This window comes from Dermacentor andersoni, chromosome 9 (assembly GCF_023375885.2).
Source record: "Dermacentor andersoni chromosome 9, qqDerAnde1_hic_scaffold, whole genome shotgun sequence".
In the NCBI taxonomy this organism is placed as follows: Eukaryota; Metazoa; Arthropoda; class Arachnida; order Ixodida; family Ixodidae; genus Dermacentor; species Dermacentor andersoni.
This window is the reverse complement of record NC_092822.1, coordinates 141,444,605-141,588,783: the sequence shown is the minus strand read 5'-3', so window position 1 is coordinate 141,588,783 and position 144,179 is coordinate 141,444,605. Positions and strand designations below refer to the sequence as shown.

General features: G+C 48.1%; 1 pseudogene; it reads right to left on the bottom strand.

Moving 5' to 3' along the window:
- Nucleotides 1-88,085: 88,085 nt before the first annotated feature.
- Nucleotides 88,086-88,901, bottom strand: LOC140213366 (uncharacterized; annotated as a pseudogene).
- Nucleotides 88,902-144,179: the final 55,278 nt, after the last annotated feature.

Genomic DNA, 144,179 nt, shown 5'->3' with positions numbered 1-144,179 from the left:
TTGCCCTGGCGAGACTGCTTGTTACGCGCCTTCATAACACGATGGCTCGCCACCCAAAGAGCAGCGGCATGCTCGAGCTTCTCCAGCGACAAATGAAGGCGTCATTTACCGCCATGCTAGACATACAGTACTGGGTGGAAACGATGCGCTTTGCACTAGTGGAGCTGCGAACAACAATTAAGGATAACCTTGGAGTCAGCGCAGCCGAGATGCTCAATGAGTCAGCAATTCACGTTCCAGGCCAGTTTTTGGGCACCCAGCAAGGCATACCGCCAACGGCCGCGGAGCACTTAGGCTACATTCCTGGCTCGACCAGCTTCGACCTACACCCCAACGTATCGCCCGTGCACAGCTTATGTATAGTTTCCTGATAATGCACACAATCACACACGTCTTACTGCGGCGCGACTCTATCAAGCCACCATTTACTGCTTCTTATGAAGGCCCTCTTCCTGTGCTTTCACGTTCAAAGAAAGCCTTGAGCATGGACATTCGCGGCAAAGAGGAGACATTGTCGTGCGATCGCGTGAAACCAGCCCGTGTTGAACGTTGTTAACTCGTCACTCCTTCCGTCATTCACACCTAAGCCCCCAGCATTCTTGGGGCAGAGCCCTTATAGCGACCGTTCGTCACTTCGTTGTCCCCACCGTGAGGATCATTGTCCCTTGCAGCGGAAACCCAGTTTGCCTCACCATAGGTGCCCCGTACTCTATTTTGGAACCGAAGAGACTAGCTGACTGGGGTGCCACCCCTGCCACTCGGCAAACCTGCTTTTACTCTTGAATAAAGCAAGTTAACTCCGTACTCAAGCTGTAAAAACGTTTATTCCTTGCCTCCGCCAAACCGAGCTCTCAACAGTAGATAAGGCAAGTATAATGAAGATTAATCACGATGAAGTAACTGATCATGGTATTTAACTCATGATCATAGTATCATGGTAACTGATTCATGGTATTTAAGAGCAGTGACACAGATTAAATTTAAGCTAGGCTAAAATTATGAGCCTTATAAGGAGTAATTAGGGTGCGCTGCACGTGGTCTCTGTTTCCTGTCGTTTCACTACGTTTCTTCCACCAATGTTCCAAACGCCTCTTACTAATTTCTGGTGCGGACATGTTTACTTTTCGCCTGCTCTTGCTGAACCCTATGGCTTCAAGGATTCAAAGGCCTGAAGGTGCATTATTTATTTATTTATTTATTTATTTATTTATTTATTTATTTATTTATTTAAGATACTTTCAGGGCCCGAAGGCATTACAGAAAGGAGTGGGTGAACATAACAAAACATTTGTGCAATATACAAAGACAGATTCAACGTGGCGTTTCATGAATGCTGGTTTTGAAGGTGTCGGTATCCAGGATGGCTGCAACGGTGGCGGGAAGGTGGTTCCAATCTTTGCTTGTGCTAGGGATGAATGCATTACTACAAAGTTTAGTACGTGAAGACGGCGCACCAACTTTGAAACTATGGTCAGAGCGAGATGATATGTATGACGGTTGGGTGATAAGATGTTCTTTCAACAAAGGGTTGTGGTGGTAGATTTTATGGAATAGCGAAAGGCGGAAGCATCTACGACGGAAAGAAAGTTCTGGCAAGTTAAGTGTTGTCTTCATTGAGGTAACGCTAGCATGTCGGGAGTAGTTTGAAAAGATTAAACGCGCTGCACGATTTTGAATGGCTTCTATGCTGTTTATGAATGTAATGTTAGCCGGGTCCCAAGTGGCGCATGCGTATTCTAGTTTGGAGCGAACTAATGTTTTGTAGAGAGTTAGTTTCAGTGACGATGGTGCGGATGAGAAGTTTCGGCGCAAATAGCCCAACATGCGATTGGCACTGCTACATATAATGTCGACATGCATGTTCCAGGAAAGGTTGCTGGTGATGTTTAGTCCAAGGTATTTGTACGACGAGACAACTGAGAGAGGGCTATTATTCAGGAAATATGTATGCAGATTAGTAGTATTAGTACGCTGTGATACGCGCATGCATTTACATTTGCTTAAGTTAAGCTTCATAGACCACTTGTTACACAATAACAGAACGTTATTAATGTCGTCTTGGAGTTTACGAGAATCATTGAGGTCCGTAATTCTATGATATATAACGCAGTCATCAGCAAAAAGTCTAATAGTTGAAAATTTCACACAGGAAGCAAGATCATTAATATAGATTAGAAAAAGTAGAGGACCGAGAACCGACCCTTGCGGCACGCCTGACGTTACCGCGAGGGGTGCAGACGACGAATTGTTAGCGATTACGTATTGTGTTCTATCAGCAAGAAAGTTTTTAATCCAGTCCAGTACTAGCGGGTCAATGTTAAGAAGACGAAGTTTATGGATTAGTAGGTTATGGGATACGGTATCGAAGGCTCTAGCAAAATCGGTAAAGATGCAATCGGTGTCGAATCTTAAGTCGGTGTTAGAAAAGAGGTCGTTAGTAAAGCAAGCTAGTTGCGTTTCGCAGGAGAAGGATTTCCTAAAGCCATGCTGACTGTTGTTAAAAAAAGAGTTCGTCTCAAGAAAATCAACTATGTGGGAATATATTATGTGCTCCAGAATCTTACAGGGAATGCTGGTTAGTGATATGGGACGGTAGTTTTCGGGACAATGTGTGTTACCTGATTTGTGAACAGGAACCACCTTCCCCACCTTCCAGTCGCTTGCTAGTGATGAGCAGTGTAATGATTGTTGGAATATCCTAGAAAGAATAATTGATGAATACAGTTCAGTACACTTTAGTATTTTTGAATTAATTTCATCTGAACCCGCCGACGAAGATATTTTCAAATTACCGATTAGTTTTCTAATGCCCACCCAGTCTATAAGAATTGAATCCGTTGGGGTATCATAAACTGTCGTTGAAGGTGGCAAAAGCATAGGTGCAGCGTCATGAAAAAAGGAAGCAAAGATATTATTAAAAATTGTGCAACACTGATCACTTTGAACAGGGGTGTTAGACTGGGACAATTGTATTGCGGCTGGTGTATTACCACGAACAACATTCCAGAAGTTAGGTGGGTTGACATGTAAGTATGATGGTAATGTAATGTTGAAAAAGGTTTGTTTAGCTTGGGAAATGGCGCTACAATATTCATCGTTGATGCGGTGATATTCGGACCAACGAATCGGGTTGTTAGAGTTTTTTGCGGAACGAAATAACCGTTTTTTCTTGTTCCGAAGACGGCGCAAGGTGGCCGTAAACCAAGGCGACTGGGGATTACAGTGTGCTTTTCGTTGCGGAACATATTTTCGAATTACGAATCCTGCACTGCATCCTGCATCCTGCATCCTGCATCCGAATCCTGCACTGCACGAATCACTGCATCCATAAAATGCTCCATTTCTTGCGTAATTGCGGGAATATCAGCTTTGGAATAATCGCGAATTGGCTTAACCTTCTTTTTGTAAGAAAAGCGTGTTTTTAAATCAAACTGCAGCAATGAATGATCACTTATCCCAGGAAGATAAGTTAAGGAGGAAACTAGGTCGGGGGTAGTAGACAGCACTAGGTCAAGTGTGTTAGAAGATGTTGGAGTGACTCGGGTTGGTTTGTAGACCAGCTGTGTTAAGTTGAAGTCAAAGCACAAACTTAAGAATTCAATGGACTCGGCTGAAGTACGTTTAAAATTAACACAGTCAGTCTCCCATATTATATCTGGAAAATTAAAGTCCCCCAAAATAAATAACGGAGAGTTGGGAAACCTAACAATCAATTTGTTAAGGACATCATGGAAATCTGCAGAAAATTTGGTGGTCTATAACATGCACAGAATATAAAGGGATGGTCTGAAATGCTCACGCGCACACAGACTAATTGTAGGGGTGATGTAATGTCAATAACAGATGAATTTAGGTTATCTTTGATGGCAATCAAAACGCCCCCTCCTGACCGGATATCGCGGTCACACCTGTAGATGTTATAAGCACTTTCGCAGTCGAATATTTCACTGTTCTTTATTTTCGCGGAAAGCCAAGTTTCAGTAAGGGCAATGACGTCAGCGGAGCGAGAATCGATAGTTCAAGATAAAGCTGTTCGCTTGTTGGAAACGCTGCGCACATTAGTGAAAAGAACAGACAGGCTATTTTGACAAGGTCGACTCGAAGATAGCTATGCAGAATGAGAGGAAGGGTTTATAGGACCTGTGGCATCGTTATTTACTTCAGCGGCGAAATCGGCAGAATGAAGTTCGCAGATAGTATCGGTGACAGAAGAATACACATAGGTTTTCTTGTTCATGACTAATTTATTTGTCCGCAAAGAAAATGATTGCCCGCTCGCTTTTCCGAATTCAATTAGTTTCTTTCGAGATTGGCGTGTAGCTCTGCAGAAATCTTCTCCCACCGATACTTTTGTGGCCTTTAGTAGGCCTTTCAGTGACAGGATCTTTTCTCTTGTTTTGAATGATGAAAACTTGATAATAATGGGGCGAGTCTTGCCGACCACAAAAGAGCCAAGACGATGTGCCCTAGCAATCGCTTCATCAGATATTTCTAATTCTAGACGGTTTTTAATAAGATCGCGCACGAGGATTTCAGTTTGTGCCCATGTTTCCGAAGCGTTATCAACAACCCCATAGAACAAAAGGTTGTCCCTCCGGGATCGATCCTCCAAGTCGTCAAGCCTTGATTTTAATTCAGAGTTTTCGGTACTAATGGCAGTAGTAACTATTTTGGATATGTCCGTGGGTGGCGTGGAAGATTGAAGTGTTTCCACAACTGTTTCAAGGGTTAGCAATCTGGTTGACAGGTCCGACACTTTGTGAGTGAGGGCTTCTTGGATTCCTTTAGGTTCCGAAAAGGAACGCATTACGTCTTCATGACGGGACTCAGCTAAAGCGGATAAAGCAGCAATGGCAGCAAGGACTGGGCTAGTTACATCATCAGGCCCAGGATTCATCTCTACATCCCCGCAGAGAAAAAGCAGTTTAGGAACGTGCGCACAATCACAAAAAATGGTATATAACACACTCGGGCACGGCAGGAGCAGCAAGAAGACGTTATTTGAACGCTTGCAGTGCAGTGACGGACTGCCACTAACCTGCACATAGAAGAAGGAGACATTGAGCGGCGACCGCGTTTTGGCTGCTCCTCCGTGCCCACTGAAGGCGGCTAGGCCGTGCCAGTCCTTTAAAGGGACACTAAAGGTTACCAGAAAGTCAAGTTAAAGTGGTAGAGTAATGTTCTAGAACGTCTAAGGCGTCAATATAATCGCGAACAGAGCTTTAGTAACCGAGAAATCGAGGTAAATGCATGACACGATTTGAGACCCCCCAGCGACATTGCGGTACTAACCCGATGACGAAAGCACTCCTCATAATTTGTGTTACTAATACTCAACTACTCGTATTAAAAATATAATTTCATTCGATTATAAGACGGAAGAAAATGCTACTTCTCTACGTCTATTCGATTCTAACAAAAAATAACATTTTGACGTTACCCTACAGTAGTTTGGGTGGTCGAAAGGTTTCGTTTTCGCTCGACTCTGCACGCTCGACTCTGCGCCGCGCACGCTTTGGAGTTTCAATAGTTTCGTTATCGCGTCGTGCTGTGCAGGTTCTGCTGGCTCGCGAAACTTTCATTTGGAACAAGCAGCGAGAATGCCACGTCCATGTGATGTCGTGGGAAGCCCTCGTTGCTTTCCCGCTCCGGAGAGCCGGTGTCGAGGCCGCCGTCGTAGTACGCAACGACGCCGGCAGCGCGAGCCCTCAGCAGCAGGTCGCGCTCGTCAGTGCTCAAATCGCTGAAGTTGAGCCCAGCACCGCGAGTCAATCTGTCGTTGTCAGGGTCCATTGCGACGAGCGTCGAAGTTTGCGTCATAGAATGAAGTACCAGCTCATGGTCGCGCGTTTCTCCTTCCGCTAGCGACCATAGTCCCGCTTTCGCTCTGCTGTCGGCTCTGTCTTGGCTCTGTTTCTGGCCGCGCGTTTGCGTTTTGCGCAGAAAAGCCGTAGCGCCGTCTGCGGACGCCGTTCTACTCACCGATGGCGCAACGTCACTATGAGACCATGATGTCAGTACTCCTCGATCGGAGGGCGGGTGATTTGAACTGCGCTAGAGGTACGCGGACGCTTCAGAACGCATTTTCTCTTATAATAATTCTCTCCTTGGCACGAAACAAGCGTTTCGAGGTTTTTGGGATGGTATTTCAACAGTCCACGTTGACTTAATAGTAACCTTTAGTGTCCCTTTAAGTAGTGGCACCGTTGTGACGTTGCGTGTGACGTGTTGAAGAGGGAGGCGTGGCCGGTCTCATGGCGATGACGGCAGCAGAGCCCACACTGCTCGGCTGATGTCGAAGATGGAAGCACTCGTGCTGACGATATCTGGTAATCAGCAGCTTGTGGTACCGAGCCTAGCGATCCGCCAAAGAAGAAAATCTGCACATAGAAGAAAGAGACATTGAGCGGCGAGCGCATTTTGGCTGCTCCTCCGTGCCCACTGAAGGCGGCTAGGCCGTGCCAGTCCTTTAAGTAGTGGCCCCGTTGTGACGTTGCGTGTGACGTGTTGAAGAGGGAGGCGTGGCCGGTCTCATGGCGATGACGGCAGCAGAGCCCACACTGCTCGGCTGATGTCGAAGATGGAAGCACTCGTGCTGACGATATCTGGTAATCAGCAGCTTGTGGTACCGAGCCTAGCGATCCGCCAAGGAAGAAAATCTGCACATAGAAGGAGACATTGAGCGGCGAACGCATTTTCGATGATCCTCCGTGCCCAATTAGTGGCACAATAAAGAAACCCAGACAGTCAAAATTATTCTGGAGTCCCTCACTGCAGCGTGCCTCTCAACGAAATCATGGTTTTGGCACGGAAAACTCCAAATTTAATAAAAGTAAATAAAAAATTGGTCCAGTGAAGGTTTACAAACGATGCACTCACATGCCACGAGAATGGCCTGAGGACGACGGCAGCGCGTCCAACTTTCCTGGGTGCACGAACAACGAAAGTGGTGCGGTCCAGCAGGTACGGGCTCGAAAAAAGAACCCAGGCATGCCTATCGGCCAGTACACTCATTCCACCTGCTGCAATGTCGGCCTCCTGCACATCAACGTTTGTAAACATCAATATTGTAACTGACGAAGAAATTTTCAGTTTTTGCTAGTTCCTTATACATAACAACACGTGCATTCCTGAAACGCAAACTGGCAGCACCAAAGATAATTTGTGAGAATAATTTATTACTCCCAGACTGCGAGCGAGAGTTCTATTAAGATTGTCCTACGGCGACCCCAAAAAAGCGTCAAAGATAGCAAGGATGTTGCTCAACCCTAATTACTTTGTTTAGCTCAAAACAACGGACACAAGAAAGACGACAGGACAAGGAGTTACTCTGAACTGACATCATTTTATCGCGTCAATTCTAAAGGAGTGACGCAATAAAATGATGCCAGTTAAAAGTAGAGCCTTGTCCTATCGTCTTTCTTGTGTCCGTTGTTTTGCGCTAAACAAGGAAATGATGGATTCGCACCAACTAGCCCGCCAAAGCATTGTGCTTATGTTGCTCTACGACCGTTCTTTTGCGTCAAGACGGGGAAAAGAACAGTATCCTTTAGTGTCATAGTCATAGGCAAGGAAACATGGCAAAAACAATATGTAGCCGCATTTTAAAAACACATTTTTTTTGGTGCTTCCGTTTGACTTGATGTAAACAGCGCAAAACGTAGACGGGACACGAGATGACAGGACAACACCACGAGCCACGTGTCCTGTCTACGTTTCGTGCTTTCGACACCAGGATGGAAAAGCAACAAGCCGAAGCTGCTATTCCGTTTGACAATCCACTATTACTGATGGCTCAAGTCTTCAAGTAACATTCACTGGTGCAGTTATATGAGATCACGTCAAATACATGTTTATTATTCCGTAATCTGCAGTTGCTACCAACCCACCTGCGATTGTCGTAGGTGAAATATGGAGGAACTGTTAATGTTGCAACGAGACGGAATTGGGTCTTGTATCATTCCCGTGCTTTGCAGCGTGTTCATGGCAAAAAGGCACCATGTACTGATACGTCGTAATAGAAGAGATGGGTGCTGTAGCATATTTTCGGTATATGGTTCTATTTTCCATTTGCGAACAACTTACAAGCTATTTCTGAAGATGTTCTGGTAGATTCCGTAATGAATATGAAAGACTGGGATTCGTGTTTGAGTTCCTTATTTCGTTTTTCTTTTTCTTTCGCATAATCAACTAAGGTCAGGAAGCGCCATACACAATGTAAAAATCAAGTAATGCAAGGAGCAAAAAAAATGCGCCCACCTGTGCTGAAAGATTATGTAGGTAGCCAGTTCTTTCGAAAACCAGAAGTATTTCGTTCTGGGAAACCATTGCGTTGTCTCCAAGGGGTAAACATGGACGAAAAATGATTAGTTGGTTTTATAAAAAATCGGAAAATATTTTGCCTTTTGGTTTTTGTAACGGGATATATAAATAAAATGCAATTTACAGTGATTTGCAATGAAGGAAAAGAAAGGGGGTTAACCAAGGGGCACGATGTTATCAGAAGCCGACTAACCAAGACACCAAGGACAACATTGGAGAAATTGCTTCTACTTACCAAGTGAATGGAACAAATGGTAAATAAATGAAAATAAACGTAGGTCAGCTGCGATACTCTGTGCGCATCCATGACTGCGCAGAAGCTGACATTTGTTTGGTTCATATTTTCTCGACTCAGAAACTGGGCATCTTGAATAGGGGGGAATGTCCGGCCGATCAAGGGGCTACCTGTACAACAAAGACGAAACGGTTAAATATCCATCCTTATAGGTTCTACCAAAGTCACTCATTTCCCTACTATATTCATACTTATTCGAACAAAATTCAAAAACTAATTACGTAATCTTGTCCAAGAGGCCAAATAACAAGCAGAAATGCCAGACTGGTGTGACTCGCCTTAGACATTATAGGACATGTCTGAAGGCAAGTCATGATTTTCTTCTCCTAGCGCAGGTTATCAACTGCAACATCGCGCCTCATATAAATGGCAGCGCACGCGCGGGGCGTCGCACATCGGAGACTACAGCATTCAGGGCGAAGAACGGAAAGCAGGACGACTACGGTCACGATGTGTGTCCAGCTACCTTGTTTGGAGAGTGCCGACCGTTGGTCAATGAACTCTGGGCGGACGAAGGCCATGTTCATGGAGTACAAAAAGCGGACTGGATGAGTAAAGCATCGGGTCATGAGGCCGGCACCAACATGACTTTGCCACTAATGCATTTTCTTCTGCCAACGCAGGCTAGGTACTGCACCGTCGCGCACGTACCTCATCAAAATGGCAGCGCAGGCGCTGAGCTTCGCACGTCGGAGACAACAGTAGTCAGGGCGAAGAACGGAAACCAGGACGCCTACGGTCACGATGCGTGTCCAGCTACCTTGTTTGGATAGTGCCGACCGTTGGTCAATGAGCCCTGGCCAGACGAAGGCCGTGTCAACGAAGTACAAAAAGCGGACTGGATCAGTACAGCAATGGGGCGTCAGGCCGGCAACAACACCACTGTGCCACTCACGCATTTTTTTTTTTTTTTTGCTAACGCAGTTTGGTGACTATTCAAGACAGCGTTTCACCTTTTTGTATTTATGGCGCTGGTTCGGCCCCGAGGTTTAAGTGCCCATTCAAAGCACCATGCTGTTTATTATCATCCCACACGTCGCTGTGTGTTGCTGCGCAGATATGCATTCTATTATTCTTTTTTGCTTTTATTTCTCTGCAGTAACGTAGAATTAAATCCCGGTCCGACTACTGCAGAAACGGTGAATCAAATTTTGGACAGTCAAAAAGAAATAAAGACCAAATTACAGACTTTTGAAGCATCGCCAGATCAAAGCAGAATAGCTTTACTTGAAGTCATGAATAGATACAGCGGAAGGCGCTATGGCGCAGTTCGCAAACCTAAAGAAAGCTTATCCGCTAAATTGAATGACTTGGAAAACTGCAGCAGGCGATGTAACCTGATATTTTATGCTGTCGCTGACAATGAAAGTCTTGAACTGCGCATTGCATATGAGAAAAAGTGCAAGAAATCTTATCAGATTTAAGAACGTCTGTGCAGACTGAGAGGGCACACAGACTTGGCCGGTACAACGTCAATAAGCCTCCGACGCTCACTGCAATGTTCTCAACGTTTAAAGTTGAACGGGCAATTTTAGGCAACGCTGAGAAGATCATGGGGTCCCATATTAGTATATCAGAAGATTTTTCAGAGGCACTGCGCAGAAAAGTGAGTTTCTTTGGGAATTCGGCCAAGTGGATACTAGAAGCGTACGGTGAGGGGCTAGTTGGTATAGCATTACGAAATCCAAGAAAAAACTGCGCAAAAAAAGGACAAGACAAAGAAAGAACCACACGACACGGGCGCAGACTAACAACTGGTTTAATGCACCATCGCCTCTTTCCCACCAACAACAGAACGCATGCGCACCGGCCACAAAGACAAAAGCAGCTGTCAGGTGGTCAAGCCTAGAAACGCCAACTCCTTGCGGTACAAATGTATGGAAGCTTCGCTAACACATTTATCAGGCCCTAATCTCGCGATTTCAAAGGCTTCGATTATTTCGCGCTCTTTCTTATCCCTTGCGCGTCCGACAATCTTAGTCCTGCCGAAAAGTGGGGTACAAGCATTCCCGTCATGCCTGCAGGTCTTGCAATGCTTCGGAAGATGCTGTCCTCTAGAATCATCTAGGGAATTAGCGTGTTCTAACAATCTAATATTAATGCAGCGCCCTGTTTGCCCAACATACACGTTGCCACAACTCAGCGGAATCTCATAAATGACATTCGCTCTACAGGGCACAAACTTGTTCCTGTGGTTAGTGCAGCACTCAAATTTATTTTTTCTATCAGGTCTAACTAAATTGCACAGACTAGACAGCTTATAAGGTGCCGAAAAGAGAACCTGAATGCCGAATTTACCCGCGACTCTCTTCAGGCCATGCGAGACCCTGTGGACATAGGGCAAAACTTCATACTTCCTCCTCTCCTGTGTGTCCACCCCACGAGGCTTTGAACTTAATCGGAAGGACTTCAACAGGGACTCGGCAACAGCCCGAAGAAGGGCCAGCGGAAAACCGGCCGACCGAAGGCGATCAGCTTGGGCATCAAAACTGGACTGAACCTTATGAGGGCAGGACTTCACCAACGAAGCCCTGAGGCACGTTGACGCAATCCCCCTCTTGACCAGCTTCGAATGGCTCGAGTTGAAGGGTAGAGGTGCTTTTTTCGACCTAGGCATGTAAGCCCAGCAGATGTGGGCAGGGTCATTAAAAAATAATTTTAAGTCTAAGAATTGCAAGCAAGAATTTTCAGGAAGTTCAACAGTAAAATTAAAGCTGGCAAAAGCAGACTTGAAGGATGCTAAAACCTCCGATGCCACCTGTTTCAAGTCGTCGTTGTGGTCTAAATTTAAAAGAATCAAAAAATCATCAACGTACCGGAACACACGAATGATGCGGTCGTCAGAAAGTACCCGCGATAGCGAGCGGTCAAGATCGGCTAAAAGAATCTCAGACAAAACAGGGGCTACGCACGACCCAATACAAATGCCGCGTTTTTGCACATAAAATTTATCCTGAAAACTCACAATGGTTGAAGAAAGATATGCCTTAAGCAACTCTAGAAAACCTTCCACAGAAATACCACACGCGTTCTGGAAAGACACAGCGCTAGATCGTTCAATACAGTTCCGGACTGCGCAGATCAGGTCTTCATGGGGAAGGGAATAGAACAGCTCTTCAATGTCAACCGAGAAACCGGCTAAAGTGAAGGCAAAGGCGGTTGCACTACTAAGGGATCTGAAACTCGATCGGCTAAAAAATGAAGTGGTGAAAAACAAGGTCACTGTGCTCTCAGTGTTCTTCAGTGCCAAGAGCCACAAGATGGAGTGCCCGTTCAGAGCCATCGTTACGGAAACTGGTTCTTGGCAAGCTGCGGTCAGCCAGTACCTTCTGCGCCATCTGGGAAGTCTGGCACCTGACGATCCGTACAAGGTCAGCAGCTCAGATCGTGTGGCGCAAGTACTAGGGGATAACCTTTCTGCTGTCAACTCGGGTTTCTCGGTTGACATTGAAGAGCTGTTCTATTCCCTTCCCCATGAAGACCTGATCTGCGCAGTCCGGAACTGTATTGAACGATCTAGCGCTGTGTCTTTCCAGAACGCGTGTGGTATTTCTGTGGAAGGTTTTCTAGAGTTGCTTAAGGCATATCTTTCTTCAACCATTGTGAGTTTTCAGGATAAATTTTATGTGCAAAAACGCGGCATTTGTATTGGGTCGTGCGTAGCCCCTGTTTTGTCTGAGATTCTTTTAGCCGATCTTGACCGCTCGCTATCGCGGGTACTTTCTGACGACCGCATCATTCGTGTGTTCCGGTACGTTGATGATTTTTTGATTCTTTTAAATTTAGACCACAACGACGACTTGAAACAGGTGGCATCGGAGGTTTTAGCATCCTTCAAGTCTGCTTTTGCCAGCTTTAATTTTACTGTTGAACTTCCTGAAAATTCTTGCTTGCAATTCTTAGACTTAAAATTATTTTTTAATGACCCTGCCCACATCTGCTGGGCTTACATGCCTAGGTCGAAAAAAGCACCTCTACCCTTCAACTCGAGCCATTCGAAGCTGGTCAAGAGGGGGATTGCGTCAACGTGCCTCAGGGCTTCGTTGGTGAAGTCCTGCCCTCATAAGGTTCAGTCCAGTTTTGATGCCCAAGCTGATCGCCTTCGGTCGGCCGGTTTTCCGCTGGCCCTTCTTCGGGCTGTTGCCGAGTCCCTGTTGAAGTCCTTCCGATTAAGTTCAAAGCCTCGTGGGGTGGACACACAGGAGAGGAGGAAGTATGAAGTTTTGCCCTATGTCCACAGGGTCTCGCATGGCCTGAAGAGAGTCGCGGGTAAATTCGGCATTCAGGTTCTCTTTTCGGCACCTTATAAGCTGTCTAGTCTGTGCAATTTAGTTAGACCTGATAGAAAAAATAAATTTGAGTGCTGCACTAACCACAGGAACAAGTTTGTGCCCTGTAGAGCGAATGTCATTTATGAGATTCCGCTGAGTTGTGGCAACGTGTATGTTGGGCAAACAGGGCGCTGCATTAATATTAGATTGTTAGAACACGCTAATTCCCTAGATGATTCTAGAGGACAGCATCTTCCGAAGCATTGCAAGACCTGCAGGCATGACGGGAATGCTTGTACCCCACTTTTCGGCAGGACTAAGATTGTCGGACGCGCAAGGGATAAGAAAGAGCGCGAAATAATCGAAGCCTTTGAAATCGCGAGATTAGGGCCTGATAAATGTGTTAGCGAAGCTTCCATACATTTGTACCGCAAGGAGTTGGCGTTTCTAGGCTTGACCACCTGACAGCGGCTTTTGTCTTTGTGGCAAGTGGATACTACTGACCGTGGTCGCGTAAATCTAAAATACGAGAAGTTGTTTCTCAACGGACAAATGCATCTATATGTCGAAGGTAGTGGCCCAACATGACGCATGCGCAGCTCCGTAGAGGATGCAACGTCCCTCATTGTCAGCTCCCGTAGCATTAAACAAAAATGTGAAAGATTTCCATACCGTACTATGCATGACCAAGCCAAGCGTTGTGCTTGGGACGGAATCATGGCTAGACGAAGATGCAACAAATAACGAGTGTCTCCCAAACTGTTACACATGCTTTAGGAACGATACAATCTGTCATGGCAGTGGGGTCTTTGCACTTGTTGACAGCATAGATGCTTGTTCAGCACTTGATATCGGTTGCGGGAGATGCGAGGACATAGAGCGCAAAATTAATTTCCAAACGGAAAAACATTATCAGTATGTTCTTTTTACAGGGCTCATGCAAGTTCTATCACGATCACGCTTGATTTTTCAAAGACAATAAAGACAGTAAATACGCATTATATTGTGACAGATGGATACTTTAATATCCCTGATATTTCTTTGAATTAGGAACCCTTTAGTACTAGAGCTACATCTGCAGTAGCGAAGCAAATGTCGAACGTAGTTAAAGATATTTCCTTAACCGAGAAGGTAACACAGGGCACGTGTCTCATTTTCTTAGACGTGTCTTAGACTCATTTTCAACGGATCAGCCAAACTGGGTTAGGACTGTTTGGTGATGCTTGGTATTAGCGACCATAAAACTGTGCTCTGTGAAATGAAGCTGACGTACGAATAGACGCGAACATCGACAGCGTAGAAAGATGTGTAAGTATAGCCAGGCAAACGTAAACCAAGCAGGTCTTGGATTACAGGAATTCTTCCCAGAATTCAAACTACTTGCGAAAACAGGCGGAATTTGGGAGATATGTCTTATCTTTAAAACAAAAATGCTTGAGCTACAAGAAAACTATGTGTCCTCGTGGGTGCAAACCACACGGCGTAACAAGTATAAGCCATGGTTTAATGCTGAGCTAAGGCGCCTTACTGGTACAAGAAACACGATATATAGGAAAGTTAGAGCGAAGCTCACTCTCCCAACTTGCGGGCAATTTCTTACCATAACCCAAATTCTGCAAAGAAAATCCGCCAGGCTAAGACAATTATTTGACGCGCTGCCTTCTAGATTTAAAACAGCGAAAAACCAGTCCCCAGATAACCGCACAGAGCTATCTTTCCTCGTAACTAGGACGACAGGGAATGCCCATGCACTGTTGGAAGGTCGTATCAACTCGCGCGACGCTCGTTGTCGAGTTGTTCGTTGATTACACGAAGTTCAGCAGGATATACATGATACGGACGTTGCCGCAATAGTGGTTGCGCGCCAGCATGGATGATATGCGTAACAGTTGGTGTCCGGCCAAGGGAAGATTGCGCTACATCGCAAGAAGAACCGGACCAATGTAAGGGCATCGACAATAGAAGAACCCAACATTTCACTGCGCGTTAGGTCACACGTAGAAACACCACTGAGCCCACTGGAACTAGCACAGTAATTGTCGCTGGGCACATCCATAACTTGCACGTCTTCGATCCCTTCTACGGTGCCAAGACCACGTGCCCTTGGAGCTTCGACATAGGGTATAGAAACGGGTCGCAAACGAAAATGGTGCTTTAGCCTTGTGTGATGTCCAAGAGAAAAGATTATAACAGCTGTGTCTTACCAGTACTCACGTACGGGGCAGAAACCTGGAGGCTTACGAAAAGGGTTCTACTTAAATTGAGGACGACGCAACAAGCTATGGAAAGAAGAATGATAGGTGTAACATTAAGGGATAAGAAAAGAGCAGATTGGGTGAGGGAACAAGCACGCGTTAATGACATCTTAGTTGAAATCAAGAAAAAGAAATGGGCATGGGCAGGACATGTAATGAGGAGGGAAGATAACCGATGGTCATTAAGGGTTACGGACTGGATTCCGAGGGAAGGGAAGCGTAGCAGGGGGCGACAGAAAGTTAGGTAGGCAGATGAGATAAGGAAGTTTGGAGGGTCAACATGGCCACAATTAGTACATGACCGGGGCAGTTGGAGAAGTATGGGAGAGGCCTTTGCCCTGCAGTGGGCGTAACCAGGCTGATGATGATAATGATGTCCACTGTTAGACAGAATGCCAGTAAGCTATCGCAGGGAGACGAAAGATGTGATCAAGAAACGCCAATGTGTGAAAGCCTCTAACCCTACAGCTAGAATAGAATTGGCACAACTTTCCAAGTTAATCAACAAGCGTGAAACAGCTGACATAAGGAAGTATAATATGGATAGAATTGAACATGCTCTCAGGAACGGAGGAAGCCTAAAAGCAGTAAAGAAGAAACTAGGAACAGGCAAGAATTAGATGTATGCGTTAAGAGACAAAGCCGGCAATATTGTTACGTAGGAAGATGCAGACGAAAAGCTATATACAAGTATATTTACAAGAAAATACGCCGTACTTGGCCAAGAGGCAACAGCCCGCGCTGGCCTCTAATCGTCGTCGCCGTCTTCATACTGCTCGCCTCTTCGTGATCGCAAATATTGTTCCGTAGCAATATCATTACTAATATAGATGAGATAGTTCAAGGGGCTGAGGAGTTCTATAGAGATTTGTATAGTATCAGTGGCACCCACGACGATAATGGAAGAGAGAATAGCCTAAAGGAATTTATCTCTAAAGGCTATTCTAAAGGAATAGCCTTTACTTTACGCCGGAAGAAGTAAAGGAAGCCTTGAGAGCTACGCAAAGGGGGAAGGCAGCTGGGGAGGATCAGGTAACAGCAGATTTCTTGAAGGATGGTGGGCAGATTGTCATAGAAAAACTGGCCACCCTATACTGGCCATCCATAACTATACGCAATGCCTCATGACTTCAAGCGTAGCGGAATCTTGGAAGAACGCTAACATAATGTTAATTCACAAGAAAGGGGACGCCAAAGACTTGAAAAATTATAGACCGATCAGCTTACTGTCAGTTGCCTACAAAGTATTTAGTAAGGTAATCGCAAATAGAATCTGGAAAACCTTAGACTTCCGTCAACCAAAGGACCAGGCAGGATTCCGTAAAGGCTACTCAACAATAGACCATATTCACACTATCAATCAGGTGATAGAGAAATGTGCGGAATATAATCAACCCTTATACGTAGCTTTCATTGATTACGAGAAAGCGTGTGATGCTGTCGAAACCTCAGCAGTCATGGAGGCATTACGGAATCGGGGTGTAGACGAGCCGTATGTAAAAATACTGAAAGATATCTATAGCGGCTCCACAGCTACCGTAGTCCTCCATAAAGAAAGCAACCAAATCCCAATAAAGAAAGGCGTCAGGCTGGGAGATATGATCTTTCCAATGCTATTCACAGGGTGTTTACAGGAGGTATTCAGAGACCTGGATTCGCTGATGATATTGGTAACATGATTTTGGGTTCTAGCGCGAAGTGAAACACGGACACAGAAAGGAGCAGACAGGACGAGCGCTAACTCTCAACTAAATTTGTATTAAAACGAACAACATATATATAGGTGATTGCAAAAACCGTAGCAAAAGAACATGACAAGGTAAAAAGCATCAGTTTAACATATCAGGGGGTATCGAAGTCAAAGAACAAAAATTACTTCAGATTAGTACACGTATTGCGAAGGTACTGAAATTCGCAATCTAACAGAGACAACGAAGCATGACTGACGCAAGTGTCTCCTAATCTTTTTATGTGGAATGCCTCGATAATTTCACTTCCAATAGAAGCCAAAATCATGTTACCGTACCAACTCGCCCAACTGTCTATCCTTTTGCTGATGATATTGCCTTGTTTAGTAACTCAGGGAACCAATTGCAATGCATGCTCACTGACCTGGAGAGGCAAAGCAGAAGTGTGGGTCTAAAAATTAATCTGCAGAAAACTAAAATAATGTTGACTAGTCTCCGAAGAGAACAGCAGTTTACGATAGGTAGCGAGGCACTGGAAGTGGTAAGGGAATACATCTACTGAGGACAGGTAGTGACTGCGGATGCGGATCACGAGACTGAAATAATCAGAAGAATAAGAGTGGGCTGGGGTGCGTTTGGCAGGCATTCTCAGAACATGAACAGCAGGTTGCCATTATTTCTCAAGAGAAAAGTGTGTAACAGCTGTGTCTTACTAGTGCTCACGTGCGGGGCAGAAACCTGGAGGCTTACGAAAAGGGTTCTATTGAAATTGAGGACGACGCAACGAGCTAGGGAAAGAAGAATGACAGGTGTAACGTTAAGGGATAAAAAAGAGCAGATTGGGTGAGGGAACAAACGCGAGTTAATGACATCTTAGTTGAAATGAGCAGGACATGTAATGAGGAGGAAAGATAACCGATGGTCATTAAGGGTTACGGAGTGGATTCCAAGGGAAGGGAAGCGTAGCAGGGGGCGGCAGAAAGTTTGGTGGGCGGATGAGATTAAGAAGTTTGCAGGGACAACATGGTCACAATTAGTACATGACCGAGGTAGTTGGAGAAGTATGGGAGAGGCCTTTGCCATGCAGTGAGCGTAACCAGGCTGATGATGATGATGATTATTATTATAATGATTTCCACTGTCGCAAAAGACAGCAGGAGACCTTTCCGAGTGAGGAAGTGGTCAGATGGAAACAGCAGTGGAACAGCGTTTGAGATTCCGCTCTAGGACATGGGCATGACGCTTGAGGCATTCGGAGGAATGTGGGTATTGGCTTGGACATGTAGTTTCCTCTAAAGCGAAGAATTCTCGGTGAGAGGCAAATCTCACAACGGCGAGAGTTCTATTTCGGCCCATGTGCAACCTGAATAAAGGCATTGTGGCGCGAGAGGAAATCCCAGCCTAGGACAATGTCATAAGAGCATGAGAAAAGGATGATGAACTAACTCTATGACGTATAGGATGTCGGCAATGGCAACACGAGCAGTGGAAGCCGCCAAGGGTTGAACATGCTGAGCACTGGCTGTGCGGAGGGACAGTCCAGACTGGGGCGTCGTGATTTTCCGAAGTAAGCCGCAAATTGTTGGTTGTCAGAAATACGTGAGAAAAAGAAGGCCGCGCCTAGAATATTTTGGAACCACATAAAATTATTAGGCAGGAAGTCAACAACAATACAACAACATATCCTAACGAAGATGAAAGCAGACTGGAAGGATAAGCGGCAATAAATTACATCCGAAAAATAACAGCCAAATCTTTCCAAGGCAATGACGAGGTTGTATTTGAGGAAAAAAAGAGCATGAAAGAGACCCAGGAAAAGGAGCTGGTTCTGACAAATTTAAACTGGAAGAAAGCGGAAGAGAAAATTCCTAAGCGCACAGCCACAGGGCTTGACGAGGTTCCCATTAAGCTGATAAATGAACTAGGACCAAAAAGTAAGGAAGCTCTGGTGAAAGCAGTGGAAAAAACTTTAAAAGATAGACGGATACCAGACAGTTGGCGACAAAGTAGAATGAATTTAATGTATAAAGGTAAGGGGGAGAAAGACAGAGTTCACTCGTATAGACCGTTGACCATTACATCGGTAATATACAGGCTAGCAATGCAGGCAATCAAATTAAAGCTTCAAGCATGGACAGAGAAGAATGGCGTTTTGGGAGAGCTTCAGAATGGCTTCAGAATAGGTAGGCGTTTGGACGATAACTTGTTTGTTCTTAGTGTATTGAAATATCAAAAGCAGAAAGCAGACCATTGTATGTGGCCTTTTTAGACATTACAGGAGCCTACGACAACGTAGACCGCAACATTTTGTGGGATATTCTGGAAGGGGAAGACTTAGGTAACGATTGTATACAGCTTTTGAGAGAGATTTACCTAGAAAATACCGTTTGCGTTGAATGGGAAGGGATGAGGAGCGCGGAGAAAGTTCATATCAACAAGGGACTGAGGCAAGGGTGCCCTTTATCCCCGCTGCTGTTTATGGTGTACATGGTGAGGATGGAGAGGGCTCTGGAAGGAAGTAATATCGGGTTTAATCTCTCATACAACCAGGCAGGTACAGTAATAGAGCAGCAACTCCCAGGTTTATTTTATGCGGACGACATTGTGTTGCTCGCTAACAAGCAAAGCGATTTGCAACGTCTGGCTAATATCTGTGGACAGGAAGGCAACAATTTAGGTTTGAAATTAAGTGTTAGAAAATCAGGTGTTATGGTATTCAATGAAAACAGTGAACAGACAGTGGAGATACAGGGCCAAGAAATACCTCGGGTAACAGAATATAAATACCTTGGTATATGGATAAACAAAGGCAATGGATATATGGAAACACAGGAAAAAACCATAACAGTCAAGGGGAAGAGAAATGCAGCCATAATGAAGCACAGAGCGCTATGGGGATACAATAGTCCTCCGAGGTATGTGGAAAGGGGTAATGGTTCCAGGACTTACTTTTGGAAATGCGGTTGTTTGCTTTAAATCAGGGGTACAATCAGGACTCGACGGGAACCAAAGGTCAGTGGGTCGCCTCGCATTGGGCGCTCACGGGAAGACTACAAATGAGGCTGTGCAGGGGGATATGGGCTGGACTAGTTTTGAAGTGAGGGAAGCTCGCAGTAAAATTGAGTATGAAGAACGGCTGAGGAATATGGAAGAAAGTGAATGGGCTGGGAGAGTGTTCACGTATCTGTACAGGCAAAACATTGATTCACAGTGGAGGAGAAGAACTAGGAAGCTTACCAGCAAGTATGCGGCCTGTGGGGTGGGCAACATAGCAACAAGGAAGGTCAAGCGGAAAGTCAGAGAGGCTGAATTAATCTCATGGGTGGCAGCAATGGAAAAGAAACCTGCCATGAGTAACTACTTAAGAGGAAAAAACGAAATCAGGAAAGAAACCATTTATGATAACTCAAAGGGAAGCTCATTAGTTTTTGAAGCGAGATCGGGATGCCTTAGAACACGCACCTATAAAGCGAGATATAAGAAGGAAGAAGAAGCATGTGCTTGCTGCGGTAAAGCTAGGGAAACGACGGAGCATATTTTATTAGAATGTGAAGACGTCAACCCAGCGGTCGATTTAGGCACCACTGGCCTCCTTGAAGCCCTTGGGTTCAGCGGGAGCAGTGGTAAAGCAAACAGGTCCGCAATAGACATTATTAAGAGGCGATTGGAGGATTGGTGGAAGAAAAATAGGGAAACGACAAAAGACGGAGACGTACAAAAGCACAATTCGCAAGAGGGGATCAGAAAGTTTGGACGCGGTAGTTCATAGTGTTTTTTTTTCTTTTTTCATTGGTTAACCTAGGTAGGATATTAGGCAGCATAGTAGCAAGAGCTTGGTGGCGCAACCCACCGCCCCGTTCCAAAGGGGACGCTCATAACATCCATCCATCCATCCGGGGCTGTGCGGGGACCGCTGCGAGGCACGTCGGGGCCCGGCTGTCCGTGCCGATCACGACGTTTGGCTCGCGTAGATCGTTTCCCCCACCAAGACACCGAGTTCTTTGGTTCGTTCCGCTTGCTCAGGCGCACTTTTCGTTGCCGCGCCGAGCGCTGCGTTGCTCGACGCTAACTGCGTGATTGGTGGGTGCAAAGTCCGATGCAGGGCGCCTCGTAAGTGATCGCTGCGCCGTAGCGCATTGTCTTGCACCCCTTGGCAGGTCGACGGGAACGCTGTCACGTTGCACTCTTGAAGGCGAAGCTTAAGCATCATCCAATTTTTTTTCTTCCCTGCGCCATGAGCAAATGTGGTTCCACCGATTCAAAATGAGGCGACATATTGTTACGGAAAGATGAAAGAAGTGAGAGGAAGAAGATCGGAGGCGCTGGGCTGCTGCGTGTTTTTGGTGGTCAGCCGCCTGTTCCATCTAAGAGACACGGCAAAGGTGTGGTATGAAAACCAGGATGAAGAGTTAACCAGCTGGGACCAATGCAAACAGAAGTTGACATAGTTTGGCAAAACAGCCGGCCATAAAATTGCCGCAAATCAGGAACTGGCCTCCCGTGCCCAATCACCCACAGAATCCTGTGTCTCGTACATCCAGAACATGCTGGCACTTTGTCGTAAAGCCGATCATGACATGACAGAAGCTGAGAAAGTCGGGCACATGCTTAAGGACATTGCTCACGACGCCTTTAACCTGCCCGTGTGCAGAAGCTGCTCTATAGTTGATGCTATCATTAAAGAGTGCCGACAATTAGAGGCAGCAAAAAGCCGACCCGTCTTGCGCCCATTCGCCTCATTCGCGAATCGTTCGACGTCAAGTGGATGCAATGGCGCTCGCAGCTTTCTGTTCGCGTAGCTCTGATGCTACCACTTTTTCCGTTCCTCTCGTACAAACCATCGTTCTCAGGAACTTGAAAACATTGGTTTACATTCTGTATGTGCTGTCGCCAATCCCAGAGCTAACGAACGTCCTTCTACTATTTTCGCTTCACCCCGAAGCTGTAATAAATCGCACTGCGTTATTCTGAAAAGATTCTAATTTGGTAGTAAGATGCGTTTGGTGCGGGTTTCATATAAATTAGGCATACTCAAGCGTTGAATGAGGTACGGTGGTATATGCAAGGAGCTTGGTATCACTATTAGCCCGACGAAGCGTACGATGAATGAAGGCAAGATACTTGCATGCAGCGCAAACAATACAACCCCCAGGCTTAAGCTAAGACAAAGTCGGAGAAAGATGAACACCTAGATATTCAAATGATTCTGCAGCTTTTAGAGGTTCACCATTAAGAATGTATGTGTACTTCGTAATTTCACTGCATCTAGTAAACCTCATAAGTTCAGTTTTTGAGGTATTTACGCTCATTTGCCAGTCTGAGCACCATATTTCAATCCTGTTCAAGTCATTTTGTAATTTAACACAGTCAGTCAGCCTTACATTTTAACGGCCGATGCAAAAGGCAGTCGTCGGCATATAACCGGATTTCCGAGTGTATACCCTGATGAATATTGTTACGTAGGAAGACGCAGACAAAAAGCTATATACAAGTATATTTACAAGGAAATACGCCGCACTTGGCCAAGAGGCAACAGCCCGCGCTAGCCTCTAATTGTCGTTGTCGTCTTCACACTGCTCGCCTCTTCGTCATCGCAAATACTGTTCCATAGCAATATCATTTATATAAATTACAAATAGAGTGGATACCAAGATGGAACCTTGAGGCACACCGCACTGAACAAGCTGAAATGACGAACGGACATTATTAATTACGACGGCTTGTCGTCTGTTACTGAAATATTCTTTAACCCAGTTTATTGCTTTTTCGTCAGCCTTCAGAAGCTTCATTTTATATATCAGGCGGTCATGAGCCATATGGTCAAAGGCTTTAGTAAAATCTATGAATGTGGCGTCAGTTTGTGTAAGTTCGTGAAGGTTCAAGTGAATGTCCGTAGTTAGTTCAAGAAGCAGGGATTCACATGACCGGCTTCGCTGAAAACCATGCTGGTTTGCAAATAGAATGTGATTGCTAGCCATGTACTGCATGATTTCAGAAGATAAGACATGTTCAAGTAGTTTGCATACAACAGACGTGAGGGATACAGGCCGATAGGTTGTTAGCTTGTTTTTGTCGCCGGTTTTATTTATTGGTATCACATGTGCCAATTTCCAGTCGTCTGGAATTGTGGCGGTATCGAGAGACTGTTAAAACAATAGTTTAAAAGCAGAATTGTGCTTTGTCATATTTAGTAGCTTAGTACAAAAACCGTCAGGACCAGGACTAGAAAAGGATGGAAAACGCTCAATAGCTTTCACAATGCCGTCACTTGTCACAGTAATACATTCCATGAATGGAGAACTATCAGAAAGCTGTGTTGACATATCTAGGGGCTATTCGTAATTATATCCACTACAAAAGAATAAATTAAACCGATCAACAACATCCATGACATCAATTGCAGCACCAGACTCAGTGTCAAAAACAGGCAACTCCTTTGTGTGTGCGGGAAAAATGACCTTCCAAATTTTTTTTTTTACCTGTTTTATAAATTGCGAAATATCCTGGTTGAAAACCTTATATTTGGCAGCCTCAATATGTAACGCACATTCTTTAGAAAACTATAAATATTCTGACTTAGCTTCAACAGATTTTACGCTTGTTGCTTTTCGAAATGATCGTTTCTTTTTATTCAAATATCGCTAATTCTCTGGGGTAATTCATGGCTTGTCTGCTGCTTCATAGATTAATTTTTTGGAATGTATCTGTCCCGCAGTCTCAACAACTTGTCACAAAATCGAATCCAGTTATCTTGCAACGAACAGTTTTCATACGTTTGCATGAATGGCATGCAAAATTCAAAAGCCTTGGAGATCTGCTTTAGAATAGTCAGTTATCTTCTTTTTTTTTTGTCTCGGTTTCTTCACCGTTTGAGTTTTAAAGGTACAATTTATCACACGATGGTCACTGATATACTCTAGTGCATACACGGTAGCACGTTCGGGGTGTGTTGTTAGAAGCAGATCAAGAATAGCATTGTGCCGCGTAGGGGTTTCGATAAGTTGAGACAACTGAAAATATTCTAAAAGCTCAACAAAATCTGCACAATCGCGTGTGTGGCGCATGCTAGGGGATTTTAAAGCAGACCACTCTATGCCTGGAAAGTTAGAATCACCGGCCAAAATTATGGGAGAGTTATTAAACTCGGATTGGACGGAGCCTAATACAGACTGCAGTTCCTCAGAAAAATCTTGTAGAAGGTCAGGTGGCCTATAGCATGCTCTAATAACCAAAGTTACAGCTGGCAAGTAGCATGCAACCCAAATAGTTTCAAGAATGCTGTCAGTAGGAATGGGTTTTACCTTTGTGTTTTCTTACGGATATTGCGACACCACCTCCGTTTCTATCCACACGGTTTTTACGAAAAACAGTGAATAAATTTGAAAATTGTAACTCAGCATTGTTAACTTCAGGAGTAAACCACGTTTCCGTTCCGATTATAACATCTGAATTACAAGCGTGAATAAGAAAAGTAAGCTGATCTTGTTTGTTAAGGATGCTACGAAAGTAGGCGGAAATTATAGAAAATTCAGGCGTCCCAGTGTCTTTCTGCGTGTGGCGACTGCGTCATGGGTTAGCATTTCGCTGCACCTCTTCCACGCCCTCGGAATGCTGGCGCCGACGTAGTTTCCCGCCTTACCGAAGAATAGCTAAACCTTTCATCGGGTTGACAATTCGCTCGAACAAAGTCGCGAAACTGTTCCGCACGAATTTTATTCGAGGTGAAATGTCCTCATGTATCCAAACCTTTAATTTGAAATTTTTTTAGCTTGTAAGACTTAGCCAGAATACTGCATTTTGTCTTGTTGTTTCGAAACTTCACTATTACTGACCGGTGCTGCTCTTGTCTGCGAGATCCAATGCGATGTGCACGGTCAATATCCGTTACCTCGAGGTCAAAGTGATCTCTGCAGAAACTTTCAATGACGAGAAGCCTCGTAGTCTTCTTTGTCTGCCTTGGGCAAGCCTTTGAATATCAATATTTTTTTCTGCGCATGCGATTTTTAATGTCATCAACGAGTTCAACTATGTTCGATTCAGAATCCCGCCTATCGCAAAAGGATGAAAGATCGCTTTTGATGTCATCGACACCTTTTTTGACTTCGAATAACACTGAGGCATTTCCCAAAAGATCGTCTAGAAAAGCTTCTACTTTCGAAAGGTGTTTCTTAAGGTCAGTTATACCTAATAAAATCTTATACCTTCATCTTACTGCTGATTTCCTTCTTAAGTTTTTCACGCGCACATTCGGCATCCTTTAGGGCATCAAAAACCTTGCCTATCTTGTCAGGGCCGGAATTGACTTCAATTTCACCGCAGCAGATTAGGAGATGAACCGCAGAAAACATAAGAAAAATCAGTCACCCTCTCCGGCACCATGTAGCAATGAAACCAGCAACTGCATGAAAACAAAGTCTTTCACTACTGCTACACTGTAGTCGTTGGCTATGGCTACCTATGCTCGCTCGATATGCGACAATGTCAACAACCATACGATACACATATAATCATAGGCACTGGGTTTGGGATTTGCGGCGTGCACTGGGGTCCAGTTTACAACGCTATGAACCTGTAGTCACCTATAAAAGGCAGAAAAACAATGTTTAGCGCTTTTCACAAACGCCGCAAATCCCAACGATGCACAATCCACAGGGCCCTTTTGTAGCTGATCGCCGCCGGCGGGTACCGAATCAGGTATCACGTGAGCCAGAAGTCGACGCAAGCGCCGTCCGTAGCGATCACAGTAGACAGCTGCGTCGATGCACCGTGCATTACGATGCGCTGATCACAGCCGCAGTACGAAGCTCATGACACGCGATCCCAACAGATTCAGCAGCGACCTCGACGGTATCGCTACAAAAGGCGGAAGAACGATGTTTGGCGCTTTTCACTAACGCCGAAAATCCCAACGATGCACGATCCACAGGGCCCTTTTGTAGCTGATCGTCGCTGGCGGGTACGTAATCAGGTATCACGTCAGCCAGAAGTCGACGCAAGCGCCGTCCGTAGCGATCGCAGTAGACAGCTGCGTCGATGCACCGTGCATTACGATGCGCTGATCACAGCCGCAGTACGAAGCTCGTGGCACGAGATCCCTAGAGGTTCAGCAGCGACGTCGACGGTATCGCTATAAAATGCAGAATAACGATGTTTAGCGCTTTTCACAAACGCCGCGAATCCTAGTTGAAGTGTTCAGAAACCTACCTTGCGAGGATTTTGGCCATTGAACTTACTTACAGTTATGACACATTCACTGTTGTCTTGTACGTCAAGAGATAATAGAGTCGCATAGTAAGGTTCGTTACAGCGCAACAGAAGACTAGTATAAAAGGAAGGTATAAAACGACACGGCGCTGACTCCCAACTGATATTTTATTGAAGATATGTCTATCATATATATAGGTGCCAGTTCATAACCATGACTTGCAGGAGACACAGAGGTACACCGAGGCAACAGTTACCAACTGACGCATAATCAATATTGGCATAGGTAACACAGTTCCTTGTCATGAAGAGCAATAGACGGTTCGCTGATACATGTCTTGTCCCTAATGTTTATATTGTAAGCCTCAGCGACTTCCCTTATCAAATGGCTCCCGTGTTTATAAATGACATTACTTTTCTTTAGTTGGGGCGACAACCGCACGACTTGCAGTGCTCCGGGAGATGAAGTGGCGCAACTGATTGACGAGCTAGCTCATGCTCCCTAAGTCGAACATTCCCACAGTGCTTCGTTTGTCCCACGTACTTGTCGTGTTTCCGCGACGAACGACACCGTCTTGAACATGAACGGGAATGAACCCACGCCTTTATTGCTCCGTAGTATATATACATATGCGTGCATGTCACGCATGCGCAGGGCATCGCATCAAGGGCCGTGGCATGACAAGAACTAAACACGATAACACTGCAACGATTATGCTACATCTCCCCTTTTCCAACAAAATAACAACCAACTAAATAATGATAAACACAGTCAAAAGAAACGTACTGCTTTACATCCAGAAATGCCGTAACGGTCTGGTTTTCTTACAGCTCTGCCGAATCGTGTAACGTATTCGCCTGGTACCTGCGGCGAAACATTACCCTGATTCTGTGTGAGGTCACTTTGAAGGGCTTGGAAGTTAGGCTGATCGCTAACTTCTGCATCTTCCAGGCTAGGGGTAAACTCGTATTTCGCGTCGTACGAGTCTGCAATTCTGCTTGGCGCTTGCTTGACTAGAAATTTCCTGTTGCGTTCGATCTGGATGCCGCTCTCCAACGCGACGACATACGACCGCCACCGTTTTGCCCTCTGACAGATGACGCCTTCCCGCCTGCAGTCCTTGACCCAGACAGAATCACCGGGTGCCAATGGGACAAGGTGTCGGGCCGCATGACGGCGGTCATAATTTTTCCGCTGCTTTTCCCGGACAACTGCATCCTTCTTCCGTACCTCTTTCAGGTTGGGTGTTTTTAGTACCAGCCTGTTCTGATGGAGAGGCAGGGTTGTACGAAGCCGCCGCCCCATAAGCAGCTCCGCTGTCGTCATGCCTAGTGGTCCCGGGGTGTCCCTGTAGGCTAACACAGCCAAATAGGGATCATGAGACTTTAGCAGTAGCCCTTTTACAGTTTTCACCATTCGTTCTACCTCTCCGTTTGCCTGCGGGTACCTAGGGCTACATGTAACATCTTTGAATCCATAGGCCTTCACGAACTGCTTAAATTCTTCACTGACAAATTGAGCACCGTTATCCGTGACAAGCACTTCGGGTATGCCGTGCCTAGCGAAGACGTCTTTGACATGACCAACAACACAAGTGCTGGTGAGCGATTCTAGTAAACGCAATTCTGGAAATAGAGATAGAAAATCCACTAAGAGCAAGTAGTTACGGCCGTTGAGATGGAAGATATCTGCTGCGACCCTTTGCCAAGGTCGAATAGGTGTCTGGGTTGGGATCATTGGTTCACTCGGCTGTTCTCGGAACTGCGAACACACGCGACAATTGACAACCAAAGAAGCAAATTGAGAGCTCAAGCCCAGCCACCAAACAGACTCCCGTGCTCTCGCCCTGCATCTCACAACACCTTGATGACCTTCGTGAAGCAGACTTAACATTTTATTCTGGAGCGAGAGGGGCACAACGAGGATGGTGCCATGCATGAGAACCCCTTTACACACGTTCAACGTTGCGCGATACTGCCAATATGGCCTCATAACGCTTGATAGCGAAGTTGGGCCCGGCCAGCCTTCACGAAGGTAATGGCACAACGTACGGCAGGTCTCGTCCTTCGCCGGCTCTTCGGCGACCAGTCTAAAGTGATCCGATTCACTCAACTCGGATAACGCACCAGTAACAAACGAGTTCACTTCATCCACAGAAAGGAAGTTCTTGGTTTTTTTGCCCTCGCACTGGCGCTCTAGAAAGTGCATCAGCAATTTCCAAATTTTTCCCAGGAACATATACGACATCAAAACTGAATCACATCAGACGCATTCGGAATCTCTGAATGCGCGGCGGTACCAAATCTAGGGGAGTCTTTCCAGCAAAGTCAGTAGCGGTTTGTGATCAGTCTTGAGCGTTACGTGTAGTCCACGCGCATAACTTTCGAGACGCTCAGTCGCCCATGTTAGAGCTAGGGTCTCCTTTTCAATTTGCGGGTAGCGCATTTCTGTTGGAGTCAGTGATCTTGAAACAAATATATCTGGCTGTCTCTCTTTGTTTGGTTGTACCTGAAGTAAAACTGCACCTAAACCGTACGACGACGCGTCTGCAGAAAGAATGGTTTGATTCCGTGGATCAAACTTTGCCATACACCTATCAGAACAGATAGCGCGCTTTATGCTGTCAAACGCCATCTACTGAGGCGTAGCCCAAATCCACTCACTGTGCTTGTGCAGCAACTGGCGTAACGGCGCAGACTTCTCAGTTAAGTCTCGAATAAACCCCGAGCAATGATTTGCAAGACCAAGGAATCTCCGCATATCGGCAACATTTTCAGGCGGCTTCATATCAGCGATTGCTACAACTTTTGCAGGATCTGGCAGTATGCCATCTTTGCTCACTCGGCATCCCAAAAAACAGCTCTTTTACACTGAACTGACATTTCTCACAATTCAAAGTTATGCCGGCTTCCGTCAAGCGTTCTAAAGCCTGAAACAATCGCTCATCATGCTCTTTCTGTGAAGAACCAAAGACTAACACATCGTCCATTAAGTTTACGACGCCCGGCTTTCCATCAAGAATTTCACACATTCGCCTTTGAAAATATTCAGGAGCAGAGGTTATGCCAAACGGCAGGCGTTCAAAGCAATAACGTCCAAAGGGGGTAATAAACGTGGTCAATAGCTGACAATCCTTGCTTAGCTTTACTTGATAGAATCCCGAGTTCGCGTCAAGTTTAGAAAACACAGCTGCTCCGCTTAGTAACCCAAGTGTCATCAACAGTGGGGAGCACAAATCGCTCACGTTTCACCCACTTATTTAGTTGGGTTAGGTCAACACATATTCGCACTTGCCCGGACGGCTTCAAGACGGGCAGTATGCCAGCACACCACTCGGTTGGCCCTTCGACTTTACGAATGATCCCGTTCTTTTCCATTTCTTCTAGCTCGCGTTTCACGCCGTCCCTCAGCGGGATGGGTATACGACGAGCGCTGTAAATGGCATAGGGCACCGCGTCTGCTTTGAGATTAATACAGTATTCTCCTTTCATGGAACCCAAACCGCATAACAAAGAGGGGAAGCACGTTTGCACAGCTTGGTGGATCGAAACTTCGTCTACGAATTTCACTATGCCCAAAGCTTCTATTGCTGGCAAGCCTAAAATGACATTACTCCCCGAGTTAACGACGAAAACGTCCTGCCTAACCAAACATCGTTTCCACAGAATGTCTGCAGTGAACTGTCCTTTCAGATCTAACACTTCATTGCCTGGCCCTTGTAAAATTACGTTGGAACGCTCTAGAGTCTTGGGTGCGCCAGGAAACGATGCTTGAACAACGTTTACCTCTGCTCCTGTGTCAATCTTAGCAGACACTGTGACCCCAATAATAGCACCCGCCGTGGTTGCTCAGTGGCTATGGCGTTGGGCTGCTGAGCACGAGGTCGCGGGATCGAATCCCGGCCACGGCGGCCGCATTTCGATGGGGGCGAAATGCGAAAACACCCGTGTACTTATATTTAGATGCACGTTAAAGATCCCCAGGTGGTCGAAATTTCCGGAGTCCTCCACTACGGCGTGCCTCATAATCAGAAAGTGGTTTTGGCACGTTAAACCCCATAATTTTTTTTTTAATAATAGCGACCTGAACAAAACGAGCTCCTGCAATTGTACCAGCTAAAGTCCCAACAAAATAGATGGCACACTCTGTTTGCTCAATGAATATAGCTGTCCGGGGAACACTGCACAAATCTACCTCGGATACGCTTGCTTCGGCGATCGTGAAGTTCTGCTTTTGTGGGCAGACCGCGCGAAATGTCCCCGTAGTTGGCACCTGTAGCAGATTGCCCCCCTTGCAGGGCACGATGAGGTTAAATGACGCGCCCTGCCGCGAGCCGCACACTTTCGGACGTCTTGTTTGGCCCATTGGTCCTCTGGACGTCCCCGGCTTGCTCGTTGATGAATTCCGTCGACCTCTACGCTGGCGGGTTGGTGGTATGGACTGCTGTGAAGTTCCTGTTCTTGTTACTGTACCGCTTCCTTCATCCTTGCCTTTGTCAGTGATGTTTTCAGAGTCAGTGCAGCGTCCATTTGTAAGGCCTCGGACAACTTTGTGTCACGTAGTCCAACCACGAAACGGTCGAGGATCATTCGTTCTTTCATCACGCCATAGTCACATTTATCTGCCAAAGTATGTAGGGCCGTTACATACTGGTCCATATATTCGCCTGAAACTTCGTGGCGACGATGAAAACACGCACTTTCGTAGACCAAATTGCGCGTGGCAATGAAGTATGCTTCGAAACTTTTTTTCACCACTTCCTAGTCCTTTGACTGTTCTTCCGACAGCTCAACGATCTTGAATACGTTGCGTGCCTGCCGCCCCATGGTATACAGCAGCGTGCGTACCTGCGCCTCTTGAGTTCGTTCATTAAGGCCGGAAGCAAATCGATAATCATCGAATTCTTCCGGCCACGCCGGCCACTCTGACGCCTTGTCAAATTTGAAGCTCGTTGGTGGCTGTACCGGAAAGAGCTGGCACGAAATACGACTTTCCTTACGCGCCATGGCTCGAAGCTCTTGTTCCGTTATCGTGTCCGAGCCGAGGACGCTAACGATGAAGGTCGGCCGTACATGTACCTTCTCACGTCACCCGTGGTTCCACCCAATTTGCGAAGGCCACTTCTGACACCATGTCGTGTTTCCGCGACGAACGACACCATCTTGAACATGAACGGGAATGAACCCCCGCCTTTATTGCACCGTAGTATATATGCATATGTGTGCATGTCACGCATGCGCAGGGCATCGCATCAAGGGCCGTGGCATGACAAGAACTAAACACGACAGCACAGCAACGATTATGCCACAGTACTCTCTACCACAAGATAATTTAATGGCATATACAACCTGATAAGAAGCCCATCAATGAGTTAGCAGTAAGAGGGAAAATAGAGGAATTCCGGATCGAGCTACAGAACAGGTATTCGGCTTTAACTCAGGAAGAGTATCTTAGTGTGGAAGATATGAACGCTAATTTTATGGGCATCATTAAGGAGTGTGCAATACATGTCGGCGGTAAATCCGTTAGACAGGATGCCAGTAAGCTATCACAGGAGACGAAAGAGCTGATCAAGAAACGCCAATGTATGAAAGCCTGTAACCCTACAGCTAGAATAGAACTGGCAGAACTTTCCAAGTTAATCTGCAAGCGTAAGACAGCTGACATAAGGAAGCATAATATGGATAGAATTGAACATGCTCTCAGGAACGGACGAAGCGTAAAAACAGTGATGAAACTAGGAATAGGCCAGAATCAGATGTATGCGTTAGGAGACAAGGCCGGCAATATTGTTACGTGTAGCTGGAGCCGTGGTTGCTACTATATACAATTTATTTACACGGAAGCTCACGGATGGCCAAAATGGCGACGCTATATCAAGCGGGCGCACGTCGTCTTCTTCCTCCTCAGTGTAGCCTCATTGTAGGGGCTGTTCCGTAACATCATCCCCGGCAGTAGAAGCACGATCCCGGTGCTTAATCTACACATCCACAGTGAAAGATTTCTGGTATGGATTTAGTCTCGCCACGTGAACGATGTCACTTGCAGCCGACGATGTCACTTGCAGCCGACGATGTCACTTGCAGCCGACAATGTCACTTGCAGCCGACGATGACGCTGACAGGTCGGCGGGGATGACTTCATACGTGACATCGGTCACTTGTCGCACCACATGGTATGGACCAGTGTAGCGCGATAGCAACATTTCGGAAAGGCCCACACGTCGAATGGGTGACCAGAGAAGCAACAGAGAACCCGGAGTAAAGTGCACGTCGCGATGGTGGCAATCATAGAGGCGTCTCTGATGCTCCTGTGAGGCCTCGAGACGGGTGCGGGCGAGCTGGCGCGCGTGGTCGGCGTGTGCGATCGCGTCGCGGGCGTATTCAGTGGTTGAATGTGTGGCCGAGGACAACAAAGTGTCCAAGGGCGACGCGGCCTCTCGGCCATATAGGAGATAGAATGATGAATAGCCGGCAGTATCGTGACGCGATGAATTATACGCGAACGTCACATATGGTAAGTGAAGATCCCAGTCGTGGTGGTCGGTCGCAACTTACTTTGAAAGCATGTCGGTGATGGTCCGGTTGAGGCGCTCTGTGAGGCCGTTGGTCTGTGGGTGGTAGGGCGTGCTGAACTAGTGCTTTGTCGAGCAGGAGCGGAGGATGTCCTCGACGACTGCCGACAGAAAGCTGCGCCATGGTCAGTGAGTAATTGGCGCGGAGCACCGTGCACCAAAATGATATCATAGAGCAGAAAGTCAGCAACGTCAGTAGGACAACTTGTCGGAAGGGCTCTGGTGATTGCGTACCGCGTAGCATAATTAGTAGTGACGGCGACCCATTTATTTCCGGAGCCCGAGAGAGGAAACGGTCCAAGAAGGTCTAGACCAACACGGAAAAAGGGTTCCGGTGGGATGTCGATCGGCTAGAGACATCCCGCTGGAGGTGTGGAGGGCTTCTTCCGGCGCTGACAGGGCTCACAAGCAGCAACGTAGCGCCGCACGTGGCGGGCGAGACCCGGCCAAAAGAATCGACGGCGTACACGGTCGTATTTGCGCGAGACGCCCAACTGTCCAGCCAAAGGAGCGTCGTGAAGTTGTTGGAGGACAGTCGAACGCATGTGTGATGGAATTACAAGCAGAAGGTCAAGGCCGTGTGGATCGAGATTGCGGCGGTGTAATGTCCCCTCCTTAAGGAGAAACATCCGGAGAGAGGCGTCGCCAGGCGTTGACTCCAAATGGTCGATGAGGGCTCGTAATGAAGGATCGCGGCGTTGCTCGTTGCCGATTTCAAGCAACTGGGACACAGAGAAGACGCAAGCAATGGCGTCCGCATCAGCCGGTTCGTCGACGGGGCAGCGGGACAAACAATCGGCATCCTGGCGCAAGCGTGCCGTCTTATATACCACGGGGAAGGTATATTCTTGCAGGCGTAACGCCCATCGAGCGAGTCGTCCCGTGGGGTCCTTGAGCGAGGATAGCCAGCAGAGCGCGTGGTGATCAGTGATGACACAGAAGGGGCATCCGTACAAGTATGGACGAAACTTCGCAACAGCCCACACAACATCGCATTCTGTGATTGAGTAATTGCGCTCAGCTGGTGATAGAAGTCGGCTGGCATAGGCTATAACGCGATCATGTCCACGCTGGCGTCGTGCTAACACTACTCCTATGCCGTGACCACTGGCATCAGTTCGAACTTCCGTTGAGGCAGACGGGTCAAAGTAGGCCAGAATTGAAGGCGTGGTAAGGAGGGTAGTGAGCTGCGAAAAAGATGCGGCATGGTCAAGTCCCCAAGAAAATGGGGCGTCTTTCTTCAAGAGGTCGGTAAGAGGACGTGCGATGGTCGCAAAATCCTTCACAAAGCGTCGGAAATAAGAGCACAGCCCTATGAAACTACGAATGTCCTTGGTGGACTTCGGAACAGGAAAGTTTGTAACGGCGCGAATTTTGTCCGGATCAGGTCGCACGCCTCTGGCGTCCACGAGGTGTCCAAGGACGGTGATTTGGCGGCGAGCGAAGTGACATTTTGACGAATTCAACTGGAGACCGTCGTGGCGGAACACGTCAAGAATCGCTGAAAGACGATCTAGATGCATGTCAAATGTGGGCGAATAAACGATGACGTCGTCCAGATAGCACAAACAGGTGGACCACTTGAACCCCTGAAGCAAAGAGTCGATCATTCGTTCGAAGGTGGCGGGCGCGTTACACAGACCGAAAGGCATCACCTTGAACTGATAAAGGTCGTCAGGGGTAATAAATGCAGTCTTCTCTCGGTCCATGTCGTCGACGGATATCTGCCGCTATCGACCGTAAGTCGATAGAAGAAAAATATGTGGCACCGTACAAGTAGTCTAGAGCGTCATCAATACGTGGCAAAGGGTAGACGTCCTTTTTTGTGATTTTGTTCAGGTGGCGATAATCTACACAAAAACGCCACGTTCCATCCTTCTTTTTGACGACTACGACGGGAGAAGCCCAGGGACTACACGAAAGCTCGATAATGTCCTTTGCAAGCATCTTTTTGACTTCCTGTTGGATAACAGCTCGTTCGGACACAGAAACACGATATGGACATCGGTGAATATGGTTAGCATCGCCAGTGTTTATGCGATGGGTGACGACGGACGTTTGACCTAAGGGTCGATTGTCAAAGTAAAACATGTCGCGATAGTCGTCAAGAACGCGGCAAAGGGCTTCAGTTCAGTTTCAGTTCGTTTGTTTATTCAGACACACATTGCCTGGGTTGAAAGGACTAAAGGCAGATGAACTCTGCCTGACTAAGGTCCCTCCACCCATACATTTGCTCAGAAGCAGTGAGAATAAAAAAAGAAAAACAATGGCTTTGTACATTAAAGCGCCACAAAAAGATTTTCATGAACAGAAGTAACATCGCGATCAGGCATCTTAAATTGAGTAACGGAATCACACAATAATGCATCAGCAATAAACCATAACAAGAACAAACTCGTACATAAATGGCAACATATTAAAAAGTACAAAGTTTGTGCAAGCGTTATACAAAATGTAACGTAACCATTCCTAGCAATGTATAACTGTTAGAAAATGCAGCAGAACACAGAGGTTATAGAACAATAAAAAGTTTTTTTTTTTAAATTCAAGAACTTATTTAGGACAGAGTACCAGATAGTAAGTACATTGTAACATTTTTCTTGAAACTGTGGATAGAAGTACATTTTTCAATAAGTTCGTGGATATAACTGTTGTTGCGGAGAAGGTTAGGTATAAGGTAGATCAATGTTTGATTACCGTAAATGGTTCTGAATACCGGTATTCTAAATCGCTCGTGTCGGAGATCATAGGGAACATTTGTAGGGTAGCACTGAGCCATATAACTACTCAATTCATTTCCAATTTCCTTGCTAATATACAAGGCGAGCTTCAGATTAAACAGTTGGTTAACTGTAAGCAATTTAAGCTTGTTAAAAAATGGCGCAGTGTGTTCAGTTGGTTCCAGATTTTCTATGCAGCGAACAGCTCTCTTCTGTACAATTTTTAACCTTTCAAGGTTCGTTCCTGAAGTCGCACCCCATATTAAGAGACAGTAAGGGAGATGAGAATGAACTAGTGCATAATATAACTGGAGCTTTAGCCAGTTTGGTACCAGAGGCCTAAGTTTATATAAGAAAGAAATTGATCTAGACATACTGGCATGTACTTTGTTGATTTGCAGTGTCCAACTGAGGTTTTCATGAAAAAGTACACCTAAGAATTTAAACAACGGGACACGCTCGATGTCATTATTTTTAAATCTAACAGAAATGGTGTAATCTTCGCGTTTATTTCTGCCTTTGAATAAAATATATTTAGTTTGACTAACGTTTAATTCTAGCTGGTTACACTCAAGCCAGTATGAAAGCGATATCAACCACTCGTTCGCCGCGATTTCTAAATCTCTTAAACGGCTGCCAGAGAAAAACAAGCTGGTATCATCCGCATACAGAACTATAGAGGAAGTTTGTGGTACCGGCACGATATCATTTATGTAGATAATAAAAAATAGTGGACCGAGTATAGAACCTTGTGGTACACCGAATTTCAAAGGCTGCAGCTGAGATTTATACCCGTGAAGAAACGTATACTGTAGCCTGTCTGTTAAGTAACTGCGTAATAATTGCAAGAGGTCCGTGGTTCGAATCCCGGTGCCGCGCAATTTTCCACCGGATTAAAAAAAAAAAAAATTCCGCGTGTTGATAAAATTGCGTAAACAGGCCTGGAGTGTGGCCTGATCCCGGTGACCAGAACCGGTAACGCACTCCCTCACCAGAGCAGGATTGGCCACCCTGGTGCAGTACTTGGCCACAACCTCCTATATGAACACACCAATCAAACCCCGGCCCTCAGTCCCCAGCAGCTGCGAAGCAACTGACCACGGCGGCGGTCAGACCTGCGACGCTGCAGAGGGTGCTAAGAATCCCTGGCTCCGGACAGGCCGCCATTGGAATATGAACCTGGCAACGTTTAACGCTAGAACGTTATCTAGTGAGGCGAGTCTAGCAGTGCTACTGGAAGAATTAGAGGGCAGTAAATGGGATATAATAGGGCTCAGTGAAGTTAGGAGGCCAAAAGAAGCATATACAGTGCTCAGAAGCGGGCACGTCCTGTGCTACCGGGGCTTAGCGGAGAGACGAGAACTAGGAGTCGGATTCCTGATTAATAAGAATATAGCTGGTAACATACAGGAATTCTATAGCATTAACGAGAGGGTGGCATGTCTTGTTCTGAAACTTAATAAGAGGTACAAAATGAAGGTTGTACAGGTCCACGCCCCTACATCCAGTCATGATGACCAGGAAGTCGAAAGCTTCTATGAAGACGTGGAATCGGCGATGGGTAGAGTGAAAACAAAATACACTATACTGATGGGCGATTTCAATGCCAAAGTAGGCAAGAAGCAGGCTGGAGACAAGGCAGTGGGGGAATACGGCATAGGCACTAGGAATAGCAGGGGAGAGTTACTAGTAGAGTTTGCGGAACAGAATAATATGCGGATAATGAATACCTTCTTCCGCAAGCGGGATAGCCGAAAGTGGACGTGGAGGAGCCCGAACGGCGAGACTAGAAATGAAATAGACTTCATACTCTGCGCTAACCCTGGCATCATACAAGATGTGGACGTGCTCGGTAAGGTGCGCTGCAGTGACCACAGGATGGTAAGAACTCGAATTAGCCTAGACTTGAGGAGGGAACGGAAGAAACTGGTACATAAGAAGCCGATCAATGAGTTAGCGGTAAGAGGGAAAATAGAGGACTTCCAGATCAAGCTACAGAACAGGTATTCGGCTTTAACTCAGGAAGAGGAAATTAGTGTTGAAGCAATGAACGACAATCTTGTGGGCATCATTAAGGAATGTGCAATAGAAGTCGGCGGTAACTCTGTTAGACAGGATACCAGTAAGCTGTCGCAGGAGACGAAAGATCTGATCAAGAAACGCCAATGTATGAAAGCCTCTAACCCTACAGCCAGAATAGAACTGGCAGAGCTTTCGAAGTTAATCAACAAGCGTAAGACAGCTGACATAAGGAAGTATAATATGGATAGAATTGAACAAGCTCTCAGGAACGGAGGAAGCCTAAAAGCAGAGAAGAAGAAACTAGGAATTGGCAAGAATCAAATGTATGCGTTAAGAGACAAAGCCGGCAATATCATTACTAATATGGATGAGATAGTTCAGGTGGCTGAGGAGTTCTATAGAGATTTATACAGTACGAGTGGAACCCACGATGATAATAGCAGAGAGAATAGTCTAGAGGAATTCGAAATCCCACAAGTAACGCCGGAAGAAGTAAGGAAAGCCTTGGGAGCTATGCAAAGGGGGAAGGCAGCTGGGGAGGATCAGGTAACAGCAGATTTGTTGAAGGACGGTGGGCAGATTGTTCTAGAAAAACTGGCCACCCTGTATACACAATGCCTCATGACCTCGAGCGTACCGGAATCTTGGAAGAACGCTAACATAATCCTAATCCATAAGAAAGGGGACGCCAAAGACTTGAAAAATTATAGACCGATCAGCTTACTGTCCGTTGCCTACAAAGTATTTACTAAGGTAATCGCAAATAGAATCAGGAACACCTTAGACTTCCGTCAACCAAAGGACCAGGCAGGATTCCGTAAAGGCTACTCAACAATAGATCATATTCACACTATCAATCAGGTGATAGAGAAATGTGCGGAATATAACCAACCACTATATGTAGCTTTCATTGATTATGAGAAAGCGTTTGATTCAGTCGAAACCTCAGCAGTCATGGAGGCATTGCGGAATCAGGGTGTAGACGAGCCGTACGTAAAAATACTGAAAGATATCTATAGCGGCTCCACAGCCACTGTAGTCCTCCATAAAGAAAGCAACAAAATCCCTATAAAGAAAGGCGTCAGGCAGGGAGATACGATCTCTCCAATGCTATTCACAGCATGTTTACAGGAGGTATTCAGAGACCTGGATTGGGAAGAATTGGGGATAAGAGTAAATGGAGAATACCTTAGTAACTTGCGCTTCGCTGATGATATTGCCTTGCTTAGTAACTCAGGGGACCAACTGCAATGCATGCTCACTGACCTGGAGAGGCAGAGCAGAAGGGTGGGACTAAAAATTAATCTGCAGAAAACTAAAGTAATGTTTAACAGTCTCGGAAGGGAACAGCAGTTTACGATAGGTAGCGAGGCACTGGAAGTGGTAAGGGAATACATCTACTTAGGACAGGTAGTGACTGCTGATCCGGATCATGAGAGTGAAATAATCAGAAGAATAAGAATGGGCTGGGGTGCGTTTGGCAGGCATTCTGAGATCATGAACAGCAGGTTGCCATTATCCCTCAAGAGAAAAGTTTATAACAGCTGTGTCTTACCAGTACTCACGTACGGGGCAGAAACCTGGAGGCTTACGAAAAGGGTTCTACTTAAATTGAGGACGACGCAACGGGCTATGGAAAGAAGAATGATAGGTGTAACATTAAGGGATAAGAAAAGAGCAGATTGGGTGAGGGAACAAATGCGCGTTAATGACATCTTAGTTGAAATCAAGAAAAAGAAATGGGCATGGGCAGGACATGTAATGAGGAGGGAAGATAACCGATGGTCATTAAGGGTTACGGACTGGATTCCGAGGGAAGGGAAGCGTAGCAGGGGGCGACAGAAAGTTAGGTGGGCAGATGAGATTAGGAAGTTTGGAGGGTCAACATGGCCACAATTAGCACATGACCGGGGCAGTTGGAGAAGTATGGGAGAGGCCTTTGCCCTGCAGTGGGCGTAACCAGGCTGATGATGATGATGATGATGAATTGTAGAGCTACCCCTCGAATGCCGTAATGGGGTAATTTTTCAAACAGTATATTATGCTTGACGGAGTCAAATGCTTTTCGGAAGTGTAAAAAAATTCCTAGGGTGAACACCTTGCTATCAATATTCTTCGCTAATTTTTCTTTGATATTAAGTAAAGCTGTTTCAGTAGATTTTTTTTCGCGAAAGCCGAATTGTTCCTTGATAAGCAATTCATGTTCATCTAGAAACTTGGTTAGTCTTGTTTTTATTATGTGCTCTAAAACCTTTGAGAATAAAGGTAACACCCAAATCGGTCGATAATTGTTAAGATTATTGAAAGGACCACCTTTGTGCAAGACCGCAACCCTAGCTATTTTCATATTAACTGGAAAAATGCCTGTTGATAATGCTCTGTTGCAAATATGTTGCAAAGGTGCTGATAAAAGGTTAACAACGAAAATAATTGGAGTAGCTTTGATGTCATCATTACCGGCAGCAGTATTTTTATTTAGCTTCTTAAGAAAGGAGTTTATCTCTAATTCACTACAAGGAGACATAAATATAGAATTCGTAATGGAAGAGGATAAATATTTCTGTGCATCTAGCTGAGTGCTGAAACATGAATATCCGCCTGAAGATAAAAAGTGGGAATTGAAATTATCTGACAAAGTCTCTTTACTGTATTCGACACCATCAGTAATTAGTGTACCAGGGATGCTGTTCTGTTGTTGACCAAAAGCAATCGTAATGTGTTCCAAATTTTTTGGGGGGTCATGAGAAACAGCAATAAACCTATTCTTGTAATATTCACATCGAGCTTTCTTGAGATCAGAGTTTAACTTGTTTCGAATTTTCTTATATTCACTTAGAAGAGAGATATCTTTTAGATTAATAAATTGACGGTGCATAATACCACGGGCTTCTATTCTCTGAAATAACTCTTTTGTTGCCCATGGTTTTCTACATTTTTTATGTGCTTTTTTCGCATAACGCAATGGAAAAGCTTCTTCATAGCAACCTTGAACTTTCTGTAGAAAGATGTCGTATGAAATGCTTGCGTTTTCTTCCTCATAAACATTCGACCAGTCAACACACTCGATCATCGAGTGAAAAGTGGAGAGACTCATTTGATTAAAACTACGATAAGGTACTGGGGGAATGCGAGCGGGATGTATTGTGTTTTTTGGAACAGGAAAGATACAGAATACAGGTAAGTGATCACTCACATCGACTGAAAAAATGCCAGGTATAACATCACTTTCATCATGGCTAATTACACACAGATCAATCAGAGTTTCACTTATTCCTGTTATTCTTGTCGGCGAGCGTATAACATTTGTACAAGAGAATGACTCAATTATGTCTAAAAATTGTCCAGACTGTGGAGTGTCTGTTAGTAAGTCAATGTTAAAATCGCCAACCAGGACAATGGGAAGCATTGCAGAGGACACATATTCAAAAACAGACGTAATATATTCAAGGAATGCTTTAGCTTTACCAGAAGGCGGGCGATAAATTGAAGCAATGACTGTTCCAGCACTCTTAACAACGATTGATTCATAATGCGCAGTAATACCAGAAAACTGCGACAAGACATCTTAGGCAATAATAGGCAATATCATCTTTAATATACAATGAAGTTCCTCCACCTCTACGACCTGATCTATAAACACCCTCAGACCTATAGCCAGAAAAGTGTACAACATCTTGAACATTCTGAAACCAAGTTTCCGTAAATGCTATGAAGTTAAAATTGTAATCAAGGGATTCAAAAAATGCCTCTGTTTCAAGTTGCTTGTTCCTCAAGCTTCTTATGTTTGCGTGGAAAACTGACATGTTATCACATTTTCTGCGCAGGGTATGTACTAGGGATTTAAAAGAAGATACATCATGATACATAACTTTAGTGAAGTCAGCCATCGAAAGCAGAAATCATAACAGGGAAAATTGTAAGCGGTGCAATCTTGTGGCCGTTCAACGAATCTTATCAAGACCAGCTTCGCAATTGATGCGCGCTGCCCGCTGGCCAGATGCCCTACGCATGAAAAGCTTCCCATCCTTTTGCCATGCGAACTCGTAGTGCATTTCCCGCGCCTTCGCCTTCATCATCCACAGAAGTTTCTTATTCTGCGGTGTCAAATTGTCTCTGAAATGCATCGCAAATTGAGCAGCTGAAAGCTCGTTTTTCTTTGCCATCCATTCATCGCGCATGACACGTGATGTGAAACGAACTAATATTACCGAGGCTTTGCCAGGCATGGCAGGCAGTCTGTGTAAGGCCTCAAAGTCGGTACGGGTCAACTGAGCAAGGTGAAGTTTATTTGCCAGTTCATTCACCGTAGCGAGAAGATTCTCGTTTTCAACATCTGGCAGTCCCTGAATTTCTAGATTCTGTCTTCTACTGTACTGTTCGAGGGCGGCGACCTGTTTTTTTAATTCAGACACTTCCTGATTGTTGTTAGAGGATTCCACCATATCGATTCTTTTACCAAGGCTTAGGATTTCTGCTGATTGTTTTTTCATTTCTGCAAGTACCATGTCGTACTGTTCAGACAGATGCTCAATGGAGTGTTCCATTTTGTCGACCGCTTCCTTAATTGAAAAAAGAGCATCCACCCTACTCTGAATTGCAGGTAACTGAGTCAATTTTCGATTAATTTCAATGAGCACCTTCTCCAGTGCTTTTTCATCCCGCAAGTTACCACTTGCGCATTGAGTGCCACCGGCAGCTAAGACAAGGCATGTTTGGCATTTCCATGCTCTTTTTGACGTATCATCTTTAGATTTGAAGGCAGTTTTGCTTATGCCCGAGCATGTGCCCAAATGGTAACTGTAGTTACATTCAGAACACGTTGGATTCACACAATTATCTGGGAGCAGCTCATTACAGACCAAACAGAACTCCGACATTTCGGTTCAAAAAACAGAAGCTACAAAACACTTCAGCGCCAAATGTAAAGGAAGTATACGCAGCAGTGGTGGTGGCAGAAGCTTGAACAGGCGTAAGATCAGAGGAAACCATCTTCTCATTGTCGACGTCAGTACCGTGCGATGACGTCACGGTATGGGCTGAGCTGTGACGATCTTCCACTGTGAATGGCTCGATATCATCATCCTGCAAAGCGCTAATTATAGCCAATGAAATCCCCTGAGGCAGAACTTGCGCGCTTAGTGCGAAATTGACAAGGGGAAGGCAGGTGCGGTTGCCAGTAATTGTCAGCACAGTGTGCGGCACGGTAACACCATGTGAAAGTATAACTGCCGGAATTGGTGCGACCACGTAATTACCGTCAAGTACAGCTGGTAAGGACAACAAGTCGACGTGCGTCAGAGATTGAGGTGGTAGGCGAATAAAATCCATGCAACTCAAACGGCTTGGAGGCGGGTCCACAGGGTCGGAAAGAAGAGGCAAGTCAAGGCGAAGTGAGCCGGCCGAACAGTCAATGAGGGCAGAATGATGGGCAAGGAAATCCAGACCGAGAATGAGTTCGTGAGGGCAATGCTCGATGACGGTGAAGAGAACGACGGTGTGTCAGCAATGGTGAGTCGTGCTGAGCACATGCCAACAATAGCGACAGTCCCTCCGTCGGCGACTTGTACAAATCGGTTCGGGGCGGGCGTCAGAACTTTCTTGAGCCGACGGCGAAGAGCAGCACTCATAATGGACACATGCGCCCTGGTGTCAATCAACGCGCATACAGGAACATTGTCGACGAGAACGTCCAAAAGATTCTTGTTCGTGGGTAAGGTGAAGCGAGGAGTTTGAGCCAATGTCGCCTTTGCAGCTTCACCTCCAGAAGCTGCACTGTCTAGTTTTCCGGTCGAGGGTGCGGCAAGTAAGGTCGGAGAAGGAGCACGGCGTGACGGGGGCGAACGAGATTGACGACGGGAGGGAGAAGGCGAGCGGGCGTAGCGGGGTCGTGTCAAAGGTGTCGCAGAGTCAGATGATGGAGCGGGCATAGAAGGGGCGAAGGAAAAGGACGCACTAGAGGGGCGAGGGTTGTAATTAGGAGAATAGCGTGTCGGGGAAGTCCAGCGGCTGCGGCAGTGGCGAGCGACATGTCCAATGCGTCGGCAGTTAAAACAGATCGGCTTGTCGTCCACGGTTCGCCATTCGGAGGCGTTGCGCTGTCCGTAAAAGGAGTAAGAAGAACGCGGTGGGGACGTGCGTGGAGAAAAAGATTCCGAGCGTATGGAACGAATGGATTGCAGGCCGACGTTGGACAACTCTTGACGGACGACGGCTTGGATCAAGGAGATTGTCACCGGAGAATGATCAGGTGACGGGAATGAAGGGGCCGCCGGTTGTGCCGCTTCGACCTCACGACGAATGATGCGGGCCAAGTTGTCACATCGTGTCGGCTGGTGGAAGAGGTCGTCACAGGATGACGTAGCAGTTGTGTTGGGAGGTCGCGTGATGTGCTGGGATACCCGGTGGCTTTTAGCCTGCTCGAGATGGCGGCACTCCTTGATGATCGCATCGATGCTGGTGACGTTCGTAAACACCAGTAAATTGAAGGCGTCGTCAGCAATGCGTATGAGGACGTGATTAACCTTATCGTCCTCAGACATGGTTGGGTCAGCCTTGACACAAAGGGCCAAGACGTCGAGAATGTACGACGCGTAGGACTCAGTCGACGTCTGTACACGTGTGGCAAGGGCTTTCTTGGCATTGACTTGGCGACCGAACGGATTGCCGAAAACGTCGCGGAGCTTCTCTTTGAAGAGATCCCAGCTCGAGATCTCCTCTTCGTTAGTCTGGAACCATGCAAGTGGAGCTCCTACGAGGTAGAAAAGAACGTTCGCAAGCATAATAGTGGGATCCCACCTGTGACTGGTGCTGACGCGTTCGTATAAGCGGAGCCAGTCGTCAACATCAGGACTGCTGACTCCGTTGAAAACACCAGGATCCCGAGGAGGGGAGACGGCGACGTAGGTCGGGGCTGCAGGCGGAGACGGTTGCGTAGATGAAGTGCCGTCAGCCGGAGCCGAAGTTGCATTGTCGCCGTTGCGACCGCTGCGAAGCTCCATGACGGGTACGGGGAACCTCCACCTCCACCAAATTAATGTTACGTGTAGCTGGAGCCCAATACTATATACAATTTATTTACACGGAAGCTAACGGAAGGCCAAAATGAAGACGCTATATCAAGCGGGCCCACATCGTCTTCTTCCTCCTCAGTGCAGCCTCACTGTGGCGGCTGTTCCGTAGCAATATCATTCCTAATATGGATGAGATAGTTCAAGTGGCCGAGGAGTTCTATTGAGATTTATAGAGTAGCAGTGGCACCCATGACTATAATGGAAGAGAGAATGGTCTAGAGGAATATGAATCCCTCAAGTAACGCCGGAAGAAATACACAAAGCTTTGGGAGCTATGCAAAGGGAGAAGGCAGCTGGGGAGGATCAGGTAACAGCAGATTTGTTGAAGGATGATGGGCAGATTGTTCTAGAAGAAATGGCCACCCTGTATACGCAACGCCTCATGACTTCGAGCGTACCGGAATCTTGGAAGAACGCTAACATAATCCTAATCCATAAGAAAGGGGACTTGCCAAAGACTTGAAAAATTATAGACCGATCAGCTTACTGTAAGTTGCCTACAACATATTTACTAAGGTAATCGCAAATAGAATCAGGAACACCTTAGAGTTCTGTCAAGCAAAGGACCAGGCAGGATTCCGTAAAGGCTACTCAACAATAGACCATATTCACACTATCAATCAGGTGGTAAAGAAATGTGCGGAATATAACGAACCCTTATATATAGGTTTCATTGATTACGAGAAAGCGTTTGATTCTGTCGACACCTCAGCATCCATGGAGGCATTATGCAATCAGGGTGTAGACGAACCGTATGTAAAATACTGAAAGATATCTGTAGCGGCTCCACAGCCACCGTAGTCCTCCATAAAGCAAGCAACAACATCACAATAAAGAAAGGAGTCAGGCAGGGAGATGCGATCTATCTAATGCTATTCACAGTGTGTTTACAGGAGGTATTCAGAGACCTGGATTGGGAATAATGGGGATAAGAGTTAATGGAAAATAGCTTAATAACTTGCGATTCGCTGATAATATTGCCTTGCTTAGTTGCTCAGGGGACCAGTTGCAATGCATGCTCACTGACCTGGAGAGGCAAAGCAGAAGGGTGGGTCTAAAAATTAATCTGCAGAAAACTAAAGTAATGTTTAACAGTCTCGGAAGAGAACAGCAGTTGACGATAGGTAGCGAGGCACTCGAAGTGGTAAGGGAATACATCTACTTAGGAGAGGTAGTGACTGCGGATGCGGATCATGAGACTGAAATAATTCGAAGAATAAGAATGGGCTGGGGTGCCTTTTGCAGGCATTCACAGATCATGAACAGCAAGTTGCCATTATCCCTCAAGAGAAAAGTGTATAACAGCTGTGTGTTACCAGTACTCACTTATGGGGCAGAAGCCTGGAGGCTTACGAAAAGGGTTCTACTTAAATTGAGGACGAAGCATCGAGCTATGGAAAGAAGAATGTAGGTGTAACGTTAAGGGATAAGAAAACAGCAGATTTGGAGAGGGAACAAATGCGAGTTAATGACATCTCAGTTGAAATAAAAAAAGGAATGGGCATGGGCAGGCCATGTAATGAGGCGGGAAGATAACCGATGGTCATTAAGGGTTACGGAATGGATTCCAAGGGAAGGAAAGCGTAGCAGGGGGCGGCAGAAAGTTAGGTGGGCGGATGAGATTAAGAAGTTTGCAGGGACAACATGGCCACAATTAGTAGATGGCCGGGAGTTGGAGAAGTATGGCAGAAGTCTTCGCTCAGCAGTGGGCGTAACCAGGCTGATGATGATGATGACAATCTGCTTAGCACAAGTGATGTGCCTGTTCACATGTTTGACAGTGTACTTTCCATTTACTTGCTTATCCTAAAGCAAATTGTCAACTAACGGGCATATGCGACCTATCTTTTGTTTCGCGGAAAAACGAACATGAATGCTGTACCTCGAATCAACGTTCTTAAGTCCATACGCCAACTTGTGTAAGTATGGTACTACTGAGTTTTTCCTTTTTTCTTCTAATTTTGTTTTACTGCCTGGTCATTTTTGCTCTTGACGCCACGAACTATGCTTTCACTCACAGATAAAATAATCACTCCAGGCTAACCAGCATTCAGTATATCATTTACCTGAACAGAACAGGCAGAATTGGACATATGAAAACACGACTTCTTTAATGCCGCATTTAGGATAGTCTTTGCTATAGCCCGCTTCACTAGCTTAAGATGAGCAGATTTAGAGTTCAAAATGGACTTAACCGGCCTGGCATCATATTTACAGCACACATGAATTTTACCAAAGGTTTCTCAGGTCTAGAAACTGCAGTTGATGATCTTTAGGGACTTCGAAAGTAAAATCAAGGCCCATGCCATGCTGCCTGCATACCATAAAAATTTCATCAGCACCTTTGTGGTGAATGTCACTGGCAGAAAATACAACGAAATCATCAACATAGCAGAAAACTTTGTTGGAAAGCTCAGCAAGGTGGCCCTTTAGTTGCCTACCAATATAATCTAGAAAAATGTCAGCAACGATAGGAGCTATGCACGATCCGATGCATACCCCTGATTTTTGTATTTGCAGACTTCCTCTCCATGAAACAAAGGTGGATCTGAAATAAAAGGAAAGAAGTTCAAGAAAAGCTGCTATTGAGATACTGCAACCATTGATCAAGGCTTCTTCATCATTGTCCTACCCTATGCAGTCTTTAACACATTTCATAACCTGGGCATGTGGAAGGGAATACTATACGTTTTCCAGATCTGCGCTGAAGGGACACCGGATGTTCAATGGACTGTCTTCCAGATGCTTGCACACAGTATCCAAATTGACTATCTGGAAAGGACAAACTATTGTTAAGCGCACAAGATTCCTCTTGAAATCGCGACACACGTAACTGCCAGCTGCCCTTTGCTATGACCCCAGAAGGCATCTCATCCTTGTGCGATTTCACAGTAAAGAAAGCCTGTAGTTCCAAAATTTTTGCTTTCTTTACTCTGGCCACTAAACGTTGTAAATTCATTCCTTATAACAAGGATAGTGTTTGTAGCTTGACTTTCCCAGCCTTAACCTTTAGGCCTTTGAAATTTTTCTGAATTGCATCCTCAGACTTTTGTGAATACACATCAGAATTCATGATAGCGAAGTACCCTTCTTTGTCTGCTACTAACACATGCAAATTCTTTCACACAGAAAATGAACTATGGAGGCTCGACGAGCACTTCAGACGCTTTGACACAGTAGTAAAGAGAATCAAGTCTTCCGGACTTGATTGTCTTTGAAACTAGAAAACTGCCACTTTGCGTACGAAGAGCTGCTGTTCCTGGGACACGTTATCAGCAAGTCTAGAGTACGCCCCGACCCACAGAAGAAAACTGCCATCGCGAAGTTCCAGCAGCCCGTCTACAATATGGTAGTTCGTAGATTCCTTGGCATGTGCGTCTACTACAGGCGCTTTGTCATGGACTTTTCACGCATCGCTGCGCCGCTAACACATCTAACTAGATGTGATGTTGAGTTCGATTGGGAAACGCCGCAGGCCCACACATTTGAATAACTAAAACGACGCATGCCGCCGCCACCGGTACTTGCGCACTTCGACGAAGACGCCGATACGGAAATCCACACTGACGCCAGTAGCCTAGACCTCGGCGCCGTCCTAGTCTAGAGGAAAGATGGACTTGAACGGTCGATAGCTTACGCTAACCAGCCGTTGTTAAACGCGAAAGGCAATTATTCTACAACCGAAAAGGAGCGTCTTGCCATCATATGGGCTGCAGCGAAATTCCGCCTTACCTATATGGCAGACCGTTCAAGGTCACAAGCGACGATCACGTCTTGTGTTGGCTAGCGGCCTTCAGGGACCCTTCAGGACGCCTGGCGGTGTGGAGCCTAAAGAATATGGCATCAGAATTCCAAGAACTGCAAAAACATGACATTACTATTTTTTACAAGTCCGGAAGAAAACACTGATGCCTACTGCCTATCTCGCACTCCCGTGGGCCCGCTGGCCAAACATGACCAGGATGTCGACCCCTTTTTCGCAACAATGAGCAGAGACAACTTTGCCGAACAGCAGCGAGTGGTCCCTGAGCTGAAAAGCCTTGCTGAGTTTTTGGAAGAGAAGACCGACTTTGTACGGAAGATATTTAGGCGTGGATTGTTTTCATTCTTGCGATATGGCGTCCTGGTGAAGAACTTTTCCCCAGCCCATGTAAACTACCTCCTCGCTGTGCCTGAAGCACTCCGGCGAGATGTCCTGCATGCCTTCCACGACGATTAGACAGCCGGGCATCTCAGGTTTTCCCGTGCACTTACAAGAATACAAGAGAAGTTTTACTGGCTGCGCCTCACCGCCGATATCATCTGTTACGTCTAGACCTGCCGTGACTACCAACGACGCAAGACACCACCAACGAGGCCAGCGAGATTACTACATCCAATCGAGCAACCTTGCCGACCGCTCAGAAGATTGGGACGGATTTGTTGGGACCCTTACCAATGTCAACATCTGGAAACAAGTGGATCGCCGTGGCGACAGACTATCTCACCCTCTTCGCTGAAACGAAAGCTCTGCCGAAAGGTAGTGCAGCAGAAGCAGCGAAATCCTTCATCGAGTACATTCTGCTGCGACATGGTGCCCCAGAAGCTCTCATCACCGACAGAGGAACGGCCTTTACAACAGCGCTCAGCCAAGCCATTCTGCAATACAGCCAGACAAGCCGCAGGGCGAGAACTGCTTACCACCCAAAGACGAATGGTCCTACGGAGTGGCTGAACAAGACATTAGCCGACATGCTAGCAATGTACACGGTCGTCCACTCTTAGGGGGAACACGGCTCATCGCAGCATCATTCCGCGTAGCGCCAGTGTGTCCGGCGCGGTTGCGCACCGAAGCGAAGCGGTGCAGGCGCACAGGGTTCCAGGGCAGTTGCTTCGCGTCGTCTGCTACAGCGCTGGAGCGCGCCGTCTAGCTTTGCTGCGAGCAGTGGCGTAGCTAGGTAGTCTGGCACCCGGGCCCTTAAGTCTTCTGTCAGCCCCCCTTCCCCCGTGTGTAGTCAGGAAGGCGACGACATCCAAAATTTCCGGGGAGTGTGCGTATGTGGGGAGGGGAATGTTACACCACCAGCACAGCCGCCTTGGACCCCCTCCCCCCCTTCGCTTTCGTTCCCAGAGATCGCTAATGTAGCAAGTGTGCAGGCCGTTTTATTTTCTGTACCAAATAACACAGGGTGCTGCACTTATAACTTGTGAGAGGCGCATTTGCACATTTGCTGTGAGACCGTAAGGCTTGGCAGCCAATACAGATATAGTTTTAATTAGCAATTTTGGAGGAAATATTGCATTTGCAAAGTTGAAGCCCGTCAGCCATATGTTGCCCAACAACAACATCACGAAAATCGTTTTGGGTACTACGGCGTGCAGTATATTGCCTGTCGCTAGCCCTGAACTCAAACGAAAATGAAATAGCGTGTCAGTGACACTGATCTCCCCATCCTATTAGAAAATACCACCTGCTTCCTTGCTGCGCGGGCGCCAATGCTATGACATTACGAGTTCTCTTCATTCTGATCCATAAAACCTTTCTTTATGTGCTGCTACTGGCAAACGTTACCATCCGAGCTTCGCTACCTCCACAAGATTGGAAACGGAATGGAGCACGCTCCGCGTCGATTCCTGTCATCACCATGCAAAAAAACGAGGAGGCCGCGATGAAGCCCGTGCCAGCGAAAGCTTACGTTACTGTTGGTCTGCACATGCAATGGAGAGGATAGAGAGGTCGACGTCACTGGTGCACTATTTCATATTTCTTTCGGTACTGCCATACTGAGCCGCCCGCAGTGCCAAAGTTTCTGCAGGCTCTAGCACCGAAGATTTTGTTTCGAGAAGTTTTTAAGGCGGACGCCTTTAATGGCTAATTGTCAAGGTCACCTGCCGTTAGCAGAAACTGTCACAGCTTTCCGGCCGCCTGATTGGTCTCCTCTGTGTCGTGACATCATTGGCCCTAGACGCAGGTGCGCGCCTCGTGAGTGGCTCGCGTGCGTGACGTCACTGTCGTCAAGTGCGAATGTCGGGGTGGTTCGGCGCCACGCGGGATGACTCATCGCATCGGCATGCGTGGCGACCGTGTGTTTGACTGTGCGCCCTGACGTCACTGTAGTCAGGCGCTTGAGGTGGACTCCCGATTAGGCGCTGTGTGGCCTGACGTCACTGTCGCGAGGCGCGCGTGGCGACCGTCTGCTTGGGTGTGGTGTGGCGGCGGGGGTGACGACAGTTTACTTTGCGGTATCGTGTGGGAAGGAAGCCTCGTCTCGCCAAACCCGTCTCTCCCAGCATGCGACGTGCGGCAGCCGCTGAACGCAAGCGGTGCTCAAGAGAGGCTGAGCATATACATCGCATGTGTCAGGGCGGCGAGGCGCGTCCGACACCACAGAGTCCAGGAACGCGACGGGCCAACGCAAGAGAGGCAATGCGTTTGAAGCGACTCGCTGCATCTCCGTGTACCAAGGCAAATGAAGCTCGGAAGCTCTGTGACCGCCATCTTGCCTCGGCAAGCCGAGCAAGTACAAGTCAATTGAGCGAAGTGGATGGTGAAGATGGCCAACTACACCCCGACACCGCCATGGAAGACGCGTATTCTCCTGATCCACAAACGGCGCTGCAACAGTTCCAGGCGGCCACAAGCTACTTTAACAGACACTTCGTCCAGAATGATGTTGCAGGCATTTAATAAACAAACATTCACATAACGGTGTATGAGTTTTGGTCCTCCGTGGTGTTTCCGACGCAACAAATTGCCACTGGCAATGGTGTCAGGCTTCCACGGTTTCACACTTTAATCTCGACAAAGTGTCTAACCGTTTTTGTTGAGTTAATATTATGGCTTTGGCTCCTCAATTCCTGAATTGCTATGTTTTTTCTATTATTGCTAATTAAGCACTTGTTTAAGATATCCTAATTAATGATCTGTCATATTTTGCATGATACCGAATTCCTAGTGGTCAGAAAGACCCATAACCCTATAGAATATCGGGAGATTTCCTCACAAAATTACCCTTTTTGTAAAATTCTGTGTAGCTGAAACAGGACACTGTATGACATAAAGTCACAGAACAAGAACAGGAGGAGGTGAAGCACGAGGAAGAGAAGGAAGGAAAGATACGAAGGTCAACTAGACGCACGTCCGGTTTGCTACCCTACATAGGGGAAGGGGTTTAAGGGAGGAAAGGAAACGAGAGGAAGAGAAGAAGGTACTATCGGTGTGAATACGTGCGACGGTCCATAACTTCACGCTTATAATCAGTCACTAAGGCCAGTCGATTTCATGAAACGTAGCGGTGGCCACGTCGCTTTGTAAGCCTGCGACGCGTGTGGCCACGGTCCGAGAATCTTAGTTTCTGAAAATGGCCTGCTATCTAATCGGTTTACCAACCTCCGAAGAACGTCGCGTTCGATCTCATAGAGATTACAAAAACGCAACACGGGCTGTATCGTCTCTTCACATTTGCACTGGTCAAAATCGGTGTGTCGGTCATTCCAATAATGAATGGGTAGGCTTTCGTAAAAGCCACCCCTAACCAGAGGCGGCACAGTAAAGTTGCGTCACGACGAAAGACGTTAGATGGATTCTGCAGCTTCAATGTAGGATCCAGCCGGTGAAGACGGCAGTTGGAGAAAATCGGGGTGTACCACAAAGTTTCAGTCTTGGTTTCAGCAAGTAAACGACCCCTCTCAGCGTCTGTCCTAGGTATAGGAAGTGTCAGGGTTTCTATATGGACTGACAGGGCGGCATCATCAGCAATGTCATTTCCGACGATGTCACAGTGCCCCTGAAGTCATTGGAAGATGATGTCATGTCCGTGCGACGGTTTGATGGAGAACCTCTTTGGTCTCAAACACTAGTTGTTCATGGGTCTTGCGTCATAAGGCTGACTGCAGACTCTGAAGGGCTGCCTTGGAGCCACGAAAAACGACCCACTTTCGAGTTTTGGCTCGTTTGGTGTAATTAACAGCGGCACGTAGAGCGTCAAGTTCTGTTGCCGTAGATGTTACATGGGACACTATGAACGTAATTGTTGCTTGAAGGCCCGGTTTACAACAACGCCTGTGGAGCTGGTGGCTGAGACAGATCCATTGGTGTAAATGTGCGTTCATTTGCCTCGTTCCGTAACGATAGTGTGAATTGACGTAGAGCCGCTGTCGATTGACGGGTCTTCTTCGTAATTCCCCGATTCGTGAGGCATACTTGTGGCTGTCGTTGGCACCAGAGGAGTAACAGTGGTCTTATTGCTGGTGTAAAGACCGCGGGAAGGTAGACTTGATGTGTCGCAACAAGTTTAGAAAATGTGGCTTAAGGTCGTTGTGCTGGCAAACCAGCAATATAGAGACTGAGTACACGACACAGATATGGAATGCGTGCTTTAAGGTTGTCAATCGATATATGTGTTGGAACCAAGTAGTCTCTAGCAATCATGATTGTTGCGTGAGTCAAGGCACATCGTGGTTGTACAAGACATGTCCGTAGAGCCTGGCTTCGCAAACTTTCGAGGGTATGAATGTTTGTTTTATATGTGTTCGCCAAAACAGGCAAGCTGTACCGTAAAGAGCCCAGAAACAGTGCTCTATATACCTGCGGCATGGACCGTACCGACGTGTCCGAGGTTTGTCCGCACAAGATCCTCATAAATGTTCAGCCGAACTTAGTCTCCGCTTCAGGTAGATGCAGTGGGGGCTCTATGAAAGGTCCCTGTCAATAATCACACCTAAGAAGCGGTGAGACTTCTGGAATTTGATACCCTGGCCATTGAGAGAAACAGGGTACGGTGCCATGGATTTGCGCGTAAAATGATTAACGCGCATTTTTCGGTGGACACGCTCAGGCCTTGTTTGCGGAGATACGAACAAGTTCGGGAGCTGCCCGCTGAATTCACGCGCGCACTTGCAGACGAGTCACCGCAGAAGACCAAAGACAAATATCATCAGCCTACACTGATAGGTAAATCGTCTGACTAATATTTTAGCAAGGCCAACGATAGTTAGGTTAAAGAGAATAAAGCTGAATGCCCCGCTCTGTTGCACGGCACCGTGATAACAACAACAAATGGCAAAGAGACGGTTAGCTATGAATAGGAGACATGTTTTTATTCAACACCGCGTAACTGATACAAAGCTAATACGAAGGATACAAAACTGATAAATGGAACACTGTATACATACTGACGAGACGCCAACCATTGGTGGGACATGAGGGCACCGCACGAGCGCACCACACATAATACGTTCCGCTAAGTCGAGTGGTTTAGCGACCACTTGGCGATTTTACCTTGTTGTCCCGCACATTTGTGAAATTATTACGTAGGGTGTTGATAAAGCTGCAGCCGACAATTCTGCGGCACTACACACCTGATACATGAGCTCGTGCTGCTGGTTACCGGATCATTTTTTACCATTTACGCCCAGTCAGAAGAATGATTGGTGTAACGTTAAGGGATAAGAAAAGAGCAGATTGGGTGAGGGAACAAACGCGAGTTAATGATATCTTAGTTGAAATCAAGAAAAAGAAATGGTCATGGGCAGGACACGTAATGAGGAGGGAAGATAACCGATGGTCATTAAGAGTTACGGAATGGATTCCAAGGGAAGGAAAGCGTAGCAGAGGGCGGCAGAAAGTTAGGTGGGCGGATGAGATTAAGAAGTTTGCAGGGACAACATGGCCACAATTAGTACATGACAGGGGTAGTTGGAGAAGTATGGGAGAGGCCTTTGCCCTGCAGTGGGCATAACCAGGCTGATGATGATGATGACGCCCAGTCAAGCCGATGGAAAGAGCGGGTGGGGATTCTTCAGCCAAATGTGATAACCTCCCCCCCACCTGGCACCAGGGGCCCACGCAGCCACCCCCCCTCCCCCTGGTTACTATCATATCCAGCTTTAGTGGACACGTACCAACTAGCGCCCGAAGTGGCCTCGGCAGGAAGCTAGCGCGTTTTTAATGGAACGAGCGGGTTTTTCGCGAAAAACAAAAGCTGCAGGTCAATTATCGAAAAAGGCAGGTGACAGACTTGTTCTGGAAGACAATCATCAAGAGCCAAATGCAGTGATCACGCAATGGCACGTAAGGATTTTGTTCCCACAGCGGTTGAAGATTTAGCAATGGAAGCCTATGGAAACGACGAAAATTTGTACTCGATTTTCAAGGCAGGAACGGTGCCTATAATTAAACTACGACGTCTATCGTAATACCCAGTGCAGCGTATGTAGTCCGGAGACTCAGCTTTCGATTGATGCCTATCTCGACTCTCCACACATGGCGTAACACTGGCCGCTAAAGCGTTTTTTGTAACACTGTCGTGAAAATTCACGTGGTATCTATAAAAACATGAGCGTACCGCTAGGCGAACACTCGGAAGCCGTGGCGAAGTGGTAGAATCGCGCGCACCTTTAGTCCCGCGTCACGGTGGCCGCGGTTCGAATGCCGCTTCGCACTGTTCTTTTAAGCTGCAAAGGACCTAGTTTTGTAGTCACTCACTAGATGGCAGAAACACAAAACCCAACATTTGCTTTCGGTTCCGGTTTTTCAGCGGCGCAGTTTTTTTGAACAGCCGCATAGGACTTAGTTTTATAGTCTCCCACCAGATGGCAGAAACACAAAACTCATGATTTGCTTTCGGTTCTGGTTTTCCAGTGGTTCTCTTGAAATATTATGTTTTCTATTATTCGTTCCTAAAACATAGCAGTGTCGTGTTCATTTGTTAAGTCATCGCACTTATGAAGATTTTATTCATTGGACATCATAACTAGAAGCTTGCGCATAGCTTTGTGTTATGCAAAAAAAACTGTCGTGCTTTGTAGCGTGGAACCTGGGAGAACAAAATGGCTATTCTTATTGCGTCCTTCTGGAAGGTCCGTTTTCTACGACTTTCGCCTGTCCTTAATGGCACATACTCCGAGCGAATCAGGTCCACCTGGGCCACAATGCCACCCGGTGGCCAGTGCCATTCCTATGCAGCATTCGTGCTGAAAAAAGGGTCTGCTAAGCTGAGTCGTTGCGCGAACGTTAATTATTTCTAAAGATTCATCCAAATAAAAAAATTCACCAACTAGGAGAAGATGTGCAGCGTGTGGATTAATAGCTAGTGTTAATGTGTTCCCTACAGCCAAGTGGTATGAATCCGTAGGTGTGGCCGCCAAAAAACTATTTGAATAGCTAAGTGGGCCAACCTGGATTTGGGGATGATATGGGGGAGGGCGAACCTAAATTTGGGGGTGACATGGTGACGGGCTAACCTAACCACGGGGCTGATGTGCGGCTGGGCCAAGCTGAATCGGGGGGTGATATACGGGTGGAATAACCTTAATTGGTGGGAGATTTGCGGTGGGCCATCCTAAATTTGAGGTGATCGAGGGGTGGGCCAGCGTTAGTTTGGGGCGGATATGGGGGTGGGCCAAACTCGATTTGCAGGTGGTATTGAAGTGGGCCAACATAAATTTGGTGGTATTGTGAAGGCGGGCTAATCTGTATTTGTGGGTGATGTGGGGTTGGTCCTGCCTAAATGTAGCCCGTTATGACAAGGTCGCGATCCCTCCGAACCAGTGCTGTTCCGTTTTGAATGATGCATTTGCTTCCGTTTTTCACAAATGTGCTCCTGCCACTCCACGGTCGGTAACTGAATGCTCTTATTTACCAATGAACTTCATTGATATAGATTGTGTCGGCATACAAAAGTTGATTGAAAACCTGAAGATATCTTCTTCATCATGTGAAGATTCAATTAACTGTAAAATGCCTAAAATTACTGAACCATATTCTTCCATTATGCTTTCGTGCTCTTTTCCCAGTCTCTAGGTTCCTCAGTTCTCCCAAGCGATTGGAAGGTTGGTAAGGTTGTTCCGGTCCTTAAATCAGGTAACACTCATTCCCCCGATAACTATCGTCCTACATCACTCGCAAGTATACCATGCAAAATATTGGGGCATATCATACATTCTCATCTGATTGATTTCCTTGAGTCTAATTTCTTCTTTTCGACTGAACAACACGGTTTCAGGAAAACATTTTCATGTGAAACGCAACTCATATGTTTTACTAATGACCTATTTACCCATACTGATATGGGCTTCGATGGAAACTGCGTGTTTTTGGACTTTGCAAAAGCTTTCGACACTGTTTCACATGATCTCCTCATTCTTAAACTTAGCATGCTTAACATTGACCCTAATGTACTAAACTGGATTAAAAGCTTTCTGTCTAATCGAACTCAGTACGTTTCAGCTAATGGATGTTCATCCTCTCGCACTTCCGTAACATCGGGTGTACCCCAAGGATCGGTACTGGGACCTCTGCTTTTCCTGATTTACACAAACGACCTTCCTAAATGCATTTCCCATTAATCTATCAGGCTTTTCGCAGATGGCTGCGTCATTTATCGCAAAATAACTAACCACACTAAATCTGATAAGCTTCAAGACGATCTTAGAACCATATCCAACTGGCGCGATAAATGGCTCATGCGACTAAACGTTAATAAATGTAAAAGAATGCATGTATCAAGCCATACTAACACTGACAACACGCGTGTTTACTTCACGATACTTCTGTTGAATCCGTCAACTCGTACAAATACCTAGGTGTCCATATTTCACGTAACTTATCATGGCATACGCATATCAAACACGTCACTAATAATGCTAACCGTGTTCTTGGATACTTGCGTCGAAATTTCTCTGCTGCGTCTATGCCGATAAAGCTTACCCTCTACAAAACGTTAGTGCGACCAAAGCTAGAATATGCATCCACCGTATGGGATACCCATCAACTCACACTGATAAACACACTAGAATCCATCCAGAATCGCGCAGCACGTTTCATCTTATCGAACTATTCCCGTTATGCCAGCATTACTTCCATGAAAAACACACTTACATTACCGGAGCTTTCATTGCGCCGTAAATGTTTTAGACTGTGTCGTTTCCACAGGCTGTATCACCACAACCCACTATTAAAGGATAATCTTATTACTCGCCCTTCATACATTTCATCCCATTTCGATCACATGTTTAAAGCTGGTGTTCCATATTTTAGAACAAAAATGTGTCATGGTTCTTTTATTCCTAAAACCAGCGCCGACTGGAACGACCTTCCTCCATTCATCGCTGCCATTTCTGACGTTGGCAATTTCAAGACTGCTGTATTTTATGCCGTTTTGTTATAGCTATTATTGTATAATTATGTACTGTTTTTTTTTTTCACTTACCACTCCTTTCTGTAATGCCTTCGGGCCAGGAAAGTATCCGAAATAAATAAATAAATAAATAAATAAATTAATAAATAAAATGTGGGGGCAACCTCGGCGTCGGGCAATCTCAATTTGGGGGCGATATGGGGGTGGTCCGACCTAAATTTTGGGGTGCGCCGACTCGAAATTTGGAGGACGATTGATGGAAATTCGTGCGTCGACCAACTTGAAAATTAGGGGTGGCCCAATTGAAATTTGGGATTGGGCCAACTTGAAGTTTAAAGCTGGGCGAAAAGAAAATCGGGTGTGGCCAACTTTAAATTTGGGGGTGGGCCAATTTAAAGTTGAGGGTGTGCCAACTTGAAATTTGGGGGTGGGCCTACTTAATGTTTGGGGTGGGCCAATTGAAATTTGGGGGCCTGTTTACGAATAGTTAGACAACACCAGTGGTGTTTCTGCATCTTTTTCATCATGTCAAAGTACGTATATTAATAATTGTTACCCAATACCCCTCAAGGTGAGCTACCACTCGAGCCTTCCCAGCGCACTGAGCTAATAATGTGACAGGAGTGCTCTCATTATGACGACTGCGACATTCAATGGGGAGATCCACAAGAACAAATCGCAGACCGAGCTGACCATTCTCACACCAATGTCATCGCTAACACTACTCGCTCGTGCTTGACGCAGCACAAGCTTACAACGATCATAATTCAACTTTCAATCGCACGCTAGTCGACATGTTCTCAGTGCACAATTTCGTCAATAAGCTGGATAGGAACCTTGCTGGATGTTTTGCTGTTATGTTGCGTCGTTTTTCACGAAAGCCTTCTCCCGCCAAGAGAATACATATTTGAGATTGACGAGGCAAACTAGTATATAACTCATACGAAGCAAATGTATAAAGGGTTATAGTGATTTTTCAAAAAATATGTATTAGTAAATAAGATTTCAGATGGTATTGTTTCGACCGGGCATGACAACGATTTCTTCCCATCTGTCACAATGCTTTGACCGAAAACCCAATCATTTTGCTCAAACGTGCTGCCCCAATACTACATGTGCTGAATGTACAAAAGTGCGGTGCGTGGTCACAGCTTCAAAGCCAGTCTATTTTGTGTACTGTTGTTGATATTGTAGTAATGTGGAGTTCTCCTCTTCATAAGAGCACAAAAAGAAAAAAAAAATTACAGATAGTAGCTAAGCGCAAAGTACATTGGAAGATCTGAAACCAGCAATTATTTTTAATTTGCGGGTTGGTCTTCTCCGCTGGTATCTCGCGGTCCGATCACTTCAAAGAATTTTGTTTGTGTGCAACTGCAGCAAAAACAAAGATACTACCACTTCATTGCCAGGACCTTTATGCCCTCCACACACACAAGAAGGACACCAGATAATTGACGCTATCAGTTTGTAACAGATATTGTTTTGCTAATTTCAGTGTTGCGTGGTGTCTGCGAACGGAGTATTTTCTTGGTATCAGTCCAGTGTTAGCAGTGAGAAGCAGTTCGGTCTACCATCCCCATGTGGGCATACTAGCCATCGTAGCGCTTTACTCTAAGATAACTGCTAAAAACTTGGTGTGCTTTGTTTTTTCCACAGGTCGTCCATCCATTCTGTTATGGTGACGATCAAAGTTGTGTCCATCAGGCCTCCTCCTGATTTTAGCTTCACCATCGCGAGAGTGGACAGAGAAAGGAAGCTTTCTTCACAATCAGCCCCAGCGGGATTCCACCACTCGTAACTGCTGCAATTTGCATTCAGTGGTTGGGCATGCTAACTACATCCTTAGTTTCACAATGGCTAGAGCGCGCAGAAAATGTAGAGGTTTGGTCGCTATCGCTACCACAACCCCATGTCAATGCAGATATAAGTACGTGCAGGGACTGGGCATGCTAACTTCTGCGCTACCACCTGCCGCCGCCACCTCAGATTTTCTCTGCATACCTGCTTCTTGTTTTCATCGCACACGCATGCAGGGCAAACGCGGATAAGTAATTGGATTGGATTGGTAAAACGTTTATTGAGCCTGCAGTAAAGCGCGAAGCCGCGCTTCCAACGTGGCCTACGTCGTCATCGTGGCGGGTGCTCTGCGAGGATCCCCGCTCGCCATTGCCGGCTCGCCAGGCTCCTGCCTAGCCAGCGCCTCGATGACCTGCTGGACGGCCTGGAGTTGTTTTTCTTGGCCGTCGCTCCGCGTTGCTTCCTCAAGCTCCGGCGGTATACATCCTGAGTTAGCTTCGCTTGGATGTTTGGAGCAATCCCATAGCATGTGCTCGAATGTGGCCGTCTCCCTGCAGCACGCTCTGCACTTGTCATGGGGGTGCGATTCTGGGTATATCCTATGCAATAGCGCCGGGCTTGGAAGCGTGCTCGTTTGTAGTTGCCTGAACAGCACGGCCTGCGACCTGCTCAGCCTTTTGCAGGGCGGCGGGAGAAGTCTGCGGGCCAGCCGAAAGCCTTGGTCAGTTCGTTATAGCTGGTCATCCGGTCTTTAGCGCTGAAGCACAGCCGGCAGCCGTTGCCTTGGGCGCGGTCGGTTAGTCCTCGCGCTCGAGCGTGTGCCGTTTCGTAGCGATTGGCATGCTTCTCCGATGCTTGTCCTGCGTGCGCCGGGAACCGCTTGATTCGAGTCCTCTTGTCGCGGTCTGCCTGTCGGAGCAGGACGCTTGCCGCCGTTGGGGCAATCCTTCCTTTGGCGTAGTTCCTCACCGCCTGTCTGGAGTCGCTTAGGATCATGCGGCATTCTCGGTCTACGATGGCCAGGGCCATGGCTATTTCTTCTGCTTCCTCCACTTACTTGCTCGATGTGCTGGCGGTCGCCCGCACGTTCCCTCCGGAGTGACCACCGCGATCGCGAAGCCGTTGCGGCCGGCATATTCGGCTGCATCCACGTATCCGGCGCCGCTGTCTTCCGCGTGCAAGTCCGTCAGTGCCTTGGCTCTAGCGCGTCTTCTGACTTCGTTTAATTCCGCGTACATGTTCCTCGGAAAGGGGTCAACCCGCAAGTTCCGTCGTACGTGGTAGCGGACGGGGCATTTTGGTCCCTGCTGTTCGTGATAACCGATGCCTAGACTGCAGAGGATCTTTCTGCCGGCCTTTGTTGATGACACTCTTTGCGACTGAGAGGCTCTTTGCGCTTCGGCGATCTCGTCGAGCATGTTGTGTATGCCCAGCTGTAGGAGACGTTTCGTGTTGGTAGTTTCGGGTAGACCGAGGGGTGTCTTGTAAGCCCTCCGGATTAGGATGTCTAGCTTGTTCTTTTCGCTTTTCATCCACTTGTGGAAGGCTGCCACGTACACTATGTGGCAGAGTACGAAGGAGTGTATAAGTCTGATGTTTTCCTCCTTCATGACTCCCTTCTTGGTGGTAACGCGCTTGAGCAGTCTGGTGGCGTAGGCCGCCTTACCCATGTTGCGATTGACGGTGTCTCCGTTCCTACCGAGCGCTTCAATCGTCATGCCCAGGACTGCGATCTTGCTGACCGTCGGTATTGTGTCACCATCCCTGGTGCTGATCTTATTTTTTTCGTGTTCCCACTGCTTTTTGTTTCTGTGCGTTTTGATCGGTTGGTGAAGCAGGAGCTCCGACTTACTTGGGGAGCAACGCAGTCCCGTGCCTTCCAGGCTTTCTTCGATCGTGTCGACGGCCGTCCGTTGTGTGGATCTTATGCGGGCATCACTGCCCCCGTCCACCCACAGCGTAATGTCGTCCGCGTATATCGTGTGCTTCAGTCCTTCTAGCTGGCATAGTCTTTTGGCAACTTGAATCTTTACAAGGTTAAGTAGCATGGGTGAGATGACGGAGCCTTGGGAGTGCCCTGCCTCCCTAGTGTCTTCTCGTCCGTCTTCAGGTCGCCGGCTCTGAGCTCCGCCGTTCTGCCGGTGAAGAAGTCTTTGAAATATTCGTACGACCTCTCGCCTAGGTTTAGATGGAATACATGCGCGAGGATGGCAGAGTGCGTCACTTTGTCGAAGGCGCTTTCTAGGTCAAGCCCGAGGACGGCTTTGGTGTCCCTGGTTTCGCCGTCGATGACCTGATGTTTGATAAGTAAAAAATCTAAGTGCCCTGCCACTCTGTGAAGAAAGATGACCAGCAAAGCTGTGTATGTGGGCCCCTTATTGGCGAACTGCACCTCCGCCGTATGTCGGCCCCGCATTGCACTGTCTTCGGTATCGGCCCAAGTATGGGGAGAGCTGAACGCTTGCTTCACCTCCGCTGCGGGTCAGGCCGGTATTACGCTATCTTCGGGATCTTGCTCTACACGCGGACGCGATAGGGGGGAAAGTAGCCCTTAAGAGGAACCTTTAGCTCGAGATCTGGTGGTCCTATCTAAATACATGTAAAAGGAGAATTCGTTTTTCTCCACAACCACTGCATCAAATTTTACAAGGTTTGTTGCACTTAAAAGAAAAACTTAAAATCTAGTGACTGTTGGTTTAGAATTTTTGATTTAGGTCATCATTTGCTTATTCAAAATTGGCAACAAGCGCAAATTTTCAGCAAACGATACCATCAAGTTTACAACTCTGTCTTGTGGCAATGAAAACTAATATCACAATTCTGTACATTGCATCTAACAGCACATCTAAAGCGGACAAAATTGATATATTACACATGAATCTAAAAAAAAATTAGTAATGTGGAAATACAGCTTTTCCGCAACCCTTCTTCACAACGTAACGACTTCACGTAAGATATAAATCGGCATATTGGATTTGTCCTCTTTGAATTGTCTAAAGGATGTGTTTACAGAGCCACGATATCAGTTCTTGATGTGGAGTTATTAATTTGTAAGCTTCGTGCTTCTGTATTTTTCGCACTTCCGAATTTATGAAAATCTTTACCAGAATTCAAGCCCTGAATAGAAATTCCGCTTCCAATATTTACTAGAATTCACCTTTCTCTCCCGAATCCAGCAAATTTCATTAAAATCGGCCTAGAGTTATCTCAGAAAAGCGTTTCGGCGTTTTACATCTATTTGAATAGGCCGCGTCGGAGTTGGGACCGAGTTAAAGCTTCCTCTTAACGACTTCGCTGTAAAAAAAGGAACAAAATAATAAAAAAAAAACGCCCCAGCCGTCAATATCGCCGCCTCAGATTTTGTCATGATGGCACCGCCACCATCGGCACGGCTCCGTGAGCAGCTACCAAGCTGTTGACTTTCGTTATCTTGCTTCCCTCGGCGGTAGCGCATTGTCTTGATGCCAGCGACGCGCTAAATCTGCACCGTCATTCCGTCATGCATCGCTCCTGCGACCAAGCAAGCTTTAGGCGGCACACGTTCACTGCCGTATTTGCACTAAAGCTTTAACATGCTTGCCTTCGAGAAAGCAGCATGAATAAAAATGGAACGCGACTATGTGGCCATGGGGAATATGTTCACGGGGCCATACTATTGATGACAGCATCACAAAAGGCTAGATGTGGTCAGGTTGACTTTACAGGTTTGGAAGGAATGACTGACGGGCTAGTTGCTTCATTATCACATAAAGAACAGCGCTTAAAGTTAGCGCATTTTGTGAGTGGTTCCTCCTTTGTGTCCCATCGTGAAGTGCTGTTCTTTCTGTGACCTTACAGATGTTCATTTTCTGCGTCAGTTACGTCATTGAAGAGTGTTTACTTCGAAAATTTTTATTCGCGTGTCTCTTACAGAAGCACGCTTAGTCCAAAATTTTTCGCTTGGCTGCCTAATCTCGAGGACGGGCTCCAACCTGCTCATTTTCTTTAGCCACGTAAGAACCATTACTGAAAATTTAATTAACGTAGCTTTGTTAATTACGCAAACAACTTCTGAACTTACTCCGCATCTAGAGGTTACCAATCTGAACACTCGAATGATAAAATGATGTTAACATTGTTCGTATCGTTTCAATAGTTTTGTTTCGTGCAGTTAAAAGCAGTCGGCATATTGATGGTGCTGTAGACTTCTTATAAAGTACGCGTGAAAGCTTGGACAGGTTATCTTGGCACAAATCAACTTCATGAGCTTAAGCACATAGCCCAAACTTGCACGTCTGTCTTTACAACCGATTCTCATACATTATACAAGAAGCACCTCAGCGCTACTGTACATCCCACAAGGCGTGCGAGGACATCGTGCGCGCTCCCGATTAGGTTTCTGAGCGTTGGTGGCATCAGGCTCGGTTTCCTCGCATCATAAGGAATAGAAACAGCTTCCTGGAGGAAACCATTGGGTACATTTTCAGTACTTTGTAACATATGGATCAGCACGGTTATCTACGTTAGAACGAAAAGTACTGAAATATTAAGGTGAGGGGTTCGCTGGATGTTTTTTAGCTGTCTAATGATAAGATCTAAAGAAAAAAAATACTGTGATTTTGTGACAATTAATGCCGACATGAAATATGAGCTCCGACACAGTACCCGTGGTGGAAATGGCCCCTGGACTACAGGGCTACATTGAACCATGATATGCTGGTTTGATAAATACCAGTAATTGGAAAGTGGTTCGCTCTTAAATTTCCTGTATGTCGGCGCCACTGTGCAGTGTTGGGGGCCCTTTTTAAACCACAAGCACTATGTTTCAGCTAATATTGAAATCAACTGTATTCTTTTTTTAGGGGGGGGGGGGGGGGGGCTTTTTTTAGCGTCTAACCACAGTTCCAAAGTTATCAGTTAGCTCAAGATGCGGCTGCATGTGCTTCTAATATCCAGTATGTTGCCACGTATTCAATAGCGAAAGAGCGTTATGTTATCAGATTGCGCGCGTGAAGCGAATACTAGCGTACATTCTCCATCACATTTGGCGGCCTTAGATTGCGCTGCAATGTACGAGCATTCCAATCTGACGAACCGACGCCTTGATCCGTAGATCAGAATCAGAGGAAGCAATTTGCGCGCAGCCATTGTTATTTCAGTGTTATTTTCTTTTCCAGCGCAAGCTCATCTCATAATGAGTAACATTCGTGACAACATGAGAGTATAGAGGTGCTCCATCTTCATTGAGTGAATACTGGGAAACGGACTAGGCCTTTTCTTGCGCCTGCATTTACACATTTACCGCACCAATTTATTTTTCACAACTTACTTTTTAATTTAGGGGGCTGTAAAGCACAGCAACCTTCTATTAACAGGATGTTTTAATAACACAGAAAATTTAAATGCTTATTAGTCGGCTTTCACCTCATGGTAAGGAATTTCAATTAAGATAAACTTATGATAATTAAAAGCCTATCCATTTGACAACGTTTCATCTGAGTTCCCCTTTGCAAGGTGATACAGACTTTCAGGTGGTTCGTATCGGGGCCTCTAGACATATGTCCAACCGCCAAACAAAGGGTTATTCCGAATGTTTCATTTCAGAAAGGCGTGTTACCCTCCTGTCTTTCATTCCCGTTCGCAAACACGCATAACACGAAAGTACTGCGTGAAGAGCGTCGTTAGTCCAAACCAACGAGCTACCGTAAGTCACCTCGCTCATGCCGCTGTCATTTAGGCTTAGATAAGAAATATATATATTTTAAATCGACGCATCACGAATCCAAAAAGAGCTGCCGGCGACCAGCCCAGCTAGGTTTCTTTCATTTCGTACTTCGTCGTAGCGGCTCATAGTAGCTCACGAAGCAGAGCACTGAGCGTGGATATGGCAGAAAAGGTGTTCTATACACTGTCTCGTCACCCACCGAAAATTGCCCGCCGGGCTACTGGCCATTCCCAGAAAATTGCATATGTGACGCCCAGTCATTTGCAACACAGCAACTTTGTTTTGCGATGGGAGAGTCCAGGTGAGGGACAGGGTGGTTATGGAGATAAAGACACGCTATTTTCTGCGGTAACTTAGGAATGCATGAATGAATGCCTTCATTTATTGAGAAAAAGGAGGGGCAAGCATCAGTGGAAGCACGTCTCAGCATATTGGGAATGAAGCGGGGGACAAAGAGGAAAAGCTGGGGCCCGGGTGGCAGGTGATTGGATTGGATTGTAAAACTTTATTTGTCCAACAGATGTAGGGAAGGCTTTAAGCCTTCCCACCTAGACGACCGCCAGGAGTCATTGGACCCTAGCGGCGGTTTCGGCCAGTCGGACGGTCTTCAGTTGAATCTCCGGATCGGAGCTGAGTATTAAGGTCTCCCATTGTTCTAAAGACTTTATTTTTCCCTCAGAGGGAGCCTGTGGGCATTCCCACAGAATGTGATTAAGATTAGCCCTGGCTTTACATAGCTTACACTGGCTGGAGTACTGACCGGGGTAGTAGAGGCTGCACGACACCGGGCTTGGAAACGAGTTGGTTTGCAGGCGACGCCAAGTGGAGGCCTCGCTCTTGTTTAAGGATATATCAGCCGGAGGATATTTAACCCACCCTAGTCTGTACTGTTGTGTGATCTCTCTTTAATACACTAAGCGGTCCCGCCCCGTGAAGCCTTCGGCTAGCCCACCAGCTCGGAATGTAAGTCCTCGAGCTAATTCGTGGGCCGCCTCGTTCCAAGCGAGGGAGGCGTGCGCAGGTGCCCAGATTATTTCAATTGTCCTGCTATCTCTGCAGGTCTGCAGGATTCTGTTCGCCTCGGGAGAAATTCTGCCTCTGGCAAAGTTCATCACCGCAACCTTAGAGTCGCTGACTATAATTTTGGCTGAAGTACTCGCAATTGCAAGTGCTATGGCGATTCTTCTCCAATCTGAGAGCAATCCGTTGGAACTGTGCCACTGGCTATCAATCTAGTTTCAGTGCTCGCTACAGCTAGGGCCATGCGGCCGTTGCCATAGTCTGCAGCATCAACGTAGAGCACGTCCTTCGAGTTTTTGAAACGCTTCTCAAGAGCCTCGGCCCGTTTTCCTCTGCGTTCCTTGTGATGATTTGGGTGCATGTTTTGAGGTAGTGGTGGGACTATTAGTCGGTTCCGCACGCTTCGCGGCAGGTCGACTTTGATGCCTTCCTGCCCCTCATAGTTTATGCCTAGCCTAGCTAGGATTTTCCTGCCCGTAGGGCTTCCCGCAAGTCTCTCATACTGCGAGTTCCTCACTGCTTCAATAATCTCCTCAAGAGTGTTGTGGAACCCTAGAGCTAAAAGCTTTTCATTTGCAGTGCGGATGGGAAGCCCCAGCGCCTGTTTTATACTTTTACGTATGATGCCCTCAATCTTCTTCTTCTCGAATGACCTAAAACTGAGGAAGGGAGCAACATAAGCTATTCTACCTATAACAAAGGCCTGGACTAGCCTAACTAGATTCGCTTCTCTCATCCCGGACCGCCTGTTGGCAATCCTGCGGATCAGCCTCATGGTCTGCAGTGCGCAGCCATCTAGTTTCCTTATTGTTTCGCCATTAAAGCTGTTGGCCTGAATCAAAAGTCCCAGAACTCTGATTTTGTCCACTTTTGAAATGGGGATCCCCCCAGCTGTGAGGGAGATTTGCGGTTCCTCCTTACTGGCCCTGCCTTTCGGCTGGTATAGAAGCAGTTCCGATTTTTGCGGTGAACATTTAAGTCCCCTAGGTCCGACGTAACCTCCAACTGCCTGGATAGCCCTTTGGAGGGTTTCCTCTATTTGGGCATCGCTGCCCCTAGCTATACACAACGTGATGTCATCATCGTACATACTGTGGTTTAGTCCTTCAATAGCCTCCAGTCTTTCAGGGAGTTTGATCATGGCCACATTGAAAAGAAAGGGCGAGAGCACAGAGCCCTGTGGGGTCCCTTTGCTGCCTAATTTAATGTCATCCGATTGGCATACTCCAATCTGGATTTTTGCTTCTCGGTCTGACAAGAAGTCCCTAATGTAATTGTAGGTTCGTTCGCCTACTCCCAAGTCTTGAAGGTTCCCAAGAATGGCTTTAAGTGTGACGTTATCAAAGGCCTTCGCTAGGTCAAGGCCTAGGATTGCCTTTGCGTCCCCCGTTTCCGCATCGATGATTTGGTGTTTTAGTTGCAGCATCACGTCCTCGGTGGAGAGCCTGGGCCTAAAGCCCACCATCGAATGCGGATAGAGGTCATCATCCTCCATGTAGTTATTGAGCCGCGTTTGAATAACGTGCTCCAAAAGCTTAGAAAAGATTAAAAGATTATGGGGTTTTATGTGCCAAAACCACTATCTGATTATGAGGCACGCCGTAGTGGGGGACTCCGGAAATTTCGACTACCTGGGGTTCTTTAACGTGCACCTAAATCTAAGTACACGGGTGTTTTCGCATTTCGCCCCCATCGAAATGCGGCCGCCGTTGCCGGGATTCGATCCCGCGACCTCGTGCTCAGCAGCCAACACCATAGCAACTGAGCAACCACGGCGGGTGCTCCAAAAACTTGCCTGCACAAGTGGTTAGAGAGATAGGTCTTAAGTTCTCTATCTGGAGTTTCTTGCCTGGTTTTGGGATCATCACCACCTTAGCGGTTTTCCACTGATTTGGCAGCACTTCTGCATAAAGTTAGTTAACGCAGTTATAGAGTTATCGTATAGGTTGCGAAACACTTTATTGCTAACGCCATCTGGGCCTGAAGCTGATTTGGTTTTGAGCTTGGCAATCTCCGCCCGGACCTCCGCCTCGCTGATGGGTTCGTCTAGGCTGGAGTGACCTACGCCTTCATAGTTAGGTAGGGGTTCCTTGCTAGTGTCCCCTATGTATCTCTCCTGTATGTCCTTCATTAGATCTACCTCCGTACCTTCGTACAAGTGAAGAATTTTTCGAAGGTTCTGTCGTTGCGCTGTTTTGCAGGCCTGTGGATCCAGCAGGTAGCGGAGTAGATTCCATGTCCTAGCTAGGCCTATATTTCCGTCCATCCTATCGCAGGTGGACTCCTAGTTCTGCCTGGTTAGTTTGAGCGCGTAATCTTCTATATTTTTATTGAGCCTAGCGATCCGTCTCCTGAGATTGCGGTTCCACCTTTGCCTCCTGAGCCGTTTTTCCATGCTGAGCTTAGCTTCCCACATATGGAGGAGGTGGCTGTCCGCTATCTCCAGTGCAGAGTCCTCCTTTATCTCCTTGGTTGCGTTTTTAACGTCCTGGCCCAGTTTCTTAGCCCATTTATCAATATCCCTTATCTCACTCACTGCCGTCTCGCTTCTTATTTCGCGAAAGGCATACCATTCAACAATTAGCTGGTTTCTGCCTTTTCTCCTGGCAGGGCCTGCGCTCACCACTGTATCGAGAATAGTGATCGCTACCTCGGTTTTCCTTGGTATTAACCCAGGTTGCATCTCCCACGTTTTTGACGAATGTGAGGTCGGGTGAGGTGTCTACGCTGACACTATTCCCCGTTCTAGTGGGGGTTTAGGGGTCGGTCATTAAGGTGAGCCCCTCTTGCTGTGCATCCAGCCAGAGTTCCCTTCCCTTAACTCCTTCTTTTCTGTACCCCCAGGCAGCGTGTTGGGCGTTAAAGTCTCCCACCACTACCAAAGCTTGCCTGTTGGTAATACGCAGAGTTTTTGGAGAAGAGGTCCAAATCGGGCCTTCCTTTGTTTCGGGCTGCTATAGATATTGAGAACAAAGAGGCTGCCTTCTTTCTTTTTTGCTGGAACGAGTTCAACAAGGACGTGGTCTACGTTGATAACCTCCGTGTCGTGCTTAACGACTGCCAAGTTTCTCCTGACCAGGGTGGTTACCCGGATTTTCCATCATCTGTACTGAATGATAGGCAGCCCGATAATTTTGCCATCCCCGCAGTTTCTTGTAAAGCGATTACGTCCGGATTGTCTTTGCCAAGAAGGAGCTGCTGTAGGACCGCCCCTTTGCGACGGCACCCGCGGCAATTCCACTGCCAAATCGTGTGTTTATTGTGACTGGCCATGATTGAATTGTGGATTATCACCCAGTGGTATTAGGGTCGCAGCCGTCTGAGAGCCACCTTGTACCTTCTGCTCTGTTTCCCTCTGCCAGTTATTAATGCTCACCAACGCGGCCCTGTGTTTCTGGCTTTATTCCGATAGCGCCTGGATGGCTTGGATGACTGATGCGAACTTTGCCTGCCAGCTCGCCTGGAAGTCGTCCATTTTCTTGCATAGATCTGCCATTGTGGGCTCTTGCGGCGCGTTCGCACCTGGTTTTCTTTTCAGAGGTGGGGAGTGAGTGTCATCTACCTGCATCGCCACAGTGCTTTCAACGGTTGGGTGGGTTCTAATAGTGTTAGCTGTTTTGACTGCGTTAGCTACTTTCGTCTCCGTTTTTAGCATAGCGTTTTGCTTTTCGAGGTCATCTACTCTTTTAATGAGTTTCTCTACCGTGATTCTCATCTTGGCGAGTTCCTCGGACTCCGTATTTTTTGGGGAGACCTTATCTACCCACCTCACCTTCCTTTGTTTGTTGGCTTCATTCCTCGGCCTTGTCGACGATCTTGCCCTGGAGCCGGAGTGGACCCCAGAGCCGGAACGATCCCTGGAGCTGGAGCAGCCCCTGGAGCTGGAACGGCCCGGGAGATCGATGCGAGGGAAGGAGTCGGAGCGGCTCCGGAAGCCCTCCCGGCTTCTTGAGCGGCTTTTCCACCCAGACGGGGGTGTTTTCTTCGCCTCCTCTTCTTGGAGCTTCCGCTCCCACTGGCGTTTCCTGACGATGTTCAGAGTTCGGTAGGTCTCGCGACACTTCTTGTTTCCCAGTTCATGTCCCTTTCCACAAAGAGCACATTTGGGATCGCACAGGTGTCCATCCGGTGGCTTCACCATACCGCAGCCGCGGCACTTGACGTCGTCCGGGTCCGGACACACATCAGAGCGGTGCCCAAGATGTCCGCATGCGTTTCACACTTCAAACTTCTTTTTGTAGAGGAAGCACTTGAGGAGCCCGCCTCCATAATAAATCCAAAACGGCACATTCTCATTGACGAAGAGTATCAGAACTGAGGTCGATGTCTTCCCCATTCTTCTGACCCCTCTGATTTTGAGGTTCCTTGAACAATCCAGGTTGTCCAGAATCTGTGCTTCCGTGTGTTCCACCGGGATCCCATGAATAACTCCTTTGCCACTACCCTCGGGGGCTGACAGGTAGGCGTTTACTTCGTATTTTGCCTGATCAACCTGAAGTATTTTTATCTTCAGGTACCGATGCATTCTTTCTTCACTCATGGTGCCCACCAAAATGGTGTTTTGCTTGCTGTTAAGTTGAATAATGTCTTACTTAGCCTCCTTCAAATTGACGCCGGCAGCGGCTCGAACAATGTCATATATCTTCACGTCTCCACCCAAAAATAGAGCTTTCAATCCTCCGCTCGGTTGGATTATCACCTTATGCAGGCCAGTAGGCAGGCGTGGTTGCTGTGACGCCACGGAGCGCAGCGCCAATTTCCTCCCCGCCATCTTGATTGATTTGGTGCTCACGTGGCCGCCATCTTGTCTCCTTCCTCGATCCGAGCCGATACCTTGGCTTCCTCCTTCGCGGCCGCCATCTTGGCTGCCGCGTTGCTGGTTTGTGTTGATCGTGAACCAACCGACCTTTTCGGCAAATTCTTCAGGAGAAATATCCTCACCTTGAACAACAACCTCCATTTTCGCCGAAATTATCGAGCTGTGCTAAGCCCCAGGGGTCGGCGGCGAGGCGCACCGACGCTTGGCTGGCGGGCAGTGGTCGGAGTCGACGCTAGGTCGAACGCAGCCGCCGGGACGACGCGTCAAAGTCGAAAAATAGCCGAAAATCGGGTCCACGTGCCGCGATTTCGGTATCCAGGTGATCCTGGTGACTTCCGCTGATGATTCCAATCGAAGTTGGCTTGAGCACAAGCATAAATCCGCCAGGAACATCGAAAAACCTGGGAGCGCACGCAAGACACGTCCGCACGCCTCCTCGTGTTCCTCGTCTTCCCCGTGGTAGGCGAAGTCGCAGCTTAAGGGCGAGAGAATATAAGCAAGAGTTGGCGAAACCAGTTGAATTCCAGTGTAGATTTGTGATGTGCCGAGTAAATGATTGGAGTCGCCGCCCAGCATCCGTACTTTGCGGCAGTATAAGCTCCCGCCGTTCTTGGTAACAAACCTTTACTGAAAACCAATCTTCGCAATTACTTATTCATCAGCCATGCCTAGCCACGTTTTCCTTAGTGGGATGGTCTGTGGATTACAACTACGCTGTCCCGACAAGTTACGACCATAACGTGACGCTTGCGGTTACGGATGCCATACTCGTGACTCTTACTATACTACTACTATACTGCGCGAATAATATAAACATGGGTTTACTGCACAAGTTAGTGAACATACATTTTAGAACCACGTTTTTCACCTTACATACGCTCAACGTAAGCACCATAGCAGCATGTTACGGCGCGCATCCATTCAGGACAGAGACGCGAACGCAAACATAAGAACGCGTTAGAAGACATGGTCTTGGGCCTCGTGCCAAACATATCCAAGCCAACAATATGTTGACAATGATGGCGTCGTTTCTAAGCAAAAAGGTTATGTATTTAAACTTCTGGAGTGACACTCCAATCCGCCACCTACGGGAGCGCGTGAAGCCTCCGGGGGGGGGGGGGGGGGGGGGGGCACATCGTTAGAGGAAAAGGAGCGCGGCCACAGTGCGTGGCTGCGGTATACGCGCGACGCAACCTGTGCTTGCGGTTCTGCGATGAAAAAAAAAAAATGAAACCCCTTTAGGAAGTATATCAGTCCGCCCTTGTGTGTCGCTGTTGTCAAAAATAAAATGTCATGGTGGTGGGTGCCTTGTGTTCTGTGTACAATATGTTGCGAGAACTGAAAAACAGTCGTTTCCTGTTTTCTTCAGTAACCTGCCGCGTGCATCGGCACTGTGATACTCTTTCGTCGATACGTGATGCCGGCCCGTATTGACACAACGACATCACCTCGAAATATAGTATCCTTATGCCATTTCTTAAAAAAATCTCTATTTGTGCAAATGAGCGTTTTTGGTTTAAACCTAGAAAACAAGAAAGAAATATTCAACGGTAGGTCTCATTTTTGTCCGGCGTTTCAGTTCTAACCGAAAAGAGTCGGTGAAAGCAAATTTACAATAAAGCTAAGGCGACACACAATCTGCACGCAGCCACAAGCCTATATGCGCTCCAATGAGAATAACCTGCCAAAGTTAAGGTCATGTGTCAGCTGGCGGCTCAAGCAATCTTTACTTTTTTTTTCGTTTCTGCATCTGTTCTGCCTGCGTCTGCGGCAAGAAAGTGAAGTGGGAAGGCAGATAAACATAATTTGGTGGAGGCAGGTGGTAGCGTAATGGTTAGCGTGCCCATCTCCCAAATGCAAGATCGTGCATTTGGGAGATGGGCTCGAATCCCAGTTGTTTGTTCGTGAAGACAGCTTTCTGTGCTCTCTGGCGGCTGCGAAGCTCAGAATGAGGCGGCAGCCTGACGACAACGGTCGCCGTCAACGTAACAGAATAAGCGGGCGTGCAAGGTCACACCTAAAGCCGAAAGCACATTCAGAGGAAATACACTATGGTCTTGTCGAAAAAAAAAAAAAACGTGATGAGTAACGAGGCTGTAGAGGGGTAATGTCACCATAGACAGGAGTTCCAATTCCGGTGCTCAGCGGAAATAGACATCGACAGCATGTCAACTAGCGTGTAATTGATACTTCATTAAGGTCGTTGCGTGTTTGTGTTGTGTCTAGCAGGAGCGAGTAGTGTAAGAGATGACACTGGAGAGAAGGCGGTGAGCGAAGTCCGCGAAAAGTAATTGTAGATAGCCACATTGAACTTCGACGCAATGTTGAATAAAGCCTGCGACTTCAGTTGCTCAGCCGCCAGAAAGCCTTGAGTGGTAGCATAGCGCTGGGCGTATTTGGTAACCACAGCGATAAACACACGCTTTGCGGAAGTAAACAGAGGAAAGGGACGTAGTGAGTTGGCCGCCCTTTTCGAGCTCTGGCATAGTTTGAAAAATGAATGTGGCGAAGTATCACGCACAAAATAGTGACACGTGTGCTTGTCTTTATCGGGCGACACGTTTTGCCGCCTAACAAATGTTATCGCACAGCGCGGGACGCGCATGCATGTATCCGAAGTTTCTGGATAGTTATCGATGCTTCTATCCGCTGTCTGTTGTCTTCGAACCTTGTGTTATCTGATTTCATCGCTTGACACGAATGGTGTAGATCTTTGTAGAAGGCATGCGGGTCCCAACTTTTAGTCTGGAACATTCGATGACTGCTCTATAAAAGCCGACGCGCTTGACCCGCTGAGCAGATTTTCGACGATCGCCGACTGTGTTCGCCGCTCTCGTTGTGCTTTAAGTGTAGCCTGTTTTGTGGGCACAGGTTCGCCCAATAAAAGCTAGTTTACCCTTTCACAGTATTGCTACTGTGTTCTTTGCCGTCACGACCACGTGACATCTGGTGGAGGTGCTTTTGGTCCATGTACCGGACGCCCCCGACAAGCCGTGATCCAAGCCCGGACCGTAAAGAGAGCACCAACGTAGTCACGGACCATCGAGTAAGCCGTCGTCTACAACAGCTGCCCCCGGAACACGGACTTCTACCTGAGAAGACCAAGAAGATCGTGGCCAAGACAACCCCAATGGCTGCCCCAGCGTCCCCCGTTGTCCTGCAACAACCTCGGGACCCACCGACCTTCCATGGAGCAGCGACTGAAGACCCCGAATCATGGCTGGAGACCTACGAACGCATCGCGACGTTCAACAACTGGGACTCCGACGACAAGCTGCGGCATGTCTACTTCGCCTTAGAAGACGCCGCCAGAACTTGGTTTGAGAACAGGGAATCGACCTTGACAACGTGGGACCTGTTCCGTAGCAGCTTCCTGCGCACCATTACGAGCGTCGTGCGCAAGGAAAGGGCCGAAGCCATGCTGGACGCCCGAGTGCAGCTACCTAACGAGAACGTCGCCATATTCACGGAAGAAATGAACCGCCTGTTCCGCCACGCCGACCCGGATATGCCCGAAGAGAAGAAAGTCCGCCTTCTCATGCGTGGCGTGAAGGAAGAACTTTTCGGCGCAATGATACGAAGTCCACCAAAGACCGTAGAAGAGTTTCTTCGCGAGGCCACCAGCATCGAGAAGACACTCGAAATGCGGAACCGGCAATTCAACCGCCGCACGAACTCTACCAACTACATAGGAATTCAGTCACTGGCCAGCGACGACCTGCGCGAGACTATCCGAGCGGTCGTGCGGGAGGAACTACAAAAGCTGTTCCCGTCATCGCAGCCTCAAGTGGCTTCGATTGCCGACGCCGTACGTGAGGAGCTCCAACAACAACTCGGAGTAGCCCCTGAATCGCCGCAGCCTCAGCCGCAGGCGATGACATACGCCGCTGTAGCGCGCCGTCACGTTCCCCCTCCGCGTCCACGGCAGGGCCCAGTGACGGCACAGTTCCGTCGTCCACCACCAACCCCGCCGCCAGCACGCCAACCCGTCACCCCACGCGGCATTCCAAGGAAGACTGACGTTTGGCGCGCCCCTGACCATCACCCGCTTTGCTATCACTGCGGAGAAGCCGGGCACATCTACCGCCGATGCCCATACCGGGAGATGGGACTCCGAGGGTTCGCCGTGAACGCGCCGCGACCACAGATTGGCGAACGACCTCGCGATATCGCCGACTGCCTCGCCGCCACTCAGTGGAGCCCTCGACGACCGTCCCGTTCGTCGTCACCAGGCCGTTACCTGTCGCCGCAGCGCCGACCATACACTGGCCCAGCCCGGGGCCGGTCTGCGAGCCCATATCCGGAAAACTAAAAGCAGCAACCGATGGAGGTGCGGTTGCTGTTCGTCGAACTGACGAAGATCCTCCGCCGCCGACGGAAATGACGAAGGAACCACCTCGACGACATAATAAGGACCCGCCGCCGTCCCGACGAAGTCAGGAAGCCAAGACTATACCGACGAAAGACGACTTGACGACGCGACGTTCCAGCTTCAGTTCAACACGACGCAGCCGTGATCCGACGCCAAGGCCTAACTGCAACGCCAGACAAAGAACCACCGACCTCGACGTGCTTCTCGACGGCCACGCTGTTACCGCCTTAGTGGACACAGGCGCTGATTACTCCGTCATGAGTGGACACATCGCCGCCCAGTTGAAGAAGGTTAAGACTGCATGGGAAGGCCCTCAAATTCGGACCGCTGGAGGACACCTCATCACGCCGACTGGAATATCCACGGCAAGAATAACCATTCATGACCGGACTTACCCTGCCACCTTCGTTATCCTCCAACAGTGTTCACGAGACGTCATTCTCGGTATGGACTTCCTGAACCAACACGGCGCAATCATCGACCTGCAGTCGAAGTCTATAACGCTGTCGGAAGATAAAGCGACACCGCCGGAGAGCCCTCGTAGTCGCCACGCCTTGAGTGTGCTCGAAGATCAAGTGAGCATCCCGCCTCGCTCCAGCATTGTCATTTCGGTCGGCACAGAAACACCCGCTGACGTAGAAGGCGTCATCGAAGGCGACCAACGTCTACTGCTAGACCGTGAAATTTGCGTCGCAAGAGGGATCGCTCGACTGCATGGAGGGAAAACTGAAGTGTTGCTGACAAACTTCAGCCAGGAGTTCAAGCACATCAACAAGGACACGACGATCGGGTACATTGAGGAAATTCTGGAAACCAGTAATGCGTTTGTCCTCTCGGATTCCGCCGCATCTGCCCCGACGACCATGGTTCCCGAACCAAACTACGACATTAATCCAAGTCTCCCCATGGGCAAGCAGCAACAGCTCAGAAGTCTGCTCCGACGATACAAAGCCTGCTTTTCGACATCATCGAGGATTCGACAAACACCAGTCGCCAAGCATCGCATAATCACTGAGGAGTGCACTCGACCACTCCGCCAGAGCCCTTACCGAGTCTCGCCGCGAGAACGTGAAGCTATCAGAGAACAAGTCGACGAAATGCTGCGCGACGACATCATCCAGCCGTCGAAAAGCCCGTGGGCGTCCCCTGTTGTCCTGGTGAAGAAAAAGGACGGAACCCTACGTTTCTGCGTCGATTATCGTCGTCTGAACAAGATCACGAAGAAGGACGTATACCCCCTCCCACGGATAGACGACGCATTGGATCGGCTCTGCAACGCTAAATACTTCTCGTCGATGGACCTCAAGTCTGGCTATTGGCAAATAGAAGTCGACGAAAGAGATCGCGAAAAGACCGCCTTCATCACCCCGGACGGCCTCTACGAGTTCAAGGTTATGCCATTTGGACTGTGCTCGGCGCCCGCAACGTTCCAACGGGTGATGGACACGGTTTTAGCAGGATTGAAGTGGCAGACCTGTCTCGTTTACTTGGATGACGTCGTTGTCTTCGCCGGCAATTTCGACGATCACCTTAGGCGGCTTGCAACAGTACTAGAGGCCATCATGTCATCAGGACTTACTCTGAAGCCGGAAAAGTGCCACTTCGCTTACCAGGAGCTTCTATTTTTAGGCCACGTCATCAGCAAATCTGGAGTCCGCCCCGACCCGCAGAAGACAGCTGCCATCGCAAAGTTCCCGCAGCCCATCGACAAGAAGGCAGTGCGTAGATTCCTTGGCATGTGTGCCTACTACAGGCGCTTTGTCAAGGACTTTTCACGCATCGCGGAGCCGCTAACACATCTAACCAAATGTGATGTCGAGTTCAAGTGGGAAACGCCGCAGGCCGACGCATTTCAAGAACTCAAACGACGCATGCAGTCGCCGCCCGTACTTGCGCACTTCGACGAGCACGCCGATACCGAAATTCACACTGACGCCAGTAGCCTAGGCCTCGGTGCCGTCCTAGTCCAGAGAAAAGATGGACATGAACACGTGATAGCTTACGCTAGCCGGTCGTTGTCAAAAGCGGAAGGCAATTATTCTACAACCGAAAAGGAATGCCTCGCCATCGTTTGGGCTACAGCGAAATTTCGCCCTTACCTATATGGCAGGCCATTCAAAGTGGTCAGCGACCATCACGCGTTGTGTTGGCTAGCTAACTTAAAGGACCCTTCAGGACGGCTGGCACGGTGGAGCCTCAGACTACAAGAATATGACATCACTGTAACATACAAGTCCGGACGAAAAGACTCAGATGCCGATTGCCTATCACGCGCCCCCATTGACCCGCCGCCGCAAGATGACGAGGATGACGACGCCTTCCTTGGCATAATAAGCGCGGAAGACTTCGCCGAACAACAACGAGGGGACCCGGAGCTAAAAGCCCTAGTCGAGTATTTGGAAGGGCACACCGACGTTGTCCCTAGGGCATTTAGGCGTGGATTATCTTCGTTCACGCTTCAAAACAACCTACTCGTGAAGAAGAACTTCTCACCAGTCCGCGCCAACTACCTTCTTGTTGTTCCGTCGGCGCTGCGTCCAGAAGTACTGCACGCCCTACATGACGATTCGACCGCTGGGCACCTCGGTTTCTGCAGAACGCTATCGAGGATACAAGAAAAGTATTACTGGCCGCACCTAACCGCCGATGTCGCCCGTTACGTCAAGACATGCCGAAACTGTCAGCGACGCAAGACACCACCGACAAGGCCAGCGGGATTACTACAGCCGATCAAGCCTCCTCACCGACCTTTTCAGCAGATCGGGATGGACTTGTTGGGACCGTTTCCGACATCGACTTCCGGAAATAAGTGGATCGTCGTGGCGACGGACTATCTCACCCGCTTCGCTGAAACTAAAGCTCTACCGAAAGGCAGCGCAGCCGAAGTGGCGAAATTTTTCGTCGAGAACATCCTGCTGCGACATGGTGCTCCAGAAGTCCTCATCACCGACAGAGGAACGGCTTTTACAGCAGAGCTCACGCAAGCCATTCTGCAATACAGCCAGACAAGTCACAGGAGGACAACTGCCTACCATCCGCAGACGAATGGTCTCACGGAGCGCCTGAACAAGACCCTCGCCGATATGCTAGCAATGTACGTCGACGTCGAGCACAAGACCTGGGATGCGGTCGTGCCGTACGTAACATTCGCTTATAACACGGCGGTACAAGAAACAACACAGATCACGCCGTTCAAGTTGGTTTACGGCAGGAACCCGACGACGACGCTCGACGCCATGCTGCCGCACGTAACTGACGAAGAGAGTCTTGACGTCGCTACCTATCTCCAGCGCGCCGAAGAAGCCCGACAGCTCGCCCGCCTGCGAATCAAGAACCAGCAGAGGACCGACAGCCGACACTACAACCTCCGACGACGCTTCGTCGAGTACCAGCCCGGCGACCGTGTTTGGGTATGGACCCCGATACGCCGACGAGGACTGAGTGAGAAACTATTGCGACGCTATTTCGGACCCTACAAGGTCATCCGACGTATTGGCGCACTGGACTATGAGGTCGTGCCAGACGGCATTTCGCATTCACAGCGACGTCGCGCACGACCTGAAGTGGTCCACGTGGTGCGTCTTAAACCGTCTTACGGACGCTAACGAACTTTCCTTATTTTGTTTTTGTTTTTTCTTTGCTACGAGTGCTTATTTATTACTTTCGTTTGTTTGCAGCATCGGGTCGATGCTTTTTAAGAGGGGGGTATTGACACGTGTGCTTGTCTTTATCGGGCGACACGTTTTGCCGCCTAACAAATGTTATCGCACAGCGCGGGACGCGCATGCATGTATCCGAAGTTTCTGGATAGTTATCGATGCTTCTATCCGCTTTCTGTTGTCTTCGAACCTTGTGTTATCTGATTTCATCGCTTGACACGAATGGTGTAGATCTTTGTAGAAGGCATGCGGGTCCCAACTTTTAGTCTGGAACATTCGATGACTGCTCTATAAAAGCCGACGCGCTTGACCCGCTGAGCAGATTTTCGACGATCGCCGACTGTGTTCGCCGCTCTCGTTGTGCTTTAAGTGTAGCCTGTTTTGTGGGCACAGGTTCGCCCAATAAAAGCTAGTTTACCCTTTCACAGTATTGCTACTGTGTTCTTTGCCGTCACGACCACGTGACAATAGTATATTGACACGTGTACTTATATTTATCGGGCGACCACGTTTCGCCGCCTAACAAATGTTATCGCACAGCGCGGGACGCGCCTGAATGTATCCGAAGTTTCTGGAAAGTTATCGATACTTCTATCCGCTCTCTGTTGTCGCCGAACTTCATGTTATCTGATTTCATCGCCTGACGCGAATGGTGTAGAACTTTGTGGAAGGCACGCGGGTCCGAACGATTAGTCTGGAACATTCGACGACTGTTGTATAAAAGCCGACGCTCTTGACCCGCTGATCAGATTTACGACGATCGCCGACTGTGTTCGCCGCTCTCGTTGTGCTTTAAGTGTAGTCTGTTTTGTGGGCACAGGTTCGCCCAATAAAAGCTAGTTTTTGCCTTTCACAGTTTTGCTACTGTGTTCTTTGACGTCACGACCACGTGACATCTGGTGGAGGTGCTTTTCGTTCATGTACCGGACGCCCCCGACAAGCCGTGATCCAAGCCCGGACCACAAAGAGAACACCAACGTAGTCCCGGAGCATCGAGCAAGCCGCCGTCTTCAACAGCTGCCCCCGGAGCACGGACTTCTACCTGAGAAGACCAAGAAGATTGTGGACAAGGCAACCCCAATGGCAGCCCCAGCGTCCCCCATCGTGCTGCAGCAGCCTAGGGAACCTCCGACGTTCCGCGGATCAACATTCGAGGACCCGGAAACCTGGCTCGAAACGTATGAGAGGGTCGCCAAGTTTAACAGTTGGGACAGCGACGACAAGCTGCGGCATGTCTATTTCGCATTGGAAGACGCCGCCAGGACGTGGTTCGAGAATCGGGAAGCCACCTTAACGACGTGGGACCTTTTCCGAAGCGGCTTCTTGCACACGTTTACAAGCGTCGTGCGAAAAGAGCGAGCCCAAGCTCTACTTGAAACCAGAGTGCAGCTGCCAAACGAGACGATCGCGATCTTCACGGAGGAGATGGCCCGTCTTTTCCGGCACGCCGACCCGGAAATGTCGGAGGAGAAAAAAGTTCGCTTCCTGATGCGCGGCGTCAAGCAAGACCTTTTCGCCGGACTTATTCGTAACCCACCGAAGACTGTGGCTGAGTTTTCTGCAGAGGCATCGACGATCGAGAAAACTCTTGAGATGCGCACCCGGCAATATAACCGCCAGGGGCACACGCCGCAGTATGCCATCCAAGGACTGGGTTCGGACGACCTTCATGAGACCATCAGGGCCATCGTGCGCGAAGAACTGCGCAAGGTCCTGCCTTCGTCGCACCCTCAAGTAGCTTCGATCGCTGACATCGTGAAAGATGAGGTTCAGCGATCGCTTGGGGTTCCTAAGGTGCAACCTCAATTACCGCAGCCCCAGCCGGAAGCGATGACCTACGCCGCCGTCGCACGCCGTCAAGGTCCCCCTCCGCGACCAAGCCAGGGCCGTGCAACGACGCAATTCCGTCGTCCGCCGCCGCCGCCACCAGCACGCCCACCCGTCGCCCAGCGCAGCTACCCGAGGAAGACCGACGTTTGGCGCGCTCCTGACCACCGCCCGCTCTGCTACCACTGCGGGGAAGCGGGTCACGTCTACCGACGATGTCCGTACCGGGAAATGGGACTGCGAGGTTTCGCCGTGAACGCTCCACGCCCGCAGCAAGGTGAACGCCCTCGCGATATCGCCGACTACCTCGCCGCTACTCAGTGGAGCTCTCGACGACCGTCGCGTTCGCCATCACCAGGCCGCTACCTGTCGCCGCAGCGCCGACCATACACTGGCCCAGCACGGGGCCGGTCAGCGAGCCCGTATCCGGAAAACTAAAAGCAGCAACCGATGGAGGTGCGGTTGCTGTTCGTCGAACTGACGAAGATCCTCCGCCGCCGACGAAGACGACGAAAAAACCATCTCGACGAGCTAATGACGACACGCCGCCGTCCCGACGAAGTCAGGAAGCCAAGACTACACCGACGAAAGACGACTTGACGACGCGACGTTCCAGCTTCAGTTCAACACGACGCAGCCGTGATCCGACGCCGAGACCTAACTGTAACGCAAGACAAAGAACCACCGACCTCGACGTGCTTCTCGACGGCCACGCAGTCACCGCCTTAGTAGACACATGGAATGGCATGCAAAATTCAAAAGCCTTGGAGATCTGCTTTAGAATAGTCAGTTATCTTCTTTTTTTTTGTCTCGGTTTCTTCACCGTTTGAGTTTTAAAGGTACAATTTATCACACGATGGTCACTGATATACTCTAGTGCATACACGGTAGCACGTTCGGGGTGTGTTGTTAGAAGCAGATCAAGAATAGCATTGTGCCGCGTAGGGGTTTCGATAAGTTGAGACAACTGAAAATATTCTAAAAGCTCAACAAAATCTGCACAATCGCGTGTGTGGCGCATGCTAGGGGATTTTAAAGCAGACCACTCTATGCCTGGAAAGTTAGAATCACCGGCCAAAATTATGGGAGAGTTATTAAACTCGGATTGGACGGAGCCTAATACAGACTGCAGTTCCTCAGAAAAATCTTGTAGAAAGTCAGGTGGCCTATAGCATGCTCTAATAACCAAAGTTACAGCTGGCAAGTAGCATGCAACCCAAATAGTTTCAAGAATGCTGTCAGTAGGAATGGGTTTTACCTTTGTGTTTTCTTACGGATATTGCGACACCACCTCCGTTTCTATCCACACGGTTTTTACGAAAAACAGTGAATAAATTTGAAAATTGTAACTCAGCATTGTTAACTTCAGGAGTAAACCACGTTTCCGTTCCGATTATAACATCTGAATTACAAGCGTGAATAAGAAAAGTAAGCTGATCTTGTTTGTTAAGGATGCTACGAAAGTAGGCGGAAATTATAGAAAATTCAGGCGTCCCAGTGTCTTTCTGCGTGTGGCGACTGCGTCATGGGTTAGCATTTCGCTGCACCTCTTCCACGCCCTCGGAATGCTGGCGCCGACGTAGTTTCCCGCCTTACCGAAGAATAGCTAAACCTTTCATCGGGTTGACAATTCGCTCGAACAAAGTCGCGAAACTGTTCCGCACGAATTTTATTCGAGGTGAAATGTCCTCATGTATCCAAACCTTTAATTTGAAATTTTTTTAGCTTGTAAGACTTAGCCAGAATACTGCATTTTGTCTTGTTGTTTCGAAACTTCACTATTACTGACCGGTGCTGCTCTTGTCTGCGAGATCCAATGCGATGTGCACGGTCAATATCCGTTACCTCGAGGTCAAAGTGATCTCTGCAGAAACTTTCAATGACGAGAAGCCTCGTAGTCTTCTTTGTCTGCCTTGGGCAAGCCTTTGAATATCAATATTTTTTTCTGCGCATGCGATTTTTAATGTCATCAACGAGTTCAACTATGTTCGATTCAGAATCCCGCCTATCGCAAAAGGATGAAAGATCGCTTTTGATGTCATCGACACCTTTTTTGACTTCGAATAACACTGAGGCATTTCCCAAAAGATCGTCTAGAAAAGCTTCTACTTTCGAAAGGTGTTTCTTAAGGTCAGTTATACCTAATAAAATCTTATACCTTCATCTTACTGCTGATTTCCTTCTTAAGTTTTTCACGCGCACATTCGGCATCCTTTAGGGCATCAAAAACCTTGCCTATCTTGTCAGGGCCGGAATTGACTTCAATTTCACCGCAGCAGATTAGGAGATGAACCGCAGAAAACATAAGAAAAATCAGTCACCCTCTCCGGCACCATGTAGCAATGAAACCAGCAACTGCATGAAAACAAAGTCTTTCACTACTGCTACACTGTAGTCGTTGGCTATGGCTACCTATGCTCGCTCGATATGCGACAATGTCAACAACCATACGATACACATATAATCATAGGCACTGGGTTTGGGATTTGCGGCGTGCACTGGGGTCCAGTTTACAACGCTATGAACCTGTAGTCACCTATAAAAGGCAGAAAAACAATGTTTAGCGCTTTTCACAAACGCCGCAAATCCCAACGATGCACAATCCACAGGGCCCTTTTGTAGCTGATCGCCGCCGGCGGGTACCGAATCAGGTATCACGTGAGCCAGAAGTCGACGCAAGCGCCGTCCGTAGCGATCACAGTAGACAGCTGCGTCGATGCACCGTGCATTACGATGCGCTGATCACAGCCGCAGTACGAAGCTCATGACACGCGATCCCAACAGATTCAGCAGCGACCTCGACGGTATCGCTACAAAAGGCGGAAGAACGATGTTTGGCGCTTTTCACTAACGCCGAAAATCCCAACGATGCACGATCCACAGGGCCCTTTTGTAGCTGATCGTCGCTGGCGGGTACGTAATCAGGTATCACGTCAGCCAGAAGTCGACGCAAGCGCCGTCCGTAGCGATCGCAGTAGACAGCTGCGTCGATGCACCGTGCATTACGATGCGCTGATCACAGCCGCAGTACGAAGCTCGTGGCACGAGATCCCTAGAGGTTCAGCAGCGACGTCGACGGTATCGCTATAAAATGCAGAATAACGATGTTTAGCGCTTTTCACAAACGCCGCGAATCCTAGTTGAAGTGTTCAGAAACCTACCTTGCGAGGATTTTGGCCATTGAACTTACAGTTATGACACATTCACTGTTGTCTTGTACGTCAAGAGATAATAGAGTCGCATAGTAAGGTTCGTTACAGCGCAACACAAGACAAGTATAAAAGGAAGGTATAAAACGACACGGCGCTGACTCCCAACTGATATTTTATTGAAGATATGTCTATCATATATATAGGTGCCAGTTCATAACCATGACTTGCAGGAGACACAGAGGTACACCGAGGCAACAGTTACCAACTGACGCATAATCAATATTGGCATAGGTAACACAGTTCCTTGTCATGAAGAGCAATAGACGGTTCGCTGATACATGTCTTGTCCCTAATGTTTATATTGTAAGCCTCAGCGACTTCCCTTATCAAATGGCTCCCGTGTTTATAAATGACATTACTTTTCTTTAGTTGGGGCGACAACCGCACGACTTGCAGTGCTCCGGGAGATGAAGTGGCGCAACTGATTGACGAGCTAGCTCATGCTCCCTAAGTCGAACATTCCCACAGTGCTTCGTTTGTCCCACGTACTTGTCGTGTTTCCGCGACGAACGACACCGTCTTGAACATGAACGGGAATGAACCCACGCCTTTATTGCTCCGTAGTATATATACATATGCGTGCATGTCACGCATGCGCAGGGCATCGCATCAAGGGCCGTGGCATGACAAGAACTAAACACGATAACACTGCAACGATTATGCTACATCTCCCCTTTTCCAACAAAATAACAACCAACTAAATAATGATAAACACAGTCAAAAGAAACGTACTGCTTTACATCCAGAAATGCCGTAACGGTCTGGTTTTCTTACAGCTCTGCCGAATCGTGTAACGTATTCGCCTGGTACCTGCGGCGAAACATTACCCTGATTCTGTGTGAGGTCACTTTGAAGGGCTTGGAAGTTAGGCTGATCGCTAACTTCTGCATCTTCCAGGCTAGGGGTAAACTCGTATTTCGCGTCGTACGAGTCTGCAATTCTGCTTGGCGCTTGCTTGACTAGAAATTTCCTGTTGCGTTCGATCTGGATGCCGCTCTCCAACGCGACGACATACGACCGCCACCGTTTTGCCCTCTGACAGATGACGCCTTCCCGCCTGCAGTCCTTGACCCAGACAGAATCACCGGGTGCCAATGGGACAAGGTGTCGGGCCGCATGACGGCGGTCATAATTTTTCCGCTGCTTTTCCCGGACAACTGCATCCTTCTTCCGTACCTCTTTCAGGTTGGGTGTTTTTAGTACCAGCCTGTTCTGATGGAGAGGCAGGGTTGTACGAAGCCGCCGCCCCGTAAGCAGCTCCGCTGTCGTCATGCCTAGTGGTCCCGGGGTGTCCCTGTAGGCTAACACAGCCAAATAGGGATCATGAGACTTTAGCAGTAGCCCTTTTACAGTTTTCACCATTCGTTCTACCTCTCCGTTTGCCTGCGGGTACCTAGGGCTACATGTAACATCTTTGAATCCATAGGCCTTCACGAACTGCTTAAATTCTTCACTGACAAATTGAGCACCGTTATCCGTGACAAGCACTTCGGGTATGCCGTGCCTAGCGAAGACGTCTTTGACATGACCAACAACACAAGTGCTGGTGAGCGATTCTAGTAAACGCAATTCTGGAAATCGAGATAGAAAATCCACTAAGAGCAAGTAGTTACGGCCGTTGAGATGGAAGATATCTGCTGCGACCCTTTGCCAAGGTCGAATAGGTGTCTGGGTTGGGATCATTGGTTCACTCGGCTGTTCTCGGAACTGCGAACACACGCGACAATTGACAACCAAAGAAGCAAATTGAGAGCTCAAGCCCAGCCACCAAACAGACTCCCGTGCTCTCGCCCTGCATCTCACAACACCTTGATGACCTTCGTGAAGCAGACTTAACATTTTATTCTGGAGCGAGAGGGGCACAACGAGGATGGTGCCATGCATGAGAACCCCTTTACACACGTTCAACGTTGCGCGATACTGCCAATATGGCCTCATAACGCTTGATAGCGAAGTTGGGCCCGGCCAGCCTTCACGAAGGTAATGGCACAACGTACGGCAGGTCTCGTCCTTCGCCGGCTCTTCGGCGACCAGTCTAAAGTGATCCGATTCACTCAACTCGGATAACGCACCAGTAACAAACGAGTTCACTTCATCCACAGAAAGGAAGTTCTTGGTTTTTTTGCCCTCGCACTGGCGCTCTAGAAAGTGCATCAGCAATTTCCAAATTTTTCCCAGGAACATATACGACATCAAAACTGAATCACATCAGACGCATTCGGAATCTCTGAATGCGCAGCGGTACCAAATCTAGGGGAGTCTTTCCAGCAAAGTCAGTAGCGGTTTGTGATCAGTCTTGAGCGTTACGTGTAGTCCACGCGCATAACTTTCGAGACGCTCAGTCGCCCATGTTAGAGCTAGTGTCTCCTTTTCAATTTGCGGGTAGCGCATTTCTGTTGGAGTCAGTGATCTTGAAACAAATATATCTGGCTGTCTCTCTTTGTTTGGTTGTACCTGAAGTAAAACTGCACCTAAACCGTACGACGACGCGTCTGCAGAAAGAATGGTTTGATTCCGTGGATCAAACTTTGCCATACACCTATCAGAACAGATAGCGCGCTTTATGCTGTCAAACGCCATCTACTGAGGCGTAGCCCAAATCCACTCACTGTGCTTGTGCAGCAACTGGCGTAACGGCGCAGACTTCTCAGTTAAGTCTCGAATAAACCCCGAGCAATGATTTGCAAGACCAAGGAATCTCCGCATATCGGCAACATTTTCAGGCGGCTTCATATCAGCGATTGCTACAACTTTTGCAGGATCTGGCAGTATGCCATCTTTGCTCACTCGGCATCCCAAAAAACAGCTCTTTTACACTGAACTGACATTTCTCACAATTCAAAGTTATGCCGGCTTCCGTCAAGCGTTCTAAAGCCTGAAACAATCGCTCATCATGCTCTTTCTGTGAAGAACCAAAGACTAACACATCGTCCATTAAGTTTACGACGCCCGGCTTTCCATCAAGAATTTCACACATTCGCCTTTGAAAATATTCAGGAGCAGAGGTTATGCCAAACGGCAGGCGTTCAAAGCAATAACGTCCAAAGGGGGTAATAAACGTGGTCAATAGCTGACAATCCTTGCTTAGCTTTACTTGATAGAATCCCGAGTTCGCGTCAAGTTTAGAAAACACAGCTGCTCCGCTTAGTAACCCAAGTGTCATCAACAGTGGGGAGCACAAATCGCTCACGTTTCACCCACTTATTTAGTTGGGTTAGGTCAACACATATTCGCACTTGCCCGGACGGCTTCAAGACGGCCAGTATGCCAGCACACCACTCGGTTGGCCCTTCGACTTTACGAATGATCCCGTTCTTTTCCATTTCTTCTAGCTCGCGTTTCACGCCGTCCCTCAGCGGGATGGGTATACGACGAGCGCTGTAAATGGCATAGGGCACCGCGTCTGCTTTGAGATTAATACAGTATTCTCCTTTCATGGAACCCAAACCGCATAACAAAGAGGGGAAGTACGTTTGCACAGCTTGGTGGATCGAAACTTTGTCTACGAATTTCACTATGCCCAAAGCTTCTATTGCTGGCAAGCCTAAAATGACATTACTCCCCGAGTTAACGACGAAAACGTCCTGCCTAACCAAACATCGTTTCCACAGAATGTCTGCAGTGAACTGTCCTTTCAGATCTAACACTTCATTGCCTGGCCCTTGTAAAATTACGTTGGAACGCTCTAGAGTCTTGGGTGCGCCAGGAAACGATGCTTGAACAACGTTTACCTCTGCTCCTGTGTCAATCTTAGCAGACACTGTGACCCCAATAATAGCACCCGCCGTGGTTGCTCAGTGGCTATGGCGTTGGGCTGCTGAGCACGAGGTCGCGGGATCGAATCCCGGCCACGGCGGCCGCATTTCGATGGGGGCGAAATGCGAAAACACCCGTGTACTTATATTTAGATGCACGTTAAAGATCCCCAGGTGGTCGAAATTTCCGGAGTCCTCCACTACGGCGTGCCTCATAATCAGAAAGTGGTTTTGGCACGTTAAACCCCATAATTTTTTTTTAATAATAGCGACCTGAACAAAACGAGCTCCTGCAATTGTACCAGCTAAAGTCCCAACAAAATAGATGGCACACTCTGTTTGCTCAATGAATATAGCTGTCCGGGGAACACTGCACAAATCTACCTCGGATACGCTTGCTTCGGCGATCGTGAAGTTCTGCTTTTGTGGGCAGACCGCGCGAAATGTCCCCGTAGTTGGCACCTGTAGCAGATTGCCCCCCTTGCAGGGCACGATGAGGTTAAATGACGCGCCCTGCCGCGAGCCGCACACTTTCGGACGTCTTGTTTGGCCCATTGGTCCTCTGGACGTCCCCGGCTTGCTCGTTGATGAATTCCGTCGACCTCTACGCTGGCGGGTTGGTGGTATGGACTGCTGTGAAGTTCCTGTTCTTGTTACTGTACCGCTTCCTTCATCCTTGCCTTTGTCAGTGATGTTTTCAGAGTCAGTGCAGCGTCCATTTGTAAGGCCTCGGACAACTTTGTGTCACGTAGTCCAACCACGAAACGGTCGAGGATCATTCGTTCTTTCATCACGCCATAGTCACATTTATCTGCCAAAGTATGTAGGGCCGTTACATACTGGTCCATATATTCGCCTGAAACTTCGTGGCGACGATGAAAACACGCACTTTCGTAGACCAAATTGCGCGTGGCAATGAAGTATGCTTCGAAACTTTTTTTCACCACTTCCTAGTCCTTTGACTGTTCTTCCGACAGCTCAACGATCTTGAATACGTTGCGTGCCTGCCGCCCCATGGTATACAGCAGCGTGCGTACCTGCGCCTCTTGAGTTCGTTCATTAAGGCCGGAAGCAAATCGATAATCATCGAATTCTTCCGGCCACGCCGGCCACTCTGACGCCTTGTCAAATTTGAAGCTCGTTGGTGGCTGTACCGGAAAGAGCTGGCACGAAATACGACTTTCCTTACGCGCCATGGCTCGAAGCTCTTGTTCCGTTATCGTGTCCGAGCCGAGGACGCTAACGATGAAGGTCGGCCGTACATGTACCTTCTCACGTCACCCGTGGTTCCACCCAATTTGCGAAGGCCACTTCTGACACCATGTCGTGTTTCCGCGACGAACGACACCATCTTGAACATGAACGGGAATGAACCCCCGCCTTTATTGCACCGTAGTATATATGCATATGTGTGCATGTCACGCATGCGCAGGGCATCGCATCAAGGGCCGTGGCATGACAAGAACTAAACACGATAGCACAGCAACGATTATGCCACAGTACTCTCTACCACAAGATAATTTAATGGCATATACAACCTGATAAGAAGCCCATCAATGAGTTAGCAGTAAGAGGGAAAATAGAGGAATTCCGGATCGAGCTACAGAACAGGTATTCGGCTTTAACTCAGGAAGAGTATCTTAGTGTGGAAGATATGAACGCTAATTTTATGGGCATCATTAAGGAGTGTGCAATACATGTCGGCGGTAAATCCGTTAGACAGGATGCCAGTAAGCTATCACAGGAGACGAAAGAGCTGATCAAGAAACGCCAATGTATGAAAGCCTGTAACCCTACAGCTAGAATAGAACTGGCAGAACTTTCCAAGTTAATCTGCAAGCGTAAGACAGCTGACATAAGGAAGCATAATATGGATAGAATTGAACATGCTCTCAGGAACGGACGAAGCGTAAAAACAGTGATGAAACTAGGAATAGGCCAGAATCAGATGTATGCGTTAGGAGACAAGGCCGGCAATATTGTTACGTGTAGCTGGAGCCGTGGTTGCTACTATATACAATTTATTTACACGGAAGCTCACGGATGGCCAAAATGGCGACGCTATATCAAGCGGGCGCACGTCGTCTTCTTCCTCCTCAGTGTAGCCTCATTGTAGGGGCTGTTCCGTAACATCATCCCCGGCAGTAGAAGCACGATCCCGGTGCTTAATCTACACATCCACAGTGAAAGATTTCTGGTATGGATTTAGTCTCGCCACGTGAACGATGTCACTTGCAGCCGACGATGTCACTTGCAGCCGACGATGTCACTTGCAGCCGACAATGTCACTTGCAGCCGACGATGACGCTGACAGGTCGGCGGGGATGACTTCATACGTGACATCGGTCACTTGTCGCACCACATGGTATGGACCAGTGTAGCGCGATAGCAACATTTCGGAAAGGCCCACACGTCGAATGGGTGACCAGAGAAGCAACAGAGAACCCGGAGTAAAGTGCACGTCGCGATGGTGGCAATCATAGAGGCGTCTCTGATGCTCCTGTGAGGCCTCGAGACGGGTGCGGGCGAGCTGGCGCGCGTGGTCGGCGTGTGCGATCGCGTCGCGGGCGTATTCAGTGGTTGAATGTGTGGCCGAGGACAACAAAGTGTCCAAGGGCGACGCGGCCTCTCGGCCATATAGGAGATAGAATGATGAATAGCCGGCAGTATCGTGACGCGATGAATTATACGCGAACGTCACATATGGTAAGTGAAGATCCCAGTCGTGGTGGTCGGTCGCAACTTACTTTGAAAGCATGTCGGTGATGGTCCGGTTGAGGCGCTCTGTGAGGCCGTTGGTCTGTGGGTGGTAGGGCGTGCTGAACTAGTGCTTTGTCGAGCAGGAGCGGAGGATGTCCTCGACGACTGCCGACAGAAAGCTGCGCCATGGTCAGTGAGTAATTGGCGCGGAGCACCGTGCACCAAAATGATATCATAGAGCAGAAAGTCAGCAACGTCAGTAGGACAACTTGTCGGAAGGGCTCTGGTGATTGCGTACCGCGTAGCATAATTAGTAGTGACGGCGACCCATTTATTTCCGGAGCCCGAGAGAGGAAACGGTCCAAGAAGGTCTAGACCAACACGGAAAAAGGGTTCCGGTGGGATGTCGATCGGCTAGAGACATCCCGCTGGAGGTGTGGAGGGCTTCTTCCGGCGCTGACAGGGCTCACAAGCAGCAACGTAGCGCCGCACGTGGCGGGCGAGACCCGGCCAAAAGAATCGACGGCGTACACGGTCGTATTTGCGCGAGACGCCCAACTGTCCAGCCAAAGGAGCGTCGTGAAGTTGTTGGAGGACAGTCGAACGCATGTGTGATGGAATTACGAGCAGAAGGTCAAGGCCATGTGGATCGAGATTGCGGCGGTGTAATGTCCCCTCCTTAAGGAGAAACATCCGGAGAGAGGCGTCGCCAGGCGTTGACTCCAAATGGTCGATGAGGGCTCGTAATGAAGGATCGCGGCGTTGCTCGTTGCCGATTTCAAGCAACTGGGACACAGAGAAGACGCAAGCAATGGCGTCCGCATCAGCCGGTTCGTCGACGGGGCAGCGGGACAAACAATCGGCATCCTGGCGCAAGCGTGCCGTCTTATATACCACGGGGAAGGTATATTCTTGCAGGCGTAACGCCCATCGAGCGAGTCGTCCCGTGGGGTCCTTGAGCGAGGATAGCCAGCAGAGCGCGTGGTGATCAGTGATGACACAGAAGGGGCATCCGTACAAGTATGGACGAAACTTCGCAACAGCCCACACAACATCGCATTCTGTGATTGAGTAATTGCGCTCAGCTGGTGATAGAAGTCGGCTGGCATAGGCTATAACGCGATCATGTCCACGCTGGCGTCGTGCTAACACTGCTCCTATGCCGTGACCACTGGCATCAGTTCGAACTTCCGTTGAGGCAGACGGGTCAAAGTAGGCCAGAATTGAAGGCGTGGTAAGGAGGGTAGTGAGCTGCGAAAAAGATGCGGCATGGTCAAGTCCCCAAGAAAATGGGGCGTCTTTCTTCAAGAGGTCGGTAAGAGGACGTGCGATGGTCGCAAAATCCTTCACAAAGCGTCGGAAATAAGAGCACAGCCCTATGAAACTACGAATGTCCTTGGTGGACTTCGGAACAGGAAAGTTTGTAACGGCGCGAATTTTGTCCGGATCAGGTCGCACGCCTCTGGCGTCCACGAGGTGTCCAAGGACGGTGATTTGGCGGCGAGCGAAGTGACATTTTGACGAATTCAACTGGAGACCGTCGTGGCGGAACACGTCAAGAATCGCTGAAAGACGATCTAGATGCATGTCAAATGTGGGCGAATAAACGATGACGTCGTCCAGATAGCACAAACAGGTGGACCACTTGAACCCCTGAAGCAAAGAGTCGATCATTCGTTCGAAGGTGGCGGGCGCGTTACACAGACCGAAAGGCATCACCTTGAACTGATAAAGGTCGTCAGGGGTAATAAATGCAGTCTTCTCTCGGTCCATGTCGTCGACGGATATCTGCCGCTATCGACCGTAAGTCGATAGAAGAAAAATATGTGGCACCGTACAAGTAGTCTAGAGCGTCATCAATACGTGGCAAAGGGTAGACGTCCTTTTTTGTGATTTTGTTCAGGTGGCGATAATCTACACAAAAACGCCACGTTCCATCCTTCTTTTTGACGACTACGACGGGAGAAGCCCAGGGACTACACGAAAGCTCGATAATGTCCTTTGCAAGCATCTTTTTGACTTCCTGTTGGATAACAGCTCGTTCGGACACAGAAACACGATATGGACATCGGTGAATATGGTTAGCATCGCCAGTGTTTATGCGATGGGTGACGACGGACGTTTGACCTAAGGGTCGATTGTCAAAGTAAAACATGTCGCGATAGTCGTCAAGAACGCGGCAAAGGGCTTCAGTTCAGTTTCAGTTCGTTTGTTTATTCAGACACACATTGCCTGGGTTGAAAGGACTAAAGGCAGATGAACTCTGCCTGACTAAGGTCCCTCCACCCATACATTTGCTCAGAAGCAGTGAGAATAAAAAAAGAAAAACAATGGCTTTGTACATTAAAGCGCCACAAAAAGATTTTCATGAACAGAAGTAACATCGCGATCAGGCATCTTAAATTGAGTAACGGAATCACACAATAATGCATCAGCAATAAACCATAACAAGAACAAACTCGTACATAAATGGCAACATATTAAAAAGTACAAAGTTTGTGCAAGCGTTATACAAAATGTAACGTAACCATTCCTAGCAATGTATAACTGTTAGAAAATGCAGCAGAACACAGAGGTTATAGAACAATAAAAAGTTTTTTTTTTTAAATTCAAGAACTTATTTAGGACAGAGTACCAGATAGTAAGTACATTGTAACATTTTTCTTGAAACTGTGGATAGAAGTACATTTTTCAATAAGTTCGTGGATATAACTGTTGTTGCGGAGAAGGTTAGGTATAAGGTAGATCAATGTTTGATTACCGTAAATGGTTCTGAATACCGGTATTCTAAATCGCTCGTGTCGGAGATCATAGGGAACATTTGTAGGGTAGCACTGAGCCATATAACTACTCAATTCATTTCCAATTTCCTTGCTAATATACAAGGCGAGCTTCAGATTAAACAGTTGGTTAACTGTAAGCAATTTAAGCTTGTTAAAAAATGGCGCAGTGTGTTCAGTTGGTTCCAGATTTTCTATGCAGCGAACAGCTCTCTTCTGTACAATTTTTAACCTTTCAAGGTTCGTTCCTGAAGTCGCACCCCATATTAAGAGACAGTAAGGGAGATGAGAATGAACTAGTGCATAATATAACTGGAGCTTTAGCCAGTTTGGTACCAGAGGCCTAAGTTTATATAAGAAAGAAATTGATCTAGACATACTGGCATGTACTTTGTTGATTTGCAGTGTCCAACTGAGGTTTTCATGAAAAAGTACACCTAAGAATTTAAACAACGGGACACGCTCGATGTCATTATTTTTAAATCTAACAGAAATGGTGTAATCTTCGCGTTTATTTCTGCCTTTGAATAAAATATATTTAGTTTGACTAACGTTTAATTCTAGCTGGTTACACTCAAGCCAGTATGAAAGCGATATCAACCACTCGTTCGCCGCGATTTCTAAATCTCTTAAACGGCTGCCAGAGAAAAACAAGCTGGTATCATCCGCATACAGAACTATAGAGGAAGTTTGTGGTACCGGCACGATATCATTTATGTAGATAATAAAAAATAGTGGACCGAGTATAGAACCTTGTGGTACACCGAATTTCAAAGGCTGCAGCTGAGATTTATACCCGTGAAGAAACGTATACTGTAGCCTGTCTGTTAAGTAACTGCGTAATAATTGCAAGAGGTCCGTGGTTCGAATCCCGGTGCCGCGCAATTTTCCACCGGATTAAAAAAAAAAAAAATTCCGCGTGTTGATAAAATTGCGTAAACAGGCCTGGAGTGTGGCCTGATCCCGGTGACCAGAACCGGTAACGCACTCCCTCACCAGAGCAGGATTGGCCACCCTGGTGCAGTACTTGGCCACAACCTCCTATATGAACACACCAATCAAACCCCGGCCCTCAGTCCCCAGCAGCTGCGAAGCAACTGACCACGGCGGCGGTCAGACCTGCGACGCTGCAGAGGGTGCTAAGAATCCCTGGCTCCGGACAGGCCGCCATTGGAATATGAACCTGGCAACGTTTAACGCTAGAACGTTATCTAGTGAGGCGAGTCTAGCAGTGCTACTGGAAGAATTAGAGGGCAGTAAATGGGATATAATAGGGCTCAGTGAAGTTAGGAGGCCAAAACAAGCATATACAGTGCTCAGAAGCGGGCACGTCCTGTGCTACCGGGGCTTAGCGGAGAGACGAGAACTAGGAGTCGGATTCCTGATTAATAAGAATATAGCTGGTAACATACAGGAATTCTATAGCATTAACGAGAGGGTGGCATGTCTTGTTCTGAAACTTAATAAGAGGTACAAAATGAAGGTTGTACAGGTCCACGCCCCTACATCCAGTCATGATGACCAGGAAGTCGAAAGCTTCTATGAAGACGTGGAATCGGCGATGGGTAGAGTGAAAACAAAATACACTATACTGATGGGCGATTTCAATGCCAAAGTAGGCAAGAAGCAGGCTGGAGACAAGGCAGTGGGGGAATACGGCATAGGCACTAGGAATAGCAGGGGAGAGTTACTAGTAGAGTTTGCGGAACAGAATAATATGCGGATAATGAATACCTTCTTCCGCAAGCGGGATAGCCGAAAGTGGACGTGGAGGAGCCCGAACGGCGAGACTAGAAATGAAATAGACTTCATACTCTGCGCTAACCCTGGCATCATACAAGATGTGGACGTGCTCGGTAAGGTGCGCTGCAGTGACCACAGGATGGTAAGAACTCGAATTAGCCTAGACTTGAGGAGGGAACGGAAGAAACTGGTACATAAGAAGCCGATCAATGAGTTAGCGGTAAGAGGGAAAATAGAGGACTTCCAGATCAAGCTACAGAACAGGTATTCGGCTTTAACTCAGGAAGAGGAAATTAGTGTTGAAGCAATGAACGACAATCTTGTGGGCATCATTAAGGAATGTGCAATAGAAGTCGGCGGTAACTCTGTTAGACAGGATACCAGTAAGCTGTCGCAGGAGACGAAAGATCTGATCAAGAAACGCCAATGTATGAAAGCCTCTAACCCTACAGCCAGAATAGAACTGGCAGAACTTTCGAAGTTAATCAACAAGCGTAAGACAGCTGACATAAGGAAGTATAATATGGATAGAATTGAACAAGCTCTCAGGAACGGAGGAAGCCTAAAAGCAGAGAAGAAGAAACTAGGAATTGGCAAGAATCAGATGTATGCGTTAAGAGACAAAGCCGGCAATATCATTACTAATATGGATGAGATAGTTCAGGTGGCTGAGGAGTTCTATAGAGATTTATACAGTACGAGTGGAACCCACGATGATAATAGCAGAGAGAATAGTCTAGAGGAATTCGAAATCCCACAAGTAACGCCGGAAGAAGTAAGGAAAGCCTTGGGAGCTATGCAAAGGGGGAAGGCAGCTGGGGAGGATCAGGTAACAGCAGATTTGTTGAAGGACGGTGGGCAGATTGTTCTAGAAAAACTGGCCACCCTGTATACACAATGCCTCATGACCTCGAGCGTACCGGAATCTTGGAAGAACGCTAACATAATCCTAATCCATAAGAAAGGGGACGCCAAAGACTTGAAAAATTATAGACCGATCAGCTTACTGTCCGTTGCCTACAAAGTATTTACTAAGGTAATCGCAAATAGAATCAGGAACACCTTAGACTTCCGTCAACCAAAGGACCAGGCAGGATTCCGTAAAGGCTACTCAACAATAGATCATATTCACACTATCAATCAGGTGATAGAGAAATGTGCGGAATATAACCAACCACTATATGTAGCTTTCATTGATTATGAGAAAGCGTTTGATTCAGTCGAAACCTCAGCAGTCATGGAGGCATTGCGGAATCAGGGTGTAGACGAGCCGTACGTAAAAATACTGAAAGATATCTATAGCGGCTCCACAGCCACTGTAGTCCTCCATAAAGAAAGCAACAAAATCCCTATAAAGAAAGGCGTCAGGCAGGGAGATACGATCTCTCCAATGCTATTCACAGCATGTTTACAGGAGGTATTCAGAGACCTGGATTGGGAAGAATTGGGGATAAGAGTAAATGGAGAATACCTTAGTAACTTGCGCTTCGCTGATGATATTGCCTTGCTTAGTAACTCAGGGGACCAACTGCAATGCATGCTCACTGACCTGGAGAGGCAGAGCAGAAGGGTGGGACTAAAAATTAATCTGCAGAAAACTAAAGTAATGTTTAACAGTCTCGGAAGGGAACAGCAGTTTACGATAGGTAGCGAGGCACTGGAAGTGGTAAGGGAATACATCTACTTAGGACAGGTAGTGACTGCTGATCCGGATCATGAGAGTGAAATAATCAGAAGAATAAGAATGGGCTGGGGTGCGTTTGGCAGGCATTCTGAGATCATGAACAGCAGGTTGCCATTATCCCTCAAGAGAAAAGTTTATAACAGCTGTGTCTTACCAGTACTCACGTACGGGGCAGAAACCTGGAGGCTTACGAAAAGGGTTCTACTTAAATTGAGGACGACGCAACGGGCTATGGAAAGAAGAATGATAGGTGTAACATTAAGGGATAAGAAAAGAGCAGATTGGGTGAGGGAACAAATGCGCGTTAATGACATCTTAGTTGAAATCAAGAAAAAGAAATGGGCATGGGCAGGACATGTAATGAGGAGGGAAGATAACCGATGGTCATTAAGGGTTACGGACTGGATTCCGAGGGAAGGGAAGCGTAGCAGGGGGCGACAGAAAGTTAGGTGGGCAGATGAGATTAGGAAGTTTGGAGGGTCAACATGGCCACAATTAGCACATGACCGGGGCAGTTGGAGAAGTATGGGAGAGGCCTTTGCCCTGCAGTGGGCGTAACCAGGCTGATGATGATGATGATGATGAATTGTAGAGCTACCCCTCGAATGCCGTAATGGGGTAATTTTTCAAACAGTATATTATGCTTGACGGAGTCAAATGCTTTTCGGAAGTGTAAAAAAATTCCTAGGGTGAACACCTTGCTATCAATATTCTTCGCTAATTTTTCTTTGATATTAAGTAAAGCTGTTTCAGTAGATTTTTTTTCGCGAAAGCCGAATTGTTCCTTGATAAGCAATTCATGTTCATCTAGAAACTTGGTTAGTCTTGTTTTTATTATGTGCTCTAAAACCTTTGAGAATAAAGGTAACACCCAAATCGGTCGATAATTGTTAAGATTATTGAAAGGACCACCTTTGTGCAAGACCGCAACCCTAGCTATTTTCATATTAACTGGAAAAATGCCTGTTGATAATGCTCTGTTGCAAATATGTTGCAAAGGTGCTGATAAAAGGTTAACAACGAAAATAATTGGAGTAGCTTTGATGTCATCATTACCGGCAGCAGTATTTTTATTTAGCTTCTTAAGAAAGGAGTTTATCTCTAATTCACTACAAGGAGACATAAATATAGAATTCGTAATGGAAGAGGATAAATATTTCTGTGCATCTAGCTGAGTGCTGAAACATGAATATCCGCCTGAAGATAAAAAGTGGGAATTGAAATTATCTGACAAAGTCTCTTTACTGTATTCGACACCATCAGTAATTAGTGTACCAGGGATGCTGTTCTGTTGTTGACCAATAAGCAATCGTAATGTGTTCCAAATTTTTTGGGGGGTCATGAGAAACAGCAATAAACCTATTCTTGTAATATTCACATCGAGCTTTCTTGAGATCAGAGTTTAACTTGTTTCGAATTTTCTTATATTCACTTAGAAGAGAGATATCTTTTAGATTAATAAATTGACGGTGCATAATACCACGGGCTTCTATTCTCTGAAATAACTCTTTTGTTGCCCATGGTTTTCTACATTTTTTATGTGCTTTTTTCGCATAACGCAATGGAAAAGCTTCTTCATAGCAACCTTGAACTTTCTGTAGAAAGATGTCGTATGAAATGCTTGCGTTTTCTTCCTCATAAACATTCGACCAGTCAACACACTCGATCATCGAGTGAAAAGTGGAGAGACTCATTTGATTAAAACTACGATAAGGTACTGGGGGAATGCGAGCGGGATGTATTGTGTTTTTTGGAACAGGAAAGATACAGAATACAGGTAAGTGATCACTCACATCGACTGAAAAAATGCCAGGTATAACATCACTTTCATCATGGCTAATTACACACAGATCAATCAGAGTTTCACTTATTCCTGTTATTCTTGTCGGCGAGCGTATAACATTTGTACAAGAGAATGACTCAATTATGTCTAAAAATTGTCCAGACTGTGGAGTGTCTGTTAGTAAGTCAATGTTAAAATCGCCAACCAGGACAATGGGAAGCATTGCAGAGGACACATATTCAAAAACAGACGTAATATATTCAAGGAATGCTTTAGCTTCACCAGAAGGCGGGCGATAAATTGAAGCAATGACTGTTCCAGCACTCTTAACAACGATTGATTCATAATGCGCAGTAATACCAGAAAACTGCGACAAGACATCTTAGGCAATAATAGGCAATATCATCTTTAATATACAATGAAGTTCCTCCACCTCTACGACCTGATCTATAAACACCCTCAGACCTATAGCCAGAAAAGTGTACAACATCTTGAACATTCTGAAACCAAGTTTCCGTAAATGCTATGAAGTTAAAATTGTAATCAAGGGATTCAAAAAATGCCTCTGTTTCAAGTTGCTTGTTCCTCAAGCTTCTTATGTTTGCGTGGAAAACTGACATGTTATCACATTTTCTGCGCAGGGTATGTACTAGGGATTTAAAAGAAGATACATCATGATACATAACTTTAGTGAAGTCAGCCATCGAAAGCAGAAATCATAACAGGGAAAATTGTAAGCGGTGCAATCTTGTGGCCGTTCAACGAATCTTATCAAGACCAGCTTCGCAATTGATGCGCGCTGCCCGCTGGCCAGATGCCCTACGCATGAAAAGCTTCCCATCCTTTTGCCATGCGAACTCGTAGTGCATTTCCCGCGCCTTCGCCTTCATCATCCACAGAAGTTTCTTATTCTGCGGTGTCAAATTGTCTCTGAAATGCATCGCAAATTGAGCAGCTGAAAGCTCGTTTTTCTTTGCCATCCATTCATCGCGCATGACACGTGATGTGAAACGAACTAATATTACCGAGGCTTTGCCAGGCATGGCAGGCAGTCTGTGTAAGGCCTCAAAGTCGGTACGGGTCAACTGAGCAAGGTGAAGTTTATTTGCCAGTTCATTCACCGTAGCGAGAAGATTCTCGTTTTCAACATCTGGCAGTCCCTGAATTTCTAGATTCTGTCTTCTACTGTACTGTTCGAGGGCGGCGACCTGTTTTTTTAATTCAGACACTTCCTGATTGTTGTTAGAGGATTCCACCATATCGATTCTTTTACCAAGGCTTAGGATTTCTGCTGATTGTTTTTTCATTTCTGCAAGTACCATGTCGTACTGTTCAGACAGATGCTCAATGGAGTGTTCCATTTTGTCGACCGCTTCCTTAATTGAAAAAAGAGCATCCACCCTACTCTGAATTGCAGGTAACTGAGTCAATTTTCGATTAATTTCAATGAGCACCTTCTCCAGTGCTTTTTCATCCCGCAAGTTACCACTTGCGCATTGAGTGCCACCGGCAGCTAAGACAAGGCATGTTTGGCATTTCCATGCTCTTTTTGACGTATCATCTTTAGATTTGAAGGCAGTTTTGCTTATGCCCGAGCATGTGCCCAAATGGTAACTGTAGTTACATTCAGAACACGTTGGATTCACACAATTATCTGGGAGCAGCTCATTACAGACCAAACACAACTCCGACATTTCGGTTCAAAAAACAGAAGCTACAAAACACTTCAGCGCCAAATGTAAAGGAAGTATACGCAGCACTGGTGGTGGCAGAAGCTTGAACAGGCGTAAGGTCAGAGGAAACCATCTTCTCATTGTCGACGTCAGTACCGTGCGATGACGTCACGGTATGGGCTGAGCTGTGACGATCTTCCACTGTGAATGGCTCGATATCATCATCCTGCAAAGCGCTAATTATAGCCAATGAAATCCCCTGAGGCAGAACTTGCGCGCTTAGTGCGAAATTGACAAGGGGAAGGCAGGTGCGGTTGCCAGTAATTGTCAGCACAGTGTGCGGCACGGTAACACCATGTGAAAGTATAACTGCCGGAATTGGTGCGACCACGTAATTACCGTCAAGTACAGCTGGTAAGGACAACAAGTCGACGTGCGTCAGAGATTGAGGTGGTAGGCGAATAAAATCCATGCAACTCAAACGGCTTGGAGGCGGGTCCACAGGGTCGGAAAGAAGAGGCAAGTCAAGGCGAAGTGAGCCGGCCGAACAGTCAATGAGGGCAGAATGATGGGCAAGGAAATCCAGACCGAGAATGAGTTCGTGAGGGCAATGCTCGATGACGGTGAAGAGAACGACGGTGTGTCAGCAATGGTGAGTCGTGCTGAGCACATGCCAACAATAGCGACAGTCCCTCCGTCGGCGACTTGTACAAATCGGTTCGGGGCGGGCGTCAGAACTTTCTTGAGCCGACGGCGAAGAGCAGCACTCATAATGGACACATGCGCCCTGGTGTCAATCAACGCGCATACAGGAACATTGTCGACGAGAACGTCCAAAAGATTCTTGTTCGTGGGTAAGGTGAAGCGAGGAGCTTGAGCCAATGTCGCCTTTGCAGCTTCACCTCCAGAAGCTGCACTGTCTAGTTTTCCGGTCGAGGGTGCGGCAAGTAAGGTCGGAGAAGGAGCACGGCGTGACGGGGGCGAACGAGATTGACGACGGGAGGGAGAAGGCGAGCGGGCGTAGCGGGGTCGTGTCAAAGGTGTCGCAGAGTCAGATGATGGAGCGGGCATAGAAGGGGCGAAGGAAAAGGACGCACTAGAGGGGCGAGGGTTGTAATTAGGAGAATAGCGTGTCGGGGAAGTCCAGCGGCTGCGGCAGTGGCGAGCGACATGTCCAATGCGTCGGCAGTTAAAACAGATCGGCTTGTCGTCCACGGTTCGCCATTCGGAGGCGTTGCGCTGTCCGTAAAAGGAGTAAGAAGAACGCGGTGGGGACGTGCGTGGAGAAAAAGATTCCGAGCGTATGGAACGAATGGATTGCAGGCCGACGTTGGACAACTCTTGACGGACGACGGCTTGGATCAAGGAGATTGTCACCGGAGAATGATCAGGTGACGGGAATGAAGGGGCCGCCGGTTGTGCCGCTTCGACCTCACGACGAATGATGCGGGCCAAGTTGTCACATCGTGTCGGCTGGTGGAAGAGGTCGTCACAGGATGACGTAGCAGTTGTGTTGGGAGGTCGCGTGATGTGCTGGGATACCCGGTGGCTTTTAGCCTGCTCGAGATGGCGGCACTCCTTGATGATCGCATCGATGCTGGTGACGTTCGTAAACACCAGTAAATTGAAGGCGTCGTCAGCAATGCGTATGAGGACGTGATTAACCTTATCGTCCTCAGACATGGTTGGGTCAGCCTTGACACAAAGGGCCAAGACGTCGAGAATGTACGACGCGTAGGACTCAGTCGACGTCTGTACACGTGTGGCAAGGGCTTTCTTGGCATTGACTTGGCGACCGAACGGATTGCCGAAAACGTCGCGGAGCTTCTCTTTGAAGAGATCCCAGCTCGAGATCTCCTCTTCGTTAGTCTGGAACCATGCAAGTGGAGCTCCTACGAGGTAGAAAAGAACGTTCGCAAGCATAATAGTGGGATCCCACCTGTGACTGGTGCTGACGCGTTCGTATAAGCGGAGCCAGTCGTCAACATCAGGACTGCTGACTCCGTTGAAAACACCAGGATCCCGAGGAGGGGAGACGGCGACGTAGGTCGGGGCTGCAGGCGGAGACGGTTGCGTAGATGAAGTGCCGTCAGCCGGAGCCGAAGTTGCATTGTCGCCGTTGCGACCGCTGCGAAGCTCCATGACGGGTACGGGGAACCTCCACCTCCACCAAATTAATGTTACGTGTAGCTGGAGCCCAATACTATATACAATTTATTTACACGGAAGCTAACGGAAGGCCAAAATGAAGACGCTATATCAAGCGGGCCCACATCGTCTTCTTCCTCCTCAGTGCAGCCTCACTGTGGCGGCTGTTCCGTAGCAATATCATTCCTAATATGGATGAGATAGTTCAAGTGGCCGAGGAGTTCTATTGAGATTTATAGAGTAGCAGTGGCACCCATGACTATAATGGAAGAGAGAATGGTCTAGAGGAATATGAATCCCTCAAGTAACGCCGGAAGAAATACACAAAGCTTTGGGAGCTATGCAAAGGGAGAAGGCAGCTGGGGAGGATCAGGTAACAGCAGATTTGTTGAAGGATGATGGGCAGATTGTTCTAGAAGAAATGGCCACCCTGTATACGCAACGCCTCATGACTTCGAGCGTACCGGAATCTTGGAAGAACGCTAACATAATCCTAATCCATAAGAAAGGGGACTTGCCAAAGACTTGAAAAATTATAGACCGATCAGCTTACTGTAAGTTGCCTACAACATATTTACTAAGGTAATCGCAAATAGAATCAGGAACACCTTAGAGTTCTGTCAAGCAAAGGACCAGGCAGGATTCCGTAAAGGCTACTCAACAATAGACCATATTCACACTATCAATCAGGTGGTAAAGAAATGTGCGGAATATAACGAACCCTTATATATAGGTTTCATTGATTACGAGAAAGCGTTTGATTCTGTCGACACCTCAGCATCCATGGAGGCATTATGCAATCAGGGTGTAGACGAACCGTATGTAAAATACTGAAAGATATCTGTAGCGGCTCCACAGCCACCGTAGTCCTCCATAAAGCAAGCAACAACATCACAATAAAGAAAGGAGTCAGGCAGGGAGATGCGATCTATCTAATGCTATTCACAGTGTGTTTACAGGAGGTATTCAGAGACCTGGATTGGGAATAATGGGGATAAGAGTTAATGGAAAATAGCTTAATAACTTGCGATTCGCTGATAATATTGCCTTGCTTAGTTGCTCAGGGGACCAGTTGCAATGCATGCTCACTGACCTGGAGAGGCAAAGCAGAAGGGTGGGTCTAAAAATTAATCTGCAGAAAACTAAAGTAATGTTTAACAGTCTCGGAAGAGAACAGCAGTTGACGATAGGTAGCGAGGCACTCGAAGTGGTAAGGGAATACATCTACTTAGGAGAGGTAGTGACTGCGGATGCGGATCATGAGACTGAAATAATTCGAAGAATAAGAATGGGCTGGGGTGCCTTTTGCAGGCATTCACAGATCATGAACAGCAAGTTGCCATTATCCCTCAAGAGAAAAGTGTATAACAGCTGTGTGTTACCAGTACTCACTTATGGGGCAGAAGCCTGGAGGCTTACGAAAAGGGTTCTACTTAAATTGAGGACGAAGCATCGAGCTATGGAAAGAAGAATGTAGGTGTAACGTTAAGGGATAAGAAAACAGCAGATTTGGAGAGGGAACAAATGCGAGTTAATGACATCTCAGTTGAAATAAAAAAAGGAATGGGCATGGGCAGGCCATGTAATGAGGCGGGAAGATAACCGATGGTCATTAAGGGTTACGGAATGGATTCCAAGGGAAGGAAAGCGTAGCAGGGGGCGGCAGAAAGTTAGGTGGGCGGATGAGATTAAGAAGTTTGCAGGGACAACATGGCCACAATTAGTAGATGGCCGGGAGTTGGAGAAGTATGGCAGAAGTCTTCGCTCAGCAGTGGGCGTAACCAGGCTGATGATGATGATGACAATCTGCTTAGCACAAGTGATGTGCCTGTTCACATGTTTGACAGTGTACTTTCCATTTACTTGCTTATCCTAAAGCAAATTGTCAACTAACGGGCATATGCGACCTATCTTTTGTTTCGCGGAAAAACGAACATGAATGCTGTACCTCGAATCAACGTTCTTAAGTCCATACGCCAACTTGTGTAAGTATGGTACTACTGAGTTTTTCCTTTTTTCTTCTAATTTTGTTTTACTGCCTGGTCATTTTTGCTCTTGACGCCACGAACTATGCTTTCACTCACAGATAAAATAATCACTCCAGGCTAACCAGCATTCAGTATATCATTTACCTGAACAGAACAGGCAGAATTGGACATATGAAAACACGACTTCTTTAATGCCGCATTTAGGATAGTCTTTGCTATAGCCCGCTTCACTAGCTTAAGATGAGCAGATTTAGAGTTCAAAATGGACTTAACCGGCCTGGCATCATATTTACAGCACACATGAATTTTACCAAAGGTTTCTCAGGTCTAGAAACTGCAGTTGATGATCTTTAGGGACTTCGAAAGTAAAATCAAGGCCCATGCCATGCTGCCTGCATACCATAAAAATTTCATCAGCACCTTTGTGGTGAATGTCACTGGCAGAAAATACAACGAAATCATCAACATAGCAGAAAACTTTGTTGGAAAGCTCAGCAAGGTGGCCCTTTAGTTGCCTACCAATATAATCTAGAAAAATGTCAGCAACGATAGGAGCTATGCACGATCCGATGCATACCCCTGATTTTTGTATTTGCAGACTTCCTCTCCATGAAACAAAGGTGGATCTGAAATAAAAGGAAAGAAGTTCAAGAAAAGCTGCTATTGAGATACTGCAACCATTGATCAAGGCTTCTTCATCATTGTCCTACCCTATGCAGTCTTTAACACATTTCATAACCTGGGCATGTGGAAGGGAATACTATACGTTTTCCAGATCTGCGCTGAAGGGACACCGGATGTTCAATGGACTGTCTTCCAGATGCTTGCACACAGTATCCAAATTGACTATCTGGAAAGGACAAACTATTGTTAAGCGCACAAGATTCCTCTTGAAATCGCGACACACGTAACTGCCAGCTGCCCTTTGCTATGACCCCAGAAGGCATCTCATCCTTGTGCGATTTCACAGTAAAGAAAGCCTGTAGTTCCAAAATTTTTGCTTTCTTTACTCTGGCCACTAAACGTTGTAAATTCATTCCTTATAACAAGGATAGTGTTTGTAGCTTGACTTTCCCAGCCTTAACCTTTAGGCCTTTGAAATTTTTCTGAATTGCATCCTCAGACTTTTGTGAATACACATCAGAATTCATGATAGCGAAGTACCCTTCTTTGTCTGCTACTAACACATGCAAATTCTTTCACACAGAAAATGAACTATGGAGGCTCGACGAGCACTTCAGACGCTTTGACACAGTAGTAAAGAGAATCAAGTCTTCCGGACTTGATTGTCTTTGAAACTAGAAAACTGCCACTTTGCGTACGAAGAGCTGCTGTTCCTGGGACACGTTATCAGCAAGTCTAGAGTACGCCCCGACCCACAGAAGAAAGCTGCCATCGCGAAGTTCCAGCAGCCCGTCTACAATATGGTAGTTCGTAGATTCCTTGGCATGTGCGTCTACTACAGGCGCTTTGTCATGGACTTTTCACGCATCGCTGCGCCGCTAACACATCTAACTAGATGTGATGTTGAGTTCGATTGGGAAACGCCGCAGGCCCACACATTTGAATAACTAAAACGACGCATGCCGCCGCCACCGGTACTTGCGCACTTCGACGAAGACGCCGATACGGAAATCCACACTGACGCCAGTAGCCTAGACCTCGGCGCCGTCCTAGTCTAGAGGAAAGATGGACTTGAACGGTCGATAGCTTACGCTAACCAGCCGTTGTTAAACGCGAAAGGCAATTATTCTACAACCGAAAAGGAGCGTCTTGCCATCATATGGGCTGCAGCGAAATTCCGCCTTACCTATATGGCAGACCGTTCAAGGTCACAAGCGACGATCACGTCTTGTGTTGGCTAGCGGCCTTCAGGGACCCTTCAGGACGCCTGGCGGTGTGGAGCCTAAAGAATATGGCATCAGAATTCCAAGAACTGCAAAAACATGACATTACTATTTTTTACAAGTCCGGAAGAAAACACTGATGCCTACTGCCTATCTCGCACTCCCGTGGGCCCGCTGGCCAAACATGACCAGGATGTCGACCCCTTTTTCGCAACAATGAGCAGAGACAACTTTGCCGAACAGCAGCGAGTGGTCCCTGAGCTGAAAAGCCTTGCTGAGTTTTTGGAAGAGAAGACCGACTTTGTACGGAAGATATTTAGGCGTGGATTGTTTTCATTCTTGCGATATGGCGTCCTGGTGAAGAACTTTTCCCCAGCCCATGTAAACTACCTCCTCGCTGTGCCTGAAGCACTCCGGCGAGATGTCCTGCATGCCTTCCACGACGATTAGACAGCCGGGCATCTCAGGTTTTCCCGTGCACTTACAAGAATACAAGAGAAGTTTTACTGGCTGCGCCTCACCGCCGATATCATCTGTTACGTCTAGACCTGCCGTGACTACCAACGACGCAAGACACCACCAACGAGGCCAGCGAGATTACTACATCCAATCGAGCAACCTTGCCGACCGCTCAGAAGATTGGGACGGATTTGTTGGGACCCTTACCAATGTCAACATCTGGAAACAAGTGGATCGCCGTGGCGACAGACTATCTCACCCTCTTCGCTGAAACGAAAGCTCTGCCGAAAGGTAGTGCAGCAGAAGCAGCGAAATCCTTCATCGAGTACATTCTGCTGCGACATGGTGCCCCAGAAGCTCTCATCACCGACAGAGGAACGGCCTTTACAACAGCGCTCAGCCAAGCCATTCTGCAATACAGCCAGACAAGCCGCAGGGCGAGAACTGCTTACCACCCAAAGACGAATGGTCCTACGGAGTGGCTGAACAAGACATTAGCCGACATGCTAGCAATGTACACGGTCGTCCACTCTTAGGGGGAACACGGCTCATCGCAGCATCATTCCGCGTAGCGCCAGTGTGTCCGGCGCGATTGCGCACCGAAGCGAAGCGGTGCAGGCGCACAGGGTTCCAGGGCAGTTGCTTCGCGTCGTCTGCTACAGCGCTGGAGCGCGCCGTCTAGCTTTGCTGCGAGCAGTGGCGTAGCTAGGTAGTCTGGCACCCGGGCCCTTAAGTCTTCTGTCAGCCCCCCTTCCCCCGTGTGTAGTCAGGAAGGCGACGACATCCAAAATTTCCGGGGAGTGTGCGTATGTGGGGAGGGGAATGTTACACCACCAGCACAGCCGCCTTGGACCCCCTCCCCCCCTTCGCTTTCGTTCCCAGAGATCGCTAATGTAGCAAGTGTGCAGGCCGTTTTATTTTCTGTACCAAATAACACAGGGTGCTGCACTTATAACTTGTGAGAGGCGCATTTGCACATTTGCTGTGAGACCGTAAGGCTTGGCAGCCAATACAGATATAGTTTTAATTAGCAATTTTGGAGGAAATATTGCATTTGCAAAGTTGAAGCCCGTCAGCCATATGTTGCCCAACAACAACATCACGAAAATCGTTTTGGGTACTACGGCGTGCAGTATATTGCCTGTCGCTAGCCCTGAACTCAAACGAAAATGAAATAGCGTGTCAGTGACACTGATCTCCCCATCCTATTAGAAAATACCACCTGCTTCCTTGCTGCGCGGGCGCCAATGCTATGACATTACGAGTTCTCTTCATTCTGATCCATAAAACCTTTCTTTATGTGCTGCTACTGGCAAACGTTACCATCCGAGCTTCGCTACCTCCACAAGATTGGAAACGGAATGGAGCACGCTCCGCGTCGATTCCTGTCATCACCATGCAAAAAAACGAGGAGGCCGCGATGAAGCCCGTGCCAGCGAAAGCTTACGTTACTGTTGGTCTGCACATGCAATGGAGAGGATAGAGAGGTCGACGTCACTGGTGCACTATTTCATATTTCTTTCGGTACTGCCATACTGAGCCGCCCGCAGTGCCAAAGTTTCTGCAGGCTCTAGCACCGAAGATTTTGTTTCGAGAAGTTTTTAAGGCGGACGCCTTTAATGGCTAATTGTCAAGGTCACCTGCCGTTAGCAGAAACTGTCACAGCTTTCCGGCCGCCTGATTGGTCTCCTCTGTGTCGTGACATCATTGGCCCTAGACGCAGGTGCGCGCCTCGTGAGTGGCTCGCGTGCGTGACGTCACTGTCGTCAAGTGCGAATGTCGGGGTGGTTCGGCGCCACGCGGGATGACTCATCGCATCGGCATGCGTGGCGACCGTGTGTTTGACTGTGCGCCCTGACGTCACTGTAGTCAGGCGCTTGAGGTGGACTCCCGATTAGGCGCTGTGTGGCCTGACGTCACTGTCGCGAGGCGCGCGTGGCGACCGTCTGCTTGGGTGTGGTGTGGCGGCGGGGGTGACGACAGTTTACTTTGCGGTATCGTGTGGGAAGGAAGCCTCGTCTCGCCAAACCCGTCTCTCCCAGCATGCGACGTGCGGCAGCCGCTGAACGCAAGCGGTGCTCAAGAGAGGCTGAGCATATACATCGCATGTGTCAGGGCGGCGAGGCGCGTCCGACACCACAGAGTCCAGGAACGCGACGGGCCAACGCAAGAGAGGCAATGCGTTTGAAGCGACTCGCTGCATCTCCGTGTACCAAGGCAAATGAAGCTCGGAAGCTCTGTGACCGCCATCTTGCCTCGGCAAGCCGAGCAAGTACAAGTCAATTGAGCGAAGTGGATGGTGAAGATGGCCAACTACACCCCGACACCGCCATGGAAGACGCGTATTCTCCTGATCCACAAACGGCGCTGCAACAGTTCCAGGCGGCCACAAGCTACTTTAACAGACACTTCGTCCAGAATGATGTTGCAGGCATTTAATAAACAAACATTCACATAACGGTGTATGAGTTTTGGTCCTCCGTGGTGTTTCCGACGCAACAAATTGCCACTGGCAATGGTGTCAGGCTTCCACGGTTTCACACTTTAATCTCGACAAAGTGTCTAACCGTTTTTGTTGAGTTAATATTATGGCTTTGGCTCCTCAATTCCTGAATTGCTATGTTTTTTCTATTATTGCTAATTAAGCACTTGTTTAAGATATCCTAATTAATGATCTGTCATATTTTGCATGATACCGAATTCCTAGTGGTCAGAAAGACCCATAACCCTATAGAATATCGGGAGATTTCCTCACAAAATTACCCTTTTTGTAAAATTCTGTGTAGCTGAAACAGGACACTGTATGACATAAAGTCACAGAACAAGAACAGGAGGAGGTGAAGCACGAGGAAGAGAAGGAAGGAAAGATACGAAGGTCAACTAGACGCACGTCCGGTTTGCTACCCTACATAGGGGAAGGGGTTTAAGGGAGGAAAGGAAACGAGAGGAAGAGAAGAAGGTACTATCGGTGTGAATACGTGCGACGGTCCATAACTTCACGCTTATAATCAGTCACTAAGGCCAGTCGATTTCATGAAACGTAGCGGTGGCCACGTCGCTTTGTAAGCCTGCGACGCGTGTGGCCACGGTCCGAGAATCTTAGTTTCTGAAAATGGCCTGCTATCTAATCGGTTTACCAACCTCCGAAGAACGTCGCGTTCGATCTCATAGAGATTACAAAAACGCAACACGGGCTGTATCGTCTCTTCACATTTGCACTGGTCAAAATCGGTGTGTCGGTCATTCCAATAATGAATGGGTAGGCTTTCGTAAAAGCCACCCCTAACCAGAGGCGGCACAGTAAAGTTGCGTCACGACGAAAGACGTTAGATGGATTCTGCAGCTTCAATGTAGGATCCAGCCGGTGAAGACGGCAGTTGGAGAAAATCGGGGTGTACCACAAAGTTTCAGTCTTGGTTTCAGCAAGTAAACGACCCCTCTCAGCGTCTGTCCTAGGTATAGGAAGTGTCAGGGTTTCTATATGGACTGACAGGGCGGCATCATCAGCAATGTCATTTCCGACGATGTCACAGTGCCCCTGAAGTCATTGGAAGATGATGTCATGTCCGTGCGACGGTTTGATGGAGAACCTCTTTGGTCTCAAACACTAGTTGTTCATGGGTCTTGCGTCATAAGGCTGACTGCAGACTCTGAAGGGCTGCCTTGGAGCCACGAAAAACGACCCACTTTCGAGTTTTGGCTCGTTTGGTGTAATTAACAGCGGCACGTAGAGCGTCAAGTTCTGTTGCCGTAGATGTTACATGGGACACTATGAACGTAATTGTTGCTTGAAGGCCCGGTTTACAACAACGCCTGTGGAGCTGGTGGCTGAGACAGATCCATTGGTGTAAATGTGCGTTCATTTGCCTCGTTCCGTAACGATAGTGTGAATTGACGTAGAGCCGCTGTCGATTGACGGGTCTTCTTCGTAATTCCCCGATTCGTGAGGCATACTTGTGGCTGTCGTTGGCACCAGAGGAGTAACAGTGGTCTTATTGCTGGTGTAAAGACCGCGGGAAGGTAGACTTGATGTGTCGCAACAAGTTTAGAAAATGTGGCTTAAGGTCGTTGTGCTGGCAAACCAGCAATATAGAGACTGAGTACACGACACAGATATGGAATGCGTGCTTTAAGGTTGTCAATCGATATATGTGTTGGAACCAAGTAGTCTCTAGCAATCATGATTGTTGCGTGAGTCAAGGCACATCGTGGTTGTACAAGACATGTCCGTAGAGCCTGGCTTCGCAAACTTTCGAGGGTATGAATGTTTGTTTTATATGTGTTCGCCAAAACAGGCAAGCTGTACCGTAAAGAGCCCAGAAACAGTGCTCTATATACCTGCGGCATGGACCGTACCGACGTGTCCGAGGTTTGTCCGCACAAGATCCTCATAAATGTTCAGCCGAACTTAGTCTCCGCTTCAGGTAGATGCAGTGGGGGCTCTATGAAAGGTCCCTGTCAATAATCACACCTAAGAAGCGGTGAGACTTCTGGAATTTGATACCCTGGCCATTGAGAGAAACAGGGTACGGTGCCATGGATTTCCGCGTAAAATGATTAACGCGCATTTTTCGGTGGACACGCTCAGGCGTTGTTTGCGGAGATACGAACAAGTTCGGGAGCTGCCCGCTGAATTCACGCGCGCACTTGCAGACGAGTCACCGCAGAAGACCAAAGACAAATATCATCAGCCTACACTGATAGGTAAATCGTCTGACTAATATTTTAGCAAGGCCAACGATAGTTAGGTTAAAGAGAATAAAGCTGAATGCCCCGCTCTGTTGCACGGCACCGTGATAACAACAACAAATGGCAAAGAGACGGTTAGCTATGAATAGGAGACATGTTTTTATTCAACACCGCGTAACTGATACAAAGCTAATACGAAGGATACAAAACTGATAAATGGAACACTGTATACATACTGACGAGACGCCAACCATTGGTGGGACATGAGGGCACCGCACGAGCGCACCACACATAATACGTTCCGCTAAGTCGAGTGGTTTAGCGACCACTTGGCGATTTTACCTTGTTGTCCCGCACATTTGTGAAATTATTACGTAGGGTGTTGATAAAGCTGCAGCCGACAATTCTGCGGCACTACACACCTGATACATGAGCTCGTGCTGCTGGTTACCGGATCATTTTTTACCATTTACGCCCAGTCAGAAGAATGATTGGTGTAACGTTAAGGGATAAGAAAAGAGCAGATTGGGTGAGGGAACAAACGCGAGTTAATGATATCTTAGTTGAAATCAAGAAAAAGAAATGGTCATGGGCAGGACACGTAATGAGGAGGGAAGATAACCGATGGTCATTAAGAGTTACGGAATGGATTCCAAGGGAAGGAAAGCGTAGCAGAGGGCGGCAGAAAGTTAGGTGGGCGGATGAGATTAAGAAGTTTGCAGGGACAACATGGCCACAATTAGTACATGACAGGGGTAGTTGGAGAAGTATGGGAGAGGCCTTTGCCCTGCAGTGGGCATAACCAGGCTGATGATGATGATGACGCCCAGTCAAGCCGATGGAAAGAGCGGGTGGGGATTCTTCAGCCAAATGTGATAACCTCCCCCCCACCTGGCACCAGGGGCCCACGCAGCCACCCCCCCTCCCCCTGGTTACTATCATATCCAGCTTTAGTGGACACGTACCAACTAGCGCCCGAAGTGGCCTCGGCAGGAAGCTAGCGCGTTTTTAATGGAACGAGCGGGTTTTTCGCGAAAAACAAAAGCTGCAGGTCAATTATCGAAAAAGGCAGGTGACAGACTTGTTCTGGAAGACAATCATCAAGAGCCAAATGCAGTGATCACGCAATGGCACGTAAGGATTTTGTTCCCACAGCGGTTGAAGATTTAGCAATGGAAGCCTATGGAAACGACGAAAATTTGTACTCGATTTTCAAGGCAGGAACGGTGCCTATAATTAAACTACGACGTCTATCGTAATACCCAGTGCAGCGTATGTAGTCCGGAGACTCAGCTTTCGATTGATGCCTATCTCGACTCTCCACACATGGCGTAACACTGGCCGCTAAAGCGTTTTTTGTAACACTGTCGTGAAAATTCACGTGGTATCTATAAAAACATGAGCGTACCGCTAGGCGAACACTCGGAAGCCGTGGCGAAGTGGTAGAATCGCGCGCACCTTTAGTCCCGCGTCACGGTGGCCGCGGTTCGAATGCCGCTTCGCACTGTTCTTTTAAGCTGCAAAGGACCTAGTTTTGTAGTCACTCACTAGATGGCAGAAACACAAAACCCAACATTTGCTTTCGGTTCCGGTTTTTCAGCGGCGCAGTTTTTTTGAACAGCCGCATAGGACTTAGTTTTATAGTCTCCCACCAGATGGCAGAAACACAAAACTCATGATTTGCTTTCGGTTCTGGTTTTCCAGTGGTTCTCTTGAAATATTATGTTTTCTATTATTCGTTCCTAAAACATAGCAGTGTCGTGTTCATTTGTTAAGTCATCGCACTTATGAAGATTTTATTCATTGGACATCATAACTAGAAGCTTGCGCATAGCTTTGTGTTATGCAAAAAAAACTGTCGTGCTTTGTAGCGTGGAACCTGGGAGAACAAAATGGCTATTCTTATTGCGTCCTTCTGGAAGGTCCGTTTTCTACGACTTTCGCCTGTCCTTAATGGCACATACTCCGAGCGAATCAGGTCCACCTGGGCCACAATGCCACCCGGTGGCCAGTGCCATTCCTATGCAGCATTCGTGCTGAAAAAAGGGTCTGCTAAGCTGAGTCGTTGCGCGAACGTTATTTCTAAAGATTCATCCAAATAAAAAAATTCACCAACTAGGAGAAGATGTGCAGCGTGTGGATTAATAGCTAGTGTTAATGTGTTCCCTACAGCCAAGTGGTATGAATCCGTAGGTGTGGCCGCCAAAAAACTATTTGAATAGCTAAGTGGGCCAACCTGGATTTGGGGATGATATGGGGGAGGGCGAACCTAAATTTGGGGGTGACATGGTGACGGGCTAACCTAACCACGGGGCTGATGTGCGGCTGGGCCAAGCTGAATTGGGGGGTGATATACGGGTGGAATAACCTTAATTGGTGGGAGATTTGCGGTGGGCCATCCTAAATTTGAGGTGATCGAGGGGTGGGCCAGCGTTAGTTTGGGGCGGATATGGGGGTGGGCCAAACTCGATTTGCAGGTGGTATTGAAGTGGGCCAACATAAATTTGGTGGTATTGTGAAGGCGGGCTAATCTGTATTTGTGGGTGATGTGGGGTTGGTCCTGCCTAAATGTAGCCCGTTATGACAAGGTCGCGATCCCTCCGAACCAGTGCTGTTCCGTTTTGAATGATGCATTTGCTTCCGTTTTTCACAAATGTGCTCCTGCCACTCCACGGTCGGTAACTGAATGCTCTTATTTACCAATGAACTTCATTGATATAGATTGTGTCGGCATACAAAAGTTGATTGAAAACCTGAAGATATCTTCTTCATCATGTGAAGATTCAATTAACTGTAAAATGCCTAAAATTACTGAACCATATTCTTCCATTATGCTTTCGTGCTCTTTTCCCAGTCTCTAGGTTCCTCAGTTCTCCCAAGCGATTGGAAGGTTGGTAAGGTTGTTCCGGTCCTTAAATCAGGTAACACTCATTCCCCCGATAACTATCGTCCTACATCACTCGCAAGTATACCATGCAAAATATTGGGGCATATCATACATTCTCATCTGATTGATTTCCTTGAGTCTAATTTCTTCTTTTCGACTGAACAACACGGTTTCAGGAAAACATTTTCATGTGAAACGCAACTCATATGTTTTACTAATGACCTATTTACCCATACTGATATGGGCTTCGATGGAAACTGCGTGTTTTTGGACTTTGCAAAAGCTTTCGACACTGTTTCACATGATCTCCTCATTCTTAAACTTAGCATGCTTAACATTGACCCTAATGTACTAAACTGGATTAAAAGCTTTCTGTCTAATCGAACTCAGTACGTTTCAGCTAATGGATGTTCATCCTCTCGCACTTCCGTAACATCGGGTGTACCACAAGGATCGGTACTGGGACCTCTGCTTTTCCTGATTTACACAAACGACCTTCCTAAATGCATTTCCCATTAATCTATCAGGCTTTTCGCAGATGGCTGCGTCATTTATCGCAAAATAACTAACCACACTAAATCTGATAAGCTTCAAGACGATCTTAGAACCATATCCAACTGGCGCGATAAATGGCTCATGCGACTAAACGTTAATAAATGTAAAAGAATGCATGTATCAAGCCATACTAACACTGACAACACGCGTGTTTACTTCACGATACTTCTGTTGAATCCGTCAACTCGTACAAATACCTAGGTGTCCATATTTCACGTAACTTATCATGGCATACGCATATCAAACACGTCACTAATAATGCTAACCGTGTTCTTGGATACTTGCGTCGAAATTTCTCTGCTGCGTCTATGCCGATAAAGCTTACCCTCTACAAAACGTTAGTGCGACCAAAGCTAGAATATGCATCCACCGTATGGGATACCCATCAACTCACACTGATAAACACACTAGAATCCATCCAGAATCGCGCAGCACGTTTCATCTTATCGAACTATTCCCGTTATGCCAGCATTACTTCCATGAAAAACACACTTACATTACCGGAGCTTTCATTGCGCCGTAAATGTTTTAGACTGTGTCGTTTCCACAGGCTGTATCACCACAACCCACTATTAAAGGATAATCTTATTACTCGCCCTTCATACATTTCATCCCATTTCGATCACATGTTTAAAGCTGGTGTTCCATATTTTAGAACAAAAATGTGTCATGGTTCTTTTATTCCTAAAACCAGCGCCGACTGGAACGACCTTCCTCCATTCATCGCTGCCATTTCTGACGTTGGCAATTTCAAGACTGCTGTATTTTATGCCGTTTTGTTATAGCTATTATTGTATAATTATGTACTGTTTTTTTTTTTCACTTACCACTCCTTTCTGTAATGCCTTCGGGCCAGGAAAGTATCCGAAATAAATAAATAAATAAATAAATAAATAAATAAATAAAATGTGGGGGCAACCTCGGCGTCGGGCAATCTCAATTTGGGGGCGATATGGGGGTGGTCCGACCTAAATTTTGGGGTGCGCCGACTCGAAATTTGGAGGACGATTGATGGAAATTCGTGCGTCGACCAACTTGAAAATTAGGGGTGGCCCAATTGAAATTTGGGATTGGGCCAACTTGAAGTTTAAAGCTGGGCGAAAAGAAAATCGGGTGTGGCCAACTTTAAATTTGGGGGTGGGCCAATTTAAAGTTGAGGGTGTGCCAACTTGAAATTTGGGGGTGGGCCTACTTAATGTTTGGGGTGGGCCAATTGAAATTTGGGGGCCTGTTTACGAATAGTTAGACAACACCAGTGGTGTTTCTGCATCTTTTTCATCATGTCAAAGTACGTATATTAATAATTGTTACCCAATACCCCTCAAGGTGAGCTACCACTCGAGCCTTCCCAGCGCACTGAGCTAATAATGTGACAGGAGTGCTCTCATTATGACGACTGCGACATTCAATGGGGAGATCCACAAGAACAAATCGCAGACCGAGCTGACCATTCTCACACCAATGTCATCGCTAACACTACTCGCTCGTGCTTGACGCAGCACAAGCTTACAACGATCATAATTCAACTTTCAATCGCACGCTAGTCGACATGTTCTCAGTGCACAATTTCGTCAATAAGCTGGATAGGAACCTTGCTGGATGTTTTGCTGTTATGTTGCGTCGTTTTTCACGAAAGCCTTCTCCCGCCAAGAGAATACATATTTGAGATTGACGAGGCAAACTAGTATATAACTCATACGAAGCAAATGTATAAAGGGTTATAGTGATTTTTCAAAAAATATGTATTAGTAAATAAGATTTCAGATGGTATTGTTTCGACCGGGCATGACAACGATTTCTTCCCATCTGTCACAATGCTTTGACCGAAAACCCAATCATTTTGCTCAAACGTGCTGCCCCAATACTACATGTGCTGAATGTACAAAAGTGCGGTGCGTGGTCACAGCTTCAAAGCCAGTCTATTTTGTGTACTGTTGTTGATATTGTAGTAATGTGGAGTTCTCCTCTTCATAAGAGCACAAAAAGAAAAAAAAAATTACAGATAGTAGCTAAGCGCAAAGTACATTGGAAGATCTGAAACCAGCAATTATTTTTAATTTGCGGGTTGGTCTTCTCCGCTGGTAGCTCGCGGTCCGATCACTTCAAAGAATTTTGTTTGTGTGCAACTGCAGCAAAAACAAAGATACTACCACTTCATTGCCAGGACCTTTATGCCCTCCACACACACAAGAAGGACACCAGATAATTGACGCTATCAGTTTGTAACAGATATTGTTTTGCTAATTTCAGTGTTGCGTGGTGTCTGCGAACGGAGTATTTTCTTGGTATCAGTCCAGTGTTAGCAGTGAGAAGCAGTTCGGTCTACCATCCCCATGTGGGCATACTAGCCATCGTAGCGCTTTACTCTAAGATAACTGCTAAAAACTTGGTGTGCTTTGTTTTTTCCACAGGTCGTCCATCCATTCTGTTATGGTGACGATCAAAGTTGTGTCCATCAGGCCTCCTCCTGATTTTAGCTTCACCATCGCGAGAGTGGACAGAGAAAGGAAGCTTTCTTCACAATCAGCCCCAGCGGGATTCCACCACTCGTAACTGCTGCAATTTGCATTCAGTGGTTGGGCATGCTAACTACATCCTTAGTTTCACAATGGCTAGAGCGCGCAGAAAATGTAGAGGTTTGGTCGCTATCGCTACCACAACCCCATGTCAATGCAGATATAAGTACGTGCAGGGACTGGGCATGCTAACTTCTGCGCTACCACCTGCCGCCGCCACCTCAGATTTTCTCTGCATACCTGCTTCTTGTTTTCATCGCACACGCATGCAGGGCAAACGCGGATAAGTAATTGGATTGGATTGGTAAAACGTTTATTGAGCCTGCAGTAAAGCGCGAAGCCGCGCTTCCAACGTGGCCTACGTCGTCATCGTGGCGGGTGCTCTGCGAGGATCCCCGCTCGCCATTGCCGGCTCGCCAGGCTCCTGCCTAGCCAGCGCCTCGATGACCTGCTGGACGGCCTGGAGTTGTTTTTCTTGGCCGTCGCTCCGCGTTGCTTCCTCAAGCTGCGGCGGTATACATCCTGAGTTAGCTTCGCTTGGATGTTTGGAGCAATCCCATAGCATGTGCTCGAATGTGGCCGTCTCCCTGCAGCACGCTCTGCACTTGTCATGGGGGTGCGATTCTGGGTATATCCTATGCAATAGCGCCGGGCTTGGAAGCGTGCTCGTTTGTAGTTGCCTGAACAGCACGGCCTGCGACCTGCTCAGCCTTTTGCAGGGCGGCGGGAGAAGTCTGCGGGCCAGCCGAAAGCCTTGGTCAGTTCGTTATAGCTGGTCATCCGGTCTTTAGCGCTGAACCACAGCCGGCAGCCGTTGCCTTGGGCGCGGTCGGTTAGTCCTCGCGCTCGAGCGTGTGCCGTTTCGTAGCGATTGGCATGCTTCTCCGATGCTTGTCCTGCGTGCGCCGGGAACCGCTTGATTCGAGTCCTCTTGTCGCGGTCTGCCTGTCGGAGCAGGACGCTTGCCGCCGTTGGGGCAATCCTTCCTTTGGCGTAGTTCCTCACCGCCTGTCTGGAGTCGCTTAGGATCATGCGGCATTCTCGGTCTACGATGGCCAGGGCCATGGCTATTTCTTCTGCTTCCTCCACTTACTTGCTCGATGTGCTGGCGGTCGCCCGCACGTTCCCTCCGGAGTGACCACCGCGATCGCGAAGCCGTTGCGGCCGGCATATTCGGCTGCATCCACGTATCCGGCGCCGCTGTCTTCCGCGTGCAAGTCCGTCAGTGCCTTGGCTCTAGCGCGTCTTCTGACTTCGTTTAATTCCGCGTACATGTTCCTCGGAAAGGGGTCAACCCGCAAGTTCCGTCGTACGTGGTAGCGGACGGGGCATTTTGGTCCCTGCTGTTCGTGATAACCGATGCCTAGACTGCAGAGGATCTTTCTGCCGGCCTTTGTTGATGACACTCTTTGCGACTGAGAGGCTCTTTGCGCTTCGGCGATCTCGTCGAGCATGTTGTGCATGCCCAGCTGTAGGAGACGTTTCGTGTTGGTAGTTTCGGGTAGACCGAGGGGTGTCTTGTAAGCCCTCCGGATTAGGATGTCTAGCTTGTTCTTTTCGCTTTTCATCCACTTGTGGAAGGCTGCCACGTACACTATGTGGCAGAGTACGAAGGAGTGTATAAGTCTGATGTTTTCCTCCTTCATGACTCCCTTCTTGGTGGTAACGCGCTTGAGCAGTCTGGTGGCGTAGGCCGCCTTACCCATGTTGCGATTGACGGTGTCTCCGTTCCTACCGAGCGCTTCAATCGTCATGCCCAGGACTGCGATCTTGCTGACCGTCGGTATTGTGTCACCATCCCTGGTGCTGATCTTATTTTTTTCGTGTTCCCACTGCTTCTTGTTTCTGTGCGTTTTGATCGGTTGGTGAAGCAGGAGCTCCGACTTACTTGGGGAGCAACGCAGTCCCGTGCCTTCCAGGCTTTCTTCGATCGTGTCGACGGCCGTCCGTTGTTTGGATCTTATGCGGGCATCACTGCCCCCGTCCACCCACAGCGTAATGTCGTCCGCGTATATCGTGTGCTTCAGTCCTTCTAGCTGGCATAGTCTTTTGGCAACTTGAATCTTTACAAGGTTAAGTAGCATGGGTGAGATGACGGAGCCTTGGGAGTGCCCTGCCTCCCTAGTGTCTTCTCGTCCGTCTTCAGGTCGCCGGCTCTGAGCTCCGCCGTTCTGCCGGTGAAGAAGTCTTTGAAATATTCGTACGACCTCTCGCCTAGGTTTAGATGGAATACATGCGCGAGGATGGCAGAGTGCGTCACTTTGTCGAAGGCGCTTTCTAGGTCAAGCCCGAGGACGGCTTTGGTGTCCCTGGTTTCGCCGTCGATGACCTGATGTTTGATAAGTAAAAAATCTAAGTGCCCTGCCACTCTGTGAAGAAAGATGACCAGCAAAGCTGTGTATGTGGGCCCCTTATTGGCGAACTGCACCTCCGCCGTATGTCGGCCCCGCATTGCACTGTCTTCGGTATCGGCCCAAGTATGGGGAGAGCTGAACGCTTGCTTCACCTCCGCTGCGGGTCAGGCCGGTATTACGCTATCTTCGGGATCTTGCTCTACACGCGGACGCGATAGGGGGGAAAGTAGCCCTTAAGAGGAACCTTTAGCTCGAGATCTGGTGGTCCTATCTAAATACATGTAAAAGGAGAATTCGTTTTTCTCCACAACCACTGCATCAAATTTTACAAGGTTTGTTGCACTTAAAAGAAAAACTTAAAATCTAGTGACTGTTGGTTTAGAATTTTTGATTTAGGTCATCATTTGCTTATTCAAAATTGGCAACAAGCGCAAATTTTCAGCAAACGATACCATCAAGTTTACAACTCTGTCTTGTGGCAATGAAAACTAATATCACAATTCTGTACATTGCATCTAACAGCACATCTAAAGCGGACAAAATTGATATATTACACATGAATCTAAAAAAAAATTAGTAATGTGGAAATACAGCTTTTCCGCAACCCTTCTTCACAACGTAACGACTTCACGTAAGATATAAATCGGCATATTGGATTTGTCCTCTTTGAATTGTCTAAAGGATGTGTTTACAGAGCCACGATATCAGTTCTTGATGTGGAGTTATTAATTTGTAAGCTTCGTGCTTCTGTATTTTTCGCACTTCCGAATTTATGAAAATCTTTACCAGAATTCAAGCCCTGAATAGAAATTCCGCTTCCAATATTTACTAGAATTCACCTTTCTCTCCCGAATCCAGCAAATTTCATTAAAATCGGCCTAGAGTTATCTCAGAAAAGCGTTTCGGCGTTTTACATCTATTTGAATAGGCCGCGTCGGAGTTGGGACCGAGTTAAAGCTTCCTCTTAACGACTTCGCTGTAAAAAAAGGAACAAAATAATAAAAAAAAAACGCCCCAGCCGTCAATATCGCCGCCTCAGATTTTGTCATGATGGCACCGCCACCATCGGCACGGCTCCGTGAGCAGCTACCAAGCTGTTGACTTTCGTTATCTTGCTTCCCTCGGCGGTAGCGCATTGTCTTGATGCCAGCGACGCGCTAAATCTGCACCGTCATTCCGTCATGCATCGCTCCTGCGACCAAGCAAGCTTTAGGCGGCACACGTTCACTGCCGTATTTGCACTAAAGCTTTAACATGCTTGCCTTCGAGAAAGCAGCATGAATAAAAATGGAACGCGACTATGTGGCCATGGGGAATATGTTCACGGGGCCATACTATTGATGACAGCATCACAAAAGGCTAGATGTGGTCAGGTTGACTTTACAGGTTTGGAAGGAATGACTGACGGGCTAGTTGCTTCATTATCACATAAAGAACAGCGCTTAAAGTTAGCGCATTTTGTGAGTGGTTCCTCCTTTGTGTCCCATCGTGAAGTGCTGTTCTTTCTGTGACCTTACAGATGTTCATTTTCTGCGTCAGTTACGTCATTGAAGAGTGTTTACTTCGAAAATTTTTATTCGCGTGTCTCTTACAGAAGCACGCTTAGTCCAAAATTTTTCGCTTGGCTGCCTAATCTCGAGGACGGGCTCCAACCTGCTCATTTTCTTTAGCCACGTAAGAACCATTACTGAAAATTTAATTAACGTAGCTTTGTTAATTACGCAAACAACTTCTGAACTTACTCCGCATCTAGAGGTTACCAATCTGAACACTCGAATGATAAAATGATGTTAACATTGTTCGTATCGTTTCAATAGTTTTGTTTCGTGCAGTTAAAAGCAGTCGGCATATTGATGGTGCTGTAGACTTCTTATAAAGTACGCGTGAAAGCTTGGACAGGTTATCTTGGCACAAATCAACTTCATGAGCTTAAGCACATAGCCCAAACTTGCACGTCTGTCTTTACAACCGATTCTCATACATTATACAAGAAGCACCTCAGCGCTACTGTACATCCCACAAGGCGTGCGAGGACATCGTGCGCGCTCCCGATTAGGTTTCTGAGCGTTGGTGGCATCAGGCTCGGTTTCCTCGCATCATAAGGAATAGAAACAGCTTCCTGGAGGAAACCATTGGGTACATTTTCAGTACTTTGTAACATATGGATCAGCACGGTTATCTACGTTAGAACGAAAAGTACTGAAATATTAAGGTGAGGGGTTCGCTGGATGTTTTTTAGCTGTCTAATGATAAGATCTAAAGAAAAAAAATACTGTGATTTTGTGACAATTAATGCCGACATGAAATATGAGCTCCGACACAGTACCCGTGGTGGAAATGGCCCCTGGACTACAGGGCTACATTGAACCATGATATGCTGGTTTGATAAATACCAGTAATTGGAAAGTGGTTCGCTCTTAAATTTCCTGTATGTCGGCGCCACTGTGCAGTGTTGGGGGCCCTTTTTAAACCACAAGCACTATGTTTCAGCTAATATTGAAATCAACTGTATTCTTTTTTTAGGGGGGGGGGGGGGGGGGGGCTTTTTTTAGCGTCTAACCACAGTTCCAAAGTTATCAGTTAGCTCAAGATGCGGCTGCATGTGCTTCTAATATCCAGTATGTTGCCACGTATTCAATAGCGAAAGAGCGTTATGTTATCAGATTGCGCGCGTGAAGCGAATACTAGCGTACATTCTCCATCACATTTGGCGGCCTTAGATTGCGCTGCAATGTACGAGCATTCCAATCTGACGAACCGACGCCTTGATCCGTAGATCAGAATCAGAGGAAGCAATTTGCGCGCAGCCATTGTTATTTCAGTGTTATTTTCTTTTCCAGCGCAAGCTCATCTCATAATGAGTAACATTCGTGACAACATGAGAGTATAGAGGTGCTCCATCTTCATTGAGTGAATACTGGGAAACGGACTAGGCCTTTTCTTGCGCCTGCATTTACACATTTACCGCACCAATTTATTTTTCACAACTTACTTTTTAATTTAGGGGGCTGTAAAGCACAGCAACCTTCTATTAACAGGATGTTTTAATAACACAGAAAATTTAAATGCTTATTAGTCGGCTTTCACCTCATGGTAAGGAATTTCAATTAAGATAAACTTATGATAATTAAAAGCCTATCCATTTGACAACGTTTCATCTGAGTTCCCCTTTGCAAGGTGATACAGACTTTCAGGTGGTTCGTATCGGGGCCTCTAGACATATGTCCAACCGCCAAACAAAGGGTTATTCCGAATGTTTCATTTCAGAAAGGCGTGTTACCCTCCTGTCTTTCATTCCCGTTCGCAAACACGCATAACACGAAAGTACTGCGTGAAGAGCGTCGTTAGTCCAAACCAACGAGCTACCGTAAGTCACCTCGCTCATGCCGCTGTCATTTAGGCTTAGATAAGAAATATATATATTTTAAATCGACGCATCACGAATCCAAAAAGAGCTGCCGGCGACCAGCCCAGCTAGGTTTCTTTCATTTCGTACTTCGTCGTAGCAGCTCATAGTAGCTCACGAAGCAGAGCACTGAGCGTGGATATGGCAGAAAAGGTGTTCTATACACTGTCTCGTCACCCACCGAAAATTGCCCGCCGGGCTACTGGCCATTCCCAGAAAATTGCATATGTGACGCCCAGTCATTTGCAACACAGCAACTTTGTTTTGCGATGGGAGAGTCCAGGTGAGGGACAGGGTGGTTATGGAGATAAAGACACGCTATTTTCTGCGGTAACTTAGGAATGCATGAATGAATGCCTTCATTTATTGAGAAAAAGGAGGGGCAAGCATCAGTGGAAGCACGTCTCAGCATATTGGGAATGAAGCGGGGGACAAAGAGGAAAAGCTGGGGCCCGGGTGGCAGGTGATTGGATTGGATTGTAAAACTTTATTTGTCCAACAGATGTAGGGAAGGCTTTAAGCCTTCCCACCTAGACGACCGCCAGGAGTCATTGGACCCTAGCGGCGGTTTCGGCCAGTCGGACGGTCTTCAGTTGAATCTCCGGATCGGAGCTGAGTATTAAGGTCTCCCATTGTTCTAAAGACTTTATTTTTCCCTCAGAGGGAGCCTGTGGGCATTCCCACAGAATGTGATTAAGATTAGCCCTGGCTTTACATAGCTTACACTGGCTGGAGTACTGACCGGGGTAGTAGAGGCTGCACGACACCGGGCTTGGAAACGAGTTGGTTTGCAGGCGACGCCAAGTGGAGGCCTCGCTCTTGTTTAAGGATATATCAGCCGGAGGATATTTAACCCACCCTAGTCTGTACTGTTGTGTGATCTCTCTTTAATACACTAAGCGGTCCCGCCCCGTGAAGCCTTCGGCTAGCCCACCAGCTCGGAATGTAAGTCCTCGAGCTAATTCGTGGGCCGCCTCGTTCCAAGCGAGGGAGGCGTGCGCAGGTGCCCAGATTATTTCAATTGTCCTGCTATCTCTGCAGGTCTGCAGGATTCTGTTCGCCTCGGGAGAAATTCTGCCTCTGGCAAAGTTCATCACCGCAACCTTAGAGTCGCTGACTATAATTTTGGCTGAAGTACTCGCAATTGCAAGTGCTATGGCGATTCTTCTCCAATCTGAGAGCAATCCGTTGGAACTGTGCCACTGGCTATCAATCTAGTTTCAGTGCTCGCTACAGCTAGGGCCATGCGGCCGTTGCCATAGTCTGCAGCATCAACGTAGAGCACGTCCTTCGAGTTTTTGAAACGCTTCTCAAGAGCCTCGGCCCGTTTTCCTCTGCGTTCCTTGTGATGATTTGGGTGCATGTTTTGAGGTAGTGGTGGGACTATTAGTCGGTTCCGCACGCTTCGCGGCAGGTCGACTTTGATGCCTTCCTGCCCCTCATAGTTTATGCCTAGCCTAGCTAGGATTTTCCTGCCCGTAGGGCTTCCCGCAAGTCTCTCATACTGCGAGTTCCTCACTGCTTCAATAATCTCCTCAAGAGTGTTGTGGAACCCTAGAGCTAAAAGCTTTTCATTTGCAGTGCGGATGGGAAGCCCCAGCGCCTGTTTTATACTTTTACGTATGATGCCCTCAATCTTCTTCTTCTCGAATGACCTAAAACTGAGGAAGGGAGCAACATAAGCTATTCTACCTATAACAAAGGCCTGGACTAGCCTAACTAGATTCGCTTCTCTCATCCCGGACCGCCTGTTGGCAATCCTGCGGATCAGCCTCATGGTCTGCAGTGCGCAGCCATCTAGTTTCCTTATTGTTTCGCCATTAAAGCTGTTGGCCTGAATCAAAAGTCCCAGAACTCTGATTTTGTCCACTTTTGAAATGGGGATCCCCCCAGCTGTGAGGGAGATTTGCGGTTCCTCCTTACTGGCCCTGCCTTTCGGCTGGTATAGAAGCAGTTGCGATTTTTGCGGTGAACATTTAAGTCCCCTAGGTCCGACGTAACCTCCAACTGCCTGGATAGCCCTTTGGAGGGTTTCCTCTATTTGGGCATCGCTGCCCCTAGCTATACACAACGTGATGTCATCATCGTACATACTGTGGTTTAGTCCTTCAATAGCCTCCAGTCTTTCAGGGAGTTTGATCATGGCCACATTGAAAAGAAAGGGCGAGAGCACAGAGCCCTGTGGGGTCCCTTTGCTGCCTAATTTAATGTCATCCGATTGGCATACTCCAATCTGGATTTTTGCTTCTCGGTCTGACAAGAAGTCCCTAATGTAATTGTAGGTTCGTTCGCCTACTCCCAAGTCTTGAAGGTTCCCAAGAATGGCTTTAAGTGTGACGTTATCAAAGGCCTTCGCTAGGTCAAGGCCTAGGATTGCCTTTGCGTCCCCCGTTTCCGCATCGATGATTTGGTGTTTTAGTTGCAGCATCACGTCCTCGGTGGAGAGCCTGGGCCTAAAGCCCACCATCGAATGCGGATAGAGGTCATCATCCTCCATGTAGTTATTGAGCCGCGTTTGAATAACGTGCTCCAAAAGCTTAGAAAAGATTAAAAGATTATGGGGTTTTATGTGCCAAAACCACTATCTGATTATGAGGCACGCCGTAGTGGGGGACTCCGGAAATTTCGACTACCTGGGGTTCTTTAACGTGCACCTAAATCTAAGTACACGGGTGTTTTCGCATTTCGCCCCCATCGAAATGCGGCCGCCGTTGCCGGGATTCGATCCCGCGACCTCGTGCTCAGCAGCCAACACCATAGCAACTGAGCAACCACGGCGGGTGCTCCAAAAACTTGCCTGCACAAGTGGTTAGAGAGATAGGTCTTAAGTTCTCTATCTGGAGTTTCTTGCCTGGTTTTGGGATCATCACCACCTTAGCGGTTTTCCACTGATTTGGCAGCACTTCTGCATAAAGTTAGTTAACGCAGTTATAGAGTTATCGTATAGGTTGCGAAACACTTTATTGCTAACGCCATCTGGGCCTGAAGCTGATTTGGTTTTGAGCTTGGCAATCTCCGCCCGGACCTCCGCCTCGCTGATGGGTTCGTCTAGGCTGGAGTGACCTACGCCTTCATAGTTAGGTAGGGGTTCCTTGCTAGTGTCCCCTATGTATCTCTCCTGTATGTCCTTCATTAGATCTACCTCCGTACCTTCGTACAAGTGAAGAATTTTTCGAAGGTTCTGTCGTTGCGCTGTTTTGCAGGCCTGTGGATCCAGCAGGTAGCGGAGTAGATTCCATGTCCTAGCTAGGCCTATATTTCCGTCCATCCTATCGCAGGTGGACTCCTAGTTCTGCCTGGTTAGTTTGAGCGCGTAATCTTCTATATTTTTATTGAGCCTAGCGATCCGTCTCCTGAGATTGCGGTTCCACCTTTGCCTCCTGAGCCGTTTTTCCATGCTGAGCTTAGCTTCCCACATATGGAGGAGGTGGCTGTCCGCTATCTCCAGTGCAGAGTCCTCCTTTATCTCCTTGGTTGCGTTTTTAACGTCCTGGCCCAGTTTCTTAGCCCATTTATCAATATCCCTTATCTCACTCACTGCCGTCTCGCTTCTTATTTCGCGAAAGGCATACCATTCAACAATTAGCTGGTTTCTGCCTTTTCTCCTGGCAGGGCCTGCGCTCACCACTGTATCGAGAATAGTGATCGCTACCTCGGTTTTCCTTGGTATTAACCCAGGTTGCATCTCCCACGTTTTTGACGAATGTGAGGTCGGGTGAGGTGTCTACGCTGACACTATTCCCCGTTCTAGTGGGGGTTTAGGGGTCGGTCATTAAGGTGAGCCCCTCTTGCTGTGCATCCAGCCAGAGTTCCCTTCCCTTAACTCCTTCTTTTCTGTACCCCCAGGCAGCGTGTTGGGCGTTAAAGTCTCCCACCACTACCAAAGCTTGCCTGTTGGTAATACGCAGAGTTTTTGGAGAAGAGGTCCAAATCGGGCCTTCCTTTGTTTCGGGCTGCTATAGATATTGAGAACAAAGAGGCTGCCTTCTTTCTTTTTTGCTGGAATGAGTTCAACAAGGACGTGGTCTACGTTGATAACCTCCGTGTCGTGCTTAACGACTGCCAAGTTTCTCCTGACCAGGGTGGTTACCCGGATTTTCCATCATCTGTACTGAATGATAGGCAGCCCGATAATTTTGCCATCCCCGCAGTTTCTTGTAAAGCGATTACGTCCGGATTGTCTTTGCCAAGAAGGAGCTGCTGTAGGACCGCCCCTTTGCGACGGCACCCGCGGCAATTCCACTGCCAAATCGTGTGTTTATTGTGACTGGCCATGATTGAATTGTGGATTATCACCCAGTGGTATTAGGGTCGCAGCCGTCTGAGAGCCACCTTGTACCTTCTGCTCTGTTTCCCTCTGCCAGTTATTAATGCTCACCAACGCGGCCCTGTGTTTCTGGCTTTATTCCGATAGCGCCTGGATGGCTTGGATGACTGATGCGAACTTTGCCTGCCAGCTCGCCTGGAAGTCGTCCATTTTCTTGCATAGATCTGCCATTGTGGGCTCTTGCGGCGCGTTCGCACCTGGTTTTCTTTTCAGAGGTGGGGAGTGAGTGTCATCTACCTGCATCGCCACAGTGCTTTCAACGGTTGGGTGGGTTCTAATAGTGTTAGCTGTTTTGACTGCGTTAGCTACTTTCGTCTCCGTTTTTAGCATAGCGTTTTGCTTTTCGAGGTCATCTACTCTTTTAATGAGTTTCTCTACCGTGATTCTCATCTTGGCGAGTTCCTCGGACTCCGTATTTTTTGGGGAGACCTTATCTACCCACCTCACCTTCCTTTGTTTGTTGGCTTCATTCCTCGGCCTTGTCGACGATCTTGCCCTGGAGCCGGAGTGGACCCCAGAGCCGGAACGATCCCTGGAGCTGGAGCAGCCCCTGGAGCTGGAACGGCCCGGGAGATCGATGCGAGGGAAGGAGTCGGAGCGGCTCCGGAAGCCCTCCCGGCTTCTTGAGCGGCTTTTCCACCCAGACGGGGGTGTTTTCTTCGCCTCCTCTTCTTGGAGCTTCCGCTCCCACTGGCGTTTCCTGACGATGTTCAGAGTTCGGTAGGTCTCGCGACACTTCTTGTTTCCCAGTTCATGTCCCTTTCCACAAAGAGCACATTTGGGATCGCACAGGTGTCCATCCGGTGGCTTCACCATACCGCAGCCGCGGCACTTGACGTCGTCCGGGTCCGGACACACATCAGAGCGGTGCCCAAGATGTCCGCATGCGTTTCACACTTCAAACTTCTTTTTGTAGAGGAAGCACTTGAGGAGCCCGCCTCCATAATAAATCCAAAACGGCACATTCTCATTGACGAAGAGTATCAGAACTGAGGTCGATGTCTTCCCCATTCTTCTGACCCCTCTGATTTTGGGGTTCCTTGAACAATCCAGGTTGTCCAGAATCTGTGCTTCCGTGTGTTCCACCGGGATCCCATGAATAACTCCTTTGCCACTACCCTCGGGGGCTGACAGGTAGGCGTTTACTTCGTATTTTGCCTGATCAACCTGAAGTATTTTTATCTTCAGGTACCGATGCATTCTTTCTTCACTCATGGTGCCCACCAAAATGGTGTTTTGCTTGCTGTTAAGTTGAATAATGTCTTACTTAGCCTCCTTCAAATTGACGCCGGCAGCGGCTCGAACAATGTCATATATCTTCACGTCTCCACCCAAAAATAGAGCTTTCAATCCTCCGCTCGGTTGGATTATCACCTTATGCAGGCCAGTAGGCAGGCTTGGTTGCTGTGACGCCACGGAGCGCAGCGCCAATTTCCTCCCCGCCATCTTGATTGATTTGGTGCTCACGTGGCCGCCATCTTGTCTCCTTCCTCGATCCGAGCCGATACCTTGGCTTCCTCCTTCGCGGCCGCCATCTTGGCTGCCGCGTTGCTGGTTTGTGTTGATCGTGAACCAACCGACCTTTTCGGCAAATTCTTCAGGAGAAATATCCTCACCTTGAACAACAACCTCCATTTTCGCCGAAATTATCGAGCTGTGCTAAGCCCCAGGGGTCGGCGGCGAGGCGCACCGACGCTTGGCTGGCGGGCAGTGGTCGGAGTCGACGCTAGGTCGAACGCAGCCGCCGGGACGACGCTTCAAAGTCGAAAAATAGCCGAAAATCGGGTCCACGTGCCGCGATTTCGGTATCCAGGTGATCCTGGTGACTTCCGCTGATGATTCCAATCGAAGTTGGCTTGAGCACAAGCATAAATCCGCCAGGAACATCGAAAAACCTGGGAGCGCACGCAAGACACGTCCGCACGCCTCCTCGTGTTCCTCGTCTTCCCCGTGGTAGGCGAAGTCGCAGCTTAAGGGCGAGAGAATATAAGCAAGAGTTGGCGAAACCAGTTGAATTCCAGTGTAGATTTGTGATGTGCCGAGTAAATGATTGGAGTCGCCGCCCAGCATCCGTACTTTGCGGCAGTATAAGCTCCCGCCGTTCTTGGTAACAAACCTTTACTGAAAACCAATCTTCGCAATTACTTATTCATCAGCCATGCCTAGCCACGTTTTCCTTAGTGGGATGGTCTGTGGATTACAACTACGCTGTCCCGACAAGTTACGACCATAACGTGACGCTTGCGGTTACGGATGCCATACTCGTGACTCTTACTATACTACTACTATACTGCGCGAATAATATAAACATGGGTTTACTGCACAAGTTAGTGAACATACATTTTAGAACCACGTTTTTCACCTTACATACGCTCAACGTAAGCACCATAGCAGCATGTTACGGCGCGCATCCATTCAGGACAGAGACGCGAACGCAAACATAAGAACGCGTTAGAAGACATGGTCTTGGGCCTCGTGCCAAACATATCCAAGCCAACAATATGTTGACAATGATGGCGTCGTTTCTAAGCAAAAAGGTTATGTATTTAAACTTCTGGAGTGACACTCCAATCCGCCACCTACGGGAGCGCGTGAAGCCTCCGGGGGGGGGGGGGGGGGGGGGGCACATCGTTAGAGGAAAAGGAGCGCGGCCACAGTGCGTGGCTGCGGTATACGCGCGACGCAACCTGTGCTTGCGGTTCTGCGATGAAAAAAAAAAAAATGAAACCCCTTTAGGAAGTATATCAGTCCGCCCTTGTGTGTCGCTGTTGTCAAAAATAAAATGTCATGGTGGTGGGTGCCTTGTGTTCTGTGTACAATATGTTGCGAGAACTGAAAAACAGTCGTTTCCTGTTTTCTTCAGTAACCTGCCGCGTGCATCGGCACTGTGATACTCTTTCGTCGATACGTGGTGCCGGCCCGTATTGACACAACGACATCACCTCGAAATATAGTATCCTTATGCCATTTCTTAAAAAAATCTCTATTTGTGCAAATGAGCGTTTTTGGTTTAAACCTAGAAAACAAGAAAGAAATATTCAACGGTAGGTCTCATTTTTGTCCGGCGTTTCAGTTCTAACCGAAAAGAGTCGGTGAAAGCAAATTTACAATAAAGCTAAGGCGACACACAATCTGCACGCAGCCACAAGCCTATATGCGCTCCAATGAGAATAACCTGCCAAAGTTAAGGTCATGTGTCAGCTGGCGGCTCAAGCAATCTTTACTTTTTTTTTCGTTTCTGCATCTGTTCTGCCTGCGTCTGCGGCAAGAAAGTGAAGTGGGAAGGCAGATAAACATAATTTGGTGGAGGCAGGTGGTAGCGTAATGGTTAGCGTGCCCATCTCCCAAATGCAAGATCGTGCATTTGGGAGATGGGCTCGAATCCCAGTTGTTTGTTCGTGAAGACAGCTTTCTGTGCTCTCTGGCGGCTGCGAAGCTCAGAATGAGGCGGCAGCCTGACGACAACGGTCGCCGTCAACGTAACAGAATAAGCGGGCGTGCAAGGTCACACCTAAAGCCGAAAGCACATTCAGAGGAAATACACTATGGTCTTGTCGAAAAAAAAAAAAACGTGATGAGTAACGAGGCTGTAGAGGGGTAATGTCACCATAGACAGGAGTTCCAATTCCGGTGCTCAGCGGAAATAGACATCGACAGCATGTCAACTAGCGTGTAATTGATACTTCATTAAGGTCGTTGCGTGTTTGTGTTGTGTCTAGCAGGAGCGAGTAGTGTAAGAGATGACACTGGAGAGAAGGCGGTGAGCGAAGTCCGCGAAAAGTAATTGTAGATAGCCACATTGAACTTCGACGCAATGTTGAATAAAGCCTGCGACTTCAGTTGCTCAGCCGCCAGAAAGCCTTGAGTGGTAGCATAGCGCTGGGCGTATTTGGTAACCACAGCGATAAACACACGCTTTGCGGAAGTAAACAGAGGAAAGGGACGTAGTGAGTTGGCCGCCCTTTTCGAGCTCTGGCATAGTTTGAAAAATGAATGTGGCGAAGTATCACGCACAAAATAGTGACACGTGTGCTTGTCTTTATCGGGCGACACGTTTTGCCGCCTAACAAATGTTATCGCACAGCGCGGGACGCGCATGCATGTATCCGAAGTTTCTGGATAGTTATCGATGCTTCTATCCGCTGTCTGTTGTCTTCGAACCTTGTGTTATCTGATTTCATCGCTTGACACGAATGGTGTAGATCTTTGTAGAAGGCATGCGGGTCCCAACTTTTAGTCTGGAACATTCGATGACTGCTCTATAAAAGCCGACGCGCTTGACCCGCTGAGCAGATTTTCGACGATCGCCGACTGTGTTCGCCGCTCTCGTTGTGCTTTAAGTGTAGCCTGTTTTGTGGGCACAGGTTCGCCCAATAAAAGCTAGTTTACCCTTTCACAGTATTGCTACTGTGTTCTTTGCCGTCACGACCACGTGACATCTGGTGGAGGTGCTTTTGGTCCATGTACCGGACGCCCCCGACAAGCCGTGATCCAAGCCCGGACCGTAAAGAGAGCACCAACGTAGTCACGGACCATCGAGTAAGCCGTCGTCTACAACAGCTGCCCCCGGAACACGGACTTCTACCTGAGAAGACCAAGAAGATCGTGGCCAAGACAACCCCAATGGCTGCCCCAGCGTCCCCCGTTGTCCTGCAACAACCTCGGGACCCACCGACCTTCCATGGAGCAGCGACTGAAGACCCCGAATCATGGCTGGAGACCTACGAACGCATCGCGACGTTCAACAACTGGGACTCCGACGACAAGCTGCGGCATGTCTACTTCGCCTTAGAAGACGCCGCCAGAACTTGGTTTGAGAACAGGGAATCGACCTTGACAACGTGGGACCTGTTCCGTAGCAGCTTCCTGCGCACCATTACGAGCGTCGTGCGCAAGGAAAGGGCCGAAGCCATGCTGGACGCCCGAGTGCAGCTACCTAACGAGAACGTCGCCATATTCACGGAAGAAATGAACCGCCTGTTCCGCCACGCCGACCCGGATATGCCCGAAGAGAAGAAAGTCCGCCTTCTCATGCGTGGCGTGAAGGAAGAACTTTTCGGCGCAATGATACGAAGTCCACCAAAGACCGTAGAAGAGTTTCTTCGCGAGGCCACCAGCATCGAGAAGACACTCGAAATGCGGAACCGGCAATTCAACCGCCGCACGAACTCTACCAACTACATAGGAATTCAGTCACTGGCCAGCGACGACCTGCGCGAGACTATCCGAGCGGTCGTGCGGGAGGAACTACAAAAGCTGTTCCCGTCATCGCAGCCTCAAGTGGCTTCGATTGCCGACGCCGTACGTGAGGAGCTCCAACAACAACTCGGAGTAGCCCCTGAATCGCCGCAGCCTCAGCCGCAGGCGATGACATACGCCGCTGTAGCGCGCCGTCACGTTCCCCCTCCGCGTCCACGGCAGGGCCCAGTGACGGCACAGTTCCGTCGTCCACCACCAACCCCGCCGCCAGCACGCCAACCCGTCACCCCACGCGGCATTCCAAGGAAGACTGACGTTTGGCGCGCCCCTGACCATCACCCGCTTTGCTATCACTGCGGAGAAGCCGGGCACATCTACCGCCGATGCCCATACCGGGAGATGGGACTCCGAGGGTTCGCCGTGAACGCGCCGCGACCACAGATTGGCGAACGACCTCGCGATATCGCCGACTGCCTCGCCGCCACTCAGTGGAGCCCTCGACGACCGTCCCGTTCGTCGTCACCAGGCCGTTACCTGTCGCCGCAGCGCCGACCATACACTGGCCCAGCCCGGGGCCGGTCTGCGAGCCCATATCCGGAAAACTAAAAGCAGCAACCGATGGAGGTGCGGTTGCTGTTCGTCGAACTGACGAAGATCCTCCGCCGCCGACGGAAATGACGAAGGAACCACCTCGACGACATAATAAGGACCCGCCGCCGTCCCGACGAAGTCAGGAAGCCAAGACTATACCGACGAAAGACGACTTGACGACGCGACGTTCCAGCTTCAGTTCAACACGACGCAGCCGTGATCCGACGCCAAGGCCTAACTGCAACGCCAGACAAAGAACCACCGACCTCGACGTGCTTCTCGACGGCCACGCTGTTACCGCCTTAGTGGACACAGGCGCTGATTACTCCGTCATGAGTGGACACATCGCCGCCCAGTTGAAGAAGGTTAAGACTGCATGGGAAGGCCCTCAAATTCGGACCGCTGGAGGACACCTCATCACGCCGACTGGAATATCCACGGCAAGAATAACCATTCATGACCGGACTTACCCTGCCACCTTCGTTATCCTCCAACAGTGTTCACGAGACGTCATTCTCGGTATGGACTTCCTGAACCAACACGGCGCAATCATCGACCTGCAGTCGAAGTCTATAACGCTGTCGGAAGATAAAGCGACACCGCCGGAGAGCCCTCGTAGTCGCCACGCCTTGAGTGTGCTCGAAGATCAAGTGAGCATCCCGCCTCGCTCCAGCATTGTCATTTCGGTCGGCACAGAAACACCCGCTGACGTAGAAGGCGTCATCGAAGGCGACCAACGTCTACTGCTAGACCGTGAAATTTGCGTCGCAAGAGGGATCGCTCGACTGCATGGAGGGAAAACTGAAGTGTTGCTGACAAACTTCAGCCAGGAGTTCAAGCACATCAACAAGGACACGACGATCGGGTACATTGAGGAAATTCTGGAAACCAGTAATGCGTTTGTCCTCTCGGATTCCGCCGCATCTGCCCCGACGACCATGGTTCCCGAACCAAACTACGACATTAATCCAAGTCTCCCCATGGGCAAGCAGCAACAGCTCAGAAGTCTGCTCCGACGATACAAAGCCTGCTTTTCGACATCATCGAGGATTCGACAAACACCAGTCGCCAAGCATCGCATAATCACTGAGGAGTGCACTCGACCACTCCGCCAGAGCCCTTACCGAGTCTCGCCGCGAGAACGTGAAGCTATCAGAGAACAAGTCGACGAAATGCTGCGCGACGACATCATCCAGCCGTCGAAAAGCCCGTGGGCGTCCCCTGTTGTCCTGGTGAAGAAAAAGGACGGAACCCTACGTTTCTGCGTCGATTATCGTCGTCTGAACAAGATCACGAAGAAGGACGTATACCCCCTCCCACGGATAGACGACGCATTGGATCGGCTCTGCAACGCTAAATACTTCTCGTCGATGGACCTCAAGTCTGGCTATTGGCAAATAGAAGTCGACGAAAGAGATCGCGAAAAGACCGCCTTCATCACCCCGGACGGCCTCTACGAGTTCAAGGTTATGCCATTTGGACTGTGCTCGGCGCCCGCAACGTTCCAACGGGTGATGGACACGGTTTTAGCAGGATTGAAGTGGCAGACCTGTCTCGTTTACTTGGATGACGTCGTTGTCTTCGCCGGCAATTTCGACGATCACCTTAGGCGGCTTGCAACAGTACTAGAGGCCATCATGTCATCAGGACTTACTCTGAAGCCGGAAAAGTGCCACTTCGCTTACCAGGAGCTTCTATTTTTAGGCCACGTCATCAGCAAATCTGGAGTCCGCCCCGACCCGCAGAAGACAGCTGCCATCGCAAAGTTCCCGCAGCCCATCGACAAGAAGGCAGTGCGTAGATTCCTTGGCATGTGTGCCTACTACAGGCGCTTTGTCAAGGACTTTTCACGCATCGCGGAGCCGCTAACACATCTAACCAAATGTGATGTCGAGTTCAAGTGGGAAACGCCGCAGGCCGACGCATTTCAAGAACTCAAACGACGCATGCAGTCGCCGCCCGTACTTGCGCACTTCGACGAGCACGCCGATACCGAAATTCACACTGACGCCAGTAGCCTAGGCCTCGGTGCCGTCCTAGTCCAGAGAAAAGATGGACATGAACACGTGATAGCTTACGCTAGCCGGTCGTTGTCAAAAGCGGAAGGCAATTATTCTACAACCGAAAAGGAATGCCTCGCCATCGTTTGGGCTACAGCGAAATTTCGCCCTTACCTATATGGCAGGCCATTCAAAGTGGTCAGCGACCATCACGCGTTGTGTTGGCTAGCTAACTTAAAGGACCCTTCAGGACGGCTGGCACGGTGGAGCCTCAGACTACAAGAATATGACATCACTGTAACATACAAGTCCGGACGAAAAGACTCAGATGCCGATTGCCTATCACGCGCCCCCATTGACCCGCCGCCGCAAGATGACGAGGATGACGACGCCTTCCTTGGCATAATAAGCGCGGAAGACTTCGCCGAACAACAACGAGGGGACCCGGAGCTAAAAGCCCTAGTCGAGTATTTGGAAGGGCACACCGACGTTGTCCCTAGGGCATTTAGGCGTGGATTATCTTCGTTCACGCTTCAAAACAACCTACTCGTGAAGAAGAACTTCTCACCAGTCCGCGCCAACTACCTTCTTGTTGTTCCGTCGGCGCTGCGTCCAGAAGTACTGCACGCCCTACATGACGATTCGACCGCTGGGCACCTCGGTTTCTGCAGAACGCTATCGAGGATGCAAGAAAAGTATTACTGGCCGCACCTAACCGCCGATGTCGCCCGTTACGTCAAGACATGCCGAGACTGTCAGCGACGCAAGACACCACCGACAAGGCCAGCGGGATTACTACAGCCGATCAAGCCTCCTCACCGACCTTTTCAGCAGATCGGGATGGACTTGTTGGGACCGTTTCCGACATCGACTTCCGGAAATAAGTGGATCGTCGTGGCGACGGACTATCTCACCCGCTTCGCTGAAACTAAAGCTCTACCGAAAGGCAGCGCAGCCGAAGTGGCGAAATTTTTCGTCGAGAACATCCTGCTGCGACATGGTGCTCCAGAAGTCCTCATCACCGACAGAGGAACGGCTTTTACAGCAGAGCTCACGCAAGCCATTCTGCAATACAGCCAGACAAGTCACAGGAGGACAACTGCCTACCATCCGCAGACGAATGGTCTCACGGAGCGCCTGAACAAGACCCTCGCCGATATGCTAGCAATGTACGTCGACGTCGAGCACAAGACCTGGGATGCGGTCGTGCCGTACGTAACATTCGCTTATAACACGGCGGTACAAGAAACAACACAGATCACGCCGTTCAAGTTGGTTTACGGCAGGAACCCGACGACGACGCTCGACGCCATGCTGCCGCACGTAACTGACGAAGAGAGTCTTGACGTCGCTACCTATCTCCAGCGCGCCGAAGAAGCCCGACAGCTCGCCCGCCTGCGAATCAAGAACCAGCAGAGGACCGACAGCCGACACTACAACCTCCGACGACGCTTCGTCGAGTACCAGCCCGGCGACCGTGTTTGGGTATGGACCCCGATACGCCGACGAGGACTGAGTGAGAAACTATTGCGACGCTATTTCGGACCCTACAAGGTCATCCGACGTATTGGCGCACTGGACTATGAGGTCGTGCCAGACGGCATTTCGCATTCACAGCGACGTCGCGCACGACCTGAAGTGGTCCACGTGGTGCGTCTTAAACCGTTTTACGGACGCTAACGAACTTTCCTTATTTTGTTTTTGTTTTTTCTTTGCTACGAGTGCTTATTTATTACTTTCGTTTGTTTGCAGCATCGGGTCGATGCTTTTTAAGAGGGGGGTATTGACACGTGTGCTTGTCTTTATCGGGCGACACGTTTTGCCGCCTAACAAATGTTATCGCACAGCGCGGGACGCGCATGCATGTATCCGAAGTTTCTGGATAGTTATCGATGCTTCTATCCGCTTTCTGTTGTCTTCGAACCTTGTGTTATCTGATTTCATCGCTTGACACGAATGGTGTAGATCTTTGTAGAAGGCATGCGGGTCCCAACTTTTAGTCTGGAACATTCGATGACTGCTCTATAAAAGCCGACGCGCTTGACCCGCTGAGCAGATTTTCGACGATCGCCGACTGTGTTCGCCGCTCTCGTTGTGCTTTAAGTGTAGCCTGTTTTGTGGGCACAGGTTCGCCCAATAAAAGCTAGTTTACCCTTTCACAGTATTGCTACTGTGTTCTTTGCCGTCACGACCACGTGACAATAGTATATTGACACGTGTACTTATATTTATCGGGCGACCACGTTTCGCCGCCTAACAAATGTTATCGCACAGCGCGGGACGCGCCTGAATGTATCCGAAGTTTCTGGAAAGTTATCGATACTTCTATCCGCTCTCTGTTGTCGCCGAACTTCATGTTATCTGATTTCATCGCCTGACGCGAATGGTGTAGAACTTTGTGGAAGGCACGCGGGTCCGAACGATTAGTCTGGAACATTCGACGACTGTTGTATAAAAGCCGACGCTCTTGACCCGCTGATCAGATTTACGACGATCGCCGACTGTGTTCGCCGCTCTCGTTGTGCTTTAAGTGTAGTCTGTTTTGTGGGCACAGGTTCGCCCAATAAAAGCTAGTTTTTGCCTTTCACAGTTTTGCTACTGTGTTCTTTGACGTCACGACCACGTGACATCTGGTGGAGGTGCTTTTCGTTCATGTACCGGACGCCCCCGACAAGCCGTGATCCAAGCCCGGACCACAAAGAGAACACCAACGTAGTCCCGGAGCATCGAGCAAGCCGCCGTCTTCAACAGCTGCCCCCGGAGCACGGACTTCTACCTGAGAAGACCAAGAAGATTGTGGACAAGGCAACCCCAATGGCAGCCCCAGCGTCCCCCATCGTGCTGCAGCAGCCTAGGGAACCTCCGACGTTCCGCGGATCAACATTCGAGGACCCGGAAACCTGGCTCGAAACGTATGAGAGGGTCGCCAAGTTTAACAGTTGGGACAGCGACGACAAGCTGCGGCATGTCTATTTCGCATTGGAAGACGCCGCCAGGACGTGGTTCGAGAATCGGGAAGCCACCTTAACGACGTGGGACCTTTTCCGAAGCGGCTTCTTGCACACGTTTACAAGCGTCGTGCGAAAAGAGCGAGCCCAAGCTCTACTTGAAACCAGAGTGCAGCTGCCAAACGAGACGATCGCGATCTTCACGGAGGAGATGGCCCGTCTTTTCCGGCACGCCGACCCGGAAATGTCGGAGGAGAAAAAAGTTCGCTTCCTGATGCGCGGCGTCAAGCAAGACCTTTTCGCCGGACTTATTCGTAACCCACCGAAGACTGTGGCTGAGTTTTCTGCAGAGGCATCGACGATCGAGAAAACTCTTGAGATGCGCACCCGGCAATATAACCGCCAGGGGCACACGCCGCAGTATGCCATCCAAGGACTGGGTTCGGACGACCTTCATGAGACCATCAGGGCCATCGTGCGCGAAGAACTGCGCAAGGTCCTGCCTTCGTCGCACCCTCAAGTAGCTTCGATCGCTGACATCGTGAAAGATGAGGTTCAGCGATCGCTTGGGGTTCCTAAGGTGCAACCTCAATTACCGCAGCCCCAGCCGGAAGCGATGACCTACGCCGCCGTCGCACGCCGTCAAGGTCCCCCTCCGCGACCAAGCCAGGGCCGTGCAACGACGCAATTCCGTCGTCCGCCGCCGCCGCCACCAGCACGCCCACCCGTCGCCCAGCGCAGCTACCCGAGGAAGACCGACGTTTGGCGCGCTCCTGACCACCGCCCGCTCTGCTACCACTGCGGGGAAGCGGGTCACGTCTACCGACGATGTCCGTACCGGGAAATGGGACTGCGAGGTTTCGCCGTGAACGCTCCACGCCCGCAGCAAGGTGAACGCCCTCGCGATATCGCCGACTACCTCGCCGCTACTCAGTGGAGCTCTCGACGACCGTCGCGTTCGCCATCACCAGGCCGCTACCTGTCGCCGCAGCGCCGACCATACACTGGCCCAGCACGGGGCCGGTCAGCGAGCCCGTATCCGGAAAACTAAAAGCAGCAACCGATGGAGGTGCGGTTGCTGTTCGTCGAACTGACGAAGATCCTCCGCCGCCGACGAAGACGACGAAAAAACCATCTCGACGAGCTAATGACGACACGCCGCCGTCCCGACGAAGTCAGGAAGCCAAGACTACACCGACGAAAGACGACTTGACGACGCGACGTTCCAGCTTCAGTTCAACACGACGCAGCCGTGATCCGACGCCGAGACCTAACTGTAACGCAAGACAAAGAACCACCGACCTCGACGTGCTTCTCGACGGCCACGCAGTCACCGCCTTAGTAGACACAGGAGCCGATTACTCCGTCATGAGTGGACCCATCGCCGCCCAGTTGAGGAAAGTTAAGACTGCATGGGAAGGCCCTCAAATTCGCACCGCTGGAGGACACCTGATTACGCCGACTGGGATCTGCACGGCAAGAGTTACCGTTCATGACCGGACTTACCCTGCCACCTTCGTTGTCCTCCAACAGTGTTCACGAGACGTCATTCTCGGCATGGACTTCCTGAATCAACATGGCGCAGTCATCGACCTGAAGTCAAAATCGATAACGCTGTCACAAGATCAAGCGATACCGCCGGAGAGCTGTCGTAGTCACCACGCCTTGAGTGTGCTCGAAGATCAAGTGAGCATCCCGCCGCGCGCCAGCATTATTATTTCCGTCGGCACTGAAACACCCGCTGACGTAGAAGGCGTCATCGAGGGCGACCAACATCTACTGCTCGACCGTGAAATTTGCGTCGCAAGAGGGATCGCTCGACTCCATGGAGGGCAAGTGGAAGTTATGCTAACCAACTTCAGCCAAGAGTTCAAGCACATCAACAAGGGCACGACAATCGCATACATCGAGGAAATTGTGGAAACCAGCAATGCCTTAGTCCTCTCGGATTCAGCCGCATCTACCCCGATGAGCATTGTCCCCGAACCAGACTTCGACGTGAATCCAAGTCTTCCTATGAGTAAGCAGCAACAGATCAGAAGTCTTCTCCGACGATACAAAGACTGCTTTTCGACGTCATCGAGGATTCGACAAACACCAGTTGCAAAGCATCGCATAATAACGGAAGAGAGCGCTCGACCACTCCGCCAGAGCCCTTACCGAGTTTCGACGCGAGAACGTGAAGCTATTAGGCAAAAAGTCGACGAAATGCTGCGCGACGACATCATCCAGCCGTCAAAAAGCCCGTGGGCATCTCCTGTAGTCTTGGTAAAGAAAAAGGACGGAACCCTACGTTTTTGCGTTGATTATCGTCGTCTGAACAAGATCACGAAGAAGGACGTATACCCCCTCCCACGGATAGACGACGCATTGAATCGGCTCTGCAACGCTAAATACTTCTCGTCGATGGACCTCAAGTCTGGCTACTGGCAAATAGAAGTCGACGAGAGAGATCGCGAAAAGACTGCCTTCATCACGCCAGACGGCCTCTACGAGTTCAAGGTCATGCCATTCGGACTGTGCTCGGCGCCTGCAACGTTTCAGCGCGTCATGGACACGGTGTTAGCCGGACTGAAGTGGCAGACGTGCCTTGTTTACCTGGATGACGTCGTTGTCTTCGCCGGAAATTTTGACGATTACCTTAGGCGGCTTGCGACAGTGTTAGAAGCCATCAAGTCATCAGGGCTCACTCTGAAGCAGGAAAAGTGCCGCTTCGCTTACGATGAGCTTTTGTTCCTAGGCCACGTGATCAGCAAATCAGGAGTACGCCCCGACCCACAGAAGACAGCTGCCATCGCAAAGTTCCCGCAGCCAACCGACAAGAAGGCAGTGCGCAGATTCCTTGGCATGTGTGCCTACTATAGGCGCTTTGTCAAGAATTTTTCACGCATCGCGGAGCCGCTTACGCATCTAACCAAAGGTGATGTCGAGTTGAAGTGGGAAACGCCACAGGCCGATGCATTTCAAGAACTCAAACGACGCATGCAGTCGCCGCCGGTACTTGCACACTTCGACGAGGACGCCGATACCGAAATCCACACTGACGCCAGTAGCCTAGGCCTCGGTGCCGTCCTAGTCCAGAGGAAAGAAGGACTTGAACGGGTGATATCGTATGCTAGCCGGTCGCTGTCAAAAGCGGAAAGCAACTATTCTACGACTGAAAAGGAATGCCTCGCCATCATTTGGGCTATAGCTAAATTCCGCCCTTACCTCTATGGCAGGCCATTCAAAGTCGTCAGTGACCATCATGCATTGTGTTGGCTAGCTAACTTAAAGGACCCTTCAGGACGGCTGGCGCGGTGGAGCCTCAGACTACAAGAATATGACGTCACGGTAATATACAAGTCCGGAAGAAAACACTCCGACGCCGACTGCTTATCGCGCGCCCCCATCGATCCCCCGCCGCAAGATGACGAGGACGACGACGCCTTCCTTGGGATAATAAGCGCGGAAGACTTCACTAAACAGCAACGAGCAGACCCGGAGCTAAAAGGCCTCGTCGAGTATTTGGAAGGAAACACCGACGTTGTCCCTAGGGCATTTAAGCGCGGGTTGTCGTCGTTCACGCTACAAAACAACCTGCTCGTGAAGAAGAATTTCTCACCAGTCCGCGCCAGCTACCTTCTTGTTGTACCGTCAGCGCTGCGTCCAGAAATACTGCACGCCCTACACGACGATCCAACCGCTGGGCACCTCGGATTCTCCCGGACGCTGTCGAGAATACAGGAAAGGTATTACTGGCCGCGTCTGACCGCCGACGTCGCCCGTTACGTCAAGACATGCCGAGACTGTCAACGACGCAAGACACCACCGACAAGGCCAGCAGGATTACTACAGCCGATCGAACCTCCTCGCCGACCATTCCAGCAGGTTGGGATGGATTTGTTGGGGCCGTTTCCGATATCAACATCCGGGAATAAGTGGATCGTCGTGGCGACGGACTATCTCACCCGCTTTGCTGAAACTAAAGCTCTACCAAAAGGCAGCGCAGCCGAAGTGGCGAAATTTTTCGTCGAGAACATCCTGCTGCGGCATGGTGCCCCAGAAGTCCTCATCACCGACAGAGGAACGGCTTTTACAGCAGAGCTCACCCAAGCCATTCTGCAGTACAGCCAGACAAGCCACAGGAGGACAACTGCCTACCATCCGCAGACGAATGGTCTCACGGAGCGCCTGAACAAAACCCTCGCCGACATGCTAGCAATGTACGTCGACGTCGAACACAAGACGTGGGACGCGATCCTGCCGTACGTAACCTTTGCGTACAACACGGCGGTGCAAGAAACAACACAGATCACGCCGTTTAAGCTGGTTTACGGCAGGAACCCGACGACGACGCTTGACGCCATGCTGCCGCACGTAACTGACGAAGAGAATGTTGACGTCGCTAGCTTTCTCCAGCGCGCCGAAGCCCGACAGCTCGCACGCCTGCGAATCAAGAGCCAGCAGAGGACCGACAGCCGACACTACAACCTCCGACGACGCTTCGTCGAGTACCAGCCTGGCGACCGTGTTTGGGTCTGGACCCCGATACGCCGACGAGGTCTCAGTGAGAAACTACTCCGACGCTATTTCGGACCCTACAAGGTCATCCGACGTATTGGCGCTCTGGACTATGAGGTCGTGCCAGACGGCATTTCGCATTCACAGCGGCGCCGCGCACGATCTGAAGTGGTCCACGTGGTGCGCCTTAAACCCTTTTACGGACGCTGACGAACTTCGTCATTTTTGTTCTTTTCTTTGCTACAAGTGCTTTTGTTTATTAACTTCGTTTGTTTGCAGCATCGGGTCGATGCTTTTTAAGAGGGGGGGTATTGACACGTGTACTTATATTTATCGGGCGACCACGTTTCGCCGCCTAACAAATGTTATCGCACAGCGCGGGACGCGCCTGAATGTATCCGAAGTTTCTGGAAAGTTATCGATACTTCTATCCGCTCTCTGTTGTCGCCGAACTTCATGTTATCTGATTTCATCGCCTGACGCGAATGGTGTAGAACTTTGTGGAAGGCACGCGGGTCCGAACGATTAGTCTGGAACATTCGACGACTGTTGTATAAAAGCCGACGCTCTTGACCCGCTGATCAGATTTACGACGATCGCCGACTGTGTTCGCCGCTCTCGTTGTGCTTTAAGTGTAGTCTGTTTTGTGGGCACAGGTTCGCCCAATAAAAGCTAGTTTTTGCCTTTCACAGTTTTGCTACTGTGTTCTTTGACGTCACGACCACGTGACAATATGTAAACCCAAATGAATCAGCGTGGTCATACTTGCGCGACACGCCATTGTGGCCTGCCACCAGGACATCAAGAAGTTACAGCGATGAGAGTTTTCATTGGGTACTTGAGAATAAAAGCGAGCACACCAGAGACGTCCGAGGGACATTTCTAAGCTACAAGAACACATCGCCCCACCCCCCCAACAAAAAATAATAAATCACGAATATAAGCTTACGAATAGGGACATCGTCAGATCGAGCACTACGGCGCTTGTTGAACTTGTTTAGGATGACGTCAACATTTCATTCAGCGTTTATTTCTGAGAAAATGAGTTGAAGTTAAGTTTATTTGCATCACAATGGCAGGCGTAATCAGGCAAACATTGACAGCATTTCAATAGAGAGTGCCCGTCTACTCTGTGGAGATTACGTATAACAATCACAACAAACACAGAAAGCTTTGCTCACATCGATTCGCACATACATGGGATCCGCATATTGTTTTTAGACTGTCAACTTATATTTATGAATGAAGCTCATTAATGCAATATTTGCATTCACAGTGAGTAAAAGCGGCTGTCGTGTCTACGGTAGAACGGATTTCAATGGTTTTAATCCCATGGACATTTTATCGTTTCCAACTTCCGTGTGATTGTAGTCGTCGAAATGGGATACAAGTGACAGTGAAATCAGGAGGTTGATGAACGGCAAGAAGCAGAAGCTTGCACAAGACCTCAGGGATATAAAATGAGTTTTTGAGCAGCTTGGTCAGGGAGCCACGCAATGGTTTCCACGTCTATTAAACATCCTCCAAAATATGAACAGAGGCCGACAAAAATGCGGGCATTTTGGGAAAGGTGAAACCACTGGAAATTTTAGGACAGCATTAGCCTAAATATAAAAGATGATTTAAAAATAACATACCATAGCGTTGACAGGGTGGCCAAATTTTGGCCAAATAAGTTGGCTGTTGAAGTAGTT